This window comes from Pinus tabuliformis, chromosome 7 (assembly GCF_031772625.1).
Source record: "Pinus tabuliformis cultivar Carrire ecotype Pingquan chromosome 7, CPIR1, whole genome shotgun sequence".
Taxonomy (NCBI): domain Eukaryota; kingdom Viridiplantae; phylum Streptophyta; class Pinopsida; order Pinales; family Pinaceae; genus Pinus; species Pinus tabuliformis.
The window spans coordinates 1,524,897,273-1,525,031,923 of NC_142293.1; the positions used below are offsets into that span (position 1 = coordinate 1,524,897,273).

The 134,651-nt window shown below is 39.6% G+C and overlaps 1 protein-coding gene across 1 annotated transcript; it reads right to left on the reverse strand.

Annotated features, from left to right (window-relative positions):
- Positions 1–38,319: 38,319 nt before the first annotated feature.
- LOC149253639 (uncharacterized) lies at positions 38,320–103,464 on the reverse strand. The gene is made up of 2 exons (XM_089459990.1): positions 103,175–103,464; positions 38,320–39,321 (listed from the first exon to the last, which is right to left on the reverse strand). Exons 1-2 carry the CDS (start codon positions 103,245–103,247, stop codon positions 38,699–38,701), a joined length of 696 nt encoding a protein of 231 aa, XP_089316116.1. The 5' UTR covers positions 103,248–103,464; the 3' UTR covers positions 38,320–38,698.
- Between the last annotated feature and the right edge of the window lie 31,187 nt (positions 103,465–134,651).

Sequence of the window (134,651 nt, forward strand, 5' to 3'; positions counted from 1 at the left end):
TTGCAAACAACATATTTTCTTATATGAATTTTAGGAACCCATGACCCTATCTCACTTAATTCAAGCAATGATGTAAAAAAGAAGATGTCCATACCTTTTGTGCCATAACTCACTTGGATCTATTTCATCATGTACTAGAACTTGATTTTTTTTGCTTACAAGTCTATATAGTCTTCCATCACAAATCCCAATGACCCTAGCATCATCTATCTTAGAGCTCTTTGACCAAACAAGTACTTTTCCATCCAAAAAAGCAACCCTTACTCTTGGACATTGGATAAACCAATGCACCCCGTGTGTTTCGCGACATGGACTAACCACCTCTCGTGGATCTTTATCTCTAGTGATGTGATTGTTGACTAACACCTACAGGTTTTGGTATAACGAAAATCGTGATTCCCAACAAGTAGTATCAAAGCGTAAGTCACGATTTTGATACACACTGGGCTCTCGTTGGGGGGGAGATTGTTGGACATTGGATAAACGAATTCTCCTTATGTGTTTCGCGACATGGACTAACTGCCTCTCATGGATCCTTATCTCTGGTGATGCGATCGTTGCCTAACACCTACGGGTTTTGGTCTAATGGTAATCGTGATTCCCAACACTTACTCCTTTATCTTCTAAACCCGAAATAGAGACAAGATTCTTTTTCAAACCTAGTACATAAAGGGCATTGTTGAGATGAACGTTGTTACTAGATTTCAACTCTATGGATGCCTTCCCAATTCCTTTGAATGCATAGTTATTGTTGTTTCCCAATTCAACCCTTTGAGACAACCTCCTTTTCGTCATGCTTGAAATATTCCTACGCTCTTCGGTCATGTATCTTGATGCTCCACTAGCTACCAACCACATGTCATCATCATTTGTAAAGGAACCAGTGAAAGAAAAAAAGTAGAATAAATATTTGTCACCCTTAGTTCTCTTTAGTTTTTCATCTTCTTTAAATTTCATTGTGGAAGCATGTTGCTTCCCTTTTCTTTTCTTGTTAGTCATATTAGGATAATCTCTCTTGAAATTTCCATACTCTTGACATCCATAACATTGTATCTTAGATAAGTCTTTCTTATTCTTAGAGGAAGAAGACCTTGTTACCCACCACCTAAGGGTGACACCCATAGCAGAATTGTTTCTCCTACATTGCTTTCATTTGACATCCAGTAGACCATCGTAGCCACTAGATAGCTCGATGTGCCACTATCTCTACCACTTGAGCCAGCCATTATGCACCCTCTCCCATCTATCATGATTGTATGTTTGAAGGTGGGCCTTCCAACCTTCAAGGTATGACTTTCATTATGTAACTATGTATTTTTTCTTACTTATCATGGACACTTTTGGGCATGGGTTAGTGGGGGGATTCGGAGGAAAGAATGGGCTTGGTTTGTACTCTTGTCTCCTCTGTCCAACTTAGTGGCTAACCTTGTATCCTAGTCCTATGGGATATCCTTTATTGGCTACTAGCTTTAGGAATGACACTACATGGGAAATCTTGTTTTTGGTTACATGGTCCCGCTTCCCGACACTACATACATCACTCTCATCTGCTCATTGTAACCCATTTCACCATATTTCCCATAAGGGTCCACATTTGTCCATTGGGTCCACAAGGAGTTAGTCTTCCCCTCCCCTTGTCCACACTTTGGGTCGAGCCTAGAACGATACCCCAGGAGTTGATGCAACTAAAAATAAATTAAAAAGCATAATTTGGCCACTCTCAATAGGAAACATACCATAAGATGAAAAATATGGTCAAGACATACAAATTTAGTACGTGGGTAAAAGCCAACATGATCTCTACCCTCTATCATTATGGTCATCACCTTGGTTCGTAGGGCCCATATACGAGCCCCCTGAATCATTAAGTAACCCATGATTGTCCCGACCCCTAGTGGGCGATGAACTGCCCAACCTAAGGGGGTATTCACCGCTACATCATTCAAATCATGCTCTCATCCCCTAGAGCTCTGAGCAGATATATAATAAAATCAATAAAAGGAAAAAGGGATATGAATAAGGGTGGAAAAACAAAGTCTAAGGTAACTCATGTACCATGATTTCTCCCTCCTACATTCATACACCCAAGTGTGGGCTTCCCTCATCCTGGCTACCCTTGTACTGTGGCATGTGGCCCGGAGCCTTCCCTTGATGCCCCACTTCGTTCCATCATTATATCACATGACACCTGCAACTTAAGGGATGTACCATGGACATGTCACTCCCTTAGAGGTTGAAAACACTTAATAGGGTCCTTGATTAACCTTCTTCTTGAACTTGGAGACACTTGTACGTTCTAAAGCCCATTATAGAAGGGCATTCCATTTTGAAGTGTCCACTTGGCTCTATGATTTGCAAGATGATTTACTCAATTACATTGATGATTTGTTGTACTGGAAGGTGAGGAGACACATTGGATCTTATGCAAGATTGCAGGTGGTCTTCGTCTTGGAGTTTGGTCTCCCTATACAGGATCCAAGCCCTCCAGAGGGTCATATTGGCATTTGTAAGGTGAGCGTACAGTGCCATGGGCCTCCACTATAGTAGAGAGGATATAGCCACATCATAGGATCCTTCAACTCCACCCAATGCTCGCTCGTGTTTCTTTATTTAACGAGGATGATGTACCTAGAGCACCTTGCCCAACTGGCTACACACTTGCACCACACACTTGGCAGTTGTTCCATGGCCCAAATGAGGATGTGTATTACCATGGGAGACAAAGGGATGGCTTGCATCAATGCTCCATCCCTTACAAATTGGATACAGGCTTGTTCAATCCACTTGGAGACACATGAAGATGTCTTTATGCCCCCATAGCCACTTGGGAGCACCACAAGTCATTTGCTTAAAGATCAAGGGGCCACCTCCTTCGTCATTATTATTGGAGCGCTTCCATCCATTTTGTCACATGATGGACTTCACTGGGCCTTACAACAGCCCTCGTAGCTATTGTATTACCATTTTTTCCCTCCAGAGAGGCTTATTTTTCATGTTATGGAGCTATTTGGTGGGCTTGTCACCAATTAGGGTGTTATTTTTCACATTAGAGACACTTTTAGGGGTTTGTTAGGCTAATTAGACCCATTGAACTATTAGAGGCTCATATAAATACAAGTGAGACCTCATTTGTAACTCATCATCACTTGGATTTGGATCATTGTTTCTTCTGGAATTTTGCTAGCTATTGAAGGACAAATTGGAGATTCTTTAATGCATTTTGGTGTTTGGTTAATGATATTTTATTTTGGAGCTTCTCACTTACAAATGTGATGGATGGATATACATTTTTTGCCATGTAAGTTTCTCTTTTATGCGAAATTTTCATTATAAGTTTAATGTATGGAATATTACATAATGAAGCTCTAAATTATGCTCTTTTATGCTCTAAATTATGTGAAAATATTGAATCACTTTAGTAATCTTGATCTATTGCATGTGTTATTCATTGGGAAAGAAAAAGTGAATGTTCCTAAGGGTTATCTTTGAAAACCTAACCCTAAAACTCCATTATTTGACAAGTCGAAGTATAACTCCTTGTTGTAGTTGGGTATCTGCTTCATTAGGGAATGTGAAGCTGCAATTAGGCTCCTTGATAGAAAAAAACCATAAATCAATGTCATTCTTGACTCCATTCTCCCAATAGACTAGGCACTAGTCCTAGATCCTTGGTGATCACATTAAATTAATGAAATATCATTATTTCACCTCTTTTCTTCCTCTTTTCTTCATCCCCTAAGGATAAGAATATTTTCTAGATCTTGGTGCAAAATTTTAGGGAGGAGGAATTTTAGGATTCTGTTCACACAAGTTTCTTCATTTACGTCTCCCCTAGGCATCCTCCAGTTTTCAGCAAATTTCGATGGTGGAATTTCAAATAAATTGATTCCCTGGCTATCACACCAAGAGGGAAACCTTGAAGCTCCTTTGACTTGGGGATTTCTTGAAGGTTTTCACTTTGCAGTTCATTATTTAAAACCTTTCCTCTTAACTATAGGTGATCATTGGATGAACCTTTACCACGGTATATCTCTCAACCCTTGGTCTCTTATAGTATTTCTCTCAAGGCATTTTTCATGGAAATCACCCTAACTTCTCCCAAATATCACACCTTAATTGAATATTTCCATTGAATGAGCCATCCTTGCCTCACTTTGAACCCTAGTATAAAAAAATCAATCACAAGTGAGGGATTTTGGAAGTTTTGATATTAGGAATTCATAATTTTTTAATGTTCCTAAGCCTAAGGTCCTCATTCCCTCAATCCTTTCTTGGAGAGCCCTTATTTTGCTTCTAAAACAAGCAATTTATTATCTAAGCCTGCGTTGTGAATGTACTTTGGAAATCACATTGTACATTGTTCTTGACCTCATCATTCTAATGATTTCCACCATATCGAGACTTCTCCCATCAAAGAAAGTCTATAAAAAGAAGGGGACATCAATTGAGGTGACAGTGGGTCCTTGTCCCATTATTTCCACTTGATCTAGTATTAGTCCCTTAGGAACCCCTCCTAGGACCCCTGCTAACTTGAGCGGTAACAAACCCTTTTCCTTCGTTCATATGTTGAGGTCCAAACTTCTTATTTTCCTTGTTCTTGAAGTGAGATGAAAGCGCTTGAACTTCTTCATCTTGACAATCTCTAGACATCAATATTGCTTCTTCTTGAGTACATGATGTCCATAATTTTTCAAATGAAGGAGCTTATTTCCAATTTCTTATGCATGTTGCAAATGCATCCCATGATCTAAGGAGACCATTGAGTTTGGTAGTCACAAGTTCTTAACCAAAGATGGTTTCTCCAATAGCTGAAATTTGATCTATGATTTATGAAATTCTTATGAATTATGAAGCCATAGTGTCATCATTAGTTATCCTTGTATTTCAGAGCTCATTCTTCAAACTCACGGACTGACCATCATTCTTGATAGTGTAGATATTTGTTAGGGTATCATACATCTTCTTAGAGGTATCATGTTTTGCAATGTATGGAATGAGATGATCTCTAATGGATTCCACTATTAGACTCATGGTAGTAATATCATCCTCCTTGAACTTCTCTTTTCCAGCTACATCATTTGGTTCAGTAGTCTTTCCTGTCACAATATCCAACACTTTGTTTTTGGCAAGAATAAGATCTATTATGACTTTCCAAGCTCTAAAGTTTGATGCTCCCTCTAACTTGTTTTCGAATTTCATGGAGGAAGTCGTAGGAGCCAATATACAAAAAAAAAAAATCGTAAGATGCTCTCTCTAGGGTTTATGCAGAAGTGATCTCAATATACCTTTATTTCATCACCAATGCTCTGATACCATGTTGATTTTCTAGTGCAATTAGGGTTAGCACAATATTTCTGAAATTCTGATAATTACTTTTGATGTAGATATTATTTTATTTCAATATATCATTCAGAAATTATACTTCAGAAATTCAACAGTAGAACAATAGAGATCACAATGCACAAAAAGAGAGACTATATTTACCCTAGGGAAATTGACTATGGGGAAAACCCAACAACCTTTTCAATAGAGAAATTTTTCATGTTTAATAAGAGACACGTCTAGACCTATGGTCAAATTTGATCTTCTCTTCCAATCTAAGTCACCCAAATCGATGTTGCAGTTTACTTTGCTTGCCTAGTCTAAAAATTTTGGCCTCCCATCAATAGTCCAGTAGCCTAGAATTTTGACCCCTTGAAGTTGGCCAGTAACCCAAAAAATTTCAACCCTCTTGAAGTCGCTTCCCTAGAAAGATGTGAATAATAGAGAGAGACTTATATCCACACGTGTGAGTTGATAAGAGAGGAGAGAGAGAAAATTGGCCTTCTTTCTTTGTCCTTCTTCATCCTTCTTAACATCCTTCACTTGCCCAAAAGTTGTTTTGAGTGAGGAATGTGAATCTTCTAAATGAGGAGCTCGAGCTTCCTTTATATAGTAGTCTATCTAGGGTGAATAGATTCATCTCTTGGCCAAGGCTGACTTGACTTGGAGGGAAACCGGCTTGTCACTTTTTGAAGCCAAAAATTACATTCCAAAAATTCAAATTTACATCTTTTAAAAGTTACAATGGGACTTTGACTCAAGATAAAAAAATAAAATTAAAAATAAAAAATTTCTTTGGCTCAAGCATTTAAAAATATGCTTTACAATGATAAATGTAATTACATCAAATGACAAAAAATACATTATGAAGACCGACTATAGTTACACATTCAACAACTCGCACTTATGCCAAAAAGATATATTACTGAGATAAGGTCTCCAAGAGGGCTTAAACATGTTCTCTATATCAACCTCCAAATTTAGGTGATTCCACATAAATGGTGCCTTGGATTTGCGCACCAAATTATAGACCCTTCATACTATGCCACGATATGATATCACAAATGTTGTGCCTCAAACTTGCACACCAAATCAGAGAGAGATATACTTCATAATTTCACAATGTTCACAGAGACATAGACTCCAGAATTTTGCATTGTTCATAGAGAGATATACTTCAGAACTTTGTACAGAACTCGGACACTTTGATTGCTAGAGAGAGCAAGTCTTTTTCTTATAATCATATTCCTTCAATTCCTTGTCTTCTTCGCACAAGAATAGAGATATAATGTGTGATACAAATATGTCTTTGGAGGTCTAGAGAAAATAGACTCAATTTAGAGAGATTCTTCCATGTGAAAGGGTGTGTCTCCTGGCCAGGCCAACTTGACACTTGAAGGGCTGACTTGGTCACTTGTGGTGGCAAAATAAAAATTCAAAATTTCATTCTTTCCACTCTTGATGAGCCTTATAATATTTTTCTTTTGAATACAGAATAAATATTTTCCTTTTTCTTTTGAGCATGAAGAACATGCCTCAAATATTTTTTTCTTTTACAAATATAATTCACAAATGAAAATATTATGAAGACCGGCCATAGCTACAAAATTCAACACTTGAAAAGCTTGCCAAATTTGATGGAATACCTTTTGTGTTTGCTAAGGACATATCAACAAACAAAGTTCAAAGGTACTATAGAATAGTTTTTTACTTGACAACTACATGCTACATTTTGGTAAATATTTTACAACGCTGTGACTTGATGATACAATTGGAGAAATATATAAAAACATAGACTAAATTAATTAACTAATGTCTTAAAATCCATATTTTTTTCTTTTAATTTTCTAATCTAATTTCATTTAACAAGCCACAATGAATGCCAAAGTTGATGGCATACCTTTTGTGTTTACTAAGGACACATCCACAAACAAATTTGGAAAGTACTATAGAATAGTTTTTGACTTGACAATTACATGTTACATTTTGGTAAATATTTTACAACCATGGGGCTTGACGATACATTTGGAGAAAGATGAAAAAAGAGATGCTAGACTAATTGATTAATGCCTTAAAACACATATTTTTTGCTCTTTGTTTCGTATTCTAGTTTTAATTAGTAAAACCACAAAGAGTCTAATTTTGAATTTCTGGTTAAATATGGTCTGTCTTAGCTTGGATTAATGTTCTACACTAGAATGGATATGATATTTTTCCATTTTATATTAATATCATTTGGAAAAGATAATAATATCAAAAGGCTTTATTAGTTAATTCTAGCTAACATTTGCAAATAATTTTCCATAACAATTATAACTATTCACTCTCACATTGATCTAGCTATAAAGAACTAATGCATCATGAATCAATATGTAGCTCCACTAACAATTATAACTATTCACTCACATCGATCTAGCTATAAAAAACTAATGCATCATGAATAAATATCTACCTCCACTTAGGTGCAAGCACTTCATTGGACAATTTTAAATAATCAATGAAAGGCCGATTTGGCAATAGAAAATAATCAATGAAAGTTGAGTGAGATTTAAATACTCACGAGAGAATCACCATCAAATTAGTAAAGGAACATTAATATACAAAGGATTGTTGATTAATTTTGGGGGAGGAACAAGATATTATGGTCTAAAGAGAAAAATATGTGTGTGCACACTTCTGTTTTTGTGTCTGTGTGTCAAAAAATTGGATAAGTTATTACATAGATGGTTTGAAAAACCAAAAAAATACACTTCACATTGCAAAGGGCTTCCATTTACTACTCTAAAGTGGGTGAGATTAGTGTGATGTATTTCATCGTGAGTGCTTTATAGCCCTTTTGAAATCTAATATGAAATTGGATGGCTTTTAAATTGAAGAACTTAGTTTTTTCAAAAAAATATTCACATATTGAAAAGGGCTGTGTTTGAATTCTTTTGAAATTATTCCCCAAATTTAAAGTAATCAATTATTGATTTCTTGTATGATCAGATAAAAAAAAAATTTCCATTAGTTAAGGAACTCCCTTTCATATATTGTAGGAGCACCTTTTTACTTTTGTGAAGGGTGGTTATATTTCTAATATGCAAATTTGAATTTTTATCTTTGAGGGTTTGATGGAAATTTTTCTGTTGTGGTATATTATTATTGAGGATTTTTTTTGGAAAAGTATTATAAATTCCAACAGGAGAAACAAATTTAGGAATCTTTTGTTGTGGTGAGGATTTTTCTTGGAAAAGTATTATAAACTTCCAATAAGAGAAACAAATCTTAGCCCTTCAATAGTGTTAATTTGAATGCACTACATGTGGAGCATGAAATTTGCTTTTAAAATTTTGAGAGTTTCATTGCCCCACATGAAATTTGCTTTTGAAATTTTGAGAGTTTCATCCTCCCCCCACATGTGCCTTGATTCATGTGGGTAAGGTTGCATTAGAGCATTAGGCTAAAGGTACAACTCATGTGTCATATGAGTGGATGTAAGGAAAACAATATTAATGTTGGAATGTCACATAAGAAGTGAGGTGTCATAATGTGTAAGAGAATACTAAGTGGGGAGTTTTTAAATGGACTAGTATAATATACCTAACATCCAAAAAAAAATTATTGGTATATTGTTCAAGAGTCTGAAGTCAATTGGGCTTTACATATTCTTGTATACCTTTCGCATGGAAACTTGAATTAATTTGTACAATGTATCAAATTTTAAAATGTGATGGTAATCCAACTATATATTATTTAATACAACACATAAAAAAATAAACAAAATTTAAGCAAAATCCATTTGAAAACAAATGAAGTATATGAAAATTTATTTAAAGGTCAATCAAATGTTAGAAAGTTATATATTACAGAGCAATGGTACACAAAAAATATCGCTGAAACACAAACACAAAAAAACACATAAAACAAGAGAGATACAGATATATGTGGTTCACTCAATTTGGGCTACATCCACGGAGAAACAACCAATCCTTCCTTTATATTATCCAGCAAAATGAAGAGATACAAACTACAGCAAATCCGTTGTAATTTCATCTTCGCTCTCACATAGTCTCCTCTCTCTTTCTCGCTCAGAATACACATATCCATGGCCGCAATACAATTCCCTCATATATAATGGCGGGTTTTTTCTAGGGAAAAACTCCCTAAATTAAACATAACTTCTATCGTCAAATCATCTGCCTAATGGACAACTCGGGTTGACTACGAAATTACAATATTTTACAAGGAAATTTTACATTTATTTTTTGCTTCGGGGGCATTGCCCCCGAACCCCCGCAGTGGGGACTTGGGGTGTACATTCTTCCTGGGGTATACATCTAGATGATACAAAGACCTCTGAATCAGGAGGATAATTAGGCTTCACACCCAACATCAAATATATGAAAAGTGTTGTTCAAGAAGTATCAAGCATTGAAAAATGTGTAACTAGGTTCAGTATTCATAAATATGAAATGTACTTTTGGTCCTTGTAAATTGTAAAATAAAAGAAAATTATTATTATTATTTTTGGAGCATGGGTTTCATTCTCAAGGTCTTTTGTGTTATAGTTCAAGCACCCATTGAATGCTTCTGGGATTTGTCCTAGGTCAAGAAGTCAAAAGAGTCATTGTCATAAGTTGAATACCCCTTCAAACACATTGTAACTTGTAAAGAAAATTATTTTTCTCCTTAAAAAATTCATAATACCCTCCAAGATCAAATTGTCCTGGCAACTGGCAATTCGGCCTAATTTGAGTAGCCACGTCCACCTTTGAGAAGCTTATATAAAGGAGGAAACTCGACCTCCTTGTAGCACATTCATCTCACACATTCAAGCGAAAGAAGAAGAGGAAGAAGGAAACAAAGAAGGAAAAGGACGAAGAAGACTTGGTTTTGGGATATTTCTCTCTCACACGTGCAAAGAAATGCTAAGGTTTTTGTAGTGGATCTAGGGTTTTTCCTCTATAAGTTAGATATTAAAGAAGAGAAGGCAAGAAGGTCAAGTGAAGGTCACAAGAAGTCATCCTCAAGCTCCAGAAGTCAGAGAAATCTAAACGAAGGTCTAAGGAAGTCCTGGGAAGCTAAAATAAGCTCACACATGTAGTAGAAGCAACTGCAGGAGGTCTAAAAATTTCAGGTCTACAGAGGAGACCAAAATTCTACAAGTGGAGGTCGAATTTGTGTTACTGGAAGAGATTTGGCTAGTTTTGACTTGGTTAAGGAAAGCACATCATCCAGAAAGGTTCGACTTGTTCTTGGAAAGTATTGGTCTTAGTCTAAATGTCTTGGAATTCGTCAATCAAAGAATATATAAGGAAGAGAAGATATTTGTGGGTTTTCCTCTCAAGTGGAGAGGTTTTGGCCCTGGCTTACATCCTATATTTTGTGTTCTTGTTCTTCTTATTCTTAGTAGTTGTTTGATGATACTCAAACATAATAATAATAAGTGAAGCTAATAAGTAAGATAAGTAAAAAGACATCACAAACAGTTATTAAAGAAAGAGAAATCACTCTAATCATTGCACTTTAAATTTCTCAACATGGTATCAAAGCTAAGGTTGGCTAAGGAAATTATGAAGATCTCTACTAAATTGAACAAGTTTCTCAAGAAGTGTTCCAAGGTAACAAGCCATCTCAAGAAAGGTAACAAGGAAGCATGGAATCTTCTAATTACTCCAAAGGAGGAAGTGAATAAGACAAAGGATGAAGGACTCTTCTCAGCACTCACTGACACATTTCAAGATGAGAACATTTGGGTGATCAATAGTGGTGCATCAAGGAACATGACTAGTCATCACAAGCAACTAAAGACATTGTGAAAATGAAAATCTTCTTACTCTATAGAACTTGGAGATAATAAGATCTACCCCGTAAGATGAATTGGATCAACCTCGATAGAACTAGAGAATAGAGGCAATATTCATCTCAACAACATATTATTTGTTCCAATTTTGCATAAGAATTTACTCTCCATTTCAAGCCTAGAAGATAAAGGTGATAGAGTGGCTTTCGTTGATGAAAAAGTTGTAGTATGGAGTAAAAACTCAGGCATAGAAAATGCTAGAGTGATTGACATTCATGAAGGAAGACTTTAAAGGTTGATATCTCCTCTTGCTCAAGCCCTAATTCACATTGAAATCAACCCATGTGAGCTTTGGCATAGAAGATTTGGTCATATCCATTTCAAAATCCTTCCAACTCGAAGTTCAATAATAGAAGGAATCCTTGAACTAAAATAAGATCACAAAGGAGTATGCAAAGGACGTACATTGGGTAAGAACACCAAGAGACCATTTGGAAGCAGTGCTTCACGGTCAAAAGAAATCATGGATCTTATTCATTCTGATGTTTTTAGTCGTATGACTCCTCGATCACTTGGAGGTCATCTATATTACATCACATTTACAAATGATCATCCAAGGAAGACTTGGGTTTACTTAATGAAATCCAAGGATGAAGTATTTACAAAATTTCAAGAATTCAAAGTTGAAGTAGAGAACCTTGCAGAAAGAAGAATCAAAATATTAAGATTTGATAATGGAGAAGAATATACATCCAAGGAAATCATAGCTTTATGTAAGGAGTCTAGGATTAAGAGGGAGTTGATAGTCCCATATAATATTGAACAAAATGGAGTTGCAGAACAAAAGAACCAATCCATTGAAGAAAGTGTAAAAGCAATGTTACATGATGAAGACTTACCAAAATTTATGTGGGGTGAAGCTACAAAGATAGTTGTATACATATGAAATCGAAGTCTCCACAGGTCACTAGATAATAGAACTTCTGAAGAAATATTCACTGGGAAGAAACCTATTGTAGACCATCTCCGAATTTTTGGTTGTCTTGTCTATATTCATATACCTAATGAAAAAAGCAAGAAGTTGGATCCATCATGCATGAAGGGAAAATTTGTTGGCTATAGTAACCCCTATAAGGCCTATAGGATCTACATAAAGGAGGGAAATTGAATAGAAGTCAATTAAGATGTGATTTTTGACAAAAGTATTGCATTCAAGAAATCAAAGGATCTCCCTATGGACTCTGATCATGAACTTCCAATATTTGAAGAAGAAGTTATGAGGGAAGAAGAAGAATCAAATCATGAAGATGAAGGTCTCAATGAACCTATACAACTTGTGGCTACCCTAAAACTAGAAAGAGACCTAATTGTTTAAAGTCTACACTAATTGATGCAGAAGGTCATGGAGAACCTCAAGGCACATTTAGGGAGAGAAAGAAGCCCAAACGATACTCTAGATATGCAGCTTACATGACAAAACTAATAGAAGCATAGCCATCCAATTTCGAAGAAGTTATCAATCACCAAGAATGGAAGGATGCCATGAATGAAGAATATCAATATATAATGAAGAATGGAGTTTGAGAGATCGTACCTAGGCCTGAAGACAAATTTGTGGTAACTTCGAAATGGATCTACAATATCAAACATGCAGCAGATGAAAGTATTGATAAATATAAGGCAAGGTTTGTGGCTAGGGGCTTCTCTAAACAAGAAGGCGTCGACTATGAAGAGACATTTGCTCCGACAGCAATGTATACAACTATACGTTCATTGGTCTCTTTGGTAGCATCAATGGGATGGAGCATCCACCAAATGGATGTCAAGACTTCATTCCTGAATGGCATAATTGATGAGGAAATCTATATATAACAACCCTTGGGATTTGAAGTTAAAGATATAAAGGCATATGTTTGCAGATTGAAGAAGGCATTATATGGCCTCAAGAAAGCACTAAGGGCATGATATGCTAGGATAGATGCATATCTTCAGAGATTAGGCTTCACAAAGGGTTATGTTGATCCAAACCTTTATATTAAAATGGTGAAGGGAGAGTTGGTAATCATTCTTCTGTATGTGGATGACCTTATCTAAACGGGTGTGGAAGTTTCAATTGAAAACGTAAGAAGCAACTAGTAGAAAAATTTGACATGAAGGATCTAGGGTTGATGCACTGCTATTTGGGACTAGAAGTCTGGCAAGGACCTGATGAGATCTATCTAAGTCAAGGAAAGTATGTGATCAAGATATTGAATAAGTTTAAAATGATGGATTGCAAACTAATGACAACCCCAATGATCACAAATTTGAAAAGCCTAAGGAGTTCTGAATTGAGCCCTGTGGATCCTTCCAAGTATAGATCATTCACTAGCTCCCTAGTGTACTTGGTGAATACTTGACCAAACATATGCTTTGCAGTAAATGTTCTTAGTCAATTCCAAGTGGAGTTGAAGCATGATCATTGGATAGAAGCAAAACAAATTATGAGATATCTACAAGGAACCATCCACTATTGCCTGAAATACGATAGGCTGAATGATGTCCACTTGATTGGATATACAAATTCTGACTAGGGAGGCAGTGAGTAAGATGGAAGGAACACTACAAGAGGATGTTTTGTTTGGGATCCTCCACGATCTCATGGATGAGCAGAAATCAAGATACAGTTGATTTTTGTAGGGCTAAGGTAGAGTATATTGTAGCGTGTGAAGTAAGCAGAGAAGCGGTCTGGTTGAGGAAGTTGTTATCTGGCCTATTTGAAGGACCTATGGACCTTACAGTGATACATTGTGATAACACCAGTTGTATTCGATTGTCTAGAGACCCAATGTTTCATGGAAAGACGAAGCATATCAAAAACAAGTATCACTACATTTGGAACCTAGTACAAGATGGTGTGTTGCAGCTACAATATATCTCCACTGATGAGCAAGCAGCGGACATATTGACAAAACCGCTTCCTAATAAGAAGATTGTGTCTTTGGGAAACAAGCTTGGTTTGGTTAATGTATCCTCCCTAGTTGAGAGGGAGAGGTAGGAACATCATTCTTGTCTTCACTTGCGAAGACAAAATGGGGGATTGGGTAAGCATCTGGCATCCAATACTCTTTAAGGATGAGGTAGGGCATCCAAGATAAGTGTAGTTGTGGACTGATATTCTTTGAGGACTAGTTATCCAAGATAGGAATAGTCCAAAGGAGGGTCATACTCTGTGAACACTCGGGTGGGGTATGTACCTTGAGAGATAATGATGATGGTGTCTATAAATCATTTGTCTTGCCAACATTGTGCTTTGATCTTGTGGAGAGATAAAGTTGTTATTCAAGGCCTTACTATATGACAATGTTGGTTGTTATGACGCTAAACAGATGGGTTACCAATCTGACTCTTCTTATGAGATCTCTTCAGATTGAAAATGGCCATGTACCATTTATGAATACATCCTTAGTTAAGAGGGAATGTTTAAAAAGGTGTAACTAAGTTCAGTATTCATAAATATGAAATATATTTTTGATTCTTGTAAATTGTAAAATAAAAGAAAATTATTATTATTATTTTTGAAGCATGGGTTTCATGCTCAAAGTCTTTTATTTTATAGGTCAAACACCCATTGAGTGCTTCTAGGGTTTGTCATAGGACAAGAAGTCAAAAGAGTCATTGTCATAAGTTGAAGACCCCTTCGGGCACATTGTAACTTGTAAAGAAAATTATTGTTTTCCTTAAAAATGTCAAAATACCCTCCAAGATCAAGGCGGCATAGTAGCTGGCAATTTGGCCTAATTTGAGGAGCCATGTCCACCTTTGAGAAGCCTATATAAAGGAGGAAACTCAACCTCCTTGGAGCACATTCATCTCTCACACATTCAAGTGAAAGAAGAAGAGGAAGAAGGCAGCGAAAAAGGAAAAGGACAAAGAAGACTTGGTTTTGGGCTATTTCTCTCTCACACATGCAAAGGAAGGCTAGGGTTTGTACAGCAAATCTAGGTTTTTTCCTCTATAAGTTCGATCTTGAAGAAGAGAATGAAAGAAGGTCAAGTGAAGGTCACAAGAAGCCATCCTCAAGCTCCAGAAGTCAGAGAAAGCCAAGTGAAGGTCTAAGGAATTCCTGGGAGACTAAAAGAAGCTCACACATGTGGCAGTAGCAACTGCAGGAGCGCCGAAAATTCCTAGTCTGCAGTGGAGGCTAAAATTCTGCAGGTGGAGGTTGAAGTTGTGCTACTAGAAGATATTTGACTGGGTTTGAATTGGACAAGGAAAGCACATCATCCAGAAAGGTTGGACTTGGTCTTGGAGGGTATTGGTCTTGGTCTTAAGGCCTTGGAATTCATCAATTGAAGAATCTATAAGGAAGATGTTGATTTGGGGTAGTATCGGATGTGCTCTAGCCGCGAAAATTGGTGGAGAGGCTAGGGCACATGAGATCTCCAATACCTAGAAAGGGTTTGGGCAGATTCTAAACAGTTTGGGAGATATTATAATAATTAATATTTTTAATGGAGTCCCTAAGTCTAAACTTAGTGAAAATAAAATATTAATGTGAATTAATATAAAATTGTGTTAGAATGTTCCAAAAGTCATGGATCAATCCAGATCTAATCTTAGCCGTTGATTAGGGAATTAACCTCGGCCACTGATTTGTCAACGATAAAACTATAAGAGGAGGCATGAGGGTCACTTGGAGAACACACCGAGTTGATCAAGATTTCGACTTTTTGGGGCTGGGTTTGCTAAGGAAGTCGAGAGAGTGATCAAAATTACTGCTGAGGGGAAGTGAATACAAAAGCAGAGAGGCGAGGATAGCACTAGGAGGATCAGCGCAGTAGCCGGAGAGAGGGATTCATAAGTAGCCAAGCGTTCACACAGAGCCAGCCAAGGGTTCACACAGAAACAGCCAGAAGTTGCGCAGTGCCTCAGAGGGCTAGCGTGGGTGATGCAGAGGGCCAAAGGATTGATGCGGTGCCTCTAGAGGCTGACGCAAGCCAAGCCAGAGTGACGTTGGGCTAACGCTGGGCCAGAAAGAGGCTGACATAGTCCCTAGAGGCTGACTTTGGGGTTTCGTGGGGTAGATTGGAGCTGTAGAGCTCTCGAAGTGTTTATTTGGGGTTTCAACCAGAATATCTGCTTCCAAGTAGAGAGGTACTACTGCCGAGATTTTTTTTCTGTTGGGTGAGCTAGATTTGGCACCCAGATTGTATTCTGACACTGCTTAATAAATCAAACCCTCAGATAGTTGCACCAGTTTTCCTGCATTGGGTTTTTCCGGGGACATTAGTCCAAAAACAACGGTGTCACTTGTGTGTTTATTTCTGTTTCCTTCAGTTGATGATCTGTAATGTGTTGAGCATGCACTTGTATTTATTTCCAGTGTTTACATGGTAAATAACTTGTTAATTAACAGAACAAGTAGGTAGGAATAAATCAATAAAGTGCATGAAGGGTTTCTAACAGTTAGACTTAGAAATTCCAACATGGTATCGGAGCGTGGTTACAGATCACAAGGGAACTAAGGACATCAGTCGAGCAGAGCAACAGTAGCAGAAAACAGTTGTCCTGAGTGACAGAAGTTGTTCCTAGCAGAGTAGCAGCAAGGAAGGGGTGACGCAGTGCCTACGTCATCAAGATTGAGCCAAGAAGAGGCCAGCGCAAAGACTGCGGAGGGTAGAAAAAGGCTCACGTAGAGCCACGCAAAGACCGAGAGGGTTGACGCAGTTGGCTAGGGGATCATTTCAACCAATGCCTAATTGCACAAATACTAGGAGATCTAACCTTCAGTTTGATGGGGTTTTGGAGGTTTTGGGTAAGTTGTAGAGTGGAGTTGGTGGGGTATTTTTTTTTAGTCAGAACAATACCTAACATGGAAAGGCCAAGGAGGAGGGAGTTGCTACCAAGGATTTCTAGCCGAGAAATCTGGATCAATGGTGCAGTTGCACTAACGATCGGAGTGGGGGCATCTCGACATTGGCAGAAGGGTTTCCAGGAGGGAAATTGAGGCTCAGAGGGAGTCACACCAAGAACTTCCAAGAGGGAAGTAGAGGAGCAGCAAGATGGTAGTGAATGGGATAAGAGACCAGGACAGACTGGATGGATCCTCAAACTTCGTAGTTTGGAAGGCCAGAATCTTATCCGTTCTAGACAGGAATCGTGTCAAGCACTTCGCCTTGAGGACAATAACAATCCCAGTTGACCCAGCTAATAACAACAATTATGAGGAAGCAATGGCGAGGGACAAGAGCATCATTCTTGACGGGGTCAAAGACCATGTAGTACCACATATTGCTGAAAGGACACAGCAAATGAGTTGTGGGAGGCCCTAAAGAAATTGTACCAGCATACTTATGTGCAGAGAAGGATGTTACTAGAAAATCAGTTGCGGTCATACCAGATGCAGAAGGGAGAACAGATCGACCCCTTCCTCGATCGATTGAAGGAGATCCAGGACCAGTTGACTTCTATAGGAGCCACGCTGAATCAAGAATTGATGGTGAGAACAGGCCTGAACATAGTCTCAGAAGACTAGGAGGTGTTTGTCCAGAGCATACTGGGCAGGGAAACCCTTCCAGATTGGGAGGAAATGTGGGCGGCTCTTCACCAAGAAGAGATCAGAAGGTTGAACAAGGCGGGAAGAAACGGCAAGGGGATAAAAATCAAGGAGGAGGTGGATGCTGCCCTAGAATCTCAGGGAAAGTAGGAGAAACAGAAGAAGAATGACCTCTCCAAGGTCAAATGCTTCCACTATGGGGAGTTGGGTCATTATGCCACCCAGTGTCTAAGGAAGAAGAGAAAAGGAGAGGCCTTCAAGACCAAGGTTGCGCCAGCAAGGGTAGAGAAGGAAGTGGAGACAGACGATGATTGTGCCATGAGTGCACACACACCACTTGAGCATAAGTGGGGAGACATTGAGCTGTAGTCAGACGGACTACAGTCTCAGAAGACTGGGAGGTGTTTGTCCAGAGCATACTAGGCAGGGAAACCCTTCCAGATTGGGAGGAAATGTGGGCGGCTCTTCACCAAGAAGAGATCAGAAGGCTGAACAAGGCGGGAAGAAACGGCAAGGGGATCAAAATCAAGGAGGAGGTGGATGCTGCCCTAGAATCTCAAGGAAAGTAGGAGAAACAAAAGAAGAAGGACCTCTCTAAGGTCAAATGCTTCCACTGTGGGGAGTTGGGTCATTATGCCACCTAGTGTTCAAGGAAGAAGAGAAAAGGAGAGGCCTTCAAGACCAAGGTTGCGCCAGCAAGGGTAGAGAAGGAAGTGGAGACAGACGATGATTGTGCCATGAGTGCACACACACCACTTGAGCATAAGTGGGGAGACATTGAGCTATAGTCAGACAGACTACAGGCGATGAGGGACACGATCCTCGAGGAACCCAGCCTCTTGGATTAGACCTTGCTACGGGAGACCCAAAGAGGAGTAGCAGTACTGGCAGATGTCAGTAGAGATGGATGTCGATGGAGCAACAGAGGGGGCTACATTGCAAGATTCCCAGGACAGCGTGAGGCAGCAGTACGAGAAGCACAAGAATGTTGCACTAGTGCAGGATGGCACAGAGAGGTGTGCAACAATGCGAGATGCAGGGAGTTGTTGCAACAGCGCAGAGGTCAGAGAGGGAGCACTTCTCAGTGACAGAGGGAGCTTCATCATCAGGAGTGTCTCTAGCCTGACAGAGATTTCAGAGTTGGGAGATCAGTTACTCACTTCTCAGTAATTGGGTTGCAATGCAGCAGTTAGTAGTGACAGTGTTATGGGCAGCACGATGCAACAGGATGAGAGGGAGTTGCAGTACGGATGCAGCAGTGGCAGTGGTAGGGCCATGGGTAGCAATACAGGATGCAGAAGTGCAGATGATGGGCAGCAGGCCTAGCATCAACACAGGGACCGATGTTGGATGATCAGGGTAATACTCAGTGAGGAATATTGCTAGAGCACAGTCCTCGCTAAGAGGGAGCATTGATTTGGGGTAGCATTAAATGCGCTCTAGCCATGAAAATTGGTGGAGAGGCTAAGGCACATGAGATATCCAATACCCATAAAGGGTTTTGGCATATTCTAAACAGTTTGGGAGATATTAAAATAATTAATATTTTTAATGGAGTCCCTAAGTCTAAACTTAGGGAAAATAAAATATTAATGTGAATTAATATAAAATTGTGTTAGAATGGTCCAAAAGTCATGGATCAAGCAAGATATAATCTTAGCCATTGATTAGGGACTTAATCTCGGCCGTTGATTTGTCAACGAGAAAAGTATAAGAGGAGGCTTGAGGGTCACTTGGAGAACACACCGAGTTGATCAAGATTTCGACTTTCTGGGGCTGGGTTTGCTGAGGAAGTCGAGAGAGTGATCAGAGTTGTAGCTGAGGGGCAGTGAATACAAAAGCAAAGAGGTAGAGATAGCACCAGGAGGATCAGCGCTGGAGAGAGGGACGCAGAAGCAACCAAGGGTTCACGCAGAGCCAACCAAGGCTCACGCAGAGCCAGCCAAGAGCTATGCAGTGCCTCAAAGGGCCAGCGTGGGTGACGCAGAGGGCTAGAGGACTGACGCAGTGCCTCCAGAGGCTGACGCATGCCAAGCCAAAGTGACGTTAGGCTAACGTTGGGCCAGAGAGAGGTTGATGCATTCCCTAGAGGTTGATGTTGGGGTTTCGTGGGGCAGATTGGAGCTGTGGAGCTGCCGAAGCGTTTATCCGGGGTTTCAGCTGGAATATCTGCTTCCGAGTAGAGAGGTGCTACTACCGAGATTTTTCTCTGTTAGGTGAGCCAGATTTGGCACCCATATTGTATTCTGAAATTGTTTAATAAATCAAACCCTCAGATAGTTGCACTGGTTTTCCCACATTGGGTTTTTTCGGGGACATTAGTCCAAAAACAATGATGTCACTTGTGTGCTTGTTTCTGTTTCCTTCAGTTGATGATCTGTAATGTGTTGAGCATGCACTTGTATTTATTTCCAATATTTACATGGTAAATAACTTTTTAATTAACAGAACAAGTAGGTAGGAATAAATCAGTAAAGTGCATGGAGGGTTTCTAACAATTAGACTTAGAAATTCCAACAAAAGAGAAGAGATTTACGAGTTTTCCTCTCAAGTGGAGAGGTTTTGTCCCTAGCTTGCAGCCTGTATTTTTATGGTTTAGTCTTATCCACTTATACACTCAACCTTCCTATGCATGTGTACTTTTCTAATCATCTTAGCTATTATACTTCAAAACATGACATTATCAAATATCTTATATTAAACTTGTATACCCAACAAGGATGTTAGTATCTTGGAAGAGAGATTTCCTTTTAAGTAGAGATTCAAGGAATTTAGAAATACTTGTCACCATATAAGAAAATGTATTCGAATGTAGGAAATTTAGAACAAGGTGCTTAAGGATGTGCAGGTTTACAATTTAGTTGCAAGCAACAAGGTATCAAGTTTGTATTAATGTGAAGACCTAGGTTCAAAACCTGAGATGAGAACAAGTGCAAGTTTTGAATCATTTTAATGGCATAAAAACAATATAGAATACAACCATATTACTATAAATAGTGTCTTAAATAAACAAATAAAACACAACTACATAAACAATTGTTTATTATGAAGTAGGAAAATATAACAAACATTTGACAAAAATGTTAACATTCCTCATTTTAAGACAATTTAGTAAGAAAATTATCTTAATTTTATATTGTAAAAATACAACATAACAATCAATAAACATGTTCCCTATATGTGTATCGATTAACATGACGAATTTCCATGTTTATAATCTCAAAAAAAATTAGCATACTATAAAGCTACCTCATGTTTCTCGTATTTTTCGTATATAATAGGTTGGTGATTCTAATTGTTGAACATTTGATCATTCAAATATTCAAAAGTTCTTCAATGAATGTAATGATTTCTGATATCTATGTGACAATTATTGTAATGCCATTTTTAGCTCTATTGTATGTATGATTAGGTTCTTGGTTCTTGGGTTACATTTTCGAGTCTCCGCAAATTTATTATTTCGCTACCTACTACTTTTACCTCTATTGTATGTATGATTAGGTTTTTGGGTTACATTCTCGAGTCCCTGCAAATTTGTTATTTCACTGCCTACTATTTTTTTTGTTTTTTAAAAGCTCTATCCTAGGCACAAGTCAAAAGCAAGTTCAACACCCAATAGAAAATCTCATGTGAAATGTATAGAAAGATACAACAGATAGAAAGATCACAAATTCAATGTAAATAAGTATAGCTACTCCTTCATTAGGATATATTTAAGGAAAAAAATTCGAAAGTCAAATACAAAATCAGCAACTAGGATTAAAATCATAGGTAAAGATGCCTTCAGTGATTGATTCTATTATACTTGGAATCACATGCACTTTTAGTGTATAAAATTGAATTGTTTGAACCATTATTTGGTATATCATGTTGGAAATATTCAGAGGAGGGTGAATCAATATTTCTTATCAACAGTATTATTTTTAACTTCATAGAGCATTAATGTTATTAGCATCAGATATCATAAACATTCATCAATAGTAAACACTAGCATTCAATAATGCACAATAATCAAGATAGTACACAGACATATTTAGGTGGAAAACCCCCTCCAGGTCAAAAACTACGGAATACTCTTAATATTTGTCTTCAAAAATAATTACGTCAAGTTTTCAGCTCCAACTTCACAGGCTCCACCCTGTAGGACGCTCCTATGTCCTATTTGTTAGTTGCAACTGGCAGAACGCTCCAATGCCCTAGTTGTCAGGCTTCAACCTAACGGATCCTCCAACAACTTGTTTACTAGATAGTACTAGAAGGGTGCTCCAACACCTTGTGCTTTATGTTAATTTTAGGTATGTTCTATGCTAGAGCAATTTATTTCAATTTTCACAGTTTTTCCAGATTAGCAATCACGTCATCATTAAAGTAAACTGCAGATAGAACATAGATATAAATCACAGAAGACAAGCCAAGACAAGAGGACACAAGATGTGGCACTAGTCAGGGACAAACCCCACAATGTGGGGAAACCCTTGATCAATTCTTCTTTTATGTTCTTCAAAGTTCAGCAGAGAAAGTGAGAGAGATAGTACATTTACAATAGAAGTCAACACTTTGACTTTTGGTATCTACAGAGATCAGTTGAAGACATATTTCTTCAACTGATTTTCTAAGGTGACTTCTTCACCTATCATAGTGTTGCATCTCATCCATTTGTTGCACCTTACCATGTAGCACCATCATGTTGCTCATGATCACTATGTTGCCCATACATCATGTTGTCCATGATCTCATACATCATGCTACCCATGCATCATGTTGCCCATGATCTCATCTATCATGTTGCCCATTCATCATGTTGCCCATGATCTCATACATCATGCAGCCCATGATCATTATGTTTCCCATGCTCATGATCTCATTCATCATGATGTTGTCCATGCTCCATGATCTTATACATCATTATGATCATACTACTTTAGATCCTTGTTATCTTGATATTAGATATGAATATAGTAATGACTGTTGAGACTGTATGTCTCCTTTTACAAGTATGAGAAACACTGAAACTTATTGAGATGACACCCAACGTAATCCTCATTACTTTTGTTTACAGCATCCTCATCACACCTCCTAGGTTAGGTTACAATTGTACCTCAGAGACATCTAGGACTGATAACCAAGGTGACCTTGTTGCTGCCTTAATTCATTCAAGAACAGCAGATCAGGCCGGTTTGTGTGTTACCATTCATTGACTGCGTTGTACAGCATATAAGGTCTCCTCCATTTGCTGCGTATATGTATCTTCATGACCTGTGCATATATATATATATATATATATATATATATATTGTTGTGTATGATGTGCATATATATCTTCTGCATAAGGTCTCCCAGCTCTTCATACATATATTGCTTCATGACCTGTGCATATATATATATATATATATATATATATATATATATATATATATATATATATATAATATATATATATATATTGTTGCGTACGTTCTCTCAATGACCAGCGTATTAGGCTTGATGTTACTACGGCGAGGTGTCTTCCATGATCAGCGTATATATTGTCACCTGCGTGTATATATATTGCCACGCTGTAATATGTCTTTGCCACGCTGTAACATATATATTTATCCAAGACCTATGCATCCAGTGTATTAGGCTTCTCCTACTAGTGCATATAGCGTATAAAGTCTCCACCATTTTCTATGGATATGAGTCTTCTTTTACAGCATGTAAATGTCTTCCTTGACCTGCGGCTAAGTGTCTCCATTACTGCGTTGGATTAGAGCATCATCTTAGGGCATCCTTCATTAGTGTTTCTCCTTCTAAAACCCTGACGTGGAGAGGAGATCACATGAAGAATGTGTCACTTAATGACCTCAAATCCTCTTCTTTTTATACTAAAAAGTAGATGATGAATGGACATGACTATTGGGCTTCGAGCCTACTCAAGTTGTTGGTCGGCTTGATAATAATTCCATAATCAAAATAAATTCATATCTCCATAAATACTTATCGGAATCAGATGATCTTTAGATCAATCCTACACCTCTCGATGAGAGGGATCCAATAAAAATATCAACTGCCATAAATAAGCTGACCCACATGGATTTTGGCCCTAGTTTCCAATTTTAACACTCCCTCTCAACTAGGGAGAAGCCCATCCATTGATCCATATGTCTGATTGTACTGTCTTTGCCATCAGTGCCCTGCACTGCTCTGCTCAGCTATGTTGGCTCTGCTCTGCTTAGCTCTGCTAAACCATGAAGAAGAGGAATTGATCAAGAATGTCTCATACCATTCTCCACTGACCCGAAGTCAGTCTTAGAGTGCATATCGCTGGTCCCAGACCAGTCTCAACCGACCCAAAGTCAACGTCATAGTTGGTACCACTCCTACCACTCGTCCTAAACTAGTATCATCAGTCTCAGAGTGTGTACCACTGGTCCCAGACCAGTCTCAACTGACCCAAAGTCAGCGTCATAGTATGTACCACTCTCACTGGTCCCAGGCCAGTCCTCCACTGACCCAAAGTTAATCTCAGAGCATGTACCACTGGTCCCAGACCAGTCTCAACCAACCCGAAGTCAACGTCATAGTAGGTACAACTCCTACAACTAGTCTTAGACCAGTATCATTGATCCCAGATCAATGAAGGTCATCCTAGCATAGGGAGTACGGTAGATACAGTGATGCGTCCATCAGTACTACTATGGTCCCTATCCTCATTTCCCTGCTCATTGATCAGATGGGAGGTACTTCCCATGAGTCCCAGACTGCATGGGTAGGATGCCTCGACCAGAGAACTTAATCAATCCTGTCCTCACAGGAGAATTAATCATCCTGCTGCACAATCGCCATGGAGAACACATCATCCAAGTTTCACAGGAGAGCTAATCATCCTTCTACATAATCGTCATGGAGAACACATCATCCAGACCTCACAAGAGAGCTAATCATCCTGCTACATAATCATCATGGAGAACACATCATCCAAACCTCACAGGAGAACTAATCATCCTGCTACATAATCGTCATGGAGAACACATCATCCAAACCTCATAGGAGAACTAATCATCCTGCTACATAGTGGTATCCAAAAAGCTCATTGAAAAGCTTTCATAACCAGACTGCCTCTTAGGTAGCCATGCTAGCAGCAATATACTCTGTCTCGGTAGTGCTCAAAGCCACCGACTTCTACTTCCTTCTCATCCAGGATATCAAAACAGATCCCAAGGAGAACCAGCACTGGGAAGTGCTCTAGTGATCCTCCACACTGCCTGCCCACTCAGCATTTGAAATATTTCGGGCAGTGTACCTCAATCCATGAGAGATTGTACCCTGAAGATATCACAGAAGATTCTAGGCACCAATCTAGTGAAGCTCAACCAAATATGAGTTCACCATACTAACTGCAAAACATATGTTCGGGCGGAGGTTCACTAAGAACATCAACGCGAATGAGTTTAAGAAACTCAGAGGCATTTCCCAAATCTGGTCAGACATCACTACCATATAACTTCTGAAGGTTAAGATCCTCGAGGTAGTCACAGGCTTGCAGTTTATCTTTCCACATTCGGAATCCAACTCCATCTATCTCCTAAAAATGAGAGGGTTTGTACCTATCAGACATAGGTGCCGGTATGAGAGGTCTATCATCCACAACCTTCGAGTAATGGTTTGGATCGGTTTCACTCCTAGTGAATCTCAACTTTATCAGACAGCTATCAATCCTCTCATACTACGCCCGAGGTGTTTTGCTTCAAGCCATAGGGGGATTTCTTCCACTTGTATACATGAGGTTCCCGATCATGAATCTCAAACTCCTCGGTTTGTTCCAAACCTGTGGACCAGTTGCATGAGGGGAATGGTCCCCCTCATAAGATTTTCCTTCGGTACATTTCAAACATGTACCTTCATGCTCTTTTTGAATTCAGACATCCCTTTCCATCGATGAGTTCCACCCTGTAACCTTTGACTTCCATTGCTAAAATGGACATCAGGTTCTTCTTGCGATCAAGTACATAAAAGAGATTATGTAAATGAATTGAGTTACCCCCATTCAATTGAGGGATAACATTCCCAACATCCTTTCCAAGATAGGTGGCATCGGCTCCAAGTATAATCCCACAATTGTTTCATCTTTACCAAATTAGAGGGTGTACCCATCTATCCGATGAAGTGCCTTGAAGCACTACAATCAATAAGCCAGATTCCCAAAGGATCTGAAGGAGAGGGCCAATATAAGATAACGCTTCTTTATCTTATCAGAAACAACATTTGATTCTTCATACCTGGGGTTCCTTGTTTTTTCTAAAGAGTCGACCGTGTCCTTGATGACCTGCATCTCTGCCATTCAGATACTCCTTCGCATAATGGTTGAACTTATTGCAACCAAGGCATCCACCTTTTCTTCACCCTAAGACCCTAAGATCCAAACTTCCCAATGAAGTGATCTTTAAGTAGGCCATCAGAAACTTCTGTTGTGCTACCTTGATAATATTCTCTGCTTCCACTTCACCCTCGGTGAATTTGAAGAGGGATGATGATCCCATTGATCATTTTGTCCTGTCCCAACTGTCTTTTGGTGATTGCTCTTTCACTCTTTCTTGGCCATTGTCTTCACCTCAGCTCTGATACCATGTTAATTTTAGGTATGTTCTATGCTAGGGCAATTTATTTCAATTTTCATATTTTTTCCAAATTAGCAATCACATCAGCATTAAAGTAAACTACAGATAGAACATAGATATAAATCGCAGAAGACATGCCAAGACAAGAGGACACAATATGTGGCGCTAGCCAGGGACAAACCCCACAATGTAGGGAAACCCTTGATTAATTCTTCTTTTTATGTTCTTCAAAGTTCAGCAAAGAAAGTGAGAGAGATAGTACATTTACAATAGAAGTCAACACTTTCACTTTTGATATCTACAGAGATCAGTTGAAGACATATTGCTTCAACTGGTTTTCTAAGGTGACTTCTTCACCTATCATAGTGTTGCATCTCGTCCATTTGTTGCACCTTACCGTGTAGCACCGTCATGCTGCATCATGCATCATCATGTTGCTCATGATCACTATGCTGCCCATACATCATGTTGTCCATGATCTCATACATCATGCTTCCCATGCATCATGTTGCCCATAATCTCATCTATCATGTTGCCCATGATCTCATACATCATGTTGCCCATGATCATTATGTTTCCCATGCTCATGATCTCATTCATCATGATGTTGTCCATGATCCATGATCTCATACATCATTATGATCATACTACTTTATATCCTTGTTATCTTGATACTAGATCTGAATATAGTAATGACTGTTGAGACTGTATGTCTGCCTTTACAGGTATGAGAAACACTGAAACTTATTGAGATGACACCCAACATAATCCTCATTACTTTTGTTTACAGCGTCCTCATCACACCTCCTATGTTAGGCTATGACTGTACCTCAGAGACATTCGGGACTGATAACCAAGGTGACCTTCTTGTTGCCTTAATTCATTCAAGAACAACAAATCAAGCCAGTTTGTGTGTTACCATTCATTGACTGCGTTGTACAACGTATAAGGTCTCCTCCATTTGCTATGTATGTTGTGCGTATATATCTTCTGCGTAAGGTCTCCATCTATTAATTGCATAAGGTCTCCCAGTTGTTCATACATTTATTGCTTCATGATCTGTGCATATATATGTATATGTATATGTATATGTATATATTGTTGCGTATGTTGTCTCAATGACCAGTGTATTAGGCTTGATGTTACTGCGGCTAGGTGTCTTCCATGATCAGCGTATATGTTGTCACCTGCGTGTATATATATTGCCACACTGTAATATATCATTGCCATATTGTAATATATCATTTCCACGCTGTAATATGTCTTTGCCACGCTATAATATATATATTTATCCAAGACCTGTGAATCCAGTGTATTAGGCCTCTCCTACCAGTGTATATAGCGTATAAAGTCTCCACCATTTGTTGTGGATATGAGTCTTCTTTTACAGCGTGTAAATGTCTTCCTTAACCTGCGGCTAAGTGTCTCCATTATTGTGTTGGATTAGGGCATCCTTCATTAGTGTTTCTCCTTCTCCTAAAACCCAAGACATGGTGAGGAGATCACATGAAGAATGTGTCACTAAATGACCTCAAATCCTCTTCTTTTTATACTAAAAAGTAGATGATGAATGGACATGACTATTGGGCTTCTGAGCCTACTCAAATTGTTGGTCAACTTGATAATAATTCCATAATCAAAATAAATTCATATCTCCATAAATGCTTATCGGAATCGGATGATCTTTAGATCAATCCTACACCTCTCGATGAGAGGGATCCAATAAAAATATCAGTTGCCATAAATAAGCTGACCCACATGGAGTTTGGCCCTAGTTTCCAATTTTAACACTTTATCACCTCCCACTAAAAGGACACTCCAATGCCTTGTTACAGGCTCCAACCTGCCATAGCACCACCCCGCTACTGTGAAGTGTTCTCAGGCTACAACCTGAAGGTGACTCCAATCCCCTGTCATGCACCACCCTACCACCCTGATGAGTCAACGAACCACATTCTACAATTTTCAGACTGGATCCCCCTGCACTCAAAATCAATATAAAGAAATTGTAATAAAAGAATTTGATGCTCTGGTCAGTATGTAGATCACTGTCAGCTCCTGACAACCTCACTGCTCAACTCTACTCTATCTAACCACTGCACAATTGTGCCACAAACACAATCATGTCTCTTCTCAAATACAATGCCAAATCAAACCATTGCACAACTCTGTTATCCATGTCCACTGCAGATCAAACCTTATTTGTTGTATAATTCTTCCTTACTCAAGGTTGTATTAACATCATCAATTCTAGTTGTCAATGTCAACTGTCATACACAATATTGCCTTTGCCCAATTAGTACATCAACATGTCATCAAACATTATATCAACATAAGTTATCCACATATTCCAATGTCCCTACTCAAGGTGCCCCTATCAAATCCTAGTTCTACTCAATTACAAATTTTTGCATAATATGCACTCACCAATTTCATCTTTGTTCAAACTTTTCAACTTACTTTGTATCAATCAACCCTGCATAACTCAAGCAAAAACTTGTCTTCTCAATGACCTTAGCAATTAAATCAAGACTCAACAAAATCCTTGCTTAGTGTTGGAAAATCCAAAGAGATGGTAGTTAAATGATTTTCCTCTTAATGACATTAACTTGTGATGTTTTTCATTATTAATATTATATCTCTTAATTATTTTTTTTATAATCAAGATTAATGCCAGACAACAAATAGAAGAGAATGCAAGATATAGGCACACTTCCAGGGCAAAAACCCCATCGAGGGGAAAACCCGGTCACAAATTCTTCCTTTAGTAGATTCAAGATGAGACGACCAATACCATTACATCTTAGACACAAAACTACCTCCATCAATCAAGTCAATCTCACTTCCATGCTTGCACCAAATCCTTATCACTGTTTTTGCATAAAAAATTCACCACTGAACTTCTTCCTTACACAAGCATCGAACTTCTTTGAACTTCTTTGAGATGACATCATCAAGTTTTCTTCATTGTGACAATATCGAATCTCCTCAATGTGATCTACATACTTGTACTACATTCTTACGATAGTCGCATTGAACCTCCTTATGATCACCGAAAAAATCCTTTCTAAGATGGCACCAAAATATATTCACTGTGATAATCCCAAAATTGTGATAACACTGGAGTTCCTTTCACTGTAATAACACTAAAATAATCTAAGCTTTATAGTAGTACCGAAACATATATTCTGTGATTATATGCGAGATTTTCACATGTGATCACCGAACTTTTCTTTAGAGAAAATGTGAGCTTCTTGTTCAAATTATGGAACGGTGCACCCTCCTATTTATAGTTGTTTGCATATTAAAAATGAGATGACATGTGACTTTGAAGAGCAGTGTCATTGAACTAGGCCGACATGTGATATTTCGACTTTATGAGGGTTCTTTCAATAGCAAGATGACTTCGATGGATGGAAGAGTCTTCACAAATTGACTTTGACAATTAACCTAGAGCCTACAATGAAGGCTTGACCTATATATTTGACCCAAGCATGAAACTCATGCTCTAATAAGTCAATTTCAATAATAATAAAAATTCTTTTTGCTTTTCTTTTGACAAATATATTACATTTTGACTTCAAGTACAATTATGAAGACCGAACCTAGTTACATTTTCCAACACTCCCACTTAACTACGGAGGTATTCATATTTATATATAATCAGCAATGTATATGGAAGATCTCAAACCACATCATCTATGAAGAAGTTTAGGCACCACAATGCCATGGACTAGATTCTTGACTAGGGCAATTTATCCATTGGTCTCTCAACAATTTAGGCACCATAATGCCATGGACTAGATTCCTATCCAGGGAAGTCTATTTATTGGTTTCTCAACAATTTAGGCACTGCAATGCCATGGAGTAGATTCCTAACCAAGGAAATCTATCCGAGTGGGGCTAAGATGGACTCAAGCTTTCAGCCTCTCTAGGTACCATCAAGCTTACTTGCTAACCATCAACTCAAGGATCCAGGTGCATGTCAGAGCTCAATGACCAACGCCACCCTTCCAACTTCAGGACTTAGACATCAACACAAAGTCGGCCAGATGTCCTCCCAGACAATGCTTAACTCACAAAGCCTCAACACCCCTTGATCCAGAAGATCAAGGACCACAAATCTCTCCCGATCAAACTGATCGGTAACCAGCATGCTATCAAAAACCTTCGAGAGATCTACCAATACAAACACAACCCTAATCAATAGTATACTTCACATATTCATAAACAAACACCAACCTTCGGGGTCTTTCAGACAACTGATGGTGTTTCTCAACACAATGGGACTATCAACTGAATCTTTGACAAAATATTCCTTAATCATACACTTTCCTTTCCTACTTCACATGCAACAACATATCCTTCATTCTCCAATCAAAATTATACTCTCCCTCTACAACTTCTTATTTTCGCCATTGGAGAATCTTTCATGGTTTCCAATTGTCTCATCAGAGCTGTCGCTGTTCACATCATGCTTATCATATCAATGAACATCTTCACCATCTTGAAGATTGTGTACCTGCACCACTTAGATAGCAAGTATAACCAACTCTATAGAAGCATGAAGTTATACATATCCAAAGCTTATAATAATGGAAGCATTTACAAACATAATTAGCAAGACTATACTTCAATACTTCAACTTCTTGCCCAGGTTTTGTTACAAACCCTAAATCACATCCACAGCTCATCAAGATATCAAACTCATTATGTCTAGGGTTTCAATATTCTTTCAATGGTATGTCAAATATTCTCATATAGCAAACCCTAGAAACAAATCAAATCAATGAATCTAACAACTTTCAGGATTCATATTTAGACTGGAATTTCATACATGAATTTCAACAATCAAAACCAATCACAGCTTAATCAACATCACAACTAGCATCTACTAGGGTTTGATGTAAACCCTATATTTCCAACTTCAAATTCTCAGCAATCACTATAAAAATTACAAATGGTTATACATACTAGAGAATTTTACTACTAGGGTTTAGTTGTTAAACCCTCGATCATCCTAGACCATGAAACTTTGGCTAGGGCTTGTTTCCAAACCCTAGGACTCATGACCATTAACACTTAGGTCAATACAAATGTCTAGGAATTCATCAGCATATCATTCGCACATCATATGTCAGGCAATATTAATATGTTAGACATATATCGACCTAGAACAAGTTAGGGTTTCAACCAAATGAACACACACCTAGGGTTTCATTCCTAGGACTCTAAATACACAACAAGGGTTTTTCTTATAGACCCAACCAAACCCTAAGAATCTAGGGTTTCATAGCAAAGCAAACCCTACAATACCAAAACTTCAAAGGTTCTGGATTTCAGTCAACACTATTTCAAACCTAACAAGTTAGGGTTTTCATGATCATACTAAAACCCCAAACTTGACATCATCAATATATCAAACATAATAGCAATTTCTTTAGACTCCATCAATAACCCTAAGTATATTAGTGTTTCATTCATTTTCAACATACCCTTAGGTTAGGGTTTTCCATAGAACCTTTATAAGGTTCTATAAGAACAATTAAGGATGTAAGGAGGGTAGATTTATCAAGTGATGAATCACCCAAAACAAGAATCATTATTATTCAGAATAGCTAGGCATAACAATATTAGTAAACTTCAAAAATAAGATGATCAAGAGAATCTTGTAAGGAGTATAGTTTGAGACATACCTGGAGATGTTCACTAATAAACCTGATAAGGATTTCTTGAAGTGTTCTCTTTGTATTAAGCCATCATCTCTTATACCTGTATTACATACTTACAAATGCAACACATGATACCAAGATTGTAATTTAATTTCTTAAGTTAGATCTATAATCATGGAGGAGGGAATCTTATGATAAGTTGTTCATTCTTTCAAACATCAGTAGGACCTTTTATTTGACATCCTAGATTACATGTAAATCCTAGAGGAAGAGGACTAAGGTTCTAATATTTTATCTAGAGAATACATTATTTATCCTAGACTAGTTATAACCAAGAATGATTGAAAATCTAAAAGTTTATGTACATACTTACCTTGTGATTACATACCTCTGATTTGACACCTTATTAGACTTGCATGTGCAATTTTGACAATACTTACTTGATTTACCTAAGTTGTTCCCTTGATCTTGTATTTGAGACCTTATCATTGTAACACCATTGAGACCTTATCAAGAGCACTGAACTGTTGTTACTGTGATACTACCAAAATGCAATCATTGTGATGGTTCTGAACTAGAATCGCACCCAAACTGTGATATCAATATCTTACAGCACCGAGAGTATGCATGTACCCTATCTGAATCTCTGTAATTGCATCGAGAGTATACTCTGTGGCATCTGAACTTGATAATCTGAGCTTCTGCGATTGCACCTTGTTCCTTGTCTGAACTCCTATAGTGACCCCGAAATACATATCTCTTCTTCTAAACTTATATCACTAAAATTGCACTTAAATGAGGTCACCGAGATGAGATTACTGAGGTCATTGTATTGTGAGTTTCTCTCTGTAATGACATTGAAATTCTACTTATAGTGATATATCATCAAGAGTCTTCACTGTAGTGTTAGTTCTGTGATCACTGAAATCATCTCTGTGACATATAGCGAAGTGGTGTCTTCATTAAATTGTGTCATCACCAAAATATTGCGGCTTCGCTGAAATGTTTAGATTGTATATTTACCGAAATACTAAGAACCCAATCTCTGGAAAGCTTTAAACTAACTCACTGTGTAGGTACCAAAACTTCTTTGAGAGAGCTTCAAAGATGTAAAAGTGTTCTTCAAACTTCCTTTGACCTTGACCATATCTCTGATACCATGTTAGAAAATCCATAAAGATGCCAGTTAAATGATTTTCCTCTTAATGACATTAATTTTTGATGTTTTTCATTATTAGTATTAAATATCTTAATTATTTTTTCTTATCATCAAGATTAATGGCAAGCAACAAATAGAAGAGAACACAAGATATAGGCATGTTGCCAGGGCAAAACACCCCCAAGGGGAAAACCCAGTCACTAATTCTTCCTTCAATAGATTTAAGATGAGACGACCAAGACCATTACATCTTAGACACGAGACAACCTTCATCCATCAAGTCAACCTCACTTCCATGCTTGCACTGAATCCTTATCACTATGTTTGCATCAAGACTTCACCACTAAACTTCTTCCTTACACAAGCATCGAACTTCTTTGAGATGACATCATCAAGTTTTCTTCACTGTGACAGTATCAAATCTCCTCACTGTGATCCGCATACCTATACTACCTTCTCACTGTAGTAGCACCAAACCTCCTTACTATAATCATCGAAAAATTCCTTTCTGAGATGGCACTGAAATATATTTACTGTGATAATCCCAAAACTATGATAGCACCAGAGTTCCTTTCACTATAATAACACTGAAATAATATGAGCTCTTTAGTAGTACCGAAACATATCTTATGTGATTATATGTGATTATATGTGATATTTTTGCCTGTGATCACCGAACTTTTTTTCAAAAAAAAATGTGAGCTTCTTGTTCAAACTGTGGAGTGGTGCACCCTCCTATTTATAGTTGTTTGCATATTAAAAATAAGTCGACATGTGACTTTGAAGAGAAGTGTCGTTGAACTAGGCCAACATGTGATCCTTCGACCTTATGAGGGTTCTTTCAACAACAAGGTGACTTTGATGGATGGCAGTCTTCACAATTTGACTTTGACAAGTAACCTAGAGCCTACAATGGAGGCTTGACCTATATATTTGACCCAAGCATGAAACCCATGCTCTAATAAGTCAATTTCAATAATAATAAATATTATTTTCGTTTTTCTTTTGACAAATATATTATATTTTGACTTCACGTACAATTATGAAGACCGAACCTAGTTACATTTCCCAACACTTAGTGCACTTAACCATAGATAGCATCAACATTCTTGTCAATATACTTCCATTGTTTCTCTCAATCAGAGAATATTGCATATGGTCATGTACCAATGTCAAAACTCAACTTCAACAAACAAGGGTCATTGTCATTGTCAAAGACACTATTGTGTATTGCGATCATTGTCATCCAATGTTGTGAGAATCATTGTCATATATTGACAACGAGATAACTGACAAAGGTGTCTTTATCATATATCATACATTTATGTTGTATGGTTCTTAGTCATATAACAAACGCTCTATCACACATGCCACTTTCACATATGCTTATCACATTCAAGCTCATTGTACAAGAATCTCTATCATAGTTCATTGTTCATACTGCTATCATATCAACTTATACACTTATGTTGTATTTATCCAATGTTATAAGGTCACAGTAGCAACAACAAACCCTTCGTTTTGCATAAGGATGCTCTACAATTGTCTCCAATTTTAGGACTTATAAGATAATAAACCTGGACTACCTTTTTTGCACAAGTCAGCTTATTGTTAAGTGTACATGTATATAAGTGTTCAACGCAATGGCTCTAAACGACAGTTGCAACAGTGAAAATCTCACACAGGAGTACCCTTGTGACTGTATAGACACATGTATGCTATTTGAAATAGGTCCACTTTTGTAAGTGTATCCAATATCACAATAACTAGGTTACATGTGTGCTTGATCAAGGAAGATATTTTTAGATTTCATATCCAAAGTTGTCTTAGACAAGGCCTAGGCCGTAGTAAAATCTTTGACAAGTTATTTTAGTTGTTCCTAGGCATAAACACTGCAACAAACATTATGTAGGAGAACAGAGATTCTTGTAGGTATGTGTATTGGTACCATTGTTTCTTATGTGAGAAATTCGCAGCCCCAGAGACAACAAATGTTGGAAAGAACCTTTCTCTAGATCTTGGACAAAATTGGAATTAAGTCCTTGTCTCATAGTCAACACAAATCCTTCTGGTGATGTGAATATTATGGATCTGAGCCTCAGAAGTGTAGGTTTATATCTCCAACAGACTTTGTTCTAACATAGTTGGCCTGTAATGATAGGTGTTTGTTTCAGAGATTAATGCCCTAAAGGGTCGAGAGCTACAACAGATGAAAGGTTCCCTAGCCGCAGGTCTAATATGCACGGAAATATGCCAGTGAATCCCTTCAAGAGAAATTTCCTAAGCGAATCCCAAAAACCCAAAGAAAATGCAATAAAAAAACCTTTGTTCTAACACTAGGGTCGAAGGTATAATCACAGGTCCGAATTTTTTGTTGAATAAATGACCACAAGTTCAAGCTTTAGAAAATAAGCAACGTGACTCGATGTTTGACAAATAATTCCCAAAAGTCTCGTTGCCCTAATACAAGTAACGGATGCCCAATATATCCCAAATCAAGGTGAAACACAAAAGAAACCTAAAACCTCATCTGATTTTGTCTATCTTTCCACAGGGGCTTATTTTCTATTTCAGAACAAAGAATTTTCAAAAGATGATCATTGTGTGCATACTTTGGATAAAAGGTCAAGGTCTATTTTTATAGTTTTCTCATGGATAGGCAAGGGCTTCCATAGGATAGCCATTGGAGGATCTTTAGGAAGGTAAATGTATTTAATTTTGATTTCTTTTTTTAAAAGCAAGCTCACGACCCTTTTTGGATTAGGTTATAGTTTTCTTAGAAACCAATAGCTCTTGAAAAGAAATGTAAAATGATCTTTTAAGGCCCTTCAAGAGATAAGTTAATCCTTAAATTTAGGGAAAGCCCAACACCCTTGATGCAAATTAATGTGCTAGCCAATGGAAGATTGCCACATCAACACCCTATGGGGCTTTTGCGCCCAAACTGGGGTCTTCTGTTGAGAAATCGAAGCAGTGGCAGTGCAGTTATTTCTCTTATTATGACATTATCTTGTGATGTTTTCATTATTATTATTTGATCTTTCGAATTATCTTTTTTTATCATCAAGACTAATGCCAAGCAACAAATAGAAGAGGACACAAGATGTAGGCACGCAGCCAAGGCAAAACCCCACTCTAGGGGAAAACCCGGTCAAAATTCTTCCTTCATTAGATTCAAAACAAGGTGAAGCGACCAAGACCCTCACAACCTAGACTAGAGACTCCCTCCATCAAGTCATCCTTATTTGTTCTTCCTTTCACTATGTTTGCATACCTAAATCCATGTCATTGTGTCAGCACTGAATTATTTTCACTGTGTTAGCATCGAATACTTGTCACTATGTTTGCACTGAGACATCATCACTGTAATACCACCAAGACCTTATTGTAATGGCACCGAGATCTCATCATTGTAATACCACTGAGACCTTATCATTGTAATGGCACTGAGATCTCATCACTGTAATGGCACCGAGATCTCATCACTATAATACCACCAAGACCTCATCATTGTAATAGCACTGAGACTTATCTATTGTGATAGCATCAAGACCTTCTTTCTATGGTAGCACTGAACTATAATGGCACCAAAAACGTGATAGTACCAACACTGTAATTAGAGTGAGGTCAAGAATGTGATAGCACCGAAATTTCTTTTCTGAGTTTGGTATGAACTTCCTTATTGCAGTGACACAAAACTCTCTGTAATTAAGTTATTAACACGAACTTTTGTAGTTGTATTGATGCGAAGACCTTAGGCTTGTTTATATAGTTGTTTCCCATAGTAAATAGGCCGGCATGACTTCGTTGAAGAGTTGTGTCTCCATATATGGTGAGGCCAACTTAAGTTCATTTGAATGTAGCCAACTTGATGATGATTTATTTGAGGCCGACAGTAAGGAGACTTGATGGAGGATTCTTTGACCAATCAACAAAATGACTTTGACCCAAATGAACAATCCTAAAGCCTACAATGGAGGCTTGACCTATAACAATTGACCCAAGCATGAAACCCATGCTTTAACAAGTCAATTCAATAATAATAAAAATTCTTTTGGCTTTTCTTTTGAAAAATATAATACAATTTGACTCGAGTACAATTTATGAAGACCGAACCTAGTTACATTCTTCAACATCTTCAACTTCAAATGCAAATATCTCACAAACCAGGAGGCCTCTCAAGGCGTGCCACATACCACCGGAATCGTCTCGACAAGGAGAATCCAATGGCAAGGATCTCCATGACAAATTCCATGGTTTGCTTCTTCAAAAACTTTGAACAAGTTCGGGGTATGTCCATTGACCAAGACTTTCAAACCCTGGAGCTAGGGTTTTCAGCCATCCTTCAATGGAGCTTCCACTTGATGTAATTCGGACAAAAATTAAGAGCATTCATTTATAGTTTGACATCAATGACAGGTTTAGTAAGTCAAACTCCAGGGTTGACATCAATGACAACACCATTCAACATATCATTGACAACAAAGCAGTACAACCTTTACAAAAGTTTCACCGAGATGATCAACAACTGTAGACAAAATATGCAATCTTCAACAAGATGGTGAAGCAAGGAATTTGCCAAATCCAACACATCCAAATGTCCCTGGCGACTGTAAAGAAAACTCGAGGCAGATAATCAACATTTATGAGAGAAGACAATAGAAGCCATAGATTTTTTGTAAACAGGTGTGGAGTCAGCAAAGTAGATGGAAATAAATAAACAGTTGCATCGAGGAGTTATTTCTGTCATTGAATTCATTGTTTATGATTGGTTTACATCAGTCATGAATCATCAAAAAGCAGTTTGACTGGAGGGAGATGAAGGGAACCCCTCAAACATTATGAATTGGTGTCTCTGTATTAAGCATTCTTCTTAGCTGCTATGTTCATTTTCATATTATTTTACTTGCCTACTGCAATGAGAACTCTGGATTGCTCCAACCTGTCCAATAAAATTTATTTACTTCCATCTTCCTAGTCCCTATTTTGCAAAGACAAAGCCTTCTAGTTGTCAGGCACGTTGGATCAAACAGCAACTAATTTAAGCAATGAACAAAATCCTTTTCATGGTTCTTATAATGCACAACTGTGGTAGCATCAATCATTCATAGTGTCTTCTTACTAGTCATTTCCCTGACCTCGATGCAAAAATTTGATAATAATTGTGCTTCAACATTGACAAAATTCACATGTTTAAACATAAAAATTAACACTTTCAAAAATATGACTCTACAAAGGCTGGAACATATACAAATCAACCTCATTAGTTATCATTTGGCAAAGGTAGATCATCAGTTCCCAATCTATTATACAATGGCTTAATAAACAAAAGAAATGGACATTTAATAACAGTGGCCTATTAATTGATCAAGAGATCATACTATTCTGTACTGAAAAAACCTACAAGTAATCGGCCAAGTCATGACCAAGAATTCTGTATTTCTCACAGATCCAATGTATATATTGGTTTACATGTTTGTAGAATCAACAAATCAAAGCTAATTCTAGAGTCTAGACAACCATATAGTGCATGTTTCTATGTAAAACGAGTCCATAATAATTACTTGAAAAAAATAGCATGCTCGAGTCAATGCTTCCTTTACAATCTACAAGAAGTCTCTGAACTCAATTTTCACTGTTGTAAATATCTTCCGATGTTATATATGATGTTTCAGAACTCTCATAGTCTTCTTGACTGCCTGAAACAACATTCATCAAGTACTGTGCTCCATTTATAATATCATAAAACATGAGTCCCACCCTTCCCCCGAACCAGCTTCCCAAGTGACTCCCAGAAAGATAACCAAAACGGCCAAGCCTTTGCTCACCCTGAAAACCTCCTATATAAGCACCAAATAAAGTTCCAGCACCTCTCATGCACCCCTCAATAATGCTACCACCATAGTACAAAGCTTCGAAGAAGTCCCATCCTGACGACATGATGGGTCCAATAATCCGCTTTGCTTGCCTGGAAGCTAACTTTGCTGCTTTAGTTCCTTCCTTCTGTGCTTGCTTTGTGGCAGCACTGACACTTAGGCCCCCAGATAGGGCTTCATTCAAGGCATTTTCAATAGCCTTCTGCCTTGTGCTTTCTACATGTGCTGCTCTTAGATTATAAACATAAAGTTTCACCCCCTCTTTTGCTGCACAAGCTACTGTTCCAGAGCCCATGTCAAAGCAATTAATCCATGAAAACTTTCCACTCTTTGAAGAAGTTTCTTCTCCCACGAGCTGCCTGCATTTTTCAGCTGAATACCCATGAAAAGCTCAGAAATAGATTAACAATAAATGGCAGGCGTATATATAGATAGATAGATAGATACAACCAGCAGAGAGAGTTGGTTAGGGCCTTTGGCAATGTACAAAAGCAGATGGAGTAAGAATTGACAATGTAGAAGCCCAACACAGTAATTCATATAACCTCACATTGAAGATCTTCTCAAAAAGTCTCGAGCTGCTTTACTAATTGGAAATCCATCCATTTACATTGATATGCTATCATAAATATATTAAAGGAAGAAGATAATGTTACCTAAAGAAATACATGTAACTGAACATAATGAGTACATTATCAGTTGAATATAACATAATGCATATATACTTTTTCTTTTTGAATAAAATGCTTCCATGAACTATTAAAAGGATCAAATATGTATATACATAATGTTTTATATGCCCCCCACTAAAAAATAGAGGGCTGCATTAAGAAGCCTCCGTGAGCTAGTAGCCTCTGGAACCTAAAAGCCTAGGTAGCTTAATATATATATATATATATTCCTTATAAGGCATAATAACTGAGTATAAAAAAGTCAGTTGAGTTTAGCTAGGGTGGTTGGCAGAAATGTTGTTATTCTCCCCGCTCAGGTTCAATTCCTGCATGTGACATGTTGACCTCATAATGAGTATTTCTTGTAATGGCTTCAAGCGTTGTTGTCTGAGTAGTCACTCGAGGACCGAAACATTTATAGTCCTCATATGGAATATAAAGATATTTCTCATAGATTTAATAAAAAATCTAGAGTATATAAAAAGTTTAACAAAGTCTAGAGCCAGCTTTCCCACATAGTCCATCCATAAACACAACTTAAGAAGCAGTGGGATAATGTCCATATCAGGTGGAGGAGCATCTTTGTCCTTTAGAGCCAGCCCTCATTTGTCGACATCAGGTCCAGAATAAGTGATGATGGGTCCCACCATCATTATTCTACTCGAACTCATAAGCTTTTCAGCATGGCCAAAGTGAGCTGCCAGAATTTATTGTTTCCAGGTGGAAGAGTGTAATGTCCCCAATTTCGATTTTTCCATTTGAGGAGGTCAGCGGAGATTTTGTGGGTGGTGCTAAGCATAGCACAATTTTGAAATTCAGGCATTGGAGGCAATTTTGATATGGGAGGCATAAAGGACTTAGGAGAATAGGAGAAATTTCAGCCTTGGTGGAATGTGGGGACCACAAAAAGGAGGCAATTCAACCCTTGGAGATAATTCACACTTGTGGAGGAAGAGAGAGAAAGAAAGGGGGTGCAAGTTAGTGGAAAATGGGGTCCACCAAGAGAAAGAGAGCCAACTTCTATAAATAAGGCAAGGAGGCCTCCATTTGGTATCTTTTGACAATCTAATTTGAACACAAGTTTCCTTGAGCTGTTTAGCCAAGTAAACCAATGTTGTTTAGCACAAGCAATTCCCAAGCGGAAATTCCAGCCTCTCTTTCAATGGACTTTGAGTGCCACCCTAAGAGGGAATTTCTGAGATTAGTGGGAAGGAATTTCATTGGAGTTCGTGGGACAGCTCAGGTCATTCTTCAGCAAATTCGAACTTCGAGGAGGACATAAGAGAAAAATTGTACCACGGAGCTTGGGGAGTTTCAAGGGGTATTTTCACCGAAGGATTTAGGAGAAATTTCACCAAGGGTTGACCAACAATTGTGGAGAATTTCAGGGTTGGAAGTTGTTGTTCTAGGGAGATCCAAATTCATCATTTTGGGCCTCGCAGAAGTGTCATTGGGCAGAATTCATGGGCTGGATTCTTCTCTTTTGTGTCGGGTTTGAGAAGAGATCTCTCTCAGTTCTTCCCGAGGGAAATTACAAGGCCATTCTACAGCTGATTGAGGAGGGATAAGTGACATATTCAGCAATTGTAGTTTGTGGGGAACGCAATTTCTACCAAGGAGGGCGTAGCACCGATTTTGGGTAATTCCAAGAGGTCGAATTAGCCCAAAACATTTATGGTTTTTGTTGGTCAGGGGTCAAGGAGTCTGCTCCTAATTTTGCAGAATATTTGGAGGAGTTTTGGTGTCCCAAACAATAGAATTATTTGACAGTCAAAGGAGGAGTGAGCGTAACTTTTGGGTCCCGAGTGGTCGGTAGAATTTGCCAAAACCCTTTCTGGGTTTTTCTCAATTTGTTGTTGAGAGTCCACGGTTAATTTGGTGGAATTTTCTGAGCACTTTTGGAGGCTCAAATAGGGGTTTCTTCCAGCCAGCAATTGCAGAATTTCCAGGGTCAATGTAGAGCTTGAGGAGAAATCATTTCTTTGCATCAAGGGCAGCGTTTTTCTCACCTGGAATTTCCTAGCTTGCTTTGGCAAGCCCAAGTGCACACATTCTATATATTTGTACTCTGTTTTTGATAATAAAATGGCTAAGTTTTGTTAACAAATCTAGGGCATAGCAAGTAAGTGATTTCTCTTCTATTAGTAACTGCTTGTGAGTGCTTTTAACTTTTTTAGATTAGGATCTTCTTTTAATTAGGTTATTAGCATTCTTCTTTACCAACCAGCGACCAATGCATAAACCATAAAGAGACAAGAGACACAAAATATAGGTTGTCAGCCCGGACTAAAACCTCTCTCTTTGAGAGGAAAACCCGCACAAATTCTTCTTATAGAGATTCCAATTAATGAAGACCAAGACCCTTGACCTATTTGCCACTCCAAGACCAAGACACAAGCTCTCTTAATGAGATCCTTTCACCACGACAATCAACCTTCTGCTCCTTTCCTTTTCTCTTCTCCTCTTCCACTTCGATCTTCTTTAGCTTCAAACCTTCAACCTTCCTTCTAGACTTTACCTTCTTTATCTAGGCCTCTTCTGCTGCGACTAAAGCTTCAGACTTCGCACTTTCTCGGCTACTCTTTCTCGATTCTTTTTGCTACACTTAAGCTTCAGACTTCACACTTTCTTGGCTACCCTTTCTCGACTCTTTCTTCTACACCTAAACTTTAGACCTCGCACTTTCTCTGCTACTTTATCTCAACTCTTTCTTCTGATGTACTTTGCACTCTCTGCTTCAAACTTGGTGACCGAAAATTTGTGTCTAAATGAAATTTGGATGGCCCTATTTATAGTGGTTTGCCACTGTAATAAGCCGACTTGAAGAGGGATGACTTGTGCTAGTCTTGGAGGGCTACTTGACATTTCTATTGTCTCATACATAAGTGTCATATACCCAAGAAGGGTCCTTCATACATGACAGACTCAAATTGATTTTATGACCAATCCTAAGGACTCACAATGGGATTCATACTAAAATAAAATTCCTTGCTCGTGAAACCCATAAGACAAGAATTACAATAATAATTTTATTTTTTTCTTTTCATCAATTACACACGTTATTATGAAGGCCGAACCTAGTTACTTTTCAACACTCCCTCTTAACTAGGGAGGTATTCATAATGGTACTTGGTCATTCTCAATCTGAAGAATTTCTCATAAGAAGAGTCGGATTGGTAACCCATCCATATAGCATCATATCAACCAGCATTGTCACATAGCAAGGCCTTGACTAACAGCTCTATCTCTCCACGAGATCCGAGCACAATGCTGGCGAGACCAATGATGTATAGACACCCTCATCATTGTCTCTCTCAGAATATACCCCATCCGAGTTCTCAGGGTGTGTTCCACCACGACTATTCTTATCTTGGATTCCCAATCCTCAAAGAATATCGATCTCAACGACTACTCTTATCTTGGATGCCCTAATACATCCTCGAAGAGCATCAGATGCCATATGCTTACCCAATCCTCCATTCTGTCTTCCCAAGTGAAGACAAGAATGATGTGTCTATCTTTCCCTCTTAATTAGGGGGGACATATCTATTCCAATAAAGGAATGTACTCATTCCTACAAAAGGAATGTACTTAATCTCCCTCTTGGCTTAGGAATTTCCAAGTTTATTCCAAGTAAGAAACTTGTTTTCAGGCTCCCTCTTAATTAAGGACCTACAGCAGCCCTCGAGTGGAGATAATGGGACAACCAACTGCTTGAACAACTCCTTCTCACAATGTCATGAACTTCTTTTCGTTATCTAGGAGTCTTCATGTTTGGGACTTCTACATAGGGCACCGACCATCCATGAGTCAGCCATGTCATCATCGGAAAGTGATCCATCAGTCCCTATCTGGCCTTCCTTCATGCCATGTTGCTTTATTCATGCCATGTTTGCTTGAGGATCTTTCATCCTACTACATGTGCATCAATGGTAGAAGATATCCATAGATCTTCCCTCGGCAGCCCTGAATAAACCCATCTAGATGTTTGTTCAAAATAAGGAATGAACATTAAAATCAACATTACCTTTGTGATGGTCTTTCATCATGACATCTTCTAGTTTGCATCAGCATCCTGCATACATATTGACACATCTCCCAAAGATATATATTGTCAAGGGTCTCTTTCCTTTTCAGACTCCATCAGAGTCTTGATATCTTCCATGGACATATCCTAGTCAAATCTTCTTGGTCTTTCAGATGTTGATCGCCTTTACCATGGTTGTATATTCCATAATCTCTTCTTCCTTTCTTCGCACATTACATTCCGAGGAGCTTCCAATTAGAGTTCCTCAATTGTAGTCAACCACCTCATACTTCATATGAGGACATATTATGTTGATTTCATCTAGTGAATGTGTGACTCATGCCTTCTTGCATCCTTTCGGAGGAGGAGATCCTTTTTCTTTTGATCATGCTCTCAAGATAGAGCATTGATCCATGTTACCTGCAACCATATGACATAACTCTTTAATATTGAATATAAGCATACATACCTCATTTTTTCTTTGTGTCATCCATACTCCCTGCAGGAGGTTCCTTGATTGAAAGAGCTTCAATCCCTTGATCTGCTTCACTTTTATGTCATCACATCATCATCCCATGAATTCCACAAGATTGGAGTTCTTGATGAAACACTTGCTTCTCCTCATGATCGATGAACCCTTCAATGAAGATTCCATCAAAGAATCTTGAGGATCTAAAGTATCCCCATCAGCAAATGTTTCCTTTTGTCAGATGTAAGATGAACCTTGTACTAGATGACCTTGCCACTTATGTTTCCAATGAGATTCACAAGAGCTATATCCTTGACTTCCAAAGATTCTAACCATCTTTCATGCTTCTCTATGATGATGTCACGATCTCTTTCTTTCAATGCTTCTATGGCGCATCCCATTTAGTGAATTATGATAGCCATATCTTACAACAGAAGACTTAGGAATTTGAAAAGAACTTAGGTGAGGAAGACTATCTCAGTCATAGTAGAGATCTCTTACTTCCTCTATCTTGGACTTCTTATTTTCAACTTCCTCCACTTCTTCAGTGATATGAGCTTCTTCTCTTCTTCTTTTGTTATTGTCCTTCTTGATCTTAGGACAATCTCTTTTGTAGTGTCCATATTCTTGACACCCATAGCATTGGATTTTAGCCATGTTCTTTTTCTTTTTCTGAGGACCAAACTTTCCAAATTGTCCCTTTCTTCTTGTCATTGCAGCATAAGCTTGATTTTGCTCACCTGCTCCCACATCAGATTTGGCCTTTAGTCTAGATTCTTCAATCTTGCATAGTGACCATAGATCCTGGAATGGAGTAGCTTCTTTCTTCCCATAAATACTTGAAGTGAAGCTACCCCACTCCTTCGGTAGTGCATTTAATACAACTATAGTCATTTCTCTATCAGACATGACTTCTCCCAGATCTTGTAGTTGATCCCGGATCTCAGATATCCTCATAAAGTATGAGGCTATTCCATCTTCCCTAGCTATCTTCAGCTTGTAGAGTTCTTACCTTAATGAGATGACTTCTCTAGCAGTGCTTATGGAATACAACTCTACCAGTTTGTTATAGATGTCTTTTGAAGTTTCGAGTTTAGATACATATGGGATGAGGGGATGCTTGATGGATTCAATGAGAATCCTTTGAGCCCTAATTTCCCCCTTCATATACTTTGCAAGTTCTTGAGCATCTTCTTCTCCTGGTTTAGCGATAGACCCTTTGACATGTTCTATAACCTCATTTTCAATTAGATTTAGATATGTCCTTTTCTTCCATGCAAGATAGTTTGAAGCCCCAACCAATTTGTTGTTTTCCTTACAAAAAGACATTTTGACAGATTCAGATGTGGACATAAATATACTTACTTGATAGGATGCTCCTCCTTGTTGCTTCCTTGATGTTGATGATGATATAGAGAATAGAAAAACTACTCCTTGATGAAGATAGCTTTTCTTCAATAATGATCCTTGATCTCACAGAGAGGGAGATCCCTTAGGATCCTTTGAAGGTGAAGTCTTGTTGATGAAGATCAATGATGACTTCTTGATGATGTCTTCAAAGGTAGGAATCTTGAGAGAGAGATCACCTTAGAGTCTTGATGATAATGCCTTTTGATCTAGCTTCCTTTGAATGAATAGTCTTCAAAACACTTCAACTTCAAAGTGATTGAGAGTGGATCCCAGGAATGCTTCTTTGGTTGATGATGATATGATCTTGATCTTGAAGTGCTTTTCTTGGATGAATAAACTTTAAGTTTATCTTGATTTGTAGATCTCTTTGAGAAAATGTAGGGCTTTGGCCTTCTTTTCTTGATGATGATCCTAATACTTCTTTGTAGACTTCTTTGGTCTATGGTTATGATGCTTCCTTTGTAGATCTTGACTTCAAGATGATCTTTACTTTGATGCCTTCCTCGAGATTTGATCCTTGAGTGTCTCTTGATAAGATGCCCTTCCTTGACTTTGTCACCTTAGCTCTGATAGCATGTTGAGAAATCTAGGGCATAGCAATTAAGTGATTTCTCTTCTATTAGTAACTGCTTGCGAGTGCTTTTTACTTCTTTAGATTAGGATCTTTTTTTACTTAGGTTATTAGCGTTCTTTTTCATCAAACAGCTACCAATGCATAAACCTTAAAGAGACAAGAGACACAAAATATAGGTTGTCACCCAGAGCTAAAACCTCTCACTCTTTGAGAGGAAAACCCACACAAATTCTTCTTATAGAGATTCCAATTGACGAATACCAAGACCAAGACCCTTGACCTATTTTCCACTCCAAGACCAAGACACAAGTTCTCTTGATGAGATCCTTTGACAACGACAATCAACCTTCTGCTCCTTTCCTTTTCTCGGCTCCTCTTCCACTTCGATCTTCTTTAGCTTCAAACCTTCGGCCTTCCTTCTAGACTTTACCTTCTTTGTCTCGGCCTCTCTTCTGCTGCAACTAAGCTTCATACTTCACACTTTATCAACTACTCTTTCTCGGTTCTTTCTACTACACTTAAGCTTCAAACTTCGCACTTTCTTGGTTACCCTTTCTCGGCTCTTTCTTCTGCACCTAAACTTCAAACCTCGCACTTTCTTGGCTACCCTATCTCGGCTCTTTCTTCTGCTGTACTTCGCACTTTCTGCTTCAGACTTGGTGACCGAAAATCTGTGTCTAAATGAAATTTGGATGGCCCTATTTATAGTGGTTGCCACTATAATAAGCCAACTTGAAGAGGGTAAGCTGACATGACTGTTTGGAGGAGATAATTAATTCCATTTGAAGCCGACTTGAAGAGGGATGAATTGTGCTTGTCTTGGAGGGCTACTTGAAATTTCTATTGTCTCATACATAAGTGTAATATGCCCAAGAAGGGTCCTTCATACATGACATAGACTCAAATTGATTTCATGACCAATCTTAAGGACTCACAATGGGAGTCATACTAAAATAAAATTCCTTGCTCATGAAACCCATGAGACAAGAATTACAAAAATAATTTTATTTTTCTTCTTTTCATCAATTACATAAAATCACAATTACACATGACATTATGAAGACCGAACCTAGTTACTTTTCAACAAGTTTGGCGCAATTCTAGTGCAATTTTATGGGTGTTTAATTGTTGTCTAAATATTTCTATGTTGTATGTGTATTTTGTTTTGTTTATCATTGTTATCTCCTTTTGGGAACATTACAGTGGTATCAATGCCATGATCTTGGCCGGTTGTGAGGTAGCCAACTAGATCATGGAAGATTTGGGCATGTATGCATAGTGACGGGTTAAACCATACACAACCCATGGCTCAAGGGAGATTCTGTATGCAGAAATTCTGAGGTAGAATCTGCTAGAATGATGAGAGGTTGGGCCAGTTGAGGAAGGTGATAGACCAAATCCATCCTCATCCTTACAGTAGAGACACTAGAGGTACACAAGTAATGGGGGCACAACCATGTACACCATGTGGGAAAAGTCGACAGAATCAGGGCACTAGATCTACTCAAAAGGAGCAGACAAGATAGGGATCATTTGAGGGTGAGACCAAGAGGCGTTATTGTTGGTGGAGACTATTGGAAATGTAACTATGTTCGGTCTTCATTAACGTACTTGAGTCACTATGTAATGTACTTGTCAAAAGAATAAAGAAAAGAATTTTTATATTATTATTGTGACTTATTAAAACATTGGTTTCATGATTGGGTCACCTTGTTTCAGGTCAAAGTCCCCATTGAGGACTTCTAGGATTTATTCTGAGTATATAGAGTCATTATACATTTAAAGAGACTCTTCTTGGGCTTTTGAATCATGTAAAAAGGTTAAGTATTGAGTCAAATATGAATTATGTAACCTCCACACCATGTCGGCCTAAGAGAAGATCAAGTCGGCCTAAGGAACCTATGCGACCCCACAAGGAGTCTATGAAAGCAAGCTTATCGAATTCATTTGGTGCATCATTCTCTCACACAAGTTCGATCTCTTTTGTAGCTGGGAAGAAGTGCGAAGTTCTCTTGTAACTAGGAAGTGCGAAGTCTGTTACTAGGAAGCTGAAGTGAATGCGAGTTTGGGGAAGTCTAAGGAGAAAAGAAAAATCGAAATTTTGGTGTCTCTCTCTCTCTCTGTTTCGTGGTCTGGATTGGGAGATCAAAGTCTCTTAAGTTTCACTGTTGTCGAAGTTGCATGTTGTCGGAAGTTGTTGCCTAGTCAAAGTTGCTAGAAGGGGTCGAAGATCTGGGAGACTAACTTGGTGTGGAGGGAAACTCTAGTCTTGGTCTTGGGTAAAGAGTCTCAAATAATACTATTGAAAAGAAGAATTACCTTCACTGGGTTTCCCCCTCGAGGGGGGTTTTTCCCTGGCATGTGCCTATATCTTGTGTCTCTTGTTTTGTGATCTTCATACATACATTATATGGTAATGGCTTGATGAAAGATAAGATAATAAAGAAGTAAAAGAAGCCAACACACTCACATGTAATTATCAAGAAACGAGAATCAAACCCTAATATAATTACTTTGATTTTCCAGCATGGTATCGGAGCTAAGGTCAAGAAGAGTCAAAGATCACTTTGTTAGCATGGATTCCCCCTCTATGATGAACTACATAAGAATGGATTTCAAAACCGCTGGATGCTGGATCAAGAAGGTCATCTTCTACTTGTTAAATAAGGTCAAGGGTCAAGGATTTTTGGCTTCTCTTACAAGTTCTCTTACTGATGACTATGCTGTTAGAGACCTAGGATCAACACTATTGAAGCTGGATAATGGATCAAAGCTGAATTATATATGTTCCAGGTTTGAAAAAGAATTTGCTTTTTATTGTTTAGAAGATAAAAGATGGAAAAGTATTGGTTTGGGAAAAAGACTCGAGTATTGATAATGCTAGGGTTATTGGAGTTCGTGAAACTAGGTCTAAAGAGATATTAGACCTCATCCATTCCGATGTATGTGGGCCCATGTCTGACAACTCACTTGGAGGTCATCTCTACTATGTAACATTCATTGATGACCATTCTAGAAAGACATGGCTCTACCTCCTCGAGACAAAGGTGAAGTATCTAATAAGTTCAAAGAGCTTAGGGCTGAAGTGGAAACCCTAACCCAAAGAAAGATAAAAACTTTGAGGTCTAACAATGGTGGGAAATACACTTCTAAGGAATTGATTGCATATTGTAAGGAAGTTGATATTAAGAGGGAGCTCATTGTTCCCTATTATCCCGAACAAAATGCGAAAAGCAAGAATAGGTCAATTGAAGAAGGCATTCAAACCATAACCATGCTCCTTGATCAAGATCTACCAAAGTTCTTATGGGAAGAAGTAGCGATGACAACCGTATACATTCAAAATAAGAGTCCTCATAAGAGTCTTGATAATACAACACCCAAAGAAGTATTCACAGGAAAGAAGTCGAGTGTGGACCACCTCCGAATCTGTGGAAGTCCAGCATATATTCATGTTCCGTAAGACATCTACTATATTCTCAAAGAAGTATGAAGGAGAACCTCTCAGGACAAGGTAGGTTAAGGAACAAAGGTATGCTTTAAATACGTTGATTTCTTTATATTGAAAGGATTATTCATTTGACAGTCTATTACTAACATTGTTATGTATAGCTATATTGAATCATAATGATTCTTATTTTTGGGTGATTCATCTCTTGATAAATCTACCCACCCTCTCTCATATGTTGAACTAATTTTGTAGAACCCTAGATAGTATCTGGAAAACCCTAACCAAAGGGTATGCTAATGTGAATGTCTGAAACCCTAAACTGCTTAGGGATATTGTGAAATGTCATTTGAAGTCTGATGATGTCATGTTTGGGATTTTGGTATGATCAGGAAAACCTAACTTGTAAGGGTTGAATGATAAGGTCTAAAATCTCGAACCTTTGAAGTTTTGGTAATGTTGTGTGTGTTATGTTTCTACATTGAAATCTAGCTCAAAAGGGTTTGGTGGAATGTGTGAGCAAGACCCCTATATTGTCTTAGAAATGATTTCCTTGGTATGTGTGTGTTTGTTTGATCAAACCCTAGTCAAATCAAGTTTGAATGTCCAACTCTTATTTGATATTTTTTGTGAAGTTCGGTTTGACTAACACATGATATGGAATGTATTTGCATCTAGGATATATAGATATGTCCTTTTGATTGAAACCCTAGCTTGGTCTAGGTCAGATGTATTAATGTTGTTGGACATATGATATGCTTATGTATGGTTACGAATTCCTAGATATGTGTGTTGACCTAGTCATTGATGGTCATAAGTCTTCGGATTTAATGGAAATCCTTGTCTGAAATTCTAGGATGATGATATATGGAAATCTAGGGTGTTGTAGCTAAACCCTAGTGAAGTTAAATTGTCTAGTATGTGTGATATAACAATCTGAAATCTATTAGATGATTGTTGAAAATGAAAATCTGGATTTTGCAGTTAAATCCTAGTAGTAATATTGCCTAGTGTGAAATGTAACAATCTGAAATCTATGTATTTAATGATTGATGAGATTGTGAAAATGGAATTCTAGAGTTTTGGAGTTAAACCTTAGTCAAATTAAAATCCCTGAAATATGATGATTTGAGATTTGTGTAAGATCGTTGAAATTGTGAAAATGGAATTCTAGGGTTTTGGAGTTGAACCTTAGTCGAAGTAGAAATCTCTGGTGAATGTTGACAATATGATAATTTTATATTTGTGGAAGATTGTTGAAATTTGAGTTTTGATGATTCATCGGAAATCTAGGGTTTGCAACTAACCGTAGCGGAAGTTGGTCAAGTTAATGACTAAGTTGTGATTGACTTTGATTGATTCTTTTGTATGAAATCTAGGATCTATATGAATCCCTAGTGAGAGGTCTAACATATGAATTTTGAAAGGTTGTTGGATACTTTATATTTGTCTGAATTGTTTCTAGGTTTGCTATATGTTGTAGTAAGGTATGCCATACCTTTGGAAGACACATTGAAACCCTAGATGCAATGAAAGTTATTATGAAGAAGTCTAGGGTTTGTGACTAAGTCGCTAGCAAGATGATGAAGAGTATATGTCTCTTGTTTGTAAATTAAGTTTGGGTATCCGATATGTATAAAGTTGAAATGCTTTCGTGATTTAATATGGCTAACATCATGCTTCTGTAGATTTGGTTGTACTTGCTATCTAACTTGTGCAGGTACACAATCTTCAATTTGGTGAAGATGTTAGGTAATAAGCATGATGAGGATGATAGTAACTCTGATGAAATGGTTGGAAGCCACGAAAGATTCTCTGATGATGAAAAGAAGAAGCAAAACTCCCTAAGTTAAGAAGGAGTTTGGATGAAATCTCCCTAGGTTAATAAGGAGCTTGAATGGAAGGAATCTCCCTAGATAAGAGGATGGCTGAGAATATTCCTTGTATAGGAATGATTAGATTCTCTTTGTTTAAGAGGGAGTGACAAATATGATTCTCTGCTTCATGTGTCATGCACTAGACCAAGACTAACAGCCATAAGTGTTAGTGAGGGCCATGAGTAGGAGAAGGAAATTGGAAAATGCATTTTGAGGTGCTGCTGAAAGAAGGACAGCAGGATCCGATTGAAGAATATGTTACTGCATATGAAATAGGAAGAATAATGTATGATTGAGGAATCTTCTGTCAAAGATTCGGTTGATAGTCCTACTATGGAAAGTTAAGAAGCAACATTTGTTGTCTAGTAAACCCCGGAGGTTTGTATTTGAATATGTACATGTGAAAATATTATTGATTGGGGTTGTGTTTGTACAGGTGAATCTCTCGAAGGTTTTGATAGCATGTTGGTTACTAATCAGTTTCATCAGGAGAGATTTGTGGTCCTTGATCTACTGGATCAAGGGCTGTTGAGGCTTTGTGAGTGAAGCATTGCCTGGGAAGACATTTGGCCGGCACTTTGTGTTGATGTCTGGGTCCCGAAGTTGAAAAGGTGGTGTTGGTTATTGAGCTCTGTTTTGGATACACACCTGGATTTTTGGGTTGATGGTTAGCAAGTAAACCTGAGGGTACCTAAAGGGGCTGAAAGATTGAGTCCATCTTAGTCCCACCTGGATAGATTGCCTTGGTCAGGAATCTAGTCCATGGCATTGTGGTGACTAAACTGTTGAGTGACAGTTTGGATAGATTGCCCTGGTCAAGAATCTAGTCGATGGCATTGCAGTGCCTAAAGTTCTCCGTGGTTCATATAGTTTGATATCTTCCATTGTATTTGTACATTATGAATACCTCCCTAGTTAAGAGGGAGTGTTGGAAATGTAACTATGTTCGGTCTTCATTGATGTACTTGAATCCCTAGGTAATGTACTTGTCAAAAGAATAAAGAAAAGAATTTTTATTATTATATTGTGACGTAATAAAGCATGGGTTTCATGCTTGGGTCACATTGTTTTAGGTCAAAGTCCCCATTGAGGACTTCTAGGATTTATTCTGAGTCTATAGAGTCATTGTACATTTAAAGAGACCCTTCTTGGGCTTTTGAATCATGTAAAAAGGTTAAATATTGAGTCAAATATGAATTATGTAACCTCCACACCATGTCAACCTAACATACCTATTCAACCCCACAAGAAGCCTATAAAAGAAAGCTCATCAAATTCATTTGGAGCATCATTCTCTCACACAAGTTCGATCTCTCTTATAGTTGGGAAGAAGTGCGAAGTTCTCTTATAGATGGGAAGAAGTGTGAAGTTCTCTTATAGCTAGGAAGAAGTGCGAAGTCTGTTGTCAGGAAGCCGAAGTGAATGCGAGTTTGGGGAAGTCTAAGGAGAAACGAAAAATCGAAATTTTGGTGTCTCTCTCTCTCTGTTTGTGGCCTGGATTGGGAGATCTAAGTATCCTAAGTTTCGCTATTGTCAGAAGCTGCTGCCCAGTGATGATAATATCGATGATATATCGCCAGATATCGAAAATATCACGATATTTTCGACGAGCCGAAATATTGCCGAGAAAATATCGCTATATTTTTGGCTCCCGAAAATATTGCAATATTTCTGACATATCGCCGATATCTCAGCAAAATATCGCGAGACGACGTAAAATATCGCCGGGAGTGTTTTGTCGCAGCTAGAAAAATGGAAAATCGTTTTTTTTCTTCATTTTTGTTTCTGTGTTGGAGAAGGAAGGGGAAGAGTTTTGTGGTGGTTGTCAAGGAGGGTTTGAGGATCAAACAATGATCATCACCACCAACTAAGATTTTTTTGTTGATCAAAGATTGAAGAATAGTGAGATAGACTTCATTTCTTCCATTAACAAGTATGTTCTTAAAAACCCCTATGTTAATTATTTTTCATAGATTTAAGGTTATGCTTGCTTGCCTCTTTGCCTACCAACATTTTGTTTCTTTGTTTTTTTCCATTTGCTATGATTTTCATGCCCATGAGCCAATGCAAGGGTTTTCTCCATATTTGGACAGCAAGCTTCATTTTTTTTTCAACTTTCTTATGCACCCTCTTATTGCCATTTTTCATTCACATTGCAAAATGCAAATAATGTAGTAATTTTTTTAAATGAGGTGGTTATTACTTATTATTTTTTGTGTTGGGGGGTTTAATGCCAATTTTTTGTTTTTTTTGTGCCCTAGGTTTGAATTAGTTCACTACAAATGTCAAATATGCCAAAAGCCTTGGACCCATTTTGGGAGTATGGGGACGCTATTGGTGGGGCAAATCAGGCATATATATCATGCAAGTTGTGTGGGACCAAGATGTCAGGAGGGGTTACACGATTGAAATACCATCTAGCTAGACTCTTTGCACATGATGCAGATGTAATGCCTTGTGTGGTTTCTAGTGCAAAGGTTATACAAAAATTTCTTGAAGCAATTGCTGAACAAGACAAAAAGAAAGCTGCTAGGGAGAGGCCAATGGTCTCAGATAGATAGTTGCTAGTTTTATTTGTTTTGCAACTTTTGCTACATATAAGTTTATAACTCATGATGATGAAATAATTTTAAAGTTTTATATATGTGATGTTATTTTGTTGGAGTCCTTGATTGGACATTTATTAGGGATCAGCAGGATATGTGATGTTATTTTGTTTGAGTCCTTCATTGGACAATTATCAGGGATTAGCAGGATTTGGTATCGCCTTTGAAGTTTGATGTATCATTTCTATTTGACATCATATATATATCAGTGCTTTCTTCATATTTATGTGTCAATGTGTTTAGTTCATGTTGTTATTGCTTTATATGTTTAGAAATCTGAAGAAAAAAAATGAATATATTATGCATTTTTTATGCTTGCCGATATTTGTCGATATTTTCGCCGATATTTCTGATAAGATGTTTTCTGGACCCTCGCCGATATTTTGCCAATACCGATATTTTCAACACTGCTGCTGCCTAGTCAAAGTTGCTGGAAGGGGTCGAAGATCTGGGAGGCTGACTTGATGTGGAGGGAAAGTTTGGTCTTGGTCTAGGGTAAAGAGTCCAAAGAATACCATTGTAAGGAAAGATTATCTTGACTGGGTTTTCCCCTCGAGGGGGTTTGGCCTTAGCATGTGCCTATATCTTGTGCCTCTTGTTTTGTGATCTTCATACACACATTATATGGTAATTGCTTGATGAAAGGTAAGATAATAAAGAAGTAAAAGAAGCCAACACGCTCACAAGTAATTATCAAGAAAGGAGAATCAAACCCTGATATAATTACTTCGATTTTCCAACAGAGACTTGGCTTTAGATATCCGGAGCCTGAGGAGGAGGTTCAACAAAAGGACACGCACGATGGTGAGGGGCACATCGATATACCCAGTGTAGCACAGGAGTCACCATTGTTCGAGACCTCTTTGATAGCACCAGTTGACACCTTAACGGAGAGACTGGAGCATACACCCATAGAGTCATCTGATGATGTGGTGTTTGTCGTTAATGAGGTGCCATCCGTTGTTGAAGTATCCATTGATGAGGTGTCCAAGATCGTGTCCGAATTTTCAGGTGATGGCAACCCATAGCAGATTAGGGAGGTGTTGGGAGACACATCCATTAGTGAGGTGCTGATGGGCACAGAGGCACCCAAAGTCATGACAAAGTTCTTAGACGACAGCTACCTATAGCAGCATGGAGAGCACCTTGAGGAGCGTGAGCTAGATGAGGATGTTATGCTCGATGAGCTACTTGTGGAGGGACAGCTCAGGACTCCTGTTGTGCCCATGGTAGAGGAGGATGGGCAATCATCTATTTGACCTGCCATCAATGGGGAGTAGAAAGATGCGCAAGCAGCCAGCAAAGTTGTAGTGCTTCTAGACAGTAGCTCTCTTCAGGCTTACATAGATGGGGCCTACAGTGTTGTTGGGTTACCTCTGCACGTTCGAGGGAGATTGGCTAGGTTACCTAGACAGGTTGCATATGATGACCGTGCCAGTGAGACAAGGCGACATGAGTTGCATAGGGCACAACACTCACATGATGGAATTACTACGTACTCGAGGACTCTTGCATTTGATTCCTATCATGGGGTTGGGTGGAAGAGGTATTGAGTTGGCACCTGATAGGGCTGACTAGGTTTTTGGATACATCCATGGTCGGGAGCATAGTTCAACAGGGGTTGTGGTTTGCCAGAGGGGCTCGAGGGTTGGATCATCGTTGGGACCCAGGTGGGACTCCCCACCACTCCATGGATTGGGTCAGTCATGGTATTAGCAGGATGGTGGATCCAGTGATTGGACTCACCCCCATTTTCATATTCCCACCAGAGTTTTGGATAGCACCCGTGACAGGTCGAGCTGATAGAGGAGCAAGCAGACTCCATGAGTTGTCTTGGCATGTTGGCCGTGTGTGGGGGCATAGGATGATCAGTGTACCTTGGCAGGAGGTTGTCAAAGGAGGTGGCATCGGCAGGCCACCAGATAGTTCCTTGTATGGAGAGGAGGATTTCCCATGGATATATGGGGCACAGGGGTCACCAAGGAGCAACACCTTAGGGACACCCCCACAGGTACATAGGGAGATTTGCATGTTAAATCTCTCAGGGAGGATCAGGAGGGGAGGTCCACTTATCCGAGGTTATGGAGATCAGAGAGTGGATACAATGATACTAACAAGATGCAGACTGATACTTACTGACTCTGTTTTAGATCATGGCATCCAGGGATGTATAGGGGCATGCAGCGGTGTGCAGTGATATGCAGAGGGGCACGAAGGTGCACAGTGGTGTGTATTGGTGTGTAGGGTCGCACCAGGGTGTAGGAGGAGTGGTTCACATCGCAATGCATTTCCTTATAGTGTGACAGACGCATCGATACAGGAGGGATACCAGCTGATCCAGGGTAATGTGACAAAATGTAGCAGGGTCCAGCAATGCACAGAGATGTGCAATTGTATGCCAGGCGGCATGAGGATACATGGTTATATGCAGCAGCGTGCGAGGCTGCACTACAGACTAGGAGAATGATGCGAGCAAGGAGACTACTTGACGAGAGCATTAGGCATGCCATTGAGGGGGGCATACCTAGGTTTGGAGAGTGGTTCGGTCACGGGGCCAGTCAGGAGTGTCCACACAGGTTCTCGACCATACCCGCGGAGCCCATGCATCTCTCACTCACTGGCCTTGCAGACAGTTGAGGGGAGCCTTGTTGTGTCTAATGGAGGCCTACATGTGGATAGCGAGACTTGGGAGACTAGCTTGAGATGAATCTAAGAGATTCAATGCATCAGGGGCAGAATAGGGATTCCCCGGTGAAGGAGCAAGGTCAGTACGCAAGTTGGCAGCCACAAGCTAGGAGATGAGATGATCTTCTGCAGGAGTGGTATATCACTCATTTCTCAGCCCACACTTGGTGAGCTAATCATGGGGGAGGCATGTGACTCTACTTCAGTAGGGCTTGTTGGGATCCTGCATGAGCAGGGGATACCATGTATAGTTGAGGCAGTTTTCCAATGGGTATCCGGGCTTTAGACATTGTATTGGCACATTACCAAGGGTGCAGATGGTAGACTTAGTGGTGATGATTGACTAGAGCAGGATAGATCTACATACACTAAGACGGTCGCAGGCATCAGACATTTGTCTATTAGCAGCATTCAGGGATTAGTTGTATGGCATGTGGGGTTCCTAGTGGACATCGATACTCGGTAGGCGGCAAGAATAGGAAGTGATGGGATTTCAATTTGGCATTGGATTCCAAGGATCCATTGGGGCAGTAGATCCCTTTTCTCCGGAGGGATCACAGAGTTGACAATGACAGGACAGCATCTCCCTTGGGAGGTCAAGTTGGGGATCGTCAAGATTATCACTCTAGGCCGAGGAGGATTTTCCCTACTATTGTTTCGGCTAGAGACTGGACAAGGATTGGTAGATGATGGCTTTGATGGGATGCCCTAGCACGATCATCTTCAGCGCTATAGAGTTGTCCTTTATTAGGGTTGTGACAAAGGATTACGGGAGTGGATGGATCTGCAGGAGCACAAGGGGGTCACAGTCATGCCTAGACTGGCACAACACCTACACGTTGACCTCACTTTGAGATTAGTATGGGGCCCTGGAGCTATAGGGCAGAGCAATTGGGTCACAGACTTAGGAGAGAGGGTTCCGACCAGGGAAGGACATACAGGTATTTTGTTGAGTCTCAGTTTGGCAGTAGGCATGACACCTCTCAAGGACTTCCCGAGATGGGATAACACTTCACATGGGTGGTCTTATGACCAACTGGATGTGCTTGGCCCCCATAGATACTACACCATCAAGTTCCAGGAGGGGAGGATACGGTATGAGTACTATGGGTAGTTGACCATAGTCAAAGTGGCATAGTGTCGACATAGTGGTATCCCTTTGAGATTAGCATGGGACCCCAGTATTACAAGGTTTGGCAGTTCAACCACCTTTAGGGACAAGCTGGTCTCTACAGGGGGAGGTCATGTACATCTTCCATTGGGGTTCAGTTCTATGGAGAGTATTTGGTCCCCCAGAGACTCACTGATTCTCGGTGGCACATTTGGGACCCTTGTATTGTTTGTAGAGATAGTTGGGTCGACAAGGAGAGAGTTTGGTCCCCCAGAGACTCACTGATTCTCGGTGGCACATTTGGGACCCTTGTATTGTTTGTAGAGATAGTTGGGTCGACAAGGAGAGAGCTTGTTTGAGGACAAGCAATTTTTGGTATGGAGGACTGTAATGTAACCAATTTTGATTTTTCCATTTGAAGAGGTCAACAGAGATTTTGTGGGTGGTGCTAAGCATAGCACAATTTTGAAATTCAAGCATTGGATGTAATTTTGAATCTTGATATGGGAGGCATAAAGAACTAAGGAGAATAGGAGAAATTTCAGCCTTGGTGGAATGCGGGGGCCACAAAAAGGAGGTAATTCACACTTGTGGAGGAAGAGAGAAAGAAAAGGGGTGTGAGTTAGTGGAAAATGGGGTCCACCAAGAGAAAGAGGGCCAAATTCTAGAAATAAGGCAAGGAGGCCTCCATTTGGTATCTTTTGACAATCTAATTTGAACGCAAAGTTTCCTTGAGTTGTTTAGCCAAGTAAACTAGTGTTGTTTAGCACAAGGAATTCCCAAGCGAGAATTCCAGCCTCTCTTTCGGTGGACTTCAAAAAGGGAATTTCTGAGCTTAGTGGGAAGGAATTTCACTAGAGTTCGTGGGACAGCTCAAGTCATTCTTCAGTGAGTTCGAACTTCCAAGAGGACGCAGGAGCAAAATCGTACCACTGAGCTAAGGGAGTTTCAAGGGGTATTTTGGCCAGAGGATTTAGGAGAAATTTCACTAAGGGTGGACCAGCAATTGTGGATAATTTTAGGGTTGGAAGTTGTTGTTCCAGGGAGAGCCAAATTCATCATTTTGGGCCTATGCAATAGTGTCACTGGAAAGAATTCGTGTGCTGGATTCTTCTAATTTGTGTCGGGTTTGAGAAGAGATTTCTCTCAGTTCTTCCTGAGGGAAATTACAAGGCCATTCTACAACTGATTGAGGAGTGATAAATGACATATTCAGCAATTGTAGTTTGTGGGGAACACAGTTTCTACCAAGGAGGTGTAGCATTGATTTTGGGTAATTCTGAAAAGTCAGAATTAGCCCAAAACATTTCTGGGTTTTGTTGTTCAAGGGCCATGGAGTCTGCTCCTAATTTTGCAGAATTTTTGGAGGATTTTTTGGTGCCCCAAACAGTAGAATTATTTCACAGTTAGTGGAGGAAGAGTGAGAGTAAATTTTGGGTCCCGGGTGGTCGGTAGAATTTGCCAAACCTTATCTGGGTTTTTCTGGGTTTGTGGTGGAGAGTCCAAGGTTAATTTAGCGGAGTTTTCTGAGCAATTTTGGAGGCTCAAATAGGGGTTTCTTCCAGCCAACTGTTGCAAAATTTCCAGGGTCAGTGCAAAATTTTCCAACGCAGAAGTTTACAATGGTATCAGAGCCTTAGTCTTGGCTCAGCCTGTGGGTTTGGTTTGAGAGCAGCCAGCTAGATATTTCATGACAAAGGAAAATCCATATACAAAGATACCTTACAGTAGAAGATACCCATATAGAGAGCCAACCCTCATTACAGAGGAAGACATCCCTGATACAGAGAGTGAAGAGACACCAGAAAAGGGGAAGGAGATAGAAGAAACACCTGAGATTGAAGAGCCTGATTTGGTTGATAGGGCAAAACAAGCCTTTAACAATTTACTAAATGCAATAAATGACTTAGCTAAGGGCCAGAAGGAGACGGTAGACTTAATGAAAGGTATGTCAAATACAAGGACTTCCACTGGGAAGGAGCCACTGAATGGGGAAGGGTCCAATAGTGCTAAAGGAAGTCAGGCCCGTAACCATGTGCAAAACGAGTTATGCACTGGCAATAAAATACCCAGACCCCCCAATATGCCTTACTTTATATATGAGACACCAGAGGACATACCTGAACAGTCTAGTCATGGAATTTCCTATGCGGAGTACCTAGGGGAGTACAGGGCATTGGGATGGGGGTTTCAATCTGCCATGAGCTTCACTAATTTCTACCATCTTCAATTGAAAAGCAAACCCAACCATTTCAAAGCATAATCAAGAGCTACTGAAAACTTTGGGGAAAGGTGACCATCCCCTACTTTGATGGGTCAACTAAGTGTTTAGCTTGTTCATGAGTTCAAAAATTGGATACTTATTTTCAACCACATCAAATAACCGAGAGGAGGCTATTAAGCTAGCCACACTACACTTGGATGGCAAGGCTCATGAGTGGTGCTACCATGGGCTGGTGACGTTGGGGCATAACAGCATCACCTCATACACAGAGTTCACTCAAAGGCTTATTGAGCGCTTTGACAGGAAGGATCTGGAGATTCATTTTAGAGAGTTAGCACAGCTCAAGCAGACAGGTAGTCCGGAGGCTTATATTGCAGAGTTTCAAAGACTGGCGGTCATGGCCACAGATATTTTAGAGGCCAGATTGGTGATGTTATTTGTAGAGGGGTTGGCAAAACCTCTATGTGGATGGGTCAAAAGTTTTGAACCCACCACACTTCGTGTGGCAATCAACAAAACCAACAACTTACAGGATGTCGCTTCCAAAAATAAATTCACTCCTAAACCTTCTTTCCCTCAGAAAGGTAAAGAGGTCAAGCCCCCTCACAAGGAGTGGGCTGGGAAACCAAAGATGGATGAGGAGACCCAAAAAGAGCTGAGGAAGAAGAAACTTTGTTTCACATGTCAGGAGACATAAGCACCAGGGCAAAAGTGTGCAGGCAAAGACAACAGGAAAAGCTCATTACATTGAGGTGTCCTCGGAGAGTGATAGCAATGATGGGGGTGAGGAGCAGATACAAGGATCAATACAAGAACAAGAACAGGGGAAGATGTACCAGACTGTTGGAGGTGAGTCCTCGCATGCAAAGGGAAAAGCTCCTGTTTTAGCCTCTATGTTGGGATTCCCTAGATATCACACTTTCAGAGTTAGCGGTGTTATAGCAAGTCACAAGGTCATAGTACTAGTTGATGGTGGAGCTTCTCACAACTTCATAGATGTTGAGTTGGTGGAACAGAGGGGAATTCCTACAGCAGAGTTCGATGGTTTTACAGTCGTCATAATAAGGAAACATAATATGGACTGCAACAAGTACATTCCCAAACTACAGCTCACCATGGGGAACTATACAGTGACAGATAACTGCTCGTGGTGGATGTGTCGAATGCTAATGTAGTGTTGGGGTGTTAGTGGCTTTACTACATCGTAAAGTACACCACAAACCAGCGAAACATGGAGATGGAATTCGACGATCCAATAGATGGTAGGAGAGTAGTTTTAAGAGCCATGCATAAATACCCGCCCAAGCTTGTATCATCCAACCACATGGAGGCTATATTGAAAGGTGATATTGAGTGGGAAGTAGAGTGCCTTATTACAAACAATAGGTAGTTGGAGCAACCACGACAACACTTAGAGGACATATAGGTATTACTTCATAAACATCATAAAGTTTTTGCTCACATTCCTCCAGGTACACCACCAGAGGATGGTGTGCAGGCAGTTATAACCACTCCTTATCAACATCCCAAATTTTATAAAGATGACATAGAGAAAGCCATAAAGAAGTTGTTGAGGTCGGGCCATATTCGCCTGAGCTCTAGTCCGTTCGCTTCTTCGGTAGTGATGGCTAAGAAGAAGGACGGCACCTTGCGGATGTGTATAGACTATCGGGCTCTCAATAAGAAAGCAATCAAGAACCAGTATCCTATTCCCAAGGATAGATGAGTTGATGGATGAGTTGAAAGGGGCCAAATATTTTTTGAAGATTGATCTTCGTTTTGGCTATCATCAGATCTGGGTTCGGGAGCAAGATATCCTAAAGACAGCTTTTAGGTGCCACTATGGGCACTACGAGTTTTTGGTTATGCCATTTGGACTAACCAACGCTCCCGCGACCTTCCAATCATGTATGAACCATGTGTTTAATAAGCAGTTGTGGAAGTACTTGTTGGTCTTCTTCGATGACATATTGGTCTACAACAAGAAATGGGAAGACCACTTGAGGCACTTGGACGAGGTGTTGGGAATTCTGGAGAAGGAATTGTATGCAAAGGAGTCCAAGTGTGAGTTTGGCATGACAGAGATGCTCTATCTAGGGCATGTGATTGGTCACGATGGGGTACGGGTGCATCAGGAGAAAATTCGAGCAATCATTGAATGGCCCACCCCAAAGAATGTCACAGAGTTGAAGAGCTTCCTTGGTCTTTGCACTTACTACAAGAAATTTGTTAAGGGGTTTTCACAGTTAATAGCTCCTCTTACAAATCTCAACAAAAAGGGAGCCTTCATCTGGTCAAAGAAAGCATGTGAAACATTTGAGAGGATGAAGGAGGTGATGAGCACTTTCCCTGTGCTTGCTTTACCTGATTTCACCCAGCCATTCGTGTTGGAATGCGATGCTTCGAGGACAGGAATAGGAGCAATCCTTATGCAGAATCAACACCCCATAGCATTCGAAAGTTGCAAGCTTAGGGATTATGAGTTGCACTATTTGATATATGACAAGGAGATGTTGGCCATAATGCATGCATTGGCCAAATTCAGAAAGTATCTAGTAGGATACAGATTTAAGATAAAAACATACCACAACAGCCTGAAATTCATCATGGAGCAGAAAGAACTAAGTGAGAGGCAGCAAAAGAAAGTGGATAAGCAAGTTTCAAGCTTGCGACTTTGAGATAGAGTACATCAAGGGAAAGAACAGCATGTGGTTGATGCACTATTAAGGATGCCACCCACTTTCTCACTCATAGAGGTGATGGAAGTTTGGAAGTCGTTGCTACTGGTGAAGTATTCAAAGAATAGATTCACTTGTGAGATTCTTGATGGATTGATCCATGATGACAAGTATCAGGTTATCAGACATTATCTACTATAAAGACCAGATCTATCTTGTACTAGAATCAAAACGCAAAGAGAGAATCATGCAAGCAACTCACAGCTCACCCTTAGCAGGACATCTGGGATATCTAAAGACCTGTTGAGATTTGTGAGGGAATGCAACACTTGCCAGCAAAACAAGACAAAGCATACCCATCCAGCAAGTTTGTTGCAGCCCCTCCCCATTCCGGAGCAGAAGTGGGAGAGCGTTTCCATGGACTTTATCACTGGCTTACCTCCAATGCAGGGCAAAGATTGCATATATGTGGTGGTAGATCGACTCACAAAATTTGCCCATTTCTTTGCCATATCATCAAAATATTCAGCTTCATAGGTGGTCGAGCTATTTTTTAGAGAGGTTTTCAGATTGCATGGGTTGCCAAAAAACATTGTCAGTGATAGAGATAGCAGGTTCATGGGCAGCTTCTGGTAGGAGCTTTTCAGACTTGTGGGGACTGAGCTAACTCCAAGCACTAGCTACCACCCACAAACTGATGGGCAGACAGAGATAGTCAACAAGTGGTTGGAAGGCTATCTCAGGAATTACGTGACCGGCCAACAAAAGACATGGGTGAAGTGGTTGCATCTGGGGGAACATTGCTACAATACCACTTTCCACATGTCCATTGGCATGACTCCCTTCAAAGCATTATATGGATATGACGCCCCAACTTTTGCAGACAGGATATTTGGGAACAATCGGGCACCACTAGCCAAAGACTGGATCTAGGAGAGGCAGGACATTTTAAAGTCCTCAAGGACAATCTACATATGCCTCAAAACCAACAAAAATTGTACGCAGACAAACATAGGGTGGAACGCAGCTTGGAAGTGGGAGATATGGTATACCTTTGTCTTCAACCCCACAAACAATCCTCACTGAAAACCAAAGGGGCAGAAAAGTTAAATCCCAGGTTCTGCGGGCTATTTAAGATCTTGAGAAGAGTAGGAGAGGTGGCCTATGAACTCGAGCTTTCAGAAGGATGTAAAATTCACAATGTTTTTCATGTCTCGTGCCTCAAAAAGGCCATGGGGCAGCATGTTGTTGTTTCTACATAGCTTCCACATTGGATGAAGAATGAGAACTGATCTTAGTTCTTGAGAAGATCCTAGATACAAGAGAAAGGAAGTTGCGGAGCAGGACGATTAGGGAGTACCTAGTAAAATGGAAGGATTTGCCAATGGAAGATGCTACCTGGGAGGGCAAATGATCCAAGTGGATATTGGTGGCCACCCGCTTATTCCACTTGGACGCCCACCATTGTTTCTTCCAGCTTTTCAGTTTCCTTAATTGTAGCACAGTTTACTATTTTTGGTAGTTTTTCGGTTCTTGAACTTCTGGAGCCGTTTTGAGGCCCTAAACGACATTTTTTGGGAAAACCACATGAGGCGAATACGAGTTTTTAACTTGGTATTCATTGTCAGTAGTTGTAATCCTCCGATAGATCTTTCTAACGAGGTACCGTGTGCGTCAAACGGAGATCGTATGCCAAAGTTACGACCCCGAGAAGTTGATGTACCAACTTACCCCAACGAGGCCCATAGTTTGGCAAACGAGGCCCATAGTTTGGTGTTTCATCTCCTAGGGTTAGGTTTTTGGATGTTTTGAGTTTTCCATTGTTTCTCAATAATAAATAGGCCTTCAAGCCTCATTGTAACACAGTTCAGAGGCATGTAGCCGCCACATCTCTTCTCATACATAAGCTACCATCGCCTAAGCTAGTCTTATTTCCATTCTATTTGTAAGCATATTTCAGTATTTGATATTAATAAAATGAAGTGTTATTTATGTTGCATCTATGTATTTATGGTTATATCTGTAATTTGTTGCGTTCCTGTTTAAATCTGAATTAGTGAACAGGTGCTCAAACATCCTGAATTGAAATTGCTTGAGGACAAGCAATCTTGGGCGAGGAGAACTGTAATGTCCCCGACCACTTAGGAAGCTTATGGCAAAGGAACCTTATGACGGAGTCTGCTAGCCTAAAGTGGTTCTCGTAGGCTAAGGCAGGGAAATATTTAATAAGGGGACTTAAAATGCCTAAGGAAACTTTTAAAAGTTCAAAACGGAGAAAGAGTGATATTTTCTAGGCAAGTGAGAAGTCACTTTAACTTTATAAAGTGAAATATCATAAAGTGGCTTAATAAAAGTGAATTTAATAAGAAGGGAAGGTGAAAAGGCAACCCTAAATTCATAAAAAAAGAAAAATGAGGAGACTCTCCTCATTCGTGCAGTTTGTGAGTTTGGAGAAAGAACTCTTGGAGAGAGTTAAAAGAGAAGCTTCAGGTTTTGGAACCCTAGCCATGATAGTAGACTTCAATGTTGAAACTAAACACCCTAGTTTGGATTTGAGAGTGAAATCACTCAGATTTTACTGTGGAGCTTCAATGGAGAACGAGATTTACAAGAAAGAGTGAGGTATTCGAGTTTTATCAGTTGATCTTATGAACTTATTTCAGGTTCCCTGTTTATTTTGACAAATTGAAGGAATATGTGAAGAGAACCAGCCTCTACATCAAATCTGGGGTCCGAGTTGGTGACTGTATCTTACACAGTTAAGGAGATAGTGTCTTTTGTGCTATTAGGCAAGTTATTGAAGTATCCTCAAGGGTTCGAGTCTCATTCTGAAGGCAGCGCTCGAGTTTTTATTCAAAGGCATTCACATTATCTACTATAGAACGATTTTTCCTTCCTCTTTGGAATGCGTATTGATGAAAGAGTGGACTGCTTTAATTGTGGGGCCTATTTAGTATTAACTGACACCTACAAATTGTACGTCCATTTTCTGAGTTGTGTATTAGATGTTGGCCTAAGCATTGAACTGGGGTATTAAATATTGTACAGGTAAGTCGTTTACTCTGAGTTGGGCGTGGAGTGACTTCCAAGGGTCGAGTTTATACTTTGAAGAAACTGCTCTCATCGTGGGTCCTAGCTGCAGGTCGTATTTTTTTTTTATGTTGGACGTGGAACTGGTTCCTCAGAGGTCGAGCTCCCATTTCTGAGCATAACCATGAGCTCTGGACGTGTACTAAGGAGGACGAGAACATTACTGAGTGGTCTCGCTGTTGTTGCTTCTTGCCTGGATTGCGTGCCATCACTGGGACATATTTCATGTGGTTTGTTGACTGTATTGGGGTCATATTGAAGTGTTGTACCTGAGATTCAAATTCTGGGTAGTATACTTCACAGCCAAAAGCTAAAACGTAGTTTCCAGTGGACTGATGTTGGTATTCACATACATATCTCTAATGTTGCCTGTAATAATCAGGTTCCAACCTTCTATTCTCTTCTTTGTGTATTCCAACCTTACATGAAAAAAGAACTTTGCGGTGGGACCTTTGTTATCTATATAGATATATATCAGCAGTTTGTAATTTTGGAGCTGAATATATGAAATATCAATCTATCTAGTAGTTTGTTGATGTATTTTTCTGAGACATTAAATGGGTTATTAAAGACACAAAACTCAGAGAAACACCTACAATAGAGTGTAGATAAACCATTTGAAAAAAAAAAGGCATCACTGACAAAAACTCTGAAATTTGACAGAAAACTGGAAGTATTCCAAGGCGGAATTTTATAGTTAACTCATCACATAGAACTTCTTTGAGAGGTCCCATCTCATCTCCTAGAGTCTTGATCTTAGGCATACCTATTACCATCACATATTAAAACCCAAAGTCTTGGTCTCTTCCTAGGCCTTTCTTGGAGAGCATTTAGCTTCTTTTAAGCATTGAGCCATTGTTGTGTATCCCCTTGAATGGACTTAGTGGAATCACTTCATACCTAAATCATTGATCTATCCATTCTAAGTGATTCCCTTCCCACCAGGACTCCTCCCATTGGTGAAAGTCCGTAAAGAGAAAGGGGCCTTAACTGAAGTGACAGTGGGTCATTGTCCCATTGTTGTCACTTTTGTTGAAAATTCAAAAATGTAACTAGGTTTGGTCTTCATAAAATGTATTTGTCAAAAAAAAAATTATTATTGTTACAATGACTTTTAAAGCATGGGTTTCATGCTTGGGTCATAATTTTATTAATCAAAGTCCCCATTGTGGACTCCTAGGATTAATAAAGAGTCATTAGAATCATTGTATATTTTATAAGACCCTTCTTGGGCTTTCAAACGATGTAAAAAGAATTATTTTTGAGTCAAAAATGAATTATGTAAACTCCACACCAAGTCCGCCTCAAGAAGATCAAGTCGGCCTCAAGGAAGGCAATTCGACCTCATTAGAAGGCTATATATACAAGACCGTTCAACTTCATTTAGAGTATCTCACTCTCTTACATAGTTCGATATCTGAAGCTGGAAGCTGGAAGCTGGGAATAGTGTGAAGGTGAAGGAGGCTAAAAGGAATGTGAGTTTGGTCAAGAAGGAAGGGAAAGATAAAATCGAAATTTTGGTATCTCTCTCTCTCTCTCTCTCTCTCTCTCTCGTGTGGGCTAGTTTAGGAGATTGAAGTCTCCTTGTCAAAGTTGAAGTTGTTGCTAATGTCGGAAGCTGCCAAGTCGAAGTTGTTGCTAATGTCGGAAGCTGCCAAGTCAAAGTTGTTAGGGTCGAAGTGTTGCTACTAGGTCGAAGGTTGGATCGAAGAAGAAGAGGTTGGCTTGGTGTGGAGGAGGTCTTTGTCTAGGTTGAAGAGTCTCAAGGAAAACTATAGAAGGAAGAGATTTTCAATGGGTTTTCCCTTAGATATGGGTTTTGCCCTAACAAAGTGCCTACATCTTGTGTCTTGTGTTTTTGTGATCTTCATGCACACATAATTTGGTAATTGCTTGATGAAAGATAATATAACCAATAAGTAAAAGAAGCCAACATAATTCACAAGTAATTATTAAGAAAGAGAAATCTAGCCCTAATCCTACCAGCATTGATTTCTCAACATGGTATCAGAGCTAAGGTCAAAGAAGATTGAAAAAAAAACGTTGGCTTGAAGGAAATGATTACTCCCTCTATAATAAGAATGGAATTCAATATTGCAGGAAGTTGTATCAAAAGATCTTCTACTACTTATTCAACAAAGTCAAAAGTCAAGGGTTCTTGGTTGCACTTACAAGTTCACTTAATAACGATAATGCATGGATTATTGACAAGTGAAGCATCTAGGCATATGACAAGAAAGAGTAAACAATCTCACACTCTATCAAAGGAATCATCTTCTCATACAATGGAATTGGGAGATAACAAAAGCTATTAGAGGTCGGGGATCAACATCATTAAAGTTGGAGAATCGAGCTAAGGTGAAGAAGGAGGAAAAAGATAGCTTAAGGATTTATTGAAAGTAATCTAAGTAACCTCAAGAAGTTGATTAAAGGATCATATAAGGAGACCTTCTAAGGAAAGAAGCTTACTATCTTCAAGGACGATGTCTAACACAATAAAGGAAGAGAACAAATTAGAAGAATCATTCAATTACAATGATTGGAAGAAGAAGATAGAATCCTTGAAGATAATAAAGTCTTGGATCTAGTAAAAGGAAAAGTGAAGAAGTCTACAAAGATATCAAGAAGTCTAAAGGGCCAAGAAAGAAGGGACAGGGATCAAGCAAACTTTGCCAAAGAAGTTTCACCAAAGAAGAACATGATGGAAGGACCCAAAGTCAAAAACCTAGTTGCCAAGAACTCTTAAATGGACTCTATCCCTTGCATATCCTTCTACTATCCCTCAAGCTTGAAAGGAGCTCTTACCAACTTCCAAAGATAAGTATCTTACTCCTTGTATTGTCTTTTATATTTGATTTCCCTTACTTATCTAGTTTTGTTTGCATTAAATACTAATCACATTTCTACTCTTATTTTTCTTGTTTAGGAAAACTTATTGAAGACTCAAGGAAGAAGGCCTCACAAAACAAAGCATTAGAATTACAAGAATTGTTAAGAAACAAGAGGCATGTTATGAATTACATGTTTTTGATATTTATTCTTGATAAAATATTACTAACATCTTTTGTCTAGCTTTCTTGAATATTAAAGGCTCTTGTTTGGGTGATTCATCATTAGATAAATCTACCCTCCTCATATCTTTGATTACTCTTGTGGAACCCTAGAAAGGTTCTTTATGAAAAACCCTAACTTAAGGGTATGTCGATGTGTGAAACCATAAACTACTTAGGGTTATTGTTGAAGTCAAAATAAAATTGTTTGATGTTTTGATGATGTCATGTTTGGGGTTTTGGTATGGGTATGGAAACCCTAACTTGTTAGGGTTGAATGGTAATGTCTAAAATCTCGAACCTTTGAAGTATTGGTAATTTAGGGTTTGTTATGTTTTGTATTGAAACCCTAGATCATTAGGGTTTGGTAGGGTGTATAAGCAAGACCCTTATAATGTCCTAGAAATGACATCCTTGGCATGTGTGTGTTTGTCTAATCAAGTTTGTTATATGTCTAACTTTTATTGATATTTGTGTCTTTGGGTTTGACTAACACATGTTATGATATGCTCGTGCATGATGATGGAATCCTAGATATATGGGTTGACCTAATTGTTGATGGTCATGAGTCCTAGGGTTTGGAACTAAACCCTAGTCGATGTTTGTTTCTCTAGGATGATAGTATTTATGAGTTCTATGGTTTTGTAATTAAACCTTAGTAGAAGTCCAAATCTCTGATATATGATGACAATGTGATAATTTGAGATTTGTGTAAGATTGTTGAAATCTGAATTTGAGTTATGATTGTTGAGAATAAGTAAAATCTAGGGTTTGCAACAAACCCTAGCGGAAGCTAGTCATGTTGTTGATTAAATTGTCATTGATTTTGATTGTTGAAATCCCGTGTATGAAATCTAGGGTTTGTATGAAATCCTAGTCGGAAGTCTAACATATAAATTCTACCTATTTGGGGGTTTTCCTGCATGGACCCCCATTAGCTACTCAACCTTCCAAGCCTAAGCAACCCCCATTCTGGGTAATCTAATTGTCCAGGGTTTTTCCTGCATGGGTTATTGTAGAGTCTTATAGCCAAGTGTCGATCTAGTGTGCTCTATTATATTGTGCATGGAGTCTTATAGCCAAGTGTCTATTTGGTGTGCTCCACTGCATTGCTCATGGAGTCTTACAGTCAAGGTGTTGGTTATGACTTGCTCCCAATGAGGTAATCAAAGTGTCACAGGGCTACAATGTCACCACAACGGTCTTGTTCCTGGGCTCCTTGCTCCATCATTCCACCTATGTCACAACATTCAGTTCCCATGAGATATACTCAAAAATTTCAAATCAGAAATTTTTAATTTCCCAAATGTGCTTCATTCAAAAGTCAGATCTCATAAACATGAGACTTTTAGTCATGTTGTTGGGCTCCCTTGTAGGTGGTGATATTCTGTCATGGTGGCTTCTATCTCACACCCCATTCCAGCACTCTAAATGCAATTTGATCTTTCAATCAGCCGAACAGCTATCAGTGCTCATACATACAATCTCTTTATTGCAAAAATTCACAACATCTTGAAGTGATCTCAAAATTATTACACATGTAATAATTCTATCACCTTCAACTGAGTTCAAATAGATTGAAATGAAATTATCATGGCATTTTATATGTGTATCACATCATTTAATCATTCCACAATGCAGTCAATTATTTATTTCAGCAACCCAAAGGATCAAAACTGAAAGATGCATGTCTTTGAATTCATGAGCAATTTAGCTCTTCACTGAGTTTTGTAGGCATTATCAAATTCCTAGCAATCTTTTCACACCAAAGGCTTCCAGCCTTAACCATACACCTGCTCAAGAAATCATGCAATACATACATTTGATTTAGAAAACGAAAGATACCAATTTCAGCTGAAAGATATTCTTACCCAATTCCTTTCCTTTACTTACCTTTGCTTGTTGTTTGCCTTACTTACTTGGCTACCATCACAAGCATTCTCAGTTGAAATCTTTTCAAAAAGTACAATTGGTTTTTAGCATGCCTGCTGTTGCAATATTCAGCAGTCCCTGAGATGATCTCATCCTCACATATCAGTCACAACTCCCTCAATTCAGCTGCTTACAAGTTTCCATGAAATTTCATAAAGGGCGATTGCATTAGGTATCAAATTCACATATTTAAACAATGCCCTCAGTGACATACCCAAACATTGCATATACATTGCATCATGCATGTGCCCTACATACTCCATGCTATTCATATGTTGTTGTATTTTTAGAGTTAACTTTCAGCCTCTATTTTTTTCAATAATTCACATAACAAATCTCATAAGCATAGGCATATGCACACTACTTTCCTTCGTGTGGTTGTTAACAGCAAGAGATCATTCTTGCACACTTGCCATATGGGTGTTTCATGTGATATGGAATCCATTAGCTAACCGCGTTGTATTACACAAAACATTGCAAGTATTAATTTCTACTTACATACTATTCATGCCTTCAAAATATTATTTAAATAAAATATATATCAGCCAAGCACTAACTTTCTTCTCAAGCCATTTTCACAGCTATAACATCATTGTCCAGCTGATTCATATTGATTCAGTCAAGCCCCCTTAACTGACTGTTTATGCACATCTACTCTCTAATGTAGTTATGCAAGGCAGGCTTCCAAGTTCAACAGAAATTTAATTAAGCCTAGTAATCACATGAATAAGCATAGCAATTTTACTAAACATAGAAATAAATTCTCTCAAATTCATAGCAGGCTCTCAACCCAAATTTCTTCCTTGTAACAACTCCAGGGTACGTTCCCCTTTTGCACTCCTATGCATATCAGCTATCTCAACACCCATTATTTGTTAGTCAATTAATTCATGCATGAGTAATAACATCTCAATTTCACGTTTTTTTCGAAAAATAACTCACTTTATGTGAAAGAAGGTCGGAGGAACGACGATGGCGGCGTTTCTAGGTCAGGGTTTCTGAGCAACTGTTACAGACCCAGAGCTGGAAGCGAATAGATCGAGGCTAGCGGTTTTACTCAGAAGGGGACAAGAACTGACCCTCCAGATGGTCAACGAGGGGTCCATTGGGACCCCTACCTTTAAACAAATAGTCATGCAGAAGCAGAAGCAGACAGCGCAGGAAGGAGTCAGAATTTCAGGATATGACAGGCTCAAGCAGAACAACGGGAAAAATAAGGAGAAAAAACAAGTAGAAGTCAGAGAGCCCAGCAGCAACCCACAAATCAAAGGAAAAGGAAATGAGGGTTTGGAGAACAGTGGAAAAAATGACACTACAGGACAAAAACTTACAGTCAATAATGAAAAACAGTCAAAGGAAAAGGGGGAACATAAGGAAGGCTCCCAGGGGAAAGAAGAAACGGAATGTGAAACCAGCTCGAACCCCAGCAGCAACCCAACAGTAAGCGGAACCTGCAAACCTAAAAAAGCAGATACCCTTAGAGTTGTCATAATAGATCCAGAGATTCAAGCATATCGAGAGCACATGGCAGAGCATGCAGTCATTTGCAAGTTTATGGGCTTGTGGCCAACTGAAAGAGCATTATGTCAATGGATACGACAGCAATGGAAACCCAAAGGCGATGTGAAACTACACTTAGGAGCAAAAGGTTTCTTCACTGTAGTTTTCACCAACCTAGAAGACAAGGACAGAATTTTTGATGGAGGCCCGTATTTCTTAGCTTCAGCCGGTCTCTACATGCGACCATGGAAACCAAATTTTGTTCCAGAAAAAGAAACCTTCACTCAGGTACCAGTGTGGATCCGCCTGTTTTCTCTTCCCATAGACTATTGGGGTCTATCAGCTCTGAAACAAATTGGGGATCAGCTGGGCACTTTTATCAAAGCCTCAGAAGCGACCATGCAAAGAAAATACACCTCGTGTGCAAGAATCTGCGTGGAAATGGATGTATCAGGTGCTCTACATGAGGGTTTATGGCTAGAGTACAAGGACGAGGATTACTTCCAAGCAATAGACTATGAACAGATTCCTTTTCGCTGCCGAAGATGTCATGAGCATGGACATCTAATGAGGGAATGCCCCTTGAATAAACAAGAAGAAGTTACTAAAACAGAGCAAGCAAGCAAAGGCAGAGATAACTTTGTAAAACCAAAGATAAGACAAAGAGCCAACCGAAGAAGAACAAACAGAATAGAAACAGAACGAGGTCACCACAGCAACACTTTTGAAATCTTAGAGTTAGATACAGACTCAGAGGATTTGAATAAAGTTCTAACTTTAAATGAAGGGCTAACAGAAAAAGCCGAGCAAACTATAAAAGAAGCAGAGGAAGCCATTATTAGCAAAGAAGTCCAAATGAAGGAACAAACAGAAGAGCCAGAGGAGGATGCAGACATGCTAACCAGCGATGGAGGAAGCGATGACTTAGAGTTGGAGGAGGTTCTAGCACAGGAAGGGATGAACCTACCAGTCATGGCCGAGAACTGGAAAGCTCGAGGCATAGAAAATGTACCGGAAGAAGAGATCAGGAAGGTCAATGATCTATTTATAGCAAGGCAGAAAGCGGAGTTAGAAAGGCAAAGTAGAAAGTTAGGTATAGCAAAAGGAGTTGGGAACCACCCAAAGAGTCTTCTCTGCAACTCAACAAGCTCAAAGCAAAGGAAGAAGAGAGGCCGAAGAACAAGTGGTGAAGTTCTGCAGGAGCTAGGGATAATAATGATAAACTCAGGGAAGATGAAGGCTCTAAATGCCTTCCCATCTTACCAATAATTCTTCTAGTTAATCATGAAAATCATTTCATGGAATGCAAGAGGGCTAAACAGCCAAGCAAAGCATAGAATTCTGAAAAGAAAATTTCAGAAAGAAAAACCGGATATCATATTCATTCAGGAAACTAAATGCGGCAATACTAGCATGGCTAACATCAGTAAGAAGCTCGGCAATCACATAGATTATATGGAAGTAGAGAGTCAGGGTCGAGAAGGAGGTTTAGTCACTATGTGGGACTCGAGGATGATTCAAGTCCTCTCAGCAGAAGCAACCAGAACATTCATAGCCGTGGAAGCCCAACCCACAGGTAACTCTGAATCCTTCTTATGCACAAATGTTTATGGACCGCAGAAGATAGAGGGTAAAATGACCTTTTTGAGTTCTCTGTTAAGTTTGATTTCTAGGCATCCATATTCCAAATGCATTATGGGGGGTGACTTTAACATGATAACTACCCTTCTGGAGAAGAAAGGGGGAATAAGAAAACTCAGTAAGGATGCGGAATTATTTACAAATTTCATTGACAATGCTAAACTGGTGGATATCCCACCAAAGAGTGGCACTTTCACATGGAATAACAGACGAGGTGGCGATAGGCTGATTGCCTCTCGTTTGGATAGATTCCTCATTTCTGAGAGCATCATTATGGATGGTATTCTAGTTGAATCAGACATCCTTCCAAGTGGAGGATCTGACCACTGGCCAATATCTTTAATAGCAGCTATCCATGGCACTCCAAGGAATAAACCTTTCAGATTCGAGAAATTTTGGCTGGAACACCCCAACTTCCTCAATCTAGTGGAGAAATGGTGGTCTGAACCTATGATTGGAAGGGGATCCAAAATGTTTAATCTTCAGAAGAAATTAAAGTACACTAAAGCCAAAATAAAAGAATGGAATATTACGGAGTTTGGAGATATTTTTAAGGAGAAAACCTTAATAGAAGATAAACTAGAACAGATACACAAAGCTTGGGCTTCAGGGCACAACAGTGAGGAGTCTGTAGAGCAGGAAAAAGCTCTAACTCATCAGTGGCATACACGCTGTCAGCAGGAAGAAATTCTTTGGAAGCAGAAATCCAGAATACGGTGGCTAAAAGAGGGAGAGCAGAACACCAAATTTTTTCACAGATCTGCTCTAGATTACAGGAGTGCGAATAAAATACTAGAACTCAAGGATGAGAATGGGGAAACTTTAAAAAATCACCAAGACATAGCGGCTTTACTCACTAGGCATTTCAGCATTATTGCCCAGGAACCGCAAGCAAACAGAGAGGATGCTATAAAGGAGCTCATTACGGCCATTCCCAAAACTATTACCAACGATCAGAACTCAGCCCTCAGCAGAGAAATTTCCCTAGAGGAAGTGGAAGAAGCAGTCAGAAGCATGCCAAGTGATAAGGCCCCTGGACCGGATGGTTTCACCATTAATTTTTACAAAGCTTGCTGGAACCTAGTGAAACATGAAGTTTGGGAAGTTGTAGAGGACTCTAGGCGATCTGGATCCATCCTCAAATCTCTTAACTCCACCTTTATAGCGCTTATCCCAAAGATGGAAGAAGCAAACACTCCTGAGAAGTTTAGACCAATTGCTCTGTGTAATGTCATTTATAAAATCATATCAAAAGTTATAGCTAATAGACTGAAGCCAATTCTTCCTGGCCTCATATCAGAAGAGCAATCGGGGTATGTCGAAGGGAGACAGATCTTAGACAATATTCTACTAGCTCAAGAAATGGTTCACACTCTTCAAACTAGAAAATTAGCAGGGATGTTAATGCAGCTTGATCTATCGAAAGCCTATGATAAAGTCAGCTGGCAATATCTAGAAGCCATTCTAAAAGCCTTCGGTTTTTGCAAGCAATGGATCAATTGGATTCTAGCCCTTATTAAATCCTCCAGGTTCTCGATCCTTGTCAATGGATCCCCCTCTGAACCCTTTTCACCCACTCGTGGAATCAGACAAGGAGACCCTCTCTCCCCCTTCCTGTTCGTAATCCTCATGGAAGGACTCAGCAGACTCATAGCCAAAGCGAAAAGAGAAGGGAAGATCAAGGGACTTCAACCTCTCCAATCCATTCCAACTACCACACACCAACAATTTGTGGATGATACAATGTTACATGGAACCCCTACAGTGAAAGAGGCTCTGGCGTTTAAGAAAATCCTTGATCTATACAGCAAGGCATCGGGAATGGAAATTAATTTTTCCGAGTCCACGATTTTTTTCTTTCACACCCATCCAACTATTCAGAAGCATCTCTCTAATTTACTTGGTTTCAGAAAAGGATGTCTACCATCAAGATATTTAGGAGCACCTCTAACACTCAAACCCTGGCAAAAAGTGCACTGGGAGAAAATCTTGGCTAACCTGGAGAAAAGGTGTAAGCACTGGACGCACAGGGCACTTAATTTTGCTGGGAGATTAGTCCTCACCAAGGCAGTTCTGCAGGCTATCCCGCAGTACTTACTCTCCATGCTGCCGTCCCCCAAGGGCATCCTTCAACAAATTAGAACAATCCAAAGATCCTTTTTATGGAACGGAAATGGGGAAAAGAAAAAATGGGCGCTTGTGGCATGGCACAAACTCTGCAAACCGAAAATTTTGGGAGGCCTAAATCTGGTGGATCCTTCAATCATCAACATGACTTGTGGAGCAAAACTCTGGTGGAGATGGATAAAAGAGCCCCATCTTCCCTGGGCAAGACACTGGAAAGAGAAATATACCCCAGAGTGCAACAATCAGGATCTTATTAGACTTCAGGAGGTTCCTGAGGGTTCCCCCATATGGAATCTTGCTAGGAAAAATCGCAACTTGGTGCAGGAAAACAGTTTTTGGGAAATTCGAAATGGGCATTCAGCTCTTTTTTGGGAAGATGCTTGGCAGCAACTCCCAAAACTGGAAAAGCCAGAGCTCGCTCTTCTCAAGCAGAAATGCCAAAACGAAGGCCGATACAGAGTCCAACATTACTGGAACCAGAACAGCAGGGATCCTAACTGGAGAGAATGGATAAACTTCAACTTCGACAACAGCAATGGGGAAAACGACAGCACAAAGCATCTAATTGATCAACTACTCAAAAGGAAGATAAGAAATACGGAAGAAAAGGACCAGCTTAGATGGGGAATGAAAGGCAGCGGTAACTTCTCACTCAAGGAAGCCAGGGAACTGATAGAAAATGCAGAGCAGAGGGAGGTAACTCCTTGGAGTCATAAAGTGTGGGACAACCTGTTTTGGCCAAAAATCAAAACGTTCCTCTGGCTTTTAATGAGGAAAAAAACCTTGACGTGGGAAAATCTACGCAATAAAGGTTTTCATGGGCCTTCCAGATGCCCAATGTGCCTGGTAGAGGAAGAAACAATAAACCATTTATTTAATTCCTGTGACTGGGCCTGTCATTTATGGAATTGGGCGGAGGGTATTTTGCTAAATTCTAACAGAAATAGGGAGTCCATCCAAGATACCATACAAAATTGGCAAAGAAATTACTCAAAGAATCCCAGAGTCAACAACATTTGGAAAGTTATGCCAGGTTTCTTAACATGGACCATATGGAAGGAGCGTAACAGGAGAATTTTCCAAGATGAATACAGAAACACAGAGCATTCCATAGATACTATTATGATAAATATCAGACAGTTAATTCAAGTGAAATGCAAAGCGGAAACTAATGAGAAGCCTTCGTCTAGTGACTTACGCATTTTAAAACTCTTCCAGCTGGACATCAACCAGAGCATGCCCACATCGAGATGCCAGCAGAACCCAAATTCTGAGTCCAACAGTTGGAAATATCCGCCGGTTGGTTGGCTGAAGTTGAATTTTGATGGCGCGTCCAGAGGTAACCCTGGAATGGCGGGTATAGGAGGCATCATAAGAAACCATGAAGGAGACATTCTTCATATTTACTGCAAAGCTCTGGGAGAAGGGACGAACAACGAAATGGAGTTTGCAGCCTTAGAACAGGGGCTACGGATTCTAAAAGACATGCAGAATTGTACAGCGGTGGTGGAAGGCGACTCAGCCCTGGTAATTTCTGTGGCAAAGAAAATCTATGGCGGAACCAAAGCGAGCAAAGCAACGAAACATTGGAGATTAGCAAAGGTGACGGAAAACATAGCCGAGTTAATCAGCGGTATGAGAGGGTTGGTCTTCCAGGCGGTGAGACGCAAGGCGAATGCGATAGCGGACCACCTAGCAAATCATGGCATCGACAACCAAAACAGGGAATGGGACAGCTGTTGGCAGCATGTGAACTGTCCAGACCTGAAGGAGAAATGCATCCAGCTTGCCAAACAAGACATGGATAATGCCAACCGGGCTTAACTGGAAGGCGTTCGGCTTCCGCGTTTTTCTATGATGGGACACGCTGGAGTTGCTACGGACATTAAAAGTTGGCAGAGGGCAGAAGGACAGGTAATTCCGGTGCTTTTATGGCAACAGAAGGGGAATAAAGGAAACAAATCTAAAATGATGAGCCGAAACGATCACCGCCGCTACCACATCAAGTTAGCGGACACTTGGCACACTCTGATTAGAGAGAGAAGAGATAACATTTATGTCAAGGTTTTGATACATCACACGGAAAACACAGCTCTATGCAGTAACAATTATGTTAGTACCTCCACGTCGTTTCGGGAGGATCGGATAGTCATGGGTAATATCCTCCAGAACAATTATTTAACAGCGAGTAGAGGCAGAGGCACCATCAGCATTTTTCAGTGCATCGTTCCGGTACATTTTCTTTCGGCTCTCTGCGCCTGTTCTCACGTCGCAAGCGTTAAGCTCAGTATGGAAGGTGACGGCTGCCGCAGCATCACTGCGAACATGGAGCTCAAGACAGCGAGGGAAATGTACGAGACCAGAACCGCGTCGAAGAACAAACGCAAATTGTCTGACCTGGAGGCTTCTGTGAAGGAAGAAGAGCGAAAGCGGTCTGAGGAAGATATAGCGCAGGAGGTTGATTGGCTTCAGGATCCTGGAACAGTAACCAAACGCGCCACTCAGTTTGTGCGCACTCAGGCGGAAAGCTGGCGAGTAAAAACCCTGCTGGCGCGTGCTTTGGAATCTAGGGAAGATAGTAAGAAGCTGCCTCAAAGTGACCAGTTCATCCCTGAGGCCCAGATGAAAAGTTTATATGGCATTTATGAAGCTCTGGACTTCAAGATCACTGCGGTGCATGAGGTAGTAGATTCTCTGTCCAAGAAGATGACGGTGCTTATTAAGCTCCTCAGGCAGACGCTAAGTCCAGAAGCTCGGCAGACTGGCGAACCGCAGCAAGAGAATCAGGCGGAATGTCGTAGCTATCAATCCCTGCAAGCGAGAGCGGACAGCCATGTTCTGGAACAGGCCTTGGACACAGCGAGCAGGTTCGGGATGCCCCCTCAGTAATTCAGTGTTGATGTTAATTCTCATCTGTCTTGACCGGTTGTTCATCTGTCTTGACCAGTTTTTTGGTCTCCCTAAGATCTGGGGTTTTGTCATTTCTATAGTTTCTGCTTGTTGAAGGGCTGCGGTCTTCAGCTCAACCTCTCTTATTCTCAGGCGAAGTTAGATAGAAGGATTAGCCACCCTGCGTGGTGTGCAGATAATAGTTTTTGGTTAAATTGTATGGAAATTATGGTTTCTGGCTTGTTATCTTCAGGCCTCGATCTGCTATGGCAGATTTTTTGTACTATATTTTTACCTTTTTAATATAATCTTCTGACTTACAAAAAAAAAAAAACATCTCAATTTCACAACCAGTTCAATCCTCTTGAATTCTTGAGTTCAACATGGCCACTGTATAGTAGATATTTGTAACAAACCAAACCTTCTATATTTACTTCACCAAGTGCCCTTAACATACCCATCACATGCACAAAATTTAAGTGTAGTCTTTCCTAATGTTTGTAGCAACTTTAAGATCCCAAAAATATTTCTAAAGAGTCCAAGAGAAACCTTCCCACTTGCATTCTTAAGCAAGTAGGCTACATTAGCTATGCACTATTACTTAGTAAATCTCATAATACCATTGTGGACCCTTCATCATATCAGTGAACTCTTTCCAATGCTCCCTCGTCTGTCTTCACCTCACCACCAAAGGTGGGTGATTCAGTCTTACTAAATTCTCCAAGCACCAGCCAACTCCCGGCAAGCTCTATGGCCACTACTCGGGGTTCTTCCTGTTGGTTTTCTGTTACCATCCCTACCCCTAATGCACTATTGTGTGCTTTGTTCAATGAGGAAGTCTCTTGGACCTCGAAAATTTCCCTGCCCTCGTGCTGCTTATAAGGGCAGTAATGAAGTAGGTGTTTCTTTTTTGCAGCCCTCACATTTCAAACCCTTCCTCTTTGAGTTACTTCCTTATACATTACTAGTTGTTGATTCATGTGTGTAGAGTTTACATGGGTTGTCCTTCTTCTATTGTTTGTAGAAGCATTCATGGATGAGGTGTTCTCCTCCACAACCCCAACATGTCAATGGCCTGTTCTTCTTCCCATCCTTGTAAGGCTTTTCTTTGATGTTGTCATTATGACACCCTTCCATATCTCTAGTGGTTGGTCCATGTTGCAACAACCTTTGCATGTATGACAGGTTTTGTACCAGCATTGTGTTTAGCTTTGCCTGTTCTTCTTATTTTCTAAGGAGTTTTTCATTCTCTGCTTTGCAACTCTTCAACTTATCTCTCAAGCTCCTAGGGGTATCCATTCCATGAGGGGAACTTTCCTTTGACCATTTTCCAACTGACTCTTCTTCTTGCTGATGATGGATTTGGTCCATATTGTACTGCACCATTCTATTGCTCATTCTTCTATTATTGTTGCAAATTGTGTCTTCTTATGTGCCATCACACACACACAATTGTCAACTAAATTAATCATAAACATACTAATTCATTACCTGGTCATGCCAACACTAAGCATGTTGATCTGATTTTGTTCATACATCTAAAACCCATGTTAGTTACATAAAATAAAAGGACATGTAAGCATTTTATCAAGGTTAGTAGCCACGACATCTACAAGTTTAAAATCGCCATATAGATATAACAATTAAACTATCAGATCAATATATTGTAAATAAAAGGATGGCTCTATGACTGCATTTTTTCGACCTTCAACTGCACTTGGCTAGGTCTTCCTCCTCGGGCGATTTCGGTTAAGGGTCTTTCCTATTGCCTTTGGTGACTGTAGCTACCTGCTGGTCACCAACCCAACCACTGGCACCTGGGGATCTCTTTGGCAGACACTTTACTGAGCATTGGCCACTGTTGGCTGGGCCGAATATCTTGCGGATCTCCCGTCGCTATCTGTCGACTGAGATGGAGGATGATCTGGTGGACTACTCCGAGGATCCCTATGATTCCATGCCCATCTGGACGGTTTCTCCACCTCACATGGTTGTCTCAACTTCTTCGATCCCTCTGTAGCTCCCTACTACTCTGGCGGGTGACCCTAGGGTTTTTTCGGCACCTAGTGTTCATAGCCCTTGCTTTCCGACACATAAATTTTCGTCGTCTGTCGGTCCTTCATCAACCTCTCTGCCAGGTTCTGGCTCTCTGGACGTCTCATTCTTCCTGCTGATTTCTGACTACACACCTCCTTCTCTGGCATCCCTTCAGTTTCTAGCCTCCTATTTGGACCCGACCGTTATATCTATTCTACCAGATCATCCGTGTATCCCTTCCTTTGCGACTTCTTATCCTTCTAACCCTCCGGATCTAGACCCTCATTACTCTCTTCCATCGGCATTTGACCCTACCATTCCCCATTTGGCGTCTTTCCCCCTTTCATCTAGTTGTTTCGAAGGATCTACCTTGTCGCCTTCTGATACAGGCGAAGAGACTAGGGTTTGCGAAGACTTGGGCACATCTTATGCTACCCCCTTCCATCTGCCTTCTAGCATAGCGTCTTAGTCTGTGAAGAAATCTAAGTGCATCAAGGAGGGACACAAAAAGATCTCATTAACCTTCGGCAATGGCCTTCAGATGGGTGATGTATTGGACACTGCAGACAGAATTCTGGTCAGACGGGTATGGGGCCGCTCTGACAACTCGGCCCGTCTTAGACAATGGATCATGGAAATTTGGGGACAAGTACTTGAAGAATTACCTTCGGTGGTCACCTTATCTCGTGGATGATTTGCTCTCCGCTTTTAGCGCCCTGAATATGTATCTTCGGTACTATCTAAAATTATGGCACATTGAACTGGCACCGGTTCTGCTCAAGAGATGGAGCCCTCTTTTTGACCTGGAGCGTGAACAATTGGGAGCTGGAACTATCTGGGTTTGCTTGCCTGGTCTACAGCTTCATCTCTGGTCTGAGGACATCTTCAAGCGCATTGGGAATGCTCTCGAGACTTATTTGGACTATGACAAATCCTATATTGTCACTAGCAACATGGCTATGGCGTGCATATTGGTCCATCTTGATACCGTGAAGGTTTGGAGGCTAGCCTAAATATTCAGTGGAGGAACACCTCTCGTCTTCAGATTCTTGATTATGAAGGAGTACCTTTCAGGTGTCGATGATGTCATAAGGTTGGACACTTGTATAAGGAATGTCCATTGATTGCCTCCAGCCCTGCTACTGATTCTCAGCCTGATAATCTTGCAGCAGAAGTGCCATCTGGATCACAGGACAAGCGCCCTGCTAAAGTTTTTGGTCATCCTCCAAAATCAAAAGCTCAACAGAATGGTTCGAGCTCGGGACCTGTTCGGCCTCCCTCTCCTCCCGTCACCAGATCCCAACGCGGCAACTGCTGATCTGACTTCGGGTAATCTTTCCTCTCCTCTCCCTCATTTTCCTCCCTCTATTTCTAATACTATTCTTACAGATTCATTATCTGCATCTTTATCTCAATGCATCATATCATCTACATTTGTCTCCCCCCCTCTTATTTGCCCCTTCGTATCCCCTCTGCCTACCTTCTTGAACAACCTCCCTGTTATCCCTGATGCTCTTCTTGCTACTCCCCTATCTAAGACCTCTAATGATTCTCGTTCAAGCCATCCTTATCATCTCCGCTCCCTGGTCAAATCATCATTCGATGCTTTTTGTGGACTTGGTATTGTTCCCCCTCCAAAATCATCCAAATCTTCCAAGGGCAGACATTCTTTTATGTCCAAGGCTATTCACCAGGTTGGCCTGGATGTTGTTGGGGGTAGACAACTTTCCATTGACAGGGTCCTTAGAGCTATGACCACCCTTTCCTCTGGTCCTCCATGAAGTGGCTCTCTTTCAATTGTCACGGGCTGGCTAGTCCTGCCAAAAAACTAGCCTTCCGAAGACTCCTCGAACTTGAGAGGGTGGACATCATTTTCCTACAAGAAACCCTCAGACTTATTGATCAAATTATCCCCGCCCTTGAAGCCCTTGTATCTGGTTGGCATTTTCATGCATTAGATGTTTGTGGTCGATCTGGTGGTATTGCTTTTGGTTACAATCCTAGGGCAATCAAGCTGCTTAATATTTGGGGAGGTGATGGCTTAATTGGGGCTGACATCTTTTCTTCAGATCTTGGGAGGGATTTGAGATTGATTAACGTATATGGTTCCTGCATTAACCGGGCTGCATATTGGGAAAAACTCCTCAATTCTTCTTTTATGCAAGCAGATAACATTATCTTGGGGGGAGATCTCAATTTCTCCATTAGGCATGTTGAATCGTGGGGACACAATGCACAGGTTGATCCACTTTCTGATTCCATTAGCCTGCTATTGGATGAACACCACCTCATTGATATCCCTATGGCTCGGCCTCTCCCTACCTAGCGAAACAGAAGAATTGGAGACACTTTTCTTGCCAGAAGACTGGACTGTTTCCTCTTAAAAGAAGCTCTTATCGGAAGTCTCTCCCTGTACAGACAATGGGTGGGATCAAGAGGATTATCAGACCACTCTCCTATCTACCTTGAAATTGCAGGTGCTACTCGGAAGCCAAAAGCCCCATTTAAGTTTAATTCAACCTGGTTCAAGGATGAGGAATACACCAAAATGGTCTCTGATTATTGGAAATCTCTTCCCCCCGCTCTTGGTCAGTCTCACACTGAATGTTTTGCTAAAAAGCTTCTCTGCATTAAGCATAAAACTATTGAATGGGTTGGAGTTAAAAGGTCGAAGGACGAACTCATTCTCGAATCTCAACTATTGAACAAGAGTCAGTTAATCTGGTCGTAGTGGATGGAAGGGGATTTGATTTTGTTGAAGCTAAAGAGCGCCTCACAAATCTTGAAGCAGAGAGGACCAGAATTCTTAAGGACAGAGAAGAAACCTGGAGACTAAGGAGTCGAGCCATATGGTTACAATCTGGGGATGACAACACAAAGTTTTACCATCAATTTGCAAATGGTCGTCGTGCCATCAATACAATTTGGCACTTGTAATTTTGATCTTTGTACTTGTTAGGAAAAGGAATTATTATTTTTATAATTAATATGAATGAGTTTCTTGCTCATTCCATAGGTCTAGGAAAGTCAAAGGATCAAGATTATATTGAAGAGCTATACTTGAGCATCTATGTAATGAAAATGGTTCAACCTAGTGTCTAGTAGCCCTCCAAATGACAAGCACCATCCTCTCTGTCACGTCGGCTTGGAAATCGAATTAAAAGACTCACAAGTCGGCTCATAAAAGTGTTGGAATTTCTAAGTCTAACTGTTAGAAATCCTTCCTATACTTACTGATTTATTTCTTCCTACTTGTTTTGTTAATTAACACAGTTATTTACTATGTAAATACTGAAAATAAATACAAGTACAGTCTCAACACATACAGATCATCAACTGAAGGAAAAACAAGCACACAAATGACATCCTTATTTTTGGACTAATGTCCATAGAAAAACCCAATTCGAGAAAACCGGTACAACTATCTAAAGGTTTTATTATTAAGCAGTTTCAGAATACAATCTGGGTGCCAGAAATGGCTCACCCGACAAAGAATGCCCTCAGCAGTAGTACCTCTCAGTCGAAGACAAATATCAGCCCCAATATGCCCCACGAAATCTCCCAACGTCAACCTCTAGGGTCTGCGTCAGCCTCTTTGGCCCAGCGTTAGCCGCTCTGGCCCAGCATTAGCCGCTCTGGCCCAGCGTCAGCCTCTTTGGGCTTTGCGTCAGCCTCAGGAGCCTCTGTGTGTCCCACGATGGCCCTCCTCAGGATCTGCGCAACTCCTAGCTGCCTCTGCGTGGCCTCTGGCTGGCTCTGTGTCTGCGTTGATGCTCCCGGTACTATCTCTGCCTCTCTGCTACTGCATTCACTACCCCTCAGCTGCAACTCTGATCACTCCTTCGATTTCCTCAACAAGCCCTGCCCTAAAAAATCGAATTCTTGATCAACTCAGTGTATTCTCCAAGTGACCCTCAAACCTCCTCTTATACTTTTCTCGTTAACAATTCAACGGTCGAGATTAAGTCCCTAATCAATGGCTAAGATTAGATCTGGCTTGATCCATGACTTTTGGACCATTCTAACTCAGTTTTATATTAATTCACATTAATATTTTATTTTCCCTAAGTTTAGACTTAGGGACTCCATTAAAAATATTAATTATTTTAATATCTCCCAAACTGGTTAGAATCTGCCCAAACCATTTATGGGTATTGGAGATCTCATGTGCTTTAGCCTCTCCACCAATTTTCGTGGCTAGAGCACATCGATGCTACCCCAAATCAACACTCCCTCTTAGCGAGGACTGTGCTCTAGTAATACTCCTCACTGAGCATCACCTTGATCATCCAGCATTGGTCCTTGTGCTGATGCTCGGCCTGCTACCCAACATCCTTTGCATTGTTGCATCATGTACTGCTACCCATGGCCCTGCCATTGCCACTACTGCATCTATACAACAGCTCCCTCTGCATTCGTGCTACTGCCCATGGCCCTGCCAATGCCACTGCTGCATCTGCACTGTAACCCCTCTCATCATGCTTGTTACACAGTAATTTGTCACCATTGGTCACCGTCCCTGTTACCCCTTTCCCGTACTTTGGAGGACTCATTCCGGGACCTGTGAGCAGTGACATACCTTAAAAACACTTGCATTATGTTCCCCTAAGTATGGACTTCATGTGCCCTGAAGACACCCCCTGCAAAATATCCCTGAAAAGTGCCCTTTTTCCATTAGCGCGGGTCCACAGTGTACTACCCGCGCCAATGAGGGAGATCCTCAAAAGAAGGCGCGCCCATTGGCGCTCTGTCTTAGAGTAACACCCGCGCCAACTGAGTTTGGAAAAGATTTTTAACAAACGCGCGCCCGGATGTTTTTTCCCTTCAAGTCATGAAGTCTTTTGAGGATAAAGCTAATCTTCTAGATGTCGAGATTCATCATCTATCCCTTACATCTATCCATAGCGGCTTTTTGGAGATAATGCCAATCCATAATGGGTGTCTTGATGCATTGTATCTTCCTCCCCTTCTCCATCTATAAAAGTCTGTCCTCATGCATTTGACAAGCTAGTTTTTGAGTGATAGTAAGAGTTTTGGAGCATAGAGGGATTATACTGTCAAAAGTCTGAGCTTTGCATTCATAATCAAAGAGAGAGAAAGGCTTGTTGCAAGACATATGTAGCTGTTCGCCCAGCCAGAGGAGGGATTCAACGTCAGAACCTTGGTTGTACTTTTCTCTGTTGATTACTCATTAATAAACGACTATCATTATGGTTCCGATCTTATTGTTCATTATGATAATGTTTGATCTATATCTTTTCTGACCGATATATGGTTGTATTTAGTGGATTTTATGCTTGCATTCGCTTCGTTCTTTGCATGTGCAGGTATCCATTCACGGAGATCGTGAGGATCGTGACCTGCTGGAGCAAGGGAACGGGAGTATCAACTCTTCCACGACACTAGCGTTGGACTCCAGGTTGGTTCTCATAATCCACTTTCAGTTTGCAACTAGGAACTTGCATGGTAGCGTTGATTGATTGTTGCTAGACCCATTTTGGGCTAGTGGGATCGCCTCTGTCCACAGAGGGGATTTACCTCTCCAACAATGCTGCATCATGTTGCCCATAGCACTGTCACTGCTAACTGCTACACTGCAACTCAGTTATTGAGAAGTAAGTAACTGATCACCCAACTCTGACATCTCCGTCAGTTCTATCTCCCAACTCTGATATCTTCGTCAGTGCTACTACTCCTCTTTGGGGCTCTCGTAGCAAGGTATAATCCAAGAGGTTGGGTACCTTGAGGATCTTGCCCCTCATCGCTTGTAGTTCGTCTGACTACAGCTTAATGTCTCCCCACTTCCTCTCACGAGGTGCATGAACACTCATGGCACAGTCATCATTTGTCTCCGCTTCTTTCTCCGCCCTTGTTGGCGCAAACTTGGTCTCAGAAGCCTCTCCCTTGCTCTTCTTCCTCAGACACTGGCTCGCATAATGACCTAGTTCCCCATAGTGGAAGCATTTGACCTTGGAGAGGTCCTTCTTCTTCCATTTCTCCTGCTTTCCCTCAGATGCTAGGGCAGCATCCTCCTCTTCCTCCTTGATTCTGACCCCCTTGTCGCTACTTCCTACCTTGGTTAGCCTTCTGATCTCTTCTTGACAAAGAGTCGCCCACAGTTCCTCCCAATCTGGAAGGGTCGACCTGCCTAGTATGCTCTGGACAAATACCTCCCAATCCTCTAAGACTGCGTTCAATGCGGTCCTCACCATCATCTCCTCATCCGGCGTGGCCCCTATGGAAGTCAGCTGATCCCGAATCTCCTTCAATCGACCGAGGAAGGTGTCTATCTGTTCTCCCTTCTGCATCTGGTATGACCGCAATTAATTTTCCAGTAGAATCTTCCTCTGCACGGAAGTATGCTGATACAATTTCGTCAGGGCCTCCCACATTGCATTTGTCATATCCTTTTCGGCAATATGTGGTACTACATGGTCTTTGACCCCATCAAGGATGATGCTCTTGGCCCTCGCCATTGCCTCCTAGTACTTTTCGTTCTCATCTAGGTCAACTAGGATTGCTATTATGTTCAAGGCGAAGTGCTTGAGACAATTCCTGTCTAGAGCGGACAAGATCTTGGCCTTCCAGACTACGAAGTTTGAGGCTCCGTCCAGTCTGTCCTGATCTCTTACCCCGTTCACTGCCATTTCATTGCTCCTCTTTCGACTCTTCCGAGTCTCTCTACTTCCCTCCTGGAAGTTCTCAGTGTGACTCCCTCTGAGCCTCAATTTCCCTCCTAGAAACCCCTCTGCCAATGTCGAGATGCCCCCACTCTGATCGTTAGTGCAGCTGCACCACTGATCCAGATTTCTTGGCTAGAAATCCTCGGCAGCAACTCCCTCCTCCTTGGTCTTGCCCTGTTAGGTATTGTTCTGACCACAGTACCCCACCAGCTTCACTCCGCAACTTACCCACAGCCTCCTATGCCCCAGCAAACTGAAGGTTAGAGCCTCTAGGCTCTGCACAATCCCGGCACCAGCAAAATCCGCACCTCCTGGCCATGGGCGTCAATCCTTCCTCACTGAGAAAGATGACCGAGCACTGCGTAGGTCAAGTCTGCTCCTCTCTGCCACTGCGCTAATCCTCTTCTCGACTCAAACTGATGACACAAGCACTACATCACCCCTTCCTTGCTGCTTTTCCACTAGGAACAACTTCTGTCACTTGGGACAGTTGTTTCTGCTGTTGCAACTCTGCTTGGCTGATGCCCTCAGTTATCCTATGATCTGCAACCACGCTCTGATACCATGTTGAACAAAAGAGACACAAAATTTATCCTAGGAAAACCTAAACCAAGGAAAAACCCAACAACCTTTTCTTAGAGAAATTTGTCCAATTCAACGAGGAATACAATCTAAATTTTCTAGTCAAATCAATTCAAATTGACCAGTAACCAAACCTACGCCAAACCTAGTCAAATTTCCCTGAATTAGCCTCATAAATTCAATGTGTTGTGCTTCAGTTATTTTGGTCTACCTCGGAGAATTTGTCCTTCAAGTATCCCATAGATTCGTCCTTTTAGTAGCCTCAAATTCGTCCTACATTAGCCTCAAAAGATATCTTCTTGAGATCCGAATTGGATGTCCAAATGGAGTGGATGAATGCCAATATATAGATGATGAATGAGCCGAATTGATGTGTCCCTTCATTGGGGCTGACTTGAAGCTGAACTTACATTTGGAGGTAAAAATTCAAAACTTAACATTCAATTTTTTCTTCTTTTGAAGCTGACTTGGAATCCACATATTTATTTATCATTTCTTGTATATTTGGAGGGCTAAAACTTGATTATGAAGACTAACCATAGCTAAAAAAAATCAACACCATCAAAGATTTTTTCTTAGAGTGGGTTTTGATTTCTATCTATGGTTTTCATATTCCTCGATATTTGTTAAACCCTCTAACTAGCTTGTTTTCGAGATTTATGAAATGGTTTGTAATGTGCATATCATTTGCCTCTTATTCTCCATTTTTCATGGGTAATAAAATGATTTTATAGGTATGATATTTTTACCAGCATTGTTTTATGCTCATTTTTTATTTTTTTCTTAGACAACGATTTGAATTGTTAAAGTTTGAACTTTGAACATCATCTTACCAACATGTCAAAGGCTTTGGACTCATTTTGGTGAATTCCCATGAACGAGATGGGACAAATTGACAAAAAGTGACTTATAGGCTCCTCCTTCAAAGAACTCCTTGGCTATAAGGGTCCTATTACCCATCCATATACATGGGTAGCCCTAGGAGAAAAAATTTCTCCTAAGATGCATGTTTTCAACCAACAGCCTCATACGATCTTCAAATAGGAGCTTCTCAGATGCTTCTCACACACTCATTGGTTAGCTCATCAACTTGATCAGCATGCTCATCCAATGAAAGTAGGTCAATGATGTTGAAATTCTAGTGATGCAATGACTAGAATAGTTTTTCACAATTTGATAACTACTTCTATTGATATAAACAATTACGTTTCATCATTTCATCAACAAGTAGCTATACATGAACCATTTCCTACTGTGATCTCTATTTACTGCTCTTGTTAAAGAATCATTGGTTGATGAAATGATGAAACGTATAGCTACTTGTTGATGAAATGATGAAACGTAATTGTTTATATCAATAGATAATACGCAAGAAACAAAAGACACCAAGATTAGGCTCACAAACAGGGCAAAACCCACTTAGGGGAAAACCCAAAATTATTTCCTGATGAGAGAGAAATTTTGTCCATCAATAGTGCAACAAAATCATTCCAATAATTCAAGATGATCAACAATAAAGTACCTATCCAAGTCTGCTTATAGAATGAGTGAGATGTCACTTCTGTCCAACTAGAAAAGTCTAGATAAGAAGGTCAAATTGTAGTTCTGAAGCCACTGTCAAGAAGGGCCGAAGTCACCACTGCAATTACCAACGAACTGCCCAGAACATATCCTCAAATAACCCTCAGTCAACTTCAGAAATGGGCACAAAAGGAGAACAAAGCTTTCTGCAATTTTCGGCCACAAGAATATCAACAAAAAACAGAGATGTAAATGATTCAAGTCCATGTATCAAGGAACCCTAGAAGGAGGTCAAATCGCAGTTAAAAGATCCCTTCAAAATCTTCTTCGCATGTGTGAATAAGCCTGAAATAGAAGAGCAAATTCTCTTGTAATTGCAGACCGAATGGTTGAGCTTGATGGTAGACAAAATGATGCCACTGATTTATTATTAACAGGCATCAAGAGAGGGCTAATTAGCCCTAGCAGGGCTGACATGATGTCCTTCCAAGGAACTGGCTTGTAAGGTGTGTTTGAGCCCACTTGAGGTGACCAATATGTTGAATTTCTCCTTCATGATTTGATGAAAAATGCCAACCATAGCTACCTTATATTTCAACAAATGACCATGAGGTACATTAGCGATTGTTTCATACAAAGTGCTTACATTCAATGTTTTAGGCATCAAAGTAACGACCATGGCTGAAATCAGATAATGGATCATGATGCTTGGAAGTTACACTTGTTACCTTATTACATCTTGGTGGTCATCCTTTCCTCCTAGCCTAGTGTAACCACTTTAGGGTCTTTCTTTCACTATCCAAGAGGGGCATAAATAGGAGCCCTTGATAGAGGTAGCATGTCCATATCGTTCCATACTTAACATTTGCCATTTATTCCTACTATGTTGTCCCTTCTTTTGTTTGGTTGTTGTCACTCGCTCATACTAGTTCCTTGTTTATCTCGTCCTATGCGAAGAGGGGCTTGAAAATGCCTAAATGTTGATGCAATTGCAACAAGAAAGAAATTAAAGCATATGCCAATTATTAAAATCCAAAAAAGTGGCAAGAAACAAATAATGATTAAAATACAAGTTAACTTAAGCTCTACCCTCTCACGTGAGGCCATCACTCTAGTCATATGCATATCACGCCTATCAAAGTAAAAGGGACTTAGAGAAATATTCCCAATCCTTATCAGCAATGAACTACCCATTTAAAAAGGGGATTGAAAGGAAATCAATTAAAGATTTCCAAACAAGCCAAATCAAAGCAAAGGAAAAGATTAAATAAAGCATGGAAAAAGCAATGCCAAGGAAAGGCTAACTCAAGTGATGCAAGGACTCCCTCCACAAAGGCGCTCTAATGTCCCCGGAAAAACCCAATGCAAGAAAATCGATGCAGCGATCTGAGGGTTTTATTATTAAGTAGTTTCAAAATACAATCTGGGTGATAGAAATGGCTCACCCAACAGAGAATGCCCTCGGCAGTAGTACCTCTCAATTGGAGACAGATATCAGCCCCAATCTACCCCACGAAATCTCCCAGCACCAGCCTCTAGGGTCTGTGTCAGCCTCTCTGGCCCAGCATCAGTCGCTCTGGCCTAGCATCAGCCTCTCTGGGATCTGCGTCAGCCTCAGGAGCCTCTGCGTGTCCCACGATGGCCCTCCTCAGGCTTTGCAAAGCTCCTAGCTGCCTCTGCGTACCCTCTGGCTGCTTCTGTGTGGCCTCTAGTGGCCTCTAGCTAGCTCTGCGTCAACCCTCTCTCGGCCTTTGCGTTGATGCTCCCAGTACTATCTCTACCTCTCGGCTACTGCATTCACTGCCCCTCAACTACAACTTTGATCACTCCTTCCATTTCCTCAACAAGCCCTGCCCCAAAAAATCAAATTCTTGATCAAGTCGGTGTGTTCTCCAAGTGACCCTCAACCTCCTCTTATACTTTTTTCGTTAACAATTCAGCAGTCGAGATTAAGTCCCTAATCAACGGCTAAGATTAGATCTGGCTTGATCCATGACTTTTGGACCATTCTAACTTAATTTTATATTAATTCACATTAATATTTTATTTTCCCTCAGTTTAAACTTAGGGACTCCATTAAAAATATTAATTATTTTAATATCTCCCAAACTAGTTAGATTTTGCCCAAACCATTTCTGGGTATTGGAGATCTCATGTGCTTTAGTCTCTCTACCAATATTTGTGGCTAGAGCACATTCGGTGCTACCCCAAATCAACAAAAAGATGACACACCGGTTCAGTGGTCATGTCAGCTTATTTATGGAACCTAACTACTATATATAGGCGTGGAAAGTATCCACATTACAGGAAGAAAAACATTGTGGATGTCTTTGAAGTTTTGGTGGTGATTACAGTAGGTAATCACAGTCTCAAAGATATCCTCGCACTCCTCTCTGAAATCTCGGTCAAGTTCAGGGTTACAGAAGTCTCAGAAGAAGGTGCAGGACAATGTTTCGGTTAGGAGAAGGATCCCTCTGGCTTTTCGGATAAGGATGACTGTTGTACACACTCACATGCTCTCACAGTTTCGGATAAGGATGACTGTTGTACACACTCACATACTCTCATAATTGCGGATAAGGATGACTGTTGTACATACATAGTTACATTCTCGGTCAAGGTGCAGTCATGATCCTAACATGGTCATGATCTCGGTAAAGGCTACGAGAAGACAGTCATGATCTCGGTGGATCAAAAGGCAGCTCTCCAATACATATCTCAACATGGAAGATCTAGTTGATGAAGACTTCGGTGAAGGGACAGCAAAGATGTTGCAGCAGTAATGAAGTGATGCAGTAGTGATGACCTCGATGGTGCAGCAATGAAGATGATCTCAACAGTGACAAAGAAGAGGATTGGTGTCTTGGTCTTGGAGTGGCCTAGTAGGTTAAGGATCATGGTCTTGGTATTCGTCAAGTAGAATCTCTATAAGAAGAATTTTGTGTGGGTTTTCCTCTCCAAGAGGGAGAGGTTTTGGCCCTGGCAGAAAGCCAACACCTTGTGTTCTTGTCTCTTGTATTTTGGTAACTATTTGATGAAGTAAGAAATGCACACACTAATGATATCAAGATAAGATTGTGCTAATAAGCAAAAAGTTAAAATACCTCACAAATAGTTATCATGCTAAGAAGAATCACAGTAACTACATTTGCCCTAGATTCTTCAACAATTGTATATATAATATCATCACCAAAATCATTTCAAACCGCCTAAAGCCTATTTTATTTGAGCACATCTCATCGGAACAGTTTGCCTTAATCATCGTCAGATCCATGAAGTTGTTGGCACTGCACAGGAGGTTCTTCATTCTATCAAGATCAAGAGGCTAAAAGGTATGATCCTTAAGATTGATTTAGCAAAGGCTTTTGATCGTACCAGCTAGCTATATTTGAGAATGCTCTTGACTCACTTGGGTTTCCCTATAGCTTTCATTAACTGGATCATGTGTTGCATTTCCAATGTCTCTTATAGTGTTCTTATCAATGGTTCTGCCTCTCCATTTTTTCATGTTGAGCGAGGTCTAAGACAAGGTTGTCCACTCTCTCCCCTTCTTTTTCTACTAGTCATGGAAGGTTTGAGTCGACTCATCTCTAAGGAAAGAAGATTGGGCAGGCTACAGGGTATTAAAATTACCAACAGTTGCATCATATCTCACCTGCTCTTTGTTGATGATGTCCTTATTTTCCTTAATGGATCGATTGGCGATACATCTATATTTTTTTTGTCCTAAAGTCCTTCTGCTTTGCTACTGGCATGGAGTGTAATCAACAAAAATCAACCCTGACTGTTGTTGGTTGCTCCCAATATGAATCTCACTTTGCACATCAGAGATTTCCCTTTTCTATTCTTCCCTTTGATGATGGCCTCAAATATCTTGGTTTTCGACTCAAGCCCATTCACTACAAAATAGTTGATTGGATATGGCTAGTGGCAAAGATTGAAAGGAGACTGAATATCTGGCACCATAGGTGGCTATCTAGGGTCAGGTCCCTCACTCTTATAAAATCTGTTATGGAAGCAACACTGGTGTACTGGATGTCCTTGGCTTGGATTCCAAGGGGCATCTTGGCTAGAATTCAACAATTGTGTTGTAGATTCCTATGGAAGGGGAAACAAGAAGGACATACTTATGCTTGGGTCAGATGGGAACACATCGCACTTCCTAAGAAATGGGGAGGTTGGGGCATGAAAAATCTTGAAGCCTTTGCAAAAGCACTTATTGCCAAGATGGGTTGGCAAGTTCTCACTGCAAAGAATTTGTGGACCGAGGTGGTCATTCAAAAATATATCAGTCCACTCCACCTCCTTGATTGGATCAGGCGCCCTACTCAGAACAGATCTAACATCTCAACTATCTGGCGAGCTGTATTGAACTCTCTATCTTACATCTGTGATGATCTGGCCTATAGGGTTGGATCCGCATTGGTATGGATCCTTGGTCTGGATGTGGGAACGCATTTCATCTTCCACCAGAGCTCATACAATTTCTCTCGAACACAGGTATCTCTCGCCTCGCACACATTGCAGATCCGAACAACTCATCTATTTTCTCACAGGCCTGGAAATCTACTGATCAATTAGGAATTCCAGATATCTGGCATAATGTATGGCACTCCTACACTAATTCCCTCTCTGAATCACATGTTCGGATCACAGAGGGTGAGGATGAGCTCATTTGGGTACATGCACAACATGGTTCCTACTCTCCTAAGGAAGGTTACCCCTTAATATTCTCTGATCATAAGCCACCTGTTATTGACTGGTGGTGGCGCGCTCTCTGGAAGTTGAAGGCACCTCCAAGAGCCAAGTTATTCATGTGGTGTATCCTTCGTAATAAAGCTCCCACTAGGGATAATTTACAGAGGCGATCATTTCAAGGACCAACCTAGTGCATTCTCTATCGACAGGTTGCAGAATCAATTGAACATCTTTTTCTTCATTTCTCTATCACCACATCTTTCTGGATACAAGTTCTATCAACATTACATATCTCCAACAGATGGCAAGGTATAAATATCTTGGAGGCTTGGCAAACATGGTGGACTACTGCGCAACCAACCAAAATCAAGAACCTCCCTCTTCTGATCTGTTGGTGTATCTGGTTGCACAGGAACAAGATAATATTCAAGGGAATTGCACCTCATTGGACACTAGCATCAACTCATCTTATTACAATTTATAACAATATTCCGAAGGATGACCGCCCTTGCCCAACCCGCACTATTACTGCAGAAACCATAGATAAGAATATACCATGAGCATATTTTGATGGATCAGCACAGTGGAATGGTTGTGGCGGAGGAGTACTCCATCTCAATGCCAATCATTTTTTCAAAATTCAAATGGGTCTAGGAGAAGGAACAAACAATTATGTTGAGCTTAATACCCTTCGGCACTTATTACACTTTGCACTTGAGAAGGGATGTAGACACATTCATATTTTTGGTGATTCCAAACTCATCATAAATTGGTTTAGTCAATAATCTGTCTGTCACGTGCACACACTCTGGAATATTTTGGATGAGGCTTTGCTACTGAAATCACAATTTGACTCTATCATTTGTCATCACATATATAGGGAGCGCAACCAGATTTCCAACAGACTATCCAAGGAGGTCACGCTCCAGCCTCGGGGGCATTGGATGATCCAGGAGCAAACAGGGCACAAGTACTACCAGTATTTTCACAGACCATATGATGATCAGCAGCATGCTGGGGCAGCCAGGCCCTGATTTTGATGATTTTATGATATGTCAATTTATATTTTATCAGGCTATTCATGTACATATTTATTTTCAGACATGTAAATTTGTATTTAACTTAACAGTCTCCCATCCTGGGACAGTTTTTGGACAGTTATCAAATTGTGGCAATTGCCACCCTCTACTGCATATGCTTCCTGAAGCACCTACAACATGTAATTTTTAACATATTAATGAAAATTGCGATTTTTCCCTAGGGAAAATAACAATTCAACTATCAAAATAAATTCTATCATTTGTGTGTGAGCCTCTTCAAGTCCGTGTTGAACCTAAGCTCTAATACCACATTGTAACAACCCACTCTTCCACACCCTTAAGGATTCTCAGGTTGTGGGAGGTGTTGAGTTCTAGACCTAATCTCCAAGGTTTGTTATGAAGATGGAGTTAACAAAAACCTCACTTTTCAAATTTTGTGAAAAATACTTTTGACGTCGCAATTACAACCAACTCGTCATGAGCTTTCTGGTGACATAAGTTTTGCCTCAATCCAAGTTCCAAATCAAAAGTTATGCTCGTTCAAAATTTGGCCTGTTAAAAGAAGTCACATCATCACAAGGGTGCCACGTGGCCTCCACCTGGCCTTGGTGGCACAGCCACATCATCACTGTGTGAAAATTCGAGAACCCTCGAATCACCACTACAACAACTAATTAAGTTCCTTCTATTTGTTAATTACTGAACAAATTATTTATTGTTTCCTACAATAAACACCGAAACTAATACACTGCGATCTTCACCAATTAAATTATAAGCAGAAACAAGATATTGAGCAAGAAAGAAATACACAACACATTACACAATTATTTTTGGACAAATGTCCCCGGAAAAACCCAATGTGGGAAAACCAATGCAGCAGCTAAGGGTTTTATTATTAAGCAGTAGTAATTTTAAGTACAATTCATTGGATGCCCAACTGGCTATCCGATACAGAGAGAAACTGGGTAGGACAAATAGTGAGATGATCTCACCCTGTCATTAGAAGAACCGGCTCTGATCTCACTGGAAATGAGCCTCTACGTCCCTTCTGCATCAGCCTCTGCGCAGAACTGCGTCAACCCCACGCAGTCTCTGTGTCACCTCTATTGGGATTGCGCTACCCCTCCTTCTGATCCTCTGTTGGCTGGAAACTTCAGCTCTTAGCCTCCTGGTCTCACACCCCAGCTCCCGGCTTCTAAAACTCAATTTCCTTAGCAGGAATTCAATCTCCCTCTCAGGATCTACATTGCCACAACGTACCTCTGTGTGGCCCAGCGTCAGCCTCTCTGGACGTCGTTCTGCCCTCTCTACCTTGTACTCTCCGGCCCAAGAAAACTTCCCTCCAGATACTATCCCTGCCCCTCATTGCAAAAGATCACTTCGAATTCCTCTTCCGGCAACTGTTGTGCTTCAGAAATTTGATCTTTTGATCTCCACTTGATGTGTTTTCCAAATGCCCATCAAGCCTCCTCTTATAATCCTTCTGTTGAGAACTGACAGCCCAAATTAGATTCTAATCAATGGCTCAGACCATTTTGGCTTGATCCCCGTCTTCTTCTAGAAGTTTAACCCACAGTTAGATTAATACCCTTTAATTATTTTAATTTCCAAAGTTTAGGCTTAGGCACCCATTAAAAATAATTAATTATTTTATTAAAACTATCTCTAAGTGGAATTTCCCAAAACGATTTCTAAGTATTGTGGAATACATGTGTCCTAGCCTCCCTGCAAATTTTGAGGCTAAGAGCACATTCGATGATACCATAAATCAACACACTGTAGGGTCCATGCCAGAGTGGTCCCCTTTTTCTCATCCTACTAATTTTCTTCCTTGGACCCGACAATTGGTCTTCCTCCATTGGGTGGCCCATCACATGGTTTTACCAAGTGCTATATCATGGTGGGGAACACTGGGCAATAGCAGGGTTCCACACTAGAACCATGTCCGGATTGGCCTAACTCCCATCGACATCGCCGCATTCAATGAATACAATGTGAAGTGGTGGTTTGGCAATGAGCGATGACCCAACCTCCCAACGGCTAGGTTCCACAAGCTAAAACCTCCATTGGATCGACTCTCCTAGCTTCTCTCTATTCCAATCCTCATTTGCAAAACCACAGTTATAGACCTGCGGTTCCCCTTCACTATGCTTGGTGCCCGAGGTGGAGCCCATCGATCCACGTCATCTTGAGACTTCAGCATCAGGGTTTCCTCCTTGCCTCTCTCAAGTAAAAATACCAAGGTCCGAGGGTAGGGTCTACCCGCTTACGTTATGTCAGTTTGACTCTTCCCATGTGACAATCCATTCAAACTCTCTCAATGGTCCGATGGTCTGTTGGTCCGATGGTCTGCTGGCCCAATGTGGGGACCACATGGCACAATACTGCTAGGTTGAGTTCCACTAGCAAACCAACTCATTTTCCTCCTTGTGCACATATTTTTTATGGCCCATCGACATTGGGCCTCTCCACACAAGGTCATGCAACTACCGGAGGTCAGACAACTCGATGGGGCCCACATGTCATAGTTCTTATGGATTGGGGTTCTACCATCGGTCTCTCAATGTCAAGCCCTACTATAAGCATATATGTATACATATAGATATATATGTGTGTGTGTGTGTGTGTCTCATTATGCTCCACCAATCCCGGCGACCATTAGAACATCATTGTTCGGGATTTTGTGAAACAAAAGGGGTGATTGCCCTTAACCCCAATTTCTCTGTGTATTGAGGCACAAAGCCCCGAAGTCCAAACAACTCAATTTTCAATGAGCGCATATAACAAAAGAGTGGCCCCAGAACTTCAATTACTCTACGTGTCATGGCACAAGAGTCGAACCCTTAATTTATGCATGATAATCAGCAAGAGAGAACAAGCATAACACCCAATATACGCATTTTTGAGACAAGAAGGGGCAAGGCCCCAACACCAAAATATACACAGTTTTTCATTGTTGCACCAAGGGGATTGCACTAATCAATCCAACTAACCTAACCTCTTGCATGCTAGTTAAACTTATTTAAAGAACTATGATAACAATTAAGTAAAAACACACAGATTTGCATCACTGCACAAGAAGAGTCACAATCCGTCTATCAAACATCTTATATCCTCTAACCAAGTTGAGCTATATATATTCGTAAGCATTTGTTGTCAAATGAGAGAGAAAGGTAGGGCATAAACGCACAATTTCTTACATTGATCTTAAATTAAACATTGATCAACATAGTCCAGAGTCCAGACATTCATTAACATTCATAGATATACCGAATCTGGTACCAAACATAGGCATACACAGATTTGCATGACTACACAAGAAGAGTCACAATCCATCTATCAGACATCTTATATCCTCTAACCAGGTTGAGCTATATATATTCATAAGCCTTTGTTGTCAAATGAGAGAGAAAGGTAGAGCATAGACGCACAATTTCTTACATTGATCTTGGACTAAACATTGATCAACATAGTCCAAACATTCATTAACATTCATAGATATACCAAATCTCGTACCAAACATAGGCATATCATGGAACATCACAGTTCATGATTCAAACATATACATGTCATAGACTTATCTAAGTGTTTTAAGATGGCTGGCAACTGAAGGAGGGACAACTCTCCACACAAACATAGGCCAGTTGCACTACAACTTTCTTGCAGCTAACCACCCCCGAGCCATATCCAAAGTCTGAGGGGATGCTTAATCAGGGAAAATTCACACCAAAGGCTTGGTCACATACCCAAGAGATGAAGTCCACCGTTTAGGTGGTTTCACAATTGTCTTTGAGTAGGAAGCACCACAAGGGCTTGTAGTCCACTGTATAGGTGCTTTAACAACTCTTCCAGCAAGCACCACTGCGGTTCAGATTGCCCTATCTAGGTGGTTTAACGGCCATGCAATGAGCTCCAAGTGGTTTAACATCCATACAACAAGCACCAAGCGGTTAAAATTTTAACAGTCATACAACAAGCACCACAATGATCCACTGAGCTTCACACTAAAAACACAAGCTTAGACAGAAAACACTGTGGCCTCAAAAACACATCAATATAGGGATTATCACCTCAAATCATAGAGCACTGGGCTCAATCACAACTCCAACAATGCTCCTTCTTACTTTCACTCCAATCGTTCTTGCATTCAATTGGACGTTTCCTTGTTCACGTTCTCCTACTCTGTAATATTGTCCTCCTCCCGACACAACCGTGCTCGCCTCGATCCACGAGGGAGATGGGATGGGCGCAGTCCTCTGCCCACACCACCCAATCCCATCTCATTACAATTTGTCAACGCAGGTGGGTGGGTTGGTCTGCAGGGGTTCCAAGACTTCAATGCGGGTTGGCTTGTAGTTCTTTGAGGCACGGAACTGCCCTCCCCTCGGATAGTGGATACGTGTTGCCTACTCCTTCAATTAACGACCAATCACATTATGTATTTAATTTTTATGTGTTTGTAGGTTCAGTTCTAGCTAGTCGTGAATCTCATGCTAGCATTACAATCATAGTTTAATTATTACAAAAATAGGGGTAGAACAAGGGATGTTAAAACTAAACTCTAAAAAGGGATGTTAAAACTAAACTCTAAAATACAATTGATTTGTAAGATGTTGTAGGCTAGTAGCTTGAAGTGTGTCTCATTTTTTGAACTCTATATAAACTTCATTGTTTATGTATTTTCTATTTTGTTTCAGATATGTATTGCACTTATTGCCATTTTGCTATATTCACCCCTACATGGTATATAAATGAGAAAACTTTAGATATTAATCTCTAATGGCTTGAAATTGTGGATTTACATCGATGTACGCTAATATATTTTTTTATTAAAAATTTCATATCTTATGTATTTTTTTAAAAATCAATTCATAAATGATTCTGATATGAGTCTAATCTGACCCCTCATTGGTTCCAACTACAATTTTGACTTTTAAAACATCACTTTGAGTCCCACTAATTTGCAGCCATGTTAGATATTCATGAAACAAGTTATGCAAGACCATAGTTTTTAAAACCGGAACTGGTGACCGGACCGGTCCACCTAATGAACCAGTTTACCGACTGGAACCAGTCTAACCGAGACTGGTTTGGTCTAAACGAACCGGTTTCAGAAAAATACATTAAATAATTAATTTTTAATGAAACAAAACTATTTTTAAGATTTAAAACCATAATTCCAAGACAATAGAGACAAAATATGCAAAGTTTGCTCTTTATAAACCATGTAAAGGTGAATATATCAAAATGGCAACGAGTGCAATACATATCATCAACAAAATAGCAAAATACATAAGCAATGAGGCTCTAAATGGCCTATAAAGTCCAAAAACAATGTTGCAAGCTATGAGGCCATTGGCCTTCTACAAGTCTACAGTGTACACATGATCAATCATCAAGTTCATCACCACCACTAGCCACAAGATCATCATCAGGAGCTACATAGACATCATCTGGTTCAAAGTCTGAGGATGCCTCAACCTGATTTGCAACCTCAGTATCAATGCCACCAATAACAATAGAAGTGGACCTAATGGAAGCACGAGTTTGTCGACCTGCATGACTAGTGCCTTCCATTGGTTCTTTACCTTTCCTTAATGCTGCTACTGATCCTAGTTCTGATGCCACCACATAATCTGCTTCATCCCCCGCTAAAGCCATGTCGATATCAAAATCAACCTCAAACACAGGTTCTTCAGTCTTCTCCACCCATTCTAATGTTGGATCAATATCGTCCAACACAATGGGATCTAAATCAGGAGTTTTGCTCATCATTTGGAGCTCCGATTGCATTTATTGTTTACCCCCAAACCATGAAATCCTGAAAACCATTAAGTCTGCTAAATTTTGAGTGAAATCTAAAATTCTAGTTTCTCCATATGAAATCCAATGAGGTCAAAACCACTCTCAAACATCTTGAGTCATTTCATGGTAATGTTAAAAATTTAAGTAAAAAGATGAAAATGAAAATTAAAGGAAATGTCACTTTTACTTTAAGAATTTAACATTACCATTAATTGCCAACATTGTTAGGGTTGAAATGTGTCAGGAAAATGAGAGGGTAGGCATGTTTTTCTTGGAGGGACTATTTTTGGAGGAAAACAACCCCAAATTTCCCTCAAAACAGCTTCAAAACTCACAAAAATGCATTTTGTGGGGGTTATACTTGCCCTGGCAATAAACCGGCCGATTAGGACCGGGTAGCTCCAATTTTTGGCCAAACAGGGTGTCTAACCGGGTTTTTTGATGGGTTCCAACCGGCGGGCCTGCTAACCGGTTGTTTAGACCGGTAACCAGTTAGCTGGGCCGGTTTTGAATACTATGCTGCAAGACACGGTATGAAAAAAGGGAGATAAAGAGGGAAAACCCAGGGGAAGAAAACCCCCATCAAAATACAATGCATACTATATCAACTATGAAGTTGCTATGAAGAAGAATGGTATTGCTGGTCAACCCTATCATGAATTTGTCCTTAGATGTGTCCTATACCATCATATGAAAATCCTTTTGCTGCTGGTTGAGCCTTGTAGTATTTTTGTATTAAAAAGTACATATCTTATGTATTTTTAATCAACCAGTTCATAAACCAATTTTGATAGGATCCCAATCTGATCCTTGGCTGGTTCCAGGTACAATTTTAAGTTTCAACTTTTAAAACATTACTTTGATCACAATCATAAACTGATAGACCGTGATAATGGAAAACTCCTAAGAAGGTGGTGTTGATTTCCCAGACCATAGTGAGAACATGAATGCCTAAAAAGCATGGAGTGACATTTAAGCCCTCAACATTGATAGCTTAAAATCAAAATACTCGTATGGCATCTTACAGATTGCCAGCTTAAAATCAAAATAATCATATGGTGTCTCACAAATTTCTGATTACCAAGACTCTAACTAGAACTTTTAACTAAAATTTCCATGGATTAGCAACAGTTCTTCCAATAGGGTTTGGATATTGCATATGCAATCTACCTAGGATGGCTCGCAGCTTTCAAATGGGTTTAATAGAAGGTGCCACTTTTAAAATGCTCGCCTTAGTGTTTGCTGTAATTTCATTTTGTATCAATTGGATTCTTGTCAAAATCCCCCTCTCCGGTTCAAGTGGCCCGATGCATGAGTTCTTGTCCATTATTAATCAATTCAAAGTTTAGATTGACATCAAAGCACTTAATCTGGAATGGTCAGATCATAACCATACCAAATTCAAAGTCTCTACAGGGCAAATGAAATGGGGATCAAACCAAGAAATGGGCATGCTCCAAGAAATCCAGATGTCTTAATATGACATGAAAAAATAAAAAATGTAATTTCGAGCAATGAAGATGCTTCCTTAGATCTTAAAATGCCGAGCACCCAGAACTACCGTCTTCCACAATTATGGTTAATTCCATACTCGACCCCACTCGATAGTCACTGCAACCCGCTATTCCACAAGACAAACAATACCCCACCCACGCAAAAATTGAGCGCTGTGAAAAAATCTACTATTTCATAGAAGAAACATGTCATTCTCGCGGGAAAATTGAACCCTCGCAGAGGAATATCACTTCCCCTTCAGACAACCCTGATCAAGCCCATGGTGGTATTCGCAAAATTTGTTGAAGCAATCTTTGCAATAATTAATATAGTAAGCTGCATTGCAAAATGCATACCTGTCATGCTAAGAATTACGATGCCTGCCACGAACAGCAGAAGCTGCACTCTTCTTTTCTGTATATCCATCATGCCTTTGTCCCCGCTTAGCAAATTCCGGCAAAACAGTCCCAACAACGCAAATCAGAGGCGAAACACCCACCTCTGAGAAAACTAAGAACCCAAGAGAGCCAAAACTGTTGGCAACCCCGAAAGTCGAGGAAATTGTCGCCTCGCAAATTCCAGTCAAAGAAAGCATAACAAAAGTTCGAAGAGTAGAATAATCGATAAGGAATATTTTTGCGTTAGTTGTGCATACCCTTTAATTAATTAAGTTGACATCCCCTATAATCCTTTCATATAAGTTTATAGATAAATTACGGAAATAGACTATTATATAATATTTTTTATATTTTATATAAAGGATACCGCTATTTCGGTAAATGTACTATTTCATAAAAGTGGAAAAACGTTTATTGATTTTGATTTTTAAAATTAAAAATGGTATATTATAATGCTTAGGGTATTATTATTTCTGCGACAGTAGATATAGTACTGGTTTTTAGTCCAATTATATTAATTTAGTTTTCACTAAAAACCTAATGTAATATTATTATAGTTTAATTTTGAAAATTAAAATTTATTATTTTGTAAAAAGAATTTAATTTATTTAAGTTTGATTTCATTGGTTATCAAATTGAAAATTTTATTGTTTATTGTTTTGTAATTTGTGATATATATTTAATGCAGTGACATTTGGTTGTTATATTATACTGTTCATTGGTTAGTACATTTGTGAGAACATTTCTCTACCAAAGGTTATAAAAGCATTAGCGAGGAACAAGAAGTATATTGGAATCAATAGTCACTAGGGTCTTCAAGCTATATAATTAAAAAGTATTGTCATTTTAAGGAAACAGTAATATAGCTAGACAAGTTGTGTAAAAAAATCACTACATTGGCACATATTTCGTCAACCCACTTTGGAAAATATTAACATTCAGATCTCGATGAAAGATATGGCTAGAACATACCGCTTAACTGCATTAAGCGATGTATCAGTTGATTAAGCGAAATCCCAACAGAGTAATCTAAGAGTACTTTCTTCCTTTTTTTCAGAAAGAAAAAGCAGTATTGTATTATATTGAGAAAATATAACAGAGCAGATTGTTACATAATTCATATGTGGAAATAGCTCGAGGGAGAGGAACCTCGAAGAAGGATGCAGATAATACATGTATACAGATACATGAAGGAGAGTTGTACCCTGTAGATGAGCAGATGCAAAGCAGATACAGCAGATACAAGGCATATACATAATCAGGAACATGGAGATGAGCAAATACATAAGCATATACAGCAGATACAATGCAGAAAACAAAACAGATACATGAAGGAGAAGCCCCTTATACCAATACGATGAGAAGCCAAAAAGCGATGAAAAACTGGAACAGTGGATCAAAAGCCTGGGAGAGAGAAGTCCTGGATGAAGAAGGATTCCCCTCCAGACCTTACCTCAAGGGACCAGGAGCCTTTTTCGGAACTGTGTCATAGATGGAAATAATGCGTTGTGAAATATCATTGAGAGGCTCTTTTACATTATTGAAGATAATTCTGTTCCTCCACTTCCATGCACACCATAGGACAATAATAATGAAGGGGCGCCATGTCTCTCTCTGTCCACTCCACCATTCGAAAGCTGCGAAAGTAGAAACGTGATTGACCAGGGGGAAACCATACAGTGCTGCCAATTCACGCCATATTTGCTGAATAGATATACATTGGAAGAACATGTGATAGTTTGTTTCTTCTTCAGATTGGCACATATGGCATCTGCTCGGCCCGTGCCACTGTCTCTTTTTTAAATTCTCCCAGGACAGATTTTTGTTGTTAAACACCAGCCACGAGAAGTAAATTGATTTAGGAGAGCAGCCTGTTTTCCAAAAAACTGTAGGGAAAATGGGGCAAGAAATCGTGGGCAATAAACCTAGCAGGTCAGTATATATGTCCTTGACGCGAACCTGTATGTTAGTAGAAGGCACCTTCCAGATGAGATAATCATGCAGACTAGACCTGTAAAAACCACAACTTCTCAATACATTTGTGACAGTGTTCCACTGATTTGCCATATGCCCTGTTAAACCTAGATCCATGGCCGATTTCCATGATGGGAGGGGGCCTTGCCATCCTGAAATAAGCTTGTCCCATGTAAAAAAGCCTTTGCTGTGAAGGAAAAAAAGGATGCTTACGGGAATGGAGATGTTCTCACGCCCGCTCATGATGGGGTCAAGACCAATGTAGATATTGCTGCCAGATTGTAGGGACCATCTCAGATTCGATAGGAAGTATTGCTCGATCTTGCAGAGACTGAGCCATATCGCAGAACCGTTCCTGACTCCAATCCTTCCTAGGCGAAACCAGTATTCCATACTCTTGCCTCTCATATATTTTAAGTTAATGGTAGTGCTCCAGGGCCCTTTCCCGAAAATTCCCCTCCATAGCGACCTGCACAGAAGTGCTTTCCCGAAGGCCCTCAAGTCAAGCAAGCCCCAACCACCTGTGGATTTTGGTCGAGAGATTTTCTTCATGCTGGTGAGATGATATTTTCCTTTCCCAAAATGTTTTGGCACTATCAAGACCCACAAGTAATGGTCTACTGTATTTTGACCAAGTACCCTTCTTCTTTTTCTTAAAACTAAATGCAAAATATTTATTTTTTAAAAGTTATAAATGTTTTAATCTATATCGCTAACAAAAAAAGAGTTCCCACCCATGGTGAATTGGAAATAGTTAAGAGATTAGAAGAATGTGGACGAAGTTAATATGAAGCGTATAATTTTAACCATCAAATCAAATACAAAATTAGACTTTCAATTCCACAAATAACAAATATGATAAATCAATTTGACGTGACATTTAAATTATTATTTTTTTTTTCAGAGAAAAAAAGCTTCAATATATTATATGAGAAATATAAGAGTCCAAAATTTCTCTGGATACATCCAAATTGTTCTAAATCAGTTCTGTATGCCACATAGTCTAATAAACTCCTATATTCAAAAAAGTAACATAATATCTAAGTAGCCAAATACTGTCAACTATCAAGTCTCTGTGACCAGGACAGAGAAAACATGATTATAGTGAGACCCATCATCTGGAGAGGCAAAATATTCAAATCTGAGCACTAAAAGTCTGGCAAAACAAAATCTTGGATCTGAAATGTGGTTCCTTCCGAAAATATCTCAAGATGCCAAAGTCCAGGAGAGGAGGTGAGACCCATTTTAGAAAGTGTATCGGCTGTAGAATTTTTGTCCCTGCTGATGTGCTGAATAGTGCTATCAACCATGCGGCTCCAGTAGTAGTTGATCCTGTCTCTCCAACCGGTCAGGTGCTGCGCCAAAATGATATTTCTCCTATTTACCGAATCAACCAATATCTTCGAATCTCCATAGATAGCAACCTGCTGAATGTCTAGGAAAATACAAAATTTTAAAAGTCTTGTGAGAGCTAAGGCTTCAGCCAAATTATTGGAGCCATGACCGCCGTGCCAGAAAGAAGAAAAATGTGTAGAATCATTTATCTTGATGTGGAAACCACAGCCACATTGTCCCTTTTGTGCGGCCCCATCGAAGAATGCGGACGGCTGAGAAAGCTGTACTGATAATGACCGAGCGGGAAATTTGTTCTTGTGTTTGATTTTCTCCTGAGGAAGAGACTCTAAATATACAGAGATAGAATCCAAAGTTTTAGCATATGAACTTCTTGAGCTATTGAAGACGCAATGGTTGCGCCATTTCCAAATATACCACATGGATAGAATACAAATTCTACGCCATAGAATATGCTGCTCACTGCATCTTATAATCCATTCTTGAATCGAATCCTGCACACCAAGTTTAAAACCATAAACTCTTTCTAATTCCTGCCAAATATGAAATGATTGCTTACATTTTAGAAATATATGCAAATTTGAATCCTCGTCCGATCTGCATAACGAACAGATGTTTGGTCCATTCCATCCCTGCGTCATTAAATTCTCCCAAGTTAGGTTTCTGTTGTGAAATGCAAGCCAGGTAAATAGAATCATCTTCGATGGGCAACCATCTTTCCAGAAAATTTGAGGGAAAATAGGGGAACCAATTGATTGCTGTCCGATCAACTGTTGATAAATTCCATTAACAAGTGTAATTTCTAATGGGTTTTAAATAACTGAAAATCAAAATTTCGCTAAAAATGTATGACTAGATTTTAGAGAAAACAAAACAAAATAGAAAAAAAAAAACTCAAAATGTATAATAGTTAGATTGACCGATATTTTAATTATTTGACATTTTTATATTATATTAATTACAATTATTTTGTGTTTTTAATGTTTTAGATTAAATTTGGTTTTTTTTTAATTATATTTAAGAAATAAATAAATAATATTTAATTGTATTTTAAATATATATTTTTATTAATATTTTTAAATGCAATTATTATTGTTAATAATGTGGAATTACACTTCAAAAAACAATTATATTTATTTTTAATATAAAAATACTACATAATTTTTAATATCAAAATAAATTTGAATGAAACTCAAATTTATTAAAAAGATTCAAACAAAATGCAAACCCATAATAACCTTCTTACTACATTATTCAATACGTTATTGAATCACATCAGTGACAACATGTTATTATGAAAATTACTATTTATTATAAATATATTCCAACAACTTATAAATCGTATCCTCTTTTTAATAGAAACATTGTTCTAAAGTATCTATTATGTGTCATTCCTCTAGTTAAAACACTTCAAAATTGTTTCATTTTTCTTAAATATATATTATATTCAATCAACTTATAAATCATGTCCTTTTTAATATAAATATTGCTCTGAAGTATCTATCATGTATCATTCCTTTAGTTTAAAGCACTTCAAAAGCAAATTGAACCAACTTTATTCTAATATCATAAAAGATTTGTCGTGGAGTTCTCCACTAAAATAAATGAAATTCTTCCATATATTTTAATTATCTCTTTAAAAGATAATCGACCAAAAGCAAATGCATAATACACAGTAATTTAGCAAAATATTTTTTTAAATATACGTGTGGCAATAAGCACTTTCTATCCTAGCCCCAAGGGATACGTCAATTGTTCGAGCCCTCGTTCCTAAGTACCTTGCCTATTGGGAAGTCATGAGGTCAAATATCCTCGATGCCCTTGGGGTTAGGCTTGATATATTAGGCCGCCTTTGATGGATCTGTGTGGATCACTACCCATGGATGTAGCGGCCACTCAGTAATCGTGAACCATGGTTACCTTAAAAAAAACATTTTCTATCATTTTTCATTATTAAAATTATGTCTTTATAAATATTATTTAACCAATGGAAATTTTATAATTATGAAAGTTATTTAAAAAAAAAAAAGAGAGAGTGTTTTGGTACGAAAACTTGCGCCCAATGACTAGAGGTGCACCGTGCATATATTACATCAATATTGTAATTAAAATTTTGGACAAAGGTTAGATTAAGTTTTTTTTTTTTTTTTTTTAAAATATTACTTTATTTTTATTTTTTATAAATGAATTTCAAACACCATAAAATTAGGCATGTCAATGTACTTAAGCAATCATAAAATTGGAATATAACTTTTATAAAATTTGAAAATTATTTTTATAATTAACAAATATTTAGTTTAATATTTAAATATTTCACAACTATAATAAAACTTTAGAAAATTTGATTTTATTGAAAACAATTAATTGAAAATCAAAAATAAGTTTGACAAACTGATTACAATATACTCTGTCAATAAGTTAAAAATACCTTATCAAAATGTAAACATATTAACAATCATTTTTAATTGATGTGAAAGAAAAAAAAATGTTATATGAGAGAATTAAAGAATATTTTAAATTGAAAGAAATTGAAAAACATTTTAAAAATTGCAATTGGCATGCTTAGTTTTTAAAATCATCTAGTATATGGTAGCAAGAAAGATTGTGCTTTTTAATTTCCAAAGTGCATTTTGTTTTATGAGCATGGATATCATAGCGATGGATTGACTTTTCAATTCTCATTACTTTAGATTAACCAATCATTTATATTAGTATTTAATTTGAATTTGAATTTAATATAATATTTATCAATTTAAAATATAATTTTATATTTTCAAAAATTACAAAGGTGAATGATTTTGTCTAATCATCAAGCAAAATTAGGGCCTAGAGTATGCCCTAAAACTGTTTCTGCTTGGCTAAGAGCTCGTCTTCCTCGGACGTAAGGAAACAAGTTAACGACCCAAGACCCAGAGGCATCTGGCAGGAGTGAAAGCCTACCCTCTTACAGACCAGTAGCAAGTTATTCTAGGTGGCATGGTTTTCCTTGAATAACGGTGATGAATCAACCTGCATTCGCGGTTAGCAGCTAGAGACTGTTGGTTTGACACCTGAGTTAAGAGAGGTTTTCCTGCTGTGTAAGTAAAATCAAGCAAAAATTATATATAAATTTCTACTTTATGATTACATAATAACATATTTGAAAAAATAAACATAAATAATAACATAATTATTTATAAAAACAATAAATTTCAATAATATCCAAGTAAAATTATATTTTATATGATAATATATTTATTAATAAAATAATAAGTTTAACTCGTGAATTTTAGAACCATATGCATGCAAATTAGGCTTTCTTCCCCTTATTTATACATATAATTTTTTTATATGAGATAAATAAAAATGTTAAATTTTACTTCACATGCTTCTTTATATGACTTATTACATATTAACATTTTTTCTAACACTTTGATATTGTTTTTTTAAACATGATTCTTTTCACACGAAAAATAACAAATCTAAAATTAAAAATACATATAAATTTGTTTTATATTTGCTATTAGATAATAAAACCAGTGTAGGTGCCTTTGTGACATTATTGAATCAAACTTGCAATACAATGTCTTCCATTATATTAAATGCATTATTTATGGCTGCTAGACAGGAAAAAATGGTCGTGCTCAAGTATCGCGAAACGCAAAGGGCAGCCCAGCCCTAACTGGTCGAATGGTAGAATGCATTGGATTATCTATACGAGCACAAGTTGTGGCACCAACTCACTCTCAAGCTCGAACAGTTCGTAGCCCCCGCGGTTTTTCAGAGGATCGTGGACAGCACGCTTGGCGTTGCGAAAGAAGATAGGGTTTCTCCGCTCAATATTGGGCTTTGGGGTGCTGACGCCATTTTCTAACCAATGGACAGCCTATAGGGTTGCAGGGTAGTTGAAGCACAGGGTCGATGGCGATTCCAAGTTCCACGATGGGATTCAGCTGGGAAACGTTTTCAAGGGGAACAAATAGGGTTGTTTTGCTACAAAGAGGTTGTATATCTCCCCAGGCACAAAGCAATCGATCGTCATCGGACCGTTGGAACGCTCCCCAGATGTGGCATGTCCTTGACTTAGGGTGTTGCTTGGGGGCATGGTACAACCGGAGATACGAAACGGTGAATGGACCTCTGGGAGCGAGGCGCAAAGGTGGAGGCAGGACCATTCGGATGGCTGCTCTCTACAATCGTCGGCTACAATGATTTCCCAACCTATTTGTGATTCCAGATCATGGGTACTCCTGTGCCCTAGTCGGATCTAGCAAAAACAATCCTTCCCATCAACTCACGAACAATGAGGACTTCAACGCTGTACAAGATGCTTGTTTCTAGGTGGTCTACTGATCATGGAAGGGAGATCGGCCAACGAGAATAGGGTAACAGAACCCTGAAGGAGAACACATAAACCTTAATCCAATGTGGCGATTCCAATGTTTCTCGGCCCAGACATCTTCAAACGGAAATAGAACCCGAAACTCTAGTAAATCATTTCCAATTTCAAATCTTTATTAAAATCCCTTCCGGGATGTCATTATTGTTTTGGGTACATGCAACAAACTGTGTGTTGCATTTGAAGAATCTCATCTCCCATCGTGTTGGATATCCTGTCGGATTACAACATCTGATTTTTTAGGGCAGAGCCCTCCAGGACCCCAGGCCCCTTATGGACTACAATATTTTACCTGTGTCTACCATAATACTCAATCTGAGGCTAAGAGGTGGCGCGACAGACTACAGTAAAACAAATTATACAGGAGGAGGTATTGGGAGCAGTTCAACAAAAAATACAGAAACACATCAAAAGCACAAAAATGGGGGACTTTCTTTCAAGAACATCCTCCAAGGGAAAAATACCCCTACAACGACACCAAAGCAAGCTGGAACCGAACCCAACCCATATATTGTGGAGCAACTAAATTATACACCAGAATTAAACATAGATATACCAGAAACAGATGAGCATTGTAATACTTTTGAAAAACAAGCTATAATCTGTTGATTCAACTGTTTCTGGCCAAAACCTGTTGAGCTCTTTCATTGGATTTTCACAAACTGGACTACACACTGTGAAATTCACCTATGTTCCAAGGGTTTCTTCATTGTAAATTTCCCTACAACAGAGGCTAGAGATGTTATATTACGGGAGGGACCATGGTTCTGGGGATCCACGGGTCTCTTCACCACACCATGGTTTCCAGAATTTGATGCCAATACAATGGTTGTTTCCAAGATGCCAGTTTGGGTTCGTTTGCACAATCTCCCATTACATCTCTGGAACCAGCAAGTCCTTGCAAGTATTGGTAACACCATTGAGTGGTATATTAAAATGGACACACAAAGTTTGGAGGAAAGAATTTTCACATTCGCATGAATTTGCGTGGAAGTAGATCTCAGCAAAGGCTTGCCAGATCGAATCCAACTAAAGCACAAACAGTGGCGCTGGACATAGATACTAGACTATGAAAATACAACATTTAGATGCAGAATCTGTCAGCAAACAGGACATCTACAAAATACATGCCCTGAAGCCAAAAAAGATACCTGAAGAAAGAAGAAAATAGGAAAACCATCCAAGGGATGGCAATTTCCCCTAGCAGTCTCTGATGAGGACGAGGACGCTGATGTGGAACAGCCCATACCCAACGAGAAAAATCAGATGAACAAAGAACCAGAAGCTCAGGAATTAAACCCACAAGATATGATGAACTCACAACTGACAAAGATACTAGAAACAATGGATATCAGTGGATCCAAACGACTACATGCATCAGATAACTCGGATTCAGATAACGACAACCCTTGTCCTGAGGCTGACACTTCACTTGCACTTATATCTATAATGTTGACTCAAGGGGAGTGGCGTAAGGTTGAGAATAAAAAAGGGAGAAAAGCATGATTTTTCTCCCCGTCTATACATTATTTTTTGCTTTCATTGAACTCTGATCAGCAATCATTGACTGGCCGATAAAATGCGTCATAGCATCTGCAACATATAATTTTATTTTCATTAATAAAATTACAATTTTTCTTTCGGAAAAAATAATTAAATGCATTATTTATATTTAAACTAAGCCACAGAGACTAGCTACTATGTTGCACTTGTTAATATTATGTTACAATTTTTTTGAGAAAACAAGCTATTTATTAATTATTTATTTTCTAATTATGTGTTATTGATATTAAAACTAGTATAAATTTATTTTAGATTTACATTTATTAAATATTAAGAAATTAAATTTTTCAAAAGGTAATCATTTGGATTTGAAAAAAAAAATTACACTTCACAAGTTATTTGATTCCTGAAATTTGATATATTTGGAGTAATATATATAGGCATAGTCTAACTTATAAACGAAATCTTCTTAATCAAAATTTGGCTATATAATTTTAGGGAAGATTGTGATTTTTTGTTGTTTAAACTACATCTTTGAATGCATAAATAGATTCACGCTCAAATCTATATATCAAATAACTTAAACTCGAGTTTTGGTTGAAATTAATGGGAAAAATGTCTTAAAAAATGTCATTTTGTCTATAAGTTAGACTGTATAGGGGGGGGGGGAGAGAGAACCATTACACACACACATATTCTAATTTTACTAAAATCTTCATAATATATCTAACTTCATACATATACACATGATATTTTTCTTTAACATATTATATAATAATAAAAAATATTGTGCCTAGAGGTGTTCTCCACTCCAGTGTAAAAGAGATGTTGTAATGCCCTATTAAACATTTTGACTTGCTCAAATTACATAAAAATAAAAATAAAATAAAAGTAATGATTACAATTATAATTAATAATTAAACTAGCTTAGATCCATCTTAGCTTTGGATCTACCAAGTGCCAAGAGTGATCAAATATTTTGAGGTGCAAACCTCTTTTAGAGTGAAAAGAGATTTGATCCCTCTCAACCCTTGGTAAGTCCAAAATCTAGATAGATCTAGAGTAGTTTAATGTACATAATCTAAATTGTATATATCGTGTTTATAAAAAAGTTTATTGTAAATATTAAGATTTTGTATTTTATTAGCTAAATTTGAATATAAAATTGTGAAATATCATGATTATAAATATGAATCGTTATTATATATATATATATATATAGAGAGAGAGAGAGAGAGAGAGAGAGAGAGATGTTGTAGTGGTCATAAATAAAAACATTAAATTATCAAAAAATAATAGTAGAACATAATATAAAATTAATTTTAAAAATAATGAATTGATTCATATTTATAATTATAAATATTCATAATTTATGACTAGTAAACATATACAAATTTAATGAATTTAATTAATAAATATACATACCCTGGATCCGGGTGTCATAGTCTGCCCAGCCACTTGCTCAAGGTCTGATTGATTTTGCCCACAACCTAACGTCCTTCTCACTGGCTTGATTCTCCATGATATCGACCTCCTTAATTACGTGCTCCTCACAATGACCTTACACGCCTAAAACTAAGGCTTATTGTGCGTTTACCAATTGTCCATTTACTCTCCTCATCATGCATACATTCTAGAGTATTCTTCCTTCGTCCCCATTTTTTTGCTCAACGCCTGGCCCGCCTGCTCTATTTCTGCCATCAACACTCCTATGACTCCTGCACATCTCCTCGACTCCAATTATGCCTCCATGATTCGTGAGCGGGGGAGAGTTTTTCACATTAGTCGTGGAAGGGACAAAGGTGATTCGTCTATAGACACTGCTGTAGATGACAACATTGCTCTATATGATCATTTTATTCCAACTAACATTCGACGTCAAGTTAATTAAATGGAAGTCGAAGAGATTCGACAAGGGAGGAACGTGCATTAGGCGCTCCATAATCTCCTTGGCAGGGAACATGACCAAACTAACGCTGCTAATTGGATAGTTGAAATCTCTTCCAACACCTGCTACATTCTCTCCTCCCTCTACCACCTCTCTTGTGACCTGGGCATAGTCTATCCTCCAAACATTCTCTCCTCTCCCTCCCACAGTCCTTCCACCTCCACCTTTTTTCCTTTGGTCTCCTCTTCACCCTCCACTATCGCACTTCGCCAGCTCGCAGACCACAGGCAACCTTGTCTCCTCCCACGAATGCCTAGCAAAATGCCTCCAGGCTCTCACCTCTTCATCCAAGTCAATGTGGATTCTACATCATCGAAGAGCAGCTAGCAGTTGGCACCTTCGACACTAGAAACATTGTCACTCCTGTCCCTTCCAACAATGTGTAACAATCCTGGTTGATTTTCCATGTAAAAAAAATATAAGATCAAGGTCATGGGACATGTATTCCAAGATGAATGGTGGGAAAAACATCCTAGTGGGTGTCACCTCGGTTTATTAATGACTAAAGAAATTGGCAAAGGCAAAGAGGCAATAATTTGCATTTTATTTACGAAATACTAGAAAATAGTGTAGAAATTCCTTGTAGATTCAAACTGTCAACTGTAATTTACTAAAACAATAGACTTGAATCTACTCTACTCATAAGCAGAAACAATTAAATGATCGTGAAATCATGAAGCATACAAGAGAAAGAATTCAATCAACACATTACACAATGATTTCTGGGGGTTGAACCAGTGATGATCGATAAGAAATTGACGAGAGCTCTAATGGCGGCATCCATGGAGGTTCAGGGACCCAACAGCTCTGGACATGACGGGGTAGGTATCCCTTCCGGATCGTCTGACCTCTAACTATCTACCCTTCTCACCCCCTTGCGGCTCTCAACCTCCCACCTCGCAGTTACCTGGTCTACTCTAGCTCTTCATCTCGCATTACCTGGTTTCCTCACCGTCCCGTTTTTCACCTCGACAACAGTAACTTCCACCAACAGTTTACTGTCGGTTACTATGGAGCTGGACGAGGTTGATTATAAGGAGGATCCTCATCCCCAGGGGGTCATATGGTCCCACCATCACTCCGTGTCGGGCTCTGGTCCTTTCGCTACAACCCTCCACTCTCTATCAGTTGCACCTTCCATCCAGACACGCGTAGGTCCTTCTACGTCACATCCCCCGCCCTCAATGCATATCGACGACGCCACTGGTCTGGACTGCCCCCCTCTGTCTCCGACTACCCTAAACCTACTTAGAACCTACCTCCAGCCCTCACCCACTTTTGATGCTCCCTTACCCCATCTCCCCCACATATCCACTCTGTAATGCACCCCAACCACCTCTCGCATCCATTCGTCCGGGCCTCCCTCCCTCAATAACCCTGCTCTCTCTAGTGCAACCCTAAACCCAGGCAGCCCAAACCCTAACATCCCCATCCACTCAAGCTGCTTCAGTTCCCTGATACCCAACCCTAAATCTACCCCTTCCACCCCCCAGACTGTAAATCAGGGTTGTCATGGCCTCCTCAAGGATTATATGATTGCACGTCGCTCGGACAAGCCCAAGAAAGGCAAGTTCCTTAAAACAGTGGATAAGGACATTAACCTAGCACTGGGCGAAGACATTTCGATGGGTGAAGTTGCAGAGACTGCAGAGAAGGTATTGGTTGGCCGTGTGCGTAGCAGTAATTACTCTATTGAACGTCTTTATCTATGGACCACCGAGATCTGGGACCTAAAGGAACTATCGGAACCGACCAATGGAGCAAATTAAGGGTCATCGCATGTGAAAGAGCGCAGAAGTTAACGCAGCGAAAAGGCGGTTTTTTAACCTCGAGTGGTATTTCGGGCGGCAAAGCAGTGGTAAGTGGTATCGAGGGCTTGGCTCCGATTCCACTAATCGGAGGACACGTAGCAGCGGAGGAGTGAGGGGAAACCGCTTTATTGGGCGGTTAACCCCCGTGTGTGTTATCAACCCGAAACAAATGAGAACCGTCAGATCTAACAAGAGTAGATCAATGACGGAGGTTTAATATGCAAGTTGGTCGATCAGGGATCGGGGTATGGTAGCATCACGCGATAATGCAAAGGGCCGATGGGTGCGGACCCGATGTTGTTATGTGCGCGAGTTTATAAAGTTTGAAGTCCGACAGCTCAATCGCATATCGGATGCGGAGGAGGCGTGTTGTAAAGTGAGCCGCGAAGGAGCCGATACTCGATTGCGATAAAGGTGGAACCTCGGAAAGTGTGTCAAGACCGTACTAAGGCGGAAAGGATTGTTTTGTGGATATTTCCTTTATAATGGTTTATAAGGAATTAGCATCGATGGAAGGTTTTACGTGTTATTTATATATAACCAATGTTAAGAAAGGAAAAGGTTAAATATTCGTGGCTAAGGGGTAACGAAGTTTAATGAGAGGGTTTTAAAAGTCCCGATAAGTATTTAGGGGCCTTAACCATTGGAGGTCGATCACATCGCTAAAAGAATTGGTCTTTGTTCCGACATCGCCGACAACTCTTCTCCGATGCGATTATTCGGGGATCGCAAATCGCACCCTTTTATGTCTTAAGGCCGCCACTTTGTAAACTACATTCGCCGGTGCGAAGTTCCTTCAAGTCTCAAAACTAAGAAGGAAAGATTGTTAGGCATAGAAAGGATTAGTGAACTCAAGCCTCCATGTAATGTCGGTTGATTAGGCTACGGCCCAACCATTGATCTATAAATATATTAACCGTTTTAGTTAGGGAAAAAAAAAAAACAAAACAAAACAAAAAACAAAAAACAAACTAAACTTTAAAAGGATGTTAAAACTAAACTCTAAACTACAATTGATTTGTAAGATGTTGTAGGCTAGTAGCTTGAAGTGTGTCTCATTTTTTGAACTCTAGAGGCCATTATAAACTTCATTGTTTATGTATTTTCTATTTTGTTTCAGATATGTATTGCACTTATTGCCATTTTGCTATATTCACCCCTACATGGTATATAAATGAGAAAACTTTACATATTAATCTCTAATGGCATGAAATCGTGGATTTACATCGATGTACACTAATATATTTTTTTATTAAAAATTTCATATCTTATGTATTTTTTAAAAAATCAATTCATAAATGATTCTGATATGAGTTCGATCTAACCCCTCGTTGGTTCCAACTACAATTTTGACTTTTAAAACATCACTTTGAGTCCCAATAATTTGCAGCCATGTTAGATATTCATAAAACAAGTTATGCAAGACATTGGTATGAGAAAAGTGAGATAAAGAGGGAAAACCCAGGGGAAGAAAACCCCATCAAAATACAATGCATACTATATCAACTATGAAGTTGCTATGAAGAAGAATGGTGTTGCTGATCAATCCTATCATGAATTTGTCCTTGGATCTGTCCTATACCATCATATGAAAATCCTTTTATTGCCGGTTGAGCCTTGTAGTATTTTTTTATTAAATAGTACATATCTTATGTATTTTTAATCAACCAGTTCATAAACCAATTTTGATAGGATCCCAATCTGATCCTTGGCTGGTTCCAGGTACAATTTCAAGTTTCAACTTTTAAAACATTACTTTGATCACAATCATAAACTGATAGACCGTGATAATGGAAAACTTCTAAGAAGGTGGTGTGGATTTCCCAAAGCATAGTGAGAACATGAATGCCTAAAAAGCATGGAGTGACATTTAAGCCCTCAACATTGCTAGCTTAAAATCAAAATACTCGTATGGCATCTTACAGATTGCCAGCTTAAAATCAAAATAATCATATGGTGTCTCACAAATTTCTGATTACCAAGACTCTAACTAGAACTTCTAACTAAAATTTCCATGGATTAGCAACAGTTCTTCCAATAGGGTTTGGATATTGCATATGCAATCTACCTAGGATGGCTCACGGCTTTCAAATGGGTTTAATAGAAGGTGCCACTTTTAAATACTCACCTTGGTGTTTGCTGTAATTTCATTTTGAATCAATTGGATTCTTGTCAAAATCCCCCTCTCCGGTTCAAGTGGCCCGATCTTAATCGATTGATTTTGTGCTAAATTATATCTGTATGCATGAGTTCTTGTCCATTATTAATCAATTCAAAAAAGTTTAGATTGACAGCAAAGCACTTAATCTGGAATGGTCAGATCATAACCATACCAAATTCAAAGTCTCTTCAGGGCAAATGAAATGGGGATCAAACCAAGAAATGGGCATGCTCCAAGAAATCCAGATGTCTGAATATGACATGAAAAAATAAAAAATGTAATCTCGAGCAATGAAGATGCTTCCTTAGGTCTTTTAAATGCCGAGCACACAGAACTACCGTCTTCCACAATTATGGTTAATTCCATACTCGACCCCACTCGATAGTCACTGCAACCCGCTATTCCACAAGACAAAACATACCCACCCACGCAAAAATTGAGCCCTGTGAAAAAATCTACTATTTCATAGAAGAAACATGTCATTCTCGCGGGAAAATTGAACCCTCGCAGAGGAATATCACTTCCCCTTCAGCCAACCCTGATCAAGCCCCTGGTGGTATTCGCAAAATTTGTTGAAGCAATCTTTGCAATAATTAATATAGTAAGCTGCATTGCAAAATGCATACCTGTCATGCTAAGAATTACGATGCCTGCCACGAACAGCAGAAGCCGCACTCTTCTTTTCTGTATATCCATCATGCCTTTGTCCCCGCTTGGTAAATTTCTACAAATCAGTCCCAACAACGCGAATCAGAGGCGAAACACCCACCTCTGAGAAACCTAAGAACCCAAGAGAGCCAAAACTGTTGGCAACCCCGAAAGTCGAGGAAACTGTCGCCTCGCAAATTCGAGTCAAAGAAAGCATGACAACAGTTCGAAGAGTAAAATAATCGATAAGGAATACTCTGTGTTAAAGTGAGTGTTTGCGTGGGTCGTACATACCCTTTAATTAAGTTGACATTTCCTATAATCCTTTCATATAAGTTTATAGATAAATTATTTGACATTTTTATATAATATTAATTACAATTATTTTGTTTTTTTAATGCTTTAGATTAAATTTGGTTTTTTAAATTTTAATTATATTCAATAAATAAATAAATAATATTTAATTGTATTTTAAATATATTTTTATTAATATTTTTAAATACAATTATTATTATTAATAATATGGAAAAAACAAATTACACTCCAAAAAACAATTATATTTATTTTTAATATAAAAATACCACATAATTTTTAATATCAAAATGAATTTGAATGAAACTCAAATTTATTAAAAAAATTCAAACAAAATGCAAACCCATAATAACCTTCTTACTACATTATTCAATACCTTATTGAATAATGTCGGTGACAACATGTTATTATGAAAAATACTATTTATTATAGATATATTCCAACAACTTATATATCATGTCCTCTTTTTAATAGAAATATTGTTCTAAAGTATCTATCATGTGTCATTCCTTTAGTTAAAACACTTCAAAATAGTTTCATTTTTCTTAAATATATATTATATTCAATCAACTTATAAATCATGTCCTTCTTTTTAATAGAAATATTGTTCTGAAGTATCTATCATGTATCATTCCTCTAGTTTAAAGCACTTCAAAAGCAAATTGAACCAACTTTATTCTAATATCATTAAAGGTTTGTTGTGGAGTTCTCCACTAAAATAAATGAAATTCTTCCATATATTTTAATTATCTCTTTAAAAGATAATCGACCAAAAGCAAATGCATAATACACAGTAATTAACCAAAATAATTTATTAAATATACACGTGGCAATAAGCACTTTCTATCCTAGCCCCAAGGGATATGTCAATTGGTCGAGCCCTCGTTCCTAAGTACCTTGCCTATTGGGAGGTCACGAGGTCAAATCTCCTTGATGCCCTTGGGGTTAGCCCTGATATATTAGGCCACCTTTGATGGATCTGTGTAGATCACTGCCCATGGATGTAGCGGCCACTCAGTGACCGCGAACCATGGTTACCTTACAAAAAACACTTTCTATCATTTTTCATTATTAAAATTATGTCTTTATAAATATTATTTAACCAAGGGAAATTTTATAATTATGAAAGTTATTTAAAAAAAAAAAAAAAAAAACAACAACAACAACAACAACAGAGTTTTGGTACGAAAACTTGCGCCCCATCATGACTAGAGGTGCACCATATATTACATCAATATTGTAATTAAAATTTTGGATAGAGTAAGTTTTTTTTTTAATTTTTTTATTATTATTTTTGATAAATGAATTTCAAACCCCATAAAATTAGTCATGTCAATGTACTTAACCAATCATAAAATTGGAATATAATTTTTATAAAATTTGAAAATTATTTTTATAATTAACAAATATTTAGCTTAATATTTAAATATTTCACAACGATAATAAAACTTTAGAAAATTTGATTTTATTGAAAACAATTAATTGAAAATCAAAAATAAGTTTGACAAACTAATTACAATATACTCTGCCAATAAGTTAAAAATACATTATCAAAATGTAAACATATTAACAATCATTTTTAATTGATGTGAAAGAAAGAAAAAAAATTGTTATATGAGAGAATTAAAGAACATTTTAAATTGAAAGAAATTGAAAAACATTTAAAAAAAATTGCATTTCGCATGCTTAATTTTTAAAATCATCTAGTATATGGTAGCTAAGAAAGATTGTGCTTTTTAATTTCTAAAGTGCATTTTGTTTTATGAGCACGGATATCATAGCGATGGATTGACTTTTCAATTCTCATTAGTTTAGATTAACCAATAATTTATATTTTTTTTTAGACAAAGTTCGGTTGCTGTTCATTAACTGAAAAAAGATGAGGCTAGAGCCTTACATAGGTTGCTTCTAGAGCATTGTTGGGCCAAGGAATTACAAAAAGGGTTTTTTCCTTGGTCCTTGCCTTAACTAGACTGCTACTAGTGCTACTTAAGCTACTATAGATATTAACATACTGCTGTCCCCAAAATTTACATTTACAAAGCATGATTAGTCGATCTCAATATGACTCATTTTTCTTGCTGTTGATCCTTCTGGGTCCAGATCGACTTCAATGGGCTTGACACTTGAGGAGGAGGTGGCTTCTTTCTTTTCCAGCATTTTCTTGAGTGCATCAATCTTTTCTTCAGCATGGATGCATCTTTCTTCAGCATGGATGCATCTGTTGTGCAGATCACTGTATTGTTCATGGAGGGTGTGGAACCTGTGCAGAAAGAGATTCATTTCTGCTCTATATTTGTCATGGAGGATCTTGACTTGTTCCTCCAGCCTATTCTCCAGAATGCGGACTTTGTCCTCCATTCTGTTCTCCATGCTGCGGACCAGGTCCTCCAGTGCTCTTTGCTGGGCTCGAACTTCATTGAACTCCATGTTCAGATCGCGGCAGTGAAAGCAATCCTCTGGGCGCTCCATATTTTCCTTTGGCTGAGTGTTTACTGTATTCTCTTGCTTTTTCCCTTGGCTGTGTCGATTCTCTTGGTTACTGATATGGTTTCTGCTGAGACTCTCTGCGGCGATGGGAGCTCTTAAGAGACCGCACGAAGGGTGCCTGAGACTGCCACTGATACCCTTTGAGTTTTGATGAATATCAACGACGCTCCCACTGTGTAACAGAGTGAGAGCAAAGTTTCTAAAACGCTCTCCAATCTTGCTTATATTCTTCTTACTTAGATGGCCTTCATAACCGGCTTCACTCTCGAAGTTGCAATGGGATTTTCCAGATGTGAGTTGGAGCGTATGTGCTGAAGGGGTACTTAAGGAGTTTCTCCGGCTATACTGGCGGGAGAGGGGTCTCCTCATCCCGATGCTCCTTTGAATTCTTCTGCGCATATCTTGGTTGGGATCCCCTGCCCTGTGACAAGGACGATTTCCTGGGCTGCGGATCTTAATTCCTCTGCGTTGGATTGTGCTTCTATGCTGTCTGCTGATACCATTGCTGTCATTCTTATCTGCTCTGACCTGTGATCCTTTGAATTGGTTGCTGTGGCAGGTTCTGCTGGATGGGATACCGCACATTTCGATTAGATATTTGTGTTTCATGGCAGCGATTGGGTGGATACGCCATCATTGCAGCGGAGCTGACCTTTGGGTTGGTTACATGCTTGGTTGGCGTGGTGGTCCGCCTTTTTATTGAGACCCCTTAAGATGTGAAAATAGTGGGCTTCTTCCAACATTTTGTGTAAATTTTGATTTCTATTGTTGATTTGTTGCAGTAGAGTATTTGGTGAAGTTCGCTTTTGCTCCATAAGCCGAATGATAATTGCTGAGTCACCAAAAACATTCACTTTCTTTATGCCCAGTTTGATGACCTGATTTAATCCTTGGTATAAAGCCAGCCCTTCAGCCCGATTGTTGGATAGGTCACCCAATCCCCATTCAAAATACAAAATAGTTTTGCCATTTGCATTGCATATAACACCTCCGGCGCCTGCGAGACCAGGATTGGATTTTGAAGCCCCATCGAAGAAGAGACAATATTTGTTGCAGTTGCTCAGCCAGAGGGCGAATTCCTCTTCCTTAGGTCTCAGCTTCCATGCTGTAGCTGTCTCTTTTGATTTTGAGTTGTCCTTTTCTTGTTCATAGGTACTGATTAGGCAGCCATAATTGATCAGGTTTCTCTCTTCAGCACTGAAGCTGCTGAGATTGATTTTGCTGTGGGAGCGAATGGTCACTGCTTCTACAGCTAAACTTATAGCTTTGTGACACATATATCTAGAGTTGTGGTTTTTATCTTGGAACACCTTCTTGTTTCTGGCTATCCAAATGCTCCAGAGCAGTGTTAAAGGTAAAGTGCTCCATATTCTCTGAGATAATTTGATCTTCTTACTCTTCCATGGGCAAAGTTTCTTCCAATTTTTGATTGCCTCTGCTATGTTTGGGTTAGGATTCCATTCTGCTCCTCCTACAGAAGCAAGATCTTTCCAACAATTTGCCGCCACTTGACAGTCCATAAACAGATGCTGTATAGTCTCTTCTGCTTGAAGACAGATTGGACACCTGGAAGGGCCTAGGATGCCCCTCTTTTTGAGGTTTTCAGCTGTTAAAATCTTTCCTTTCAGGAGGAGCCAGCAAAAGAATTTAACTTTAGGAGGGGCTTCTGCTTTCCAAACCAGTCTCCAATAGCTCCATGTGTCCTGTGGAAAGGTATTGGCGCATAGATGATGGTATCCTACTTTGGTTGTGTATTCAGTGCCTGAGGGGTCCCATCGAAAGCTGTCTCTGACACCCTTCTGAATAGGGGCCTTGCTGTGCAATTGGTCTTTAAGAGCGATGAAACTTGATTCCAGATCCCTTGGGTAGTTCGGCAAATCCCAGCCAGTCCATGCTTGGGAGGAACTTCCCCACTTGGAGATTTGAGCTAGATTCCAGATTCCTTTGTTTTGTAACCAGTTTAAAGCTGGGATTACTTCAGTTTTGGATTCTATGGGGCTCTGGCCAAGGATTCTATCTTTAGAAATGCTGATGTTGCTTCCTTCTCCAGGTACTTTGGAGACGTGCTGGGCCATGATTGGGATAATTTTCTTGCACAACTTCCAGATATTGGAGCTGTCTCTATTGGGTATGTTTACCTCCAGGAGCTTGTGCCTAGAAGTGTTGAGATACTTGGCTTCTAAGACCGATTTCCACCAGGCAGAGTTCCCCGTGATTAATCTCCAAACAATTTTAGCCCCGAGAGCTAAATTCAAGAGATATGGAGACCTTATTCCGAGACCTCCTTTTTCTTGGGCTGAATGACACTTTTCCAACCAACCAGATTGATTTTTTTTTTCTCTGATTTCCCTCCTTGCCAGAGGAAAAATCGAAGGGCCTTTTCCAATTTGTGATGGAAGTTCATTGGCGCTTGTAACAAAGTAAAACGATAGATGGGGAGAGAGGTCAAACCTGATTTGAGAAGAACAAGACGGCCTGCTGGGTTCAGCCACATGGTTCCCCAATGTTGAATTTTCCTTTTGATTTTATCAAGAATTGTGTTCCAAGTTTCGATCTTCAGAGGGCCTTTGCTCACTGGCATTCCTAGATAAGTGAAATGATTCCAATCGACCTTGTAAGAGACCTCTAAGATATTTGCAATACTTTGAATGGTGTGAGCCGATGTATTCCATCCGTATATGCAGCTTTTGTCTTGGCTTACTCTTCCTCCAGAACAGTCCATAAATTGATCCAGGATCCTTTTGAAGCGCCTAGCAATGATAGTCGAAGCACCACCCATCAGAAGGGTGTCATCAGCAAATTGGGAGTGGTTGATGTTCTTTGTGCCCTGCTCGAATTTGATACCTGTTATTAGTCCTGCTCTTCGATTGTAATCCAGTGCTTTGCTGAGGGATTCGGCTATGAGAATGAAAAGGTAGGGGGAGAGGGGGCAACCTTGCCTAAGTCCTCGAGAGGATTGAAAGGCTGTGCAGGGTCTTCCATTCACAAGAGGCGAGATCCAAGGATTAGAGATACAGGCTTTGACCATGTTAATGAAGGTAGCATTGAATCCTAGTTTGCTCAAAACAACATAAAGGAAGGAGTGTCGGACTCTATCGAAAGCATTTGCTAGATCAAGTTTAAGGATAAAGCCCTTTTCCTTTCGGCTAAGGCTAGAGTGAATAGCTTCTTGTACCAGAAGGATAGAGTCCGAGATGTGCCTGTTTGCTAAAAAACCACCCTGATTTTCCGAAATTAAGGAAGGGAGGAGAGGCTTAAGTCTTGTGGATAGGATTTTTGTGATTATTTTGTAAGCAGAGTTGCACAGGGATATTGGCCGGAATCTAGAGAAGGAGGTTGGCCGATTCTCTTTTGGGATTAGGGCTAAAAAGGTTGAATTGGTATAGCCGCCTAGTTTGCCTTTCCTGAGGACCCAGCGTATCATCTTGAGAATGTCCTTTTTAATCAATGACCAAAATTCTCTATAGAAGCTGATTGGGAACCCATCTGGGCCTGGGGCCTTATCCGGATGAAGGCTCCATATCGCCTTTTTAACTTCCTCCTCATCGACTTCTTGTGTGAGACTGATATTCATTTCTTGAGTGACTTCTCTGCTCATGTGTTGGAGGAAGTTTGAGAAGTCCTCCTCATTGTTGTCCTCGATCAAGAGAAATTTGAAGTGGGCGGTTGCAGCATCCTTGATAGAGTCTTGAGTTTCATGTATGTTCCCTTCTCCGTCTCTGATTGTATTCACTGTGTTTCTTGTCTTTCTGATTGTGGCTTGTTTGTGAAAGTAAGAGGTGTTTTTGTCACCTTCACGCAACCAGGTCTGCCGAGATTTTAATCTCCCTTTGATTTCTTCGGCTCTAACAGTTTGGGTTAACGTTGCATACAATCTGATCTCGTTTTGCCTTGCTTGCTGAGTGAGTCCTTCCGCTTCAATACTTTGCTGTAGTTTTTCAAGGTTCTGTTTGATTTCTTTTTTAGCTGTCTCGGGTTCCTTGTAATTGGTTTTTGCCCATGCCTTCAGCGCCTGCCTTGTTTGCTTCAGTTTTGATTCCCAAATGAATATGGGGGAGCCTTCCACGTGCTGTGACCATGCCTGCTTGACTATGTCACGGGCTGCTGATATTTGATTCCAAAGGGAGGAGAATCTGAAAGGGAGGGCGCCAAGATGGCTTTGACTTTGCAGGGTAAGAGTGATGGGGAAGTGATCCGAGGCGGATGAGTTGAGGATGTCAGACTGCCCGTTAGAGAAAGAGGAAAGAAAGGCGATATTGACAAGGAAGCGGTCAAGACGCTCCATAATATTACCTGCCCCCAACCGCCTATTACTCCATGTATATTTGCGGTTCTTGGGCTTTAAATCCACCAAATCTTTTTCTTGCATAATGCGTTCCAGCCGGTTTCGACAGTGGTCAGCAGTGAAGTTTCCTCCCCTTTTTTCATTTGAGTGCAAGATCAGATTTAGGTCCCCTGCTAGGATAAGGTTGTTATCACTATCTCCATCTAGTTCTTCCTCTAAGGTGGTCCAGCAGACTTCTTTTTCCCTGAAGTGGTTGGGAGAATAGATGTTGTAGATTTTTACTTCTGTGCCATTGTCCTTGTTTTCCAGTTTAATGCTTATCCAATGCTGCTTTGTTTTGACCACACTACAACTCCATTTGTTGACATTCCACATTGTTAGTATACCCCCTGAAGCTCCTCTAGCTTCACTGGTACAACCCTCGTACTGCTTTTGTTGATCAATAAGCCTACTGATTTCCGGCTGACTTAGTTTTGTTTCTTGTACAAGTAAGATATCTGGCTTTTCGCTGTGGATTAACTCCATGAGGGCAGCTTTTTTGGAGGGGTGCCCTAGTCCCCTGCTGTTCCAAGACAGCACTTTCATCATTATTTACCTGTGGTATGCAGAGGTGCTCGCCTCTCTTTGCCTTTGAGGTTGTTTTCCTTGTCCGAAATTCTTAGTATGAAGGTTTCAATCGGTGTCTGTGATCCCATTGCTATGTCCTTTTGCGCACTTTCTTCTCTATGTTGTTTTGCCGACTTCCTTCCTGGTCCATGTTTTTTCTGAATCTCACTAGATACTCCTAGATCCTTTGATAGGCTTCTTGTGATTCTGGTTGAAGTGTTATCCGGGAAGGCTGAGAGGTATGAGGGGGTGAAGTGATATGTTGCTCAGGTTCTTGAATGGGGTCTTCCTCGGATAGGGTTGCAAAAGGGTTTGAGGATGGGGGGATGGAGGGGTCAGAGGACCATGGAGGGGAAGGGGGAGAGGGAGGAGTTACTTGCTGAGAGGAGGGGGGTGGAGGTCCCGAACTGGATGGGTGCATGGAGGAGGAGGGTGTTTTCGATGAGGGCTCAGCTGGATCTTGCGGAGGGTTTGCTTCTTTTTTTTTTCCGGACTATTTCCCATGCTTCCTCAGGAGCTTCTTTGCTGCTATTGTCTTCTGTTCTAGATTTGCTGCATCTGTTAGCAAAATGACCATATTCATGACATACCTTGCATTTGAAAGGGAGCTGCTCGTAGTCCACTTGCTGAATGTGCGTCCACTGGTCTACTTTGAGTTTGACTGCCTCTGGTAAGCCTTTGCCTAGGTCCACTTCTACGCATATCCTCGCACAAGCATACATATTCTCCTTTGGTTCCGATCTGTCTACATATTTCCCAACTGCGTTTCCGATAGCGCGAACGGATTCATCTCCCCAGCAATGGAGAGGGAGATGTGGCAGACGAACCCATACCGGGACCGCGTTAGGGACATCCATTTCTGGATCGAAGTCAGGAGTCCATCGATTGAGATAAAGTCCTCTGGTGTCCATGAAGTAGGGTCCGTTTCTAAATATGAGATTGCGATCTTCCACTGATTCAAATAGGAAGGTATAGAATCCCCTTCCACAAAATCTTATAGCGATTTTCCCTTGGACCATCGCATTCCAGTTTCTTTCCACCCATCTTTGCACCGTGCGAGGGGAAGGCCATAACCCTGTGAACTGTCCGACTAATCCACGATCTGCCAGAGCTACAGCAGCTCTTCTTGGAAGTGCTGAAGGAAGAGGGATCTCCGGGATTTCATCCAACTTTTTAATAAACTTTGAAGCTGTGGGACGGATCCTTTCCTTATTGGTCTCAGGAATGAGCGAGGCGAAGGCTTTCTCCATTTCAGCTTGCTCTTGAGAAGGCTGAGCCATGATTCCACTCAGTGGCGCAAGAGGGCAGCTGGGGGAACTGGCGGTTCGAAGGAGAAGATGGCGGAATGTCTTGAGAAGGCGAAAGGTTAACAGGGGGCGCAGACAGCCGCTGGGCTGCCGCGGGGAGGGCAGGAGGCTCAACAAGATCGAAAGCCCGAAGCTCAGGGGAGCAGGAGGCTCAGGCCGAAACCAGAGCAGGGGCTGCGGCCCAGCAGCAAGGCTGCCAGGCGCGGCGAGCTCAAGAGATCAGGGGCGAAACCAGGGGGGGCTGCTATCCATCTTCTCAGAGCACATTTTTTTTGACACATTCTCTCCATAACCAATAATTTATATTAGTATTTAATTTGAATTTGAATTTAATATAATATTTATCAATTTAAGATATAATTTCAGGTTTTCAAAAATTGCAAAGGTGAATGATTTTGTCTAATTATCAAGCAAAATTGGAGCCTGGAGTATGCCCTAAAACTGCTTCTGCTTGGCTAAGAGCTCGTCTTCCTCGTACGTAAGGAAACAGCTTAACGGCTCAAGACCCAGAGGCATCTAGCAAGAGTGAAAGCCTGCCCCCTTACAGACCACCAGCAGGTTATTCCAGGTGGCGTGGTTTTCCTTGAATAACGGTAATGAGTCAGCGTGCATTCGCGGTTAGGAGCCAGAGACTGCTGGTTTGACACCTGAGTTATGATAGGTTTTGCCACCGTGTAAGAAAAATCAAGCAAAATTTATATATAAATTTCTACTTTATGATTACATAATAACATATTTGAAAAAATAAACATAAATAATAACATAATTTTTTATAAAAACAAGAAATTTAAATAATATATATGAAAAATTATATTTTATATGATAATATATTTTTAAATAAAATATAAGTTTAACTCGTGAATTTTAGAACCATATGCATGCAAATTAGGCTTTCTTTCCCTTGTTTATACATATAAATTTTTTATATGAGATAAATTAAAATATTAAATTTTACTTCACATGCTTCTTTATATGACTTATTACATATTAACATTTTTTCTAACACTTTGATATTCTTTTTTTAAACATGATTCTTTTCACACGAAAAAAGACGAATCTAAAATTAAAAATACATATAAATTTGTTTTATATTTGCTATTAGATAATAAAACCACTGTAGGTGCCTTTGTGACATTATTGAATCAAACTTGCAATACAATGTCTTCCATTATATTAAATGCATTATTTATGGCTGCTAGACAAGAAAAAATGGCGGCGCTCAAGTATCCGGAAACACAAAAGGCAACCCAACCTGAACTGGCTGAATGGTACAATGCATTGGCTGATCTCTACGAGCGCAAGTTGTGGCACCAACTCACTCTCAAGCTCGAACAATTCGTAGGCCTCGCAGTTTTTCAGAGGATCATGGACAACGCGCTTGGCGTTGCCAAAGAAGATAGGGTTTCTCCGCTCAACAATGGGCTTTGGGGCGCCGATGCCATTTTCCAACCAGTGGACAGCCGGCTGGTTTGCAGGGTAGTTGAAGCACATGGTCGATGGCGGTTCCAGGTTCCGGGATGGGATTCAGCTGAGAAACGTTTTCTAGGGGAACAAATAGGGTTGTTTTGTTGCACAGGGGTTGTATATCTCCCCAGGCATAAAGCAATCGATCGTCACTGGACCGCTGGAACGCTCCCCAGATGTGGCATGTCCTTGACTTATGGCATTGCTTGGGGGCATGGTACAACCAGAGGTACGAAACGGTGGATGGACCTCTGGGAGTGAGGCGCAAAGGTGGAGGCAGGACCATTTGGAGGGCTACTCTTTGCAATCGTCAGCTATAATGATTTCCCACCCTATTTGCGATTCCAGATCATGGGTACTCTCGTGCCCTAGTCGGATTTGGAAAAAACAATCCTCCCCATCAACTCGCGAATAACTAGGACTTCAGTGTTGTACAGGATGCCTATTTCTGTGTGGGATACTTATCAGGGAAGGGAGACCGGCCAGCGGGAACAGGGTAACAGAACCCTGAAGGAGAACACATAAACCTTAATCTAGTGTGACACTTCCAATGTTTCTTGGCCCAGACACCTTCAGATGGAAATAGAACACGGACCTCTAGTAAATCCTTTTCGATTTCAAATCTTTATTAAAACCCCTTCTGGGATGTCATTATTGTTTTGGGTACATGCAACAGACTATGTGTTGCATTTGAAGAATCTCATCTCCCATCATGTTGGATATCCTGTCAGATTACAACATCTGATTTTTTAGGGCAGAGCACTCCAGGACCCCAGGCCCCTCATGGACTACAATATTTTACCTGTGTCTACCATAATACTCAATCTGAGGCTGAGAGGTGGCGCGACAGACTACAGTAAAACAAATTATATAGGAGGAGGTATTGGGAGTAGTTCAACAAAAATACAAAAACACATCAGAAGCACAAAAATGGGGGACTTTCTTTCAAGAACATCCTCCAAGGGAAAAATACCCCTATAGCGACACCAAAGCAGGCTAGAACCGAACCCAGCCCATATATTGTGGAGCAACTAACTTATACACCAGAATTAAACATAGATATACCAAAAACAGATGAACATTGTAATGCTTTTAAAAAACAAGCTATAATATGTCGATTCAATTGTTTCTGGCCAAAACCTGTTGGGCTCTTTCATTGGATTTTCACAAACTGTACTACACATTGTGAAATTCACCTCTGTTCCAAGGGTTTCTTCATTGTAAATTTCCCTACAACAGAGGCCAGAGATGTTATATTACGGGAGAGACTATGGTTCTGGGGATCCACGTGTCTCTTCACCACACCATGGTTTCCAGAATTTGATGCCAATACAATGGTTGTTTCCAGGATGGCAGCTTGGGTTCGTTTGCACAATCTCCCATTACATCTCTGGAACCAACAAGTCCTTGCAGGTATCAGTAACACCATTGGGCGGTATATTAAAATGGACACACAAAGACTAGAGGAAATAATTTTCACATTCGGACGAATTTGCGTGGAAGTAGATCTCGGCAAAGGCTTGCCAGACCGAATCCAACTAAAGCACAAACAGTGGAGTTAGACACAGATACTAGACTATGAAAATACAACATTTAGATGCAGAATCTGTCGGCAAACAGGACATCTACAAAATACATGCCCTGAAGCCAAAAAAGATACCCAAAGAAAGAAGAAAACAGGAAAACCATCCAAGGGATGGCAATTTCCCCCACCAGTCTCTGATGAGGAGGAGAACGCTGATGTGGAACAGCTCATACCCAACGAGAATAATCAGATGAACAAAGAACCAGAAGCTCAGGAATTAAACCCACAAGATCCGATGGACTTGCAACTAACAAAGATACCAGAAACAATGGATATCAGTGGATCCAAACGACTACATACATCAGATAACTCGGATTCAGATAAAGACAACCCTCGTCCTGAGGCTGACACTTCACTTGCACTTATATCTACGATGCCGACTCAAGGGGAGTGGCGTAAGGTTGAGAAGAAAAAAGGGAGAAAAGCATGATTTTTCTCCCCATCTATACATTATTTTTTGCTTTCATTGAACTCTGATCAACAGTCATTGACTGGCCGATGAAATGCGTCATAGCATCTGCAACATGTAATTTTGTTTTCATTAATAAAATTACGATTTTTCTTTGGGAAAAAAAATAAATACATTATGTAAACTAAGCCATAGAGACTAGCTACTATGTTGCACTTGTTAATATTATGTTACAATTTATTTGAGAAAACAAATTATTGATTAATTATTTATTTTCTAATTATGTGTTATTGATATTAAAACTAGTATAAATTTATTTTAAATTTAAATTTATTAATTATTAAGAAATTAATTTTTTCAAACGGTAATCATTTAGATTTGAAAAAAAACTACACTTCACAAGTTATTTGATTCCTGAAATTTGATATATTTGGAGTAATATATATAGGCATAGTCTAACTTATAAACGAAATATTCTTTTTAATCGAAATTTGGCTATACAATTTTAGGGAAGATTGTGATTTTTTGTTGTTTAAAATACATCTTTGAATGCATAAATAGATTCACGCTCGAACCTATATATTAAATAACTTAAACTCGAGTTTTGGTTGAAATTAACGGGAAAAATGTCTTGAAAAATGTCATTTTGTCTGTAAGTTAGACTATATAGGGGGAGAGAGAGAGAGAGAACCAACACACACACATATATTCTTAATTTTACTAAGATCTTCATAATATATCTAACTGCATACATATACACATGACATTTTTCTTTAACATATTTTATAATTAAAAAAATATTGTGCCTAGAGGTATTCTCCACTCTAGTGTAAAAGAGATGTTGTAATGTCCTATTAAACATTTTGACTTGCTCAAATTACATAAAAATAAAAATAAAATAAAAGTAATGATTATAATTATAATTAATAATTAAACTAGCTTAGATTCATCTTAGCTTTGGATCTACCAAGTGCCAAGAGGGATCAAATATTTTGAGATGCAAATCTCTTTTAAAGTGAAAAGAGATTTGATCCCTCTCAACCCTTGGTAAGTCTAAAATCTAGATAGATCTAGAGTAGTTTAATGTACATAATCTAGATTGTATATATTGTGTTTAGAAAAAAAAAGTTTATTATAAATATTAAGATTTTGTATTTTATTAACTAAATTTGAATATAAAATTGTGAAATATCATGATTATAAATATGAATCGTTATTATATATATATATATATATATATAGAGAGAGAGAGAGAGAGAGAGAGAAATGTTGTAGTGATCATAAAATAAAAACATTAAATTATCAAATAATCATAGTAAAACATAATATAAAATTAATTTTAAAAATAATGAATTGATTCATATTTATAATTATAATTATTCATAATTTATATACCCTCGATCTGGGCATCATAGTCTGCCCAGCGACTTGCTCAAGGTCTGATTGGTTTGCCCACAACCTGACGTCCTTCTCCCTGGCTTGATTCTCCATGATATCGACCTCATTACTTACGCGCTCCTCACAATGACTTTGCACGCCTAAAACTAAGGCTCATTGTGCGTTCACCAATTGTCCATTTACTCTCCTCGTCATGCATACATTCTAGAGTATTCTTCCTTCGTCCCCGTCTTTTTTGCTCAACGCTTGGCTCGCCTGCTCTATTTTTGCCATCAACACTCCTGTGACTCCTGCACATCTCCTCGACTCCAATTATGCCTCCATGACTCGTGAGCAGGGGAGAGTTTGTCACATTAATCGTGGAAGGGACAGAGGTGATCCGTCTATAGACCCTGTTGCAGATGACGACATTGCTCTGTATGATCATTTTATTCCAACTAACATTTGACGTCAAGTTAACGAAATGGAAGTCGAAGAGATTCGACAGGGGAGGAACGTGCATTGGGCGCTCCATAATCTCCTCGCCTGGGAACATGACCAAACTAACACTGCTAATTGGATAGTTGAAATCTCTTCCAACACCTGCCACATTCTCTCCTCCCTCTACCACCTCTCTTGTGACCTAGGCATAGTCTATCCTCCAAACATTCTTTCCTCTCCCTCCCACGGTCCTTCCACCTCCACCTTTTTTCCTCTGGGCTCCTCTTCACCATCCACTATCGCACTTCGCCAACTCGTAGACCACAGGCAACCTTGTCTCCTCCCACAAATGCCTAGCAAAATGCCTCCAGGCTCTCACCTCTTCGTCCAAGTCAATATGGATTCTACATCATCGAAGAGTAGCTAGCAGTTGGCCCCTTTGACACTGGAAACATTGTCACTCCTGTCCCTTGCAACAATGTGTAACAATCCTGGTTGATTTTCCATGTAAAAAAATATAAGATCAAGGTCATGGGACATGTATTACAAGCTGAATGGTGGGAAAAACATCCTAGTGGTTGTCACTTCGGTTTACTAATGACTAAGGAAATTGGCAAAGGCAAAGAGGCATTAATTTGTATTTTATTTATGAAACACTGGAAAATAGTGTAGAAATTCCTTGTAGATTCAAACTGTTAATTGTAATTTACTAAAACAATAGACTTGAATCTACTCGACTCATAAGTAGAAACAATTAAACAATCGTGAAATCATGAAGCATACAAGAGAAAGAATTCAATCAACACATTACACAATGATTTCCTGGGGATGAACCAGTGATGATTGGCAAGAAATTGATGAGAGATCTGATGGCGGCATCCATGGAGGTTCAGGGGCCCAACAGCCCTGGACATGACAGTCTGGGTATCCCTCCCGGCTCGTCTGACCTCTAACTGTCTACCCTTCTCAACCCCCTGTGGTTCTCAACCTCCCACCTCGCAGTTACCTGGTCTACTGTGGCTCTTCATCTGGTGGTTACCTGGTTTCCTCACAGTCTCGTTTTTCACCTCGACAATAGTAACTTCCACCGACTGTTTACTATCGGTTACTATGGAGTTGGACGAGGTCGATTATGAGGAGGACCCTCATCCCCAGGAGGTCATATGGTCTCATCATCGCTCTGTGTTGGGCTCTGGTCCTTTCGCTGCAACCCTGCACCCTCTGTCAGCTGCACCTTCCATCCAAGCATGCCCACGTCCTTCTGCATCACATCCCTTGCCCTCGGTTCATATCGATGACGCCACTGGTCTGGACTACCCCATTTGTCTCCAGCTACCCTAAACCTACTTGGAACCTGCCTCCAACCCTCGCCCACTTTCAACA

What these genes read in the sequence shown, in the direction of transcription:
- LOC149253639 (XM_089459990.1), bottom strand. Translation starts at nt 103,247, where the DNA reads ATGATGGATATACAGAAAAGAAGAGTGCAGCTTCTGCTGTTCGTGGCA. An exon ending in CGTAATTCTTAGCATGACAG is followed by an intron (nt 39,322 to 103,174) that starts GTATGCATTTTG and finishes ATGGGTATTCAG; the next exon opens with CTGAAAAATGCAGGCAGCTC.